Raw genomic sequence first — 132,856 nt, forward strand, 5'->3', positions numbered from 1 at the left:
GTCTACTGGCTGGAAAGGGCAGGGTCCCCCCCGCCACACGCAGGCTGACAGCGCACACCTGCTGTCTGGTCCTCCCTGCGGCCCCCACCTGCTCCTCCACTTCAGTCACCTGTCACCCTTGGCCATGAGCTGTTTCCTTGCTCCTCCGCAGGCTGCGTTCCTCATCCAGCCTCTGTGGACCTTCCCTCCGTAAACTTTGGCCTTAGGGCTTTGCAGCCACGTGGCCAAAACGTTTCACGGAAAGGAGCCGCTCCGTTTTCCTGAACAGCTTGGTCGCCCCCACCTTGATGTTATTTCGATTTAATTTAATGGGCGATTATCGAACCCTTGCTGGAGGCAAAGGCCAGAAGCAGCCGGGCTGATGGGAAGTCGGGCTGATGGGAAGTCAGGCTGATGAATGGGTTATCAGTGAATAGACATCTGCTAGAAGCCGACTGAGCGACTTCACTTTCACTTTTCACTTTCATGCATAGGAGAAGGAAATGGCAACCCACTCCAGTGTTCTTGCCTGGAGAATCCCAGGGACTGGGGAGCCTGGTAGGCTGCCGTCTATGGGGTCACACAGAGTCGGACACGACTGAAGTGACTTAGCAGCAGCAGCAGCTGAAGCCTGGGTGTGTGAGAATTTGCCAAGGGAGGGCAAACAGTGCCTGATGCTTCTTAAACAAAGGTCAGTGAAGATAGGGATAACGAGCACTTCCTGTGGTTTCCTGGTCGGGGGGGACGGCAGCTGCCGTGGATGATGGCAGAGAACGCCAGGCTGACCGGTTCTGAGCGGTGAGTGGACGGCAAGGACGCAGAGGTGGCGAGTGTAGACAAGACGCTTCAACAGCTCTGCAAGATTTGGTCTAAAGGAGGGAGCGAGGGGACCCGGGCCACTGGGCGCTAGACTCTTCTTTGAGGGCTGCAGCTAGAAGGGTGTTTATTGGTGAGGGGGAAAGAGCCAGTGGAAAATGCTTTGTGGTCACAGGTGCGTTGGAACCCCTGGGAGCTTGGGGAGGAGGGGATATAGCACGAAGAATCAGCGACAGACTGGAGTTGGGAGAAAGGCCTGGGCAGTACGGGATGAAGGTGAGGGCAGGGGCACAGAAGTGTGCAGACGGGGGAGGAGGGGAGAAAAGCTGCTCACCCGAGTCCTTCCTCTCTGGAGCACCCACTGAACTCGGATCTCCATGGCTTCCTTGGAACCAGCACTGTTAGATCCATGGCACCTGATAAGGAGGCGACACGGGCTGAACTGTGTCTCCTTCCCCAGATGCCTGTGTGGAAGTCCTGGCCCCCAGCACCTCAGAAGGTGACTGCATTTGGACATAAGTTCTTTAAGGAGGTATTGGGTTGGCCAGTAAGTTCGTTGGTGTTTTTCCATAATAGCGTACAGAAAAACCTGTACAAACTGTTTGGCCAACCCAATATTTAAGCTTAACGGAATCATAAGGATGGAACTCTAATCCAGTGGGACTGGTGTCACTATAAGAAGAGACACCTGCAATGCCCAGAGCAAAGGCTACGTGAGGACCCTGAGGAGCGGCCACCTACGAGCCAAGGAGAGCAGGCTCAGGAGAAACCCAGCCTCCCGAGACATTGATCTTGGACTTCCAGCCTCCAGGGCTGGGAGAGGATAAATGTCTCCCAGGAGACACAGGAGACACAGGCCTGATCCCTGGATGGGGAAAGTCCCCTGGAGAAGGAAATGACAACCCACTTCAGTATTCTTGCCTGGAGAATCCCGTGGACAGAGGAGCCTGGGGGCTATAGTCCATGGGATAGAAAAGAGCTGGGCACAAGCGAGCATGCACGCATGCATTCATTCAAGCCACTCAGCTTCAGGTATTTTGCTGTGGCAGCCTGAGCCGACAGGAGCAGAATGGGCTGCGGAAAGAGGCAGGGCTGTCTTTCTGTTGAAGTTGCCAGCATCAGTGGCCGCTGGAAGACTCGTAGACGTTTTGCAGAATCACATAAGCACAACAAAGAGGTGGTTTCCACTCAGAGGATGGGCTTGGGATTTAGACAGACTTGACTTTCCATCCAGCAAGTCACGTAACCTTCCTGAGTTTCAGATGTTTTATTTGTAAAAAGAAGATAACAAAACCCACCTCAGAGGGTCACTGGGAACGTAAAGTGATATATATAGAAACATGGAGCACGCTACCTAGTAACCATTATCAGATGTTATTAAGAAGGTGGTATGTGATTGGGCCATGCTATTTTCTAGTATTATTGAGAGGGAAATCCATTCCTGCTTGTTACACTTCGTCATTTAGTGAGGAATGGGGGCAAGGAGTGGGGTATGGCACACAAATTGGCTTCGTGCTGACTCAGGTGAAGAATCACCGTGAAATATAACCCTGGGAAACCAAACTCAGAGAGGCCAACATCTGCACGCAGCATTAAGCCTGGCACACGGGAGGCAGTCAGGCCGCACTGGCGAATGTGTTTGTGAATGAAAAGAATGCACTGAGGTTAAACCACTGAACATCTGTAACCATCTGTTGATTGGTTCACCCTCTTTGTGTTGCAAGTAACAGAAACCCATTCAAGCCAGCCTAAGCCAAAAAACTAAAAGAAATTTTTTTAAAATTTACAAACAGTGGGAGGGGGGCAATTTGTCAGCTTGGAAACTGGAAAGTCAGGATGTCTACTTCAGGCACAGTTGGATTCAAGGGCAAGATGGCCGGAGTGGTCTTCTCTCCTTTTCTTCTGTACTGGTTTACACCCAGGCACGTGCCTTCCACGTGGTGGTCCTGGCAGCTCCTTCCAGGATCCCACCCTCTATACACCCCATGATACCTCCAGAAGAAAGGGGCTTCCTTTCCAAACACTTCTAACTTGAGTCTTGAATTGACTCTCAGCCGCCTGGCCAGAGTCCCAAGAACCAGTCTTATCCACTCAGCAACATTCCAAGGCCTGGGGGCAGAGGAGGGATAATTTCCCAAAGGAGAAATAGGGAGCTTCCCCCAGCAGAAGGGACACTGGCTGCTAGGCAGGCACAGATCGCCGTTGCCCCCAGACTGACAGCATCTTGAGAGGGGTCCGGTGACTCAAGGGTGACTAGGTGAGACAGAAGGACAAGCATGGTGCTTGGAGGACACACGAGCAGGGTGAGCAGAGCTCTGCTGGGTCTGGGGAGGGCAAGGCCCTCTGAGGAGCGCAAGGAGGCCGGGAGGCCCCCAGGACGCCTGGCCGTGGATGTACACAGCAGACTGATGGCAACGGGCTCTGACTCTACCTGACCCTGAGCCCACACCCTCTGCCGTGTGGTTTTGCAGAGTCTCTCATCAAGAGGGGCTTCCCTTGTGGCTCAGTTGGTAAAGAATCCGCCAGCAATGCGGGAGACCTGGGTTCGATCCCTGGGTTGGGGAGATCCCCTGGAGAAGGAAAAGGCTACCCACTCCAGTATTCTGGCCTGGAGAAGTCCATGGATTACATAGTCCATGGGGTCGCAAAGAGTAGGACGCGACTGAGCAACTTTCACCCACCCATCCCCTCTCATGAAAAGGGGAGTCTATTTTCCCTCCCCTAGGATCTCTGGCTGGGCTCGTCACTTGCTTTGACAATAGAATGTGACAGAAGGGATGGTGTGACAGTTCTGAGGTTAGGCTTTCAGGGCTTTTCTCTGCCTTTGCTTGTTCTCCTGGGCCCTTGCCTTTATCATGTGAACTGTCCTGGCTATTTGGCTGGAGGATAAGGGACCACTCGAAGCCATCTCAATGGTCCCAGCCAAGGCCCCGGACGTGGAAAGAGCCCTGTGTGACTAGCAAAGCTGACCACTTACCCACAGACGACTGCAGACACATGAGTGAGTCCACTGGACCCAGGTCAGATTAGAACTGCCCAGGTGACCCATGGACTCAAGAGTGGTAGTGGCTGCTGTTTTAAGTCACTGAGTTTTGGGCCAGTTTGTTACACAGCATTGTGTGGGAAATAAGTAACAGCTACAAGGCATTACAGGCTCCCCTGGTGGCTCAGACGGTAAAGAATCCGCCTGCAATGCAGGAGACCTAGGTTCGATCCCTGGGTCAGGAAGATCCCCTGGAGAAGGGAATGGCAACCCACTCCTGTATTTTTGCCTGGAAAATTCCATGGACAGAAGAGCCTGGTGGGCTACAGCCCATGGGCAAAGAGTGAGACGCAACTGAGCATGCACACACAACACATTATGGGGAGAAAACCCAGCTAGCGATTGGCTTGTCCACCTGGGTCCCCTGGTATGGGGCTGGATATAGCTGGAGAGGTTTCTAGCTTGCAGGAAAAATGCCATACAGGGCCTGGAGGGTCATGCTCATTCATAGGCGGTGCAGTCTCTACTCTCTACAGACCTCACACAGGGATTTTAATGGACCTTCCGACACGTTTCTCATAGACAAAGGCTTACGAAACTTATGAAACTTATCCAGCTTGAGCTGCTGGGCAGAAATGCCCTCCACAAGCCACCTCTGGGTGCATATCTCCCACCTGAATCACACAGTTTGGTTTAGACATTTCTATATGGTGGCTGTGAGTGGGACACAAAGAAAGAACATATGTGGGGCTGGTGGGAGACTGGGAAGAATTGAATGGGTCCCCAATACTGTCCAGGGGCAACACCAGCTACTCAGTCACGTGGGAGAAAGAACAGCCCAAAGGGTGGGCTCTAAAGCCGGTTCCAGGCTTCTCTGGAAGAAAGTCAGGGCAAGAGGTAGCTGGAAGTTGCCGACCCAGGGCTTGTCAACCAGAGAATGGAAAGGATGGAACAAAGAAAGGAAACCGATGCCCCCAGCACCCGCCCTGCTCCTAGCATCCAGGTAACTCCCCCCTGCATCCTGAGATATACATGTAAAACAGACTCTGGGGCCCCAAATCTGTCCCAGACTGAATGCCTGAACGTGGCCTGTTCTAGGGATCACCACCACCCACCCAGGAGAGAAGCCCAGCAACCGGCCATCAGGTCCTGTTTATCCATCACCTAAACACCTTTCTGTTTTCTCAGCCCCTACTTAACGTCCCCCTCCTGCTCCCAGACTTCCCACTTCCAAGTGACCACTTCTAAACTGGATTTCAGTTTCTCAGTGGGATAAAACCTCAATTCTGCAATCTACCATAAGGATCTTCTGAATCCTTGCCTGTATCTCTGCCCAGCTGCTCTCCAGCACGCCTGCCTCGGTTCTGGGCTGCAGTGGACTCAAGCCTCTTTTGGCTTTCGAGGCGGATTCTAGGTGCGCACGCCCCTCCCCCACCCCCGCCCCAGGTCCCTGCACTTGGGTTTCCCCTTCCAGCCGGCCAGCCTTCTTCCAAGCAGCCCCAGGTGTGGCTTGTTCAAGGGCATCTGCCTCCGTCTCCACAGTCCGAGGTCTGCGGGCTCTGTGCTCCGTGAGAAAGTCTCCTGGGCGCGATCGGAGCCGGCTCAGGCTAGGTTCAGACGTCCTTGCTTGGGGCCGGGCACGGTCAAGCCAAGTGGCTGCCCTAGTGCGCGGACACCGCCCTCGCTATCCCCACCTCCTCGGACCCTGAAGTCCTGAGGGCCGAGAGCGGGGCGGGACCGGCGGGACGGGCGGGACGGGGATGAGGGGAACAAGGAAGCGCGGGAAGTCGGCGGGCGATCCACCCGTACCGGGGAGTCAGCGCGCAGGCTCCGGCCCCGCGCCCTCAACTCTTGGCGCCCCGGCTCTGCCCTGAGAAGGGGTCCCCGCACCTTCGCGGGCGGCTGGAGCTGGACGGCTGAGGTAGCTGGAGACGCGCGGGTGGCTGGGCCCCACTCCGCACCCGGACCGCTCTGGGCCACGCGGGGCGGCGTCCGCGCGACCCTCTCGGGCGCAGCCTCGGGCGTCCGTCTCCGCGCGCGGGCCGCCGCCGTCACCAGGCCAGGGGCGAAACCATCCCCGAGCTGCGCGGGCCCTCGGCTGCCTGCAGGTCGCCCAGCGCTCGCTGGGGACAGAGGAGCACGTGCGGAGGGGCTGGGTCAGCGGTCCCCGCGCCCCGCCCACGGCCCGGGCGGACACCTATGGCCCCGCCCAGGTGGGCGTGTCCTTCACCAGGGCCCCTTTCCCACCTCCGGCTTCACGCGGGATCCCCCTTCCTTTGACCTCGGGCCCTGCCCTCTCCCAGGGCCTCCCACCCGGGCTCACCTCGAACTTGCTCATGAACTCCGCGAAGATGCCGAAGAAAGCCTCGGAGGTGGTGGCTTTAGAATCTTCCCCGAAGAAGGCCAGCGCCTTGCCCAGCTCCTCCATGGCCTCTCGCTGCAGCCCGTCCAGCGCCCGCAGCAATGGCTGGGCCGTCTCCAGGAAAGACTGACGGCCTCTGTTAAGGAAAGGGCTCCGGGCCCCTGGGGCAGGTACTCCGGCAGTGACCCAAGCCAGCGGCCTTACTGCCCCAGGGCCCTTTGTTTTCCTGGGCACCATGCCTCCGTCAGAGGCTCCTGGCTTGTCCTGACACCCGCCACACCCAGCCCAGCCTCACGCCGTTCACTTGCTCCCCTCTCTGTGGGGCAGCTCTCTCTGCTCTCCTGGCTCTGCCCAGAGGCTACCCCATTCTTCCCCAACAATCCATGGAGGCGGCCCCTTATTACTCTCAGCCTGTTCTCCCTCTCTGTCCTTTAAAAAAAAACCTATAGCATTTGTTACTACCTTTCCTCTCCTGACTGCCTCTGGCTAGTCAGACAGGACAAACCTCTCCTTGTATCTTATGACCGCAGTCTGGGCTCTGCTGCCCCCCATCCTACCCTGCCAAGAACAGACAGGGCAAGGGAGTGGCTTTAGGCCAACCAGAAGAGCTCCTTCTCAGTTACAAACAGCCTCGGCATAAGTGCTTAGATTCTAAATGACCTAAGATGGACCCTCTTCTAGAACCCCTGCACCCACAGCAGCCTCTGCCCAGACTCGCTGCCAGGACATGGGGTCTGCACTGGTCGCTGGAGTGATGGCCAGCTCTCCCTGACCCCCACCCACCCCTGAGTCCACTGTGGCCCTGGGGCAGGATACCGCCATGACCACGGCAAACTTGTCCTCGCTGGAGGGGGACATGCTCTGGCACGCAGCCTGGATCTCACTGATGGTGCCATGGAGGTCAGCCAAGTCGCTGGTCAGGGCCCGCTGGTTCACTGTAGGCAAGGCGGTAGAGCCTCATGGGGACTGCCCAGGAGGCCAGCCCAGGACAGTGGGGGCTCTGCCTCCCCACCCGCCCACCTGGCTTACCTTTGGCAGCCAAGGGCACGGTGGGCAGGTCCTGAGCAAAGCCCAGGAGCTCGGGGAAGTGCTGGCTCAGCGACTTGGCGAGGATGTGCAGGAAGGTGGACTTCCCGTCCACCGTCTTGGTGGAGTTCAGCTGCAAGTGACCCCCACACACATTCTCCTCCAGGACCACATCTGACTCCTGATCACAGGGGCTCAGCCCTGCTTCCCCGGACTGTGGCATCGGTTCCCCACCCCCGACACTTGCCAACTCCAAAGCTTATAAACGGATGGCTAGTAGTCCTTACTCTGAAGCTCTTATCTGCTGGGATGTCGCAAGCTTGTCCCCTGGCCCAGATCTTTGAGACCCCCATCAGGAACCAGTCCTTCCCATCCCCAGCTAGGGGAGACACCTAGGTTCTTTTTGGTCCTTGTGAGTTTGTTCTTGTTAGCAGATGGAGCCCAAGATTTTCTAACCCCAGCGAAAGTGGGAGCATCATTCACGGTTTTTCCCTTTTGTGGTTTTCTGGAACCATCTGTGGCCCAGCTGAGCCTCAGACACCCTAAACCGTTCATATCTAGAAACAGACTTGTCCTTCCTCTCTTAAAAGAGCAACCAAAGGTGTTGTGGTGGAAAGTCCGAGACACACAGGGGGAAGGCTGGACATTTGAGGTCTCCTTTTTCTGGTTCTAGATCTTTCTGGGGTAGGACTGGCCTGACGGTGGTTCTGGTGTCGAGGGCACAGAATCCACCAGGTAGGACTCTCCCTTTCCTCCTGGAGCCTTCTCCCCTGTCTCCTCCTCCCCCACCACTCTGTCTCTCCAAGGCCTGCAGAAGCCACCTTGCCTCCCCACCCTTTCAAGCCCCAACCTTTGCTTCTGTTACATGCTGGCTTCACGTAGCGGCTCTTCCTGCCAGGGAGCCTCAGTGGTAGAACCAACAGATGGACGACTGCCTGACCGGCCCCCTCACCTCCGTCAGGAAGTTGATCTTGAAGCCCGTGGTTTTGTTGGTTTGAGGCTGTCCATCGTTGAGATAGTTGCCCATGGCCAACACAAACTGGGGAGGGAACGAGAAGGCAGGTCCTCCCCCACTCCCTGGCCCCTCTGGTGATGGGCCTCCAGGCTGGAAGCCCCATGGGCCAGAGGGGCAGGCAGACTGATCTGAGAAGGGGGTGGCCCTGACCTCCAGGATCTTGGCAAGCTTCCGGCTGTTCTTGAGTTCGAGGGAGGCCTGGCGCAAGCACTCCAGGCTGCCCCGGATCTCCTCTGTCTTCTCCTGGAGGGTGGCCTGGAAGTGGAGGCTGCGCAGGCGGGTCTTGTATTCGGGAACCGATAGCATCTACCAGAAAGGCACGGCCAGCATTCATCCACGCCGCCGGGAGGCCCTGCCCCGGGGCAGCCTGGCGGGAGGGTCAGCGCGCGGCCGGCATCCCCTTAGGAAAATAAGCACGACCTCTAGGGAGCATCCTCATCCCATCTCCCCTGGACCCCGAGTGAGACCTGGCCGTTAAAGGTGTAAGACTCAGAGAGGTGTGAGCGTGGGGCCAGGAGGGGAGCGGGACGCATGCATAAAAAGAGAGGGCCGCGATAGAGGAGGCCAAGGCCCCAAGGTGGCCGCCCCTGGCCCCGGGCGGGTGGCCCGGCCGCAGCACCTGCAGGACGAACTGGTCGGGCTCGCTGAGGCGGCCGGGCGCCTCGCGGTAGGCCTGGTAGCGCTGCTCCTCGTCGGCGTCGGGTGCGAAGAGCAGCAGCTGCGCGAGGTGCGCGGGCTCCAGGCGCCGGGGCTCCATGCTCATGAGCACTTGCCGCAGCTCCGCCGGGCTCAGCTTCAGGTGCGCCAGCAGGATGGCTGTGGGCGGGACCGCGGGGTGAACGGGGCGAGGCCCGGGCTGCTGGGCGTGGCCTCGGGGTGAACGGGGAGGGGCCGGGGCTGCTGGGCGTGGTCTGGGGCGGGACAGGAGCCGGCCCAGAGGAACAGAGGACCAGAGGACCAGAGGATCCATCCTGCGACCCTTAGAGGGAAGCGTTCTCCAGGGGACAGACCTAGATTGAGTAGGGCCTGTGGAGCTGCAAGGAGATCCAACCAGTCCATCCTAAAGGAAATCAATCCTAAATATTCATTGGAAGGACTGATGCTGACTCTGAAACTCCAATACTTTGGCCACCTGATGCAAAGAACTGACTCATTAGAAAAGACCCTGATGCTGAGCAGGACTGAAGGCGGGAGGAGAAGGGGACGACGGAGGATGAGATGGTTGGATGACATCACCGACTTGATGGACATGAGTTTGAGAAAGCTCTGGGAGTTGGTGATGGACAGGGAGGCCTGGCTTGCTGCAAGTCCATGGGGTCACAAAGAGTGGGACACGACTGAGCAACTGAACTGAACTGTGGAGCTGGGGCCAGAGAACTAGCGAGGGTCTTAAAGGGGCGAGCAGAGGATGCGGCTGGAGGCAGGGCCAGAACTGGGAGCAGATCACAGGATGGGGGCAGAGCCAAGGACGGCACCCGAACCTGGGAGGGAGCGTTCACACAGCCTGGTGGCAGGTGCTGGGGGCCCCCACAGCCCGATCTCTACTATCCACTGGGGTGAATCCGAGGCTCTGTGGCCCCAAGGGGTCGTGTCCTGCCCCCCACCCCCAACTCCTGGGCCTCCGCAGCCCCTCACAGGTATTGTAGGCCTTCTTGTGGGACAGGATCTCCACCACCTCCTTCTTCCTGAAGGGCTCAGGCCCCGGCACCGGCTCTGGAAGGGAAACTTATGGTTTAGGGAGGGGAGGCTAGGCTGAGGCTACTGGGAGAGAGCCCAGGAAGGGTGTGGCCACAACCCACAGTCCCGAGGTCCCTGACCATGGACTTGACTGAATCAGCTCCAGGTGTCCACACTCTCCTCACTCATGGACTCTGGAGTCCAGCCTTGCACACTCAGTGTGTGTGGTGTGTGTATGTCCCTCCCCCATCCTCTCGCCCCTGGGCCCCTGGGCCCTTGGGCCTGAGCCGGCACCATCAGGAGAACCGGCCACCTGGTGACTGTAGATGCTGCCTGGAAGGACAACAGTCTCTCTCTTCCATCCCAGGACCACTGTCCACACACACAGTATCCTAATGACAGGGAGACACGCAGAGGCCAGTTAGGGGAGAGAGAGAGGCTGGACGGGGCATCAGTCTACCTGATCCTGACTTTGAACAAATTACCTGGCCTCTCTGTGCTTCCTCATCAGGAAGCTGGGGTGATCACAGCCCCCACCTTACAGAACTGTCACAGGATTAATGTAGAAACAAGGGTGTGTGGCATTTGGTAAGCATGCAATACCTGCCAGTTATTACCATCTCCAGTATTGAAGTGGGGAAACTGAGGCTCTGAGATGTTAAATAACTCAGGGACTCAGGAAGTAAAGGGCAGTTTGTTCAGACCTTGGGGCTCTAAGCCCTGGGACCTCCACAGAAGGCAGTGGGTGGGCTGCCACAGAACCTGGCTCCCCTCGGCCCCTGGGGCCACTCACTGGCGGCTTTCTGGGTGCCAAAGTGGAGCTCCAGGTCGAGGTATTTCACCATGTCGCTCAGCTTATCGTAGTCGGAGTCCTCCCCGAGCTGCGAGGGAGGGGGAGGTTCAGAGTGAGCAATAGCACTGGCAGCTGGATTGCGGTCCCCCACTGCCCCCCACCCTCTGAGGGCAGCCCTGGGCACTCCCGGAGGGAAAGCCTCCACCAAGCCCTGGCATGAACCCGGGGACGGGACGGGAGGAGACTGCAGGCGAAGCCATTGATAAATCATCCAAGTTATCACTGGGCGGTGAGCTGGCTCCTCTTGCGATCAACAACACTCAGACCTGGAACACTCTCCGCGCAGAAGCCAGCAAGTTGCACTGGAACAGGGGGTACCGGGGTTGTGAAAGGGCTGGAGCCGCCCAGGGAGGCTTAGGAAGGTGGCCCAGGGGTCCGGGGCTGCTCTGAGGTGTCCTTTGCTGGCAGTGAGTTCACCAGAGCTGCCCTGGGTCCCCGAAGCTGGGGAAAAGGAAGCAGGGAAGTGCCAGAGGCTAGGAACCGGCTGAGTGGCTGTGATGACTGATCCAGATGAGAGGTGACAATCTAGAAGGCCCATGGCTGCAGAGGCTTGGCCAGATGCCTGACCCGTGTCCCTGTGTCCACTGCAGTAAACCAGTGGAAGCATCACTCTGCAGAGCAAGGCTGCAAGGCCCATCTGAGGCTGGTAGGAGTCTCCAGGGGACCCAGGAGGTCCCTGTTCATGACTTTGTCCGGCTGACCACCCTTATTAGTAACATGAGAAGGTTCCCTGGAGATGTGGGCTGATGCCAACTTGGCTGGGAAGGCAGGAGATGGAATTGGGACCCAGGAGGTGGCAATGGGAAAAAAAAATGACAAGCATGCTCCAAAGGAGAGTGGCTGCAGTAAGGACATGTTACTTGGCGTCCTAGGAAGAGGAGGGGACTGCATGGAGGAACGATGGCGGGAAAGAGTACTGAGATGGGGCAGCCCCCGAAACTGGAGGGTTCCTCGGCCAAGTGAGGAGTGTGATATCCAGATCAGAGGAGATGAGGGCCGTGTTTTCTCCTCTGAACTGGTGAAGCCCCTCTGGGAGTTCCATTTGGGGCCTGCCCTTTGACAGACTGTGGGGCTAGGAACCATGTTCTAGGGCAGTGACCCAAAGAACAGGGATGGGGTGGACCTGGCTCATCCGACGGGCTGGTTGACCTGTGGATAAGGAAATACACCTGCTCTGCCTGATTTCAAAGGGCGGGACAGAAAGCAGGGCATGGGAATCCTGGTGAGACAAAAATTCCAGAGCAAGGCAAGGATGGTTGGTGAAAACTGTCCAGTGAGGAAAGGGATGTCTCGGCAGATAGTGAGCTCCCCATCAGTGAAGGTGATCAAGTAAATATTGGCAGTGCTGTTTGGGAGGAAACACGCGCATCAGAGAGAAGGGGTGGGGGCTTCCCTGGTGGCTCAGGGGTAAAGAATCCTCCTGCCAATGCAGGAGACATGGTTCAACCCTGACTGGGGAAGACCGCACAAGCTGTAGAGCAACGAAGCCCATTCGCCACAACTACTGAGCCTGTGCTGGAACCCGGAAGCGCAACTGCTGAGCCAGGACACCCTAGAGCTTGAGCTCCGCCCCAAGAGAAGCCACTGAGATGAGAAGCCCGGGACCGCCAATGGAGAGTAGCCCCCGTTCTCTGAAACTAGAGAAAAGCTTGCGCAGCAGTGAAGACCCAGCACAGCCAAAAAGAAAGAAACTGCAAACAGTGAAAGGGGAGAGGCTGCTGCGCAGGGCTTTGGACCAGCCGCCCTTTTCAGAATCCTCTGGTCTCGGCTCCTGTGAACACTGCACATGGCAGGCTGTCAGACTGCTCAAACGTCTGAGACTCTCTAACCAGCGGCCCTTCTCTCAGCTCCAAGAGCCTAAGGGGACCATTCAAAATCTCGAGTGATAGCTTTCATGGGTGAGAGCGGTGCCTTTTCTGGGTGTCCCCAGCATGTCACCGGCTCAGGGACACTGACTGGGCTTCGGCGCCTGTGTTGACCACTGAGGGTGAGCGTGTCCCTGGACCGAGCTCTCATTTGTCATCTGCTGAGGATTGGGAGGGCCCAGGGTTGGTCAGCTGATGTTGGAAGCGCCCTGGAGGTGGACCTTGTCTTCACCGCTGCTGCCCGAACTGCCTCCCCTGGTGCAGAATGCTCAGGGTCCCCAGGTCACCTACCTGTCCCCAGATGGTGCCTTCTGAGTTCTCCACCTGCTCCCACCGCAGGCGCTTGACACTCATGTGGCTGGTCTCGCTGCGGCGGTGGCCCAGGCCCCGGGGAAGCATGGGGGGTGCACAGGGGACGGGTGGGGGCAGGGGCGGCGGGGGCGGTGGGGGGACCGGGTGGCCGAGCTGGGCGAGGGGCTTGGGCAGCGCTGGAGCAGGGCCCCGGGGCCCGTCCGGGGTGCGGGAGCTGCTGGGCTTGGGGTCATGGAAGGGCAAGGGCGGTGGGGGCGGGGGGCTGAGGGGGGGCGGGGGGATGTGGTCGGAGAGGGAGGAGTAGGTCAGGGAGCTGCCTTCCTCGCTGCTGCTGATGCACTCGCTGGCGCTGCTCCTCTCGTTGGTGATGAAGCTGCCCTGGTCGTCGTGGAAGCTCATCTGGGGAGACAGCCAGGCGAGGGGAGGGCCAGGCGGGGCCCCGGGGGAGACTGGGGCAGGGGCTGAGGTGTGGAGGACCCGAAGGCCTGGGGCAGCGGAGGCACGGCCCAGGGGCTGGATGGGGTCGTCGGGGGGCGTCAGCCTGAGGCTGTGGGTGGGACAGCCTGAGCTGGCTAGGGAACCTGAGAACCAGTACATGGGGTGGCCTTGGGTAGGGGGGTGTCGAAGCTTGAGCCAAGGGTGGGATAGCTCCAGCTGGGGAGCGGGGTGTCCTGGGAGAAAGGGACGGGGTGCCTGGGGCACAGCCCTCAGGGCAGCAGGCCTCTGGCAGGAGCCCTGGGATCCCAGTCCCCTTACAGGCCCCCCACACGCCTCGCCCCCCACACACGTGCCTGTGTGCTCACCTCCTCATAGTCATTCTCGGGGCTCAGGAAATCCTCCACGATGGTGACCCGGGGGCCCAGCTGCTCACTCAGCGCATCCAGGAAGCGGTCGGTGTCCCGGCTTCGCACAGGGCGGGAGAAGGCGAAGAGCTTCCGGCGGCTGGAGGGGCGGCGGCTGGGGTCCGGGCTGGGGGGGCTCTCGGCGCAGACGGGCCCGGGGCCCGGCTGAGGGGAAGGTGCCCGGCTGCTGTCCAGGCTGGCGTAGGGGTGGGACTCGGAGCTGCTGGGGGAGGCCAGGCCCTCTGAGCACAGCGGGTAGTAGCAGGGGGAGGGCAGGAGCTGCTCGCTGGGCCATGAGATGCTGGACCGGGTCCTGGGCCCTGCAGTGGGGGGCAGGCCGTGAGGACCCCTCTTGGGTCAGTGCCTGGGTTCCAGCGCAGGCTAGGGGGAGGGTGCCAGGGCAGGTGGGCTCTGTGCCCCTGGGCACCTTTCTTTCCCTCTCTGGACACAGTGCAGGAAGACTCTGGTAACTCTGCCCCTCCAGGTCTTCCCTGAGGGTGATCGGAGGCCATAGTGGATGAAGGGCATGCTGCTGGGCCCAGGACAGGCAGACCCTGCTCATCCTGGAGAGGATCCCAGGGTCCCACCCGGAACCCACTGAACACAAGACGAGGGCGAGGGGGTCTCCAGGCCAAAGTCTCGGGGTACCTCCCATACCCAGCAAGCCTTTGGCTCACAGAAGTATCACCCAGGGGTTCTGCCTTCGGAACTGCAGAGAAACCGTTGTGCGAGCGTCCATCTTTGCAGCTGAGCCATTCACAGAACAACGCACTCTATCTAGTCTATACAACAGCCACACGCTGACTGAGGACCCCACCCCTTGGGAGCAGCCCTCCACTTTTCCAGATCCACAGTGGGGGCGAGGATCAGAGAGGGGACACAGGAGGGGGGGCAGGACAAAGCGGATCTTGATGGCCTCTAGCCATGGAGGCTGACCGGGTTCCCCAGCATTCAGTCCCACGGCCACAGAGGAAAAAGGGGCTCCGGGGGGGTATGCCTGGGGGTATGCCTGGCCAGCTGGCCAGGAGGCAGGAGAGGCCCTCGGGAGCCGGGGCTGGAGAGCCTCTACCTGCTGGGCCTGCCGCGCTGGGCAGTGGCGGGGAGGCGCGGGCTCGGGAGCTGGTCCCCATCTTCCCTTTGAAGCTGCTGCTCAGGCGGGACTCGAGCTCCGCGTAGACGGCTGACATCTTCCGGGAGAGGCGAGGTGCAGGTGAGTCCAGTCAGCCCTCACCTCCCCCCACACACGGCCTCAGGGGCAGGCCTGGGTGGTCTGGGAGGGCAGGGTCTGCCCCACCTCCATGGGCCACCCATTCCCAGCTCCCTGCTGACACCAGGAGCAGGCGGAGAGAAGGTCTCACCATCTTGGGGTTGGGCGTCTCGGGGAGGGATGTGCCGTCTCCCGCCTGGCGCTCGCCTGGGATGGGAGGAAGGGGCATCTCTGGACAGTCGCTGGGACCTGCCAGGGGAATCAGGAGGGCCGAGTCCACCACGGGGCAGGGGTCTAGTGACTGCCTCTGAGCTCTAAGGGTTAGACCCCAACCCAGGCCCTGGAGAAAGAACCACCAAGCCCTGCAGACCCGGGGGGAGGAGGCACCGGCTCAACCCATTCGGGGATGTCTCATCTGGCCAAGCCCATTTTGCAGGTAGGAAAACTGAGCCCTGGCCCCGCCCTCCCCCCAGCCCCGCTTGCGGCCTGTTGGTCGTGGGCCTCACCACAGCCAAGGCTGGCCTCCAGGCCCTGGGAGCGGAGGCTGCGGCGGCACATGGAGGAGGCCCTCAGGGAGCTCCGCGTCTGGGGCTCAGGCGCCGGCTCAGGCTCCAGCTCTGGCTCCGGCTCGGACTCGGGCTCTGCTGTGGGACCAATGGGAAACGGGCTCCTTTTTCTCTCAGCCGGACAAGGAGCCTCCGAACACAGGGAGGGCGAGGGCGTCACCTGTGAGCCCGGCCCTGCTTTCAGGGGGAGCCCTGGGACGGGAAGTGGGGTGCCCGGCACAGGAGGTGCCCCAGGCAGTGCCGGCCTGAAGACGGAGGCCGTGCGGAGGGGGTCACAGCCCCTTACCCAGCAGGTCCTTTCTCACGACAAGAGCCTAGGACCCCTGACTCCAAGGTCTCCCCACCTGACGCCACGGCCCGCAGGGGTGACATGGAAGATTCCAGGTCAGGGCAGAAGTGTGGGAGGGACTCTGCTGCCCAGTCTGCATCTGAGTTCACACCCTCCCCCCCCAAGCCCCAGTCGTGGGTCCCCAGGGCGAGGGTCAATGGCCGCCGGGGGGGGGCACGTAAGGGATGTGCAGGCGGTCCAGAGCAGGTGCCCAAGGTTTGGCCCCCTTTGGATGCCCGCAGCCCACGTGCTGAGGTGTGTGTGGGCAGCAGTGGAACGGCATGGGGGTCACAGGCTGCACAGGGACCCACAGGCTCTCGTGTGGGTCTGCGGGCTTCAGAGCCCACCAGGCAGGGTGAGCTGGCCGTGTGCTCACAATCCAGGTCTGTAAACAGTGTCCACATGGGCTCCTTCATCTGTGCCACCCTCCCTGGGGTGCAAAGCACAGCCACTGTGGAAACCCTCACATGCGGGTGAGAAACCCGGAGACCCCTGGCGTTAGATGTGCGTTTGAAGTCTAAGATGGGATTTCCCTGGTGGTCAAGTGGCTAAGACTCTGTGCTCCCAAAGCAGGGGCCCCGGGTTCAATCCCTGGTCAGGGAACTAGATTCCACGTGCCCCAGCTGAGTTCACATGCCGTAACCAAAGATCCCACATGCGGCAGGGAAGATCCGGCACAGCCAAATAAACAAATATTTTAAAAAAGAGTCTAAGGTTATCCTGCTTTAGGGATCAAGCTGGGAAAGTGCATCTGTGGAGCCAAGCAAGGGACCAGCCTGGGGGTGTTGGGCATGTATCTACAGGCGAGTCTGGCTCTCTGCGACCCCATGGACTGTAGCCCGCCAGGCTCCTCTGTCCATGGGGTTCTCCAGGCAAGGATACTGGAGCGGGTTGCCATTTCCTACTCCAGGGCATCTTCCCGACCCAGAGATCGAACCTGTGTCTCTCTGTGTTTCCTGCTTTGGCGGGTAGAGTCTTCACCACTGGGCCACCTGGAAGATGCTAGCTACAGAGCACAGGGGTGCCTCTGCGAGTGGGAGGGGCCAGGCCGGCTGTAAAGCCTCCCTGCTGAGAACAGGCGTCTGGCTCCTCGCCAGGTGGGCGGGCCAGGGGGTGGGGCCGCTCACCGGTCATGGCCGTGTAGCCCAGGAAGCAGGCGATCTTCTCCTGGCAGAGTTCCTGCTCCTCGTAGGTTAGCAGCTGGTAGATGAACTGCCAGAGGACCTGCTTGGCCGGAGTGTCGAGCACCGGGTAGACATCGACGATGAGGGTGTCGATGTTCCTGGTGGGGGAGGGGGGTGCAGAGCGAGGAGTTCGTGACTCAGGGGCTCACCAGAGCGGCCAGGGTGGGGGACGGGAGCCCTTCCTCTCCTTCCCCAGACAGAGAAGTGGGCGGGAAGGCTGGCTCTGCGGACAGCCTGCAGGACTCAAATCCCAGCTCTGCCACCTGCCAGCCAAGTGATCTCCTCCAATTACTCATTTCTCTGTGCCTCAGTTTCCTCCTCTGTAAAATGGGAGACAAAGGAGTTCCCTGGCGGCTCAGGGGTCAGGACTCTGGACTTGCACTGCTGTGGCCCAGGTTTAATCCGTAGTCGGGGAACTAAGATCCTGTAAACTGGGTTGCTTGGCCGGGGCAGGGGAGCGGGGGCGGGGCGGGGAGTGAGGGGAAAGCATCTACCTCACAGAGCTGTTGTGAAGATTAAAATGGATAGAACGGGGGCGTCCCTGGCAGTCCAGTGGTTCAGACTCCACATTGCCAATGCAGGGGGCACAGGTTTCTCTGGTCAGGGAACTAAATTCCCTGCTGCAGGGCCAAAAATTTAAATTTAAAAAAAAAATGTATAGAACATATTTGGAAAACTGACTCAAGGGACTGGCAAAGGATGGCCCAAGGCCCCAAATTTGGCCCTCCACCTGTTTTTGTAAAGCAAGATTTACGGGAACATAGCCACCCGCACTGGTGTATATTGTCCTTGACCATTTTCAAGTGACAACAGAGCTGAAGGGCCGTAAAATGTTTGCTGTCAGGCCCTTTCCAGAAACAGTTTGCTGATCCCTGCATTGTATGGAAAAAAATAAAACTGATCCTCACAGAACACCACATATAAAGATGAACCCTGGGTGGATAAAAGACCAAACTGTGCAAGGTATGATTATGAAACTAACGAAGATAACGCAGGAGATTTCTTTTAACCAAGGAGCAGGGAAGGACTTCTTGAATAAAAATTCAAAAGCCAAAGCCATAAGGCCCCCTATGCGTTGGCTGTGATGATACAAAACCAAGAAAACCTGGAGCTGATAATACTAGATATAACAGAAGCAATGAGAGAATAACAAATGGAAGAAGATACGTACAATGTCTAAAATCAACAAGGAATCGGTATCTGAAACATACAGGGAATTCTGGCCAATTTCAAGTTTTGCTTTTTGGAATTTCCTGTAATTTTTCCCACATATATTTGTTCCATGGTTGGTGAAATCTGGAGATGCAGAACCCACAGATATTGAGGGTCAACTGTGGGTGTTATAACTTGGATGAATACTATTTAGTTGCTAAGTCATGGCTGACTCTTTCGACCCCATGGACTGTAGCCAGGCTCCTCTGTCCATGGGATTTCCCAGGTGAGAATACTGGAGTGGGTCGCCATTTCCTTCTCCAGGGGATCTTCCCGAGCCAGGGATCAGGGTCTCCTGCGTTGTAGGCAGATTCTTTCCCACTGGGCCACCAGGGAAGCCCGAGTGAATGTTGAAAACGTGCCAAATGAACGAAGCCAGACATAAAAGTCCACACACTGGGGCTCCTTGGTGGTCCAGTGGTTAAGAGTCCGCCTGCCAGTGGAGGGGACATGGATTCGACCCCTGGTCCAGGAAGAATCCCACATGCTTCGGAGCAACTAAGCCCGAGAGTCACAACCACTGAGTCCATGCTCCACAACAAGAGAAGCCGCTGCAACAAGAGGCCCACGCACCGCAGCTAGAGCGTAGGCCCTGCTCTCTGCAACTAGAGGAAGCCCGTGCGCAGCAACCAGGACCCAGCATGGTCACAAATAAATCAATTAGAATTTTAAAAAGTGGGAAAATAATTATAAAGAAGTCCACGTGTCATACGCTTCCAGCATTTGAAATCTCCAGAACAGGGAAACCTACAGAGAAGGAAAGTAGATTACTGGTGGTTTAAGGTGAAGGGGGCGTGCGGGAGGGTGAGGGGGTGGGAACAGCTGTGAAATGGTTGGGACTTCCTTTGGAGGCGATGAAAATGTCCTAAAACTGACATGGTGGTGGTGGTTACGGCACATTTGTGAACATTCTAAGAGCCAGCGCGTTGTACACTCAAATGCATGAATTGTATGGTATGTGAATTACATTTCAACAGACATATACATTTTTGTTTAAACCGAAAAAGGGGATGAAGAAGTAATTGGCTTTGCAAAGACCAAGACAATGACACTCTGGGCTGAGGCATGTGATAAACACTCCTGCTGCCACTGAGGTGGGAAAAGAAAGATGCTACTCCAACCCAAACAGGGTTGGGCTGGTCGTGAGTGCTCCTGGGTGGGTGTTTCGAGGGTCCTGCCAAACACCCTGCAGGGGCTCACTGTCTGCTTCAATTTACAAAGAGGGCTGGGACCTGGCCAGGTCACGTGGCTAGGAGGTGTCAGAGTTGGGGTTTGTTTAGGGCAGCCCAATGGCCCCCCCACTCTCAGGAGAAGCTCAGGCAGGTGAGTGGTGGTGAGTCCTGGCAGGATTTGGGTCCACCCACACCAGCCCCCGCCACCCTGGGGTGACCACCTGTGCTGGAAGAAGCTCTCGAGGGCCCGGCAGACCCCGTAGCGCTCGGGGGGCGTGAGCAGGTGCTCCAGCTGCTGGCTGAAGGTCCTCCCCTGCACTCGGATACTGGACGGGAGGATCTCTGCCACCCACTGCAAGGAGGTGAGCGCCGACGACGGGTTGGGGGAATCCATCGAGTCGGAATCTTCCGGGGGGCAGGCCACAGGAAGGAGACGCACGAGTGAGCCGGCGTCCCCAGGCCAGGCAAAGTCTGCCCTTCGGCTGGGGCCAGGGGACCTCCCGAGCTGGGCTGAGTGCTAAGGACGGGGCTGGAGGGGGAGCCCTGAGGCTGCCCAACCTGGGGAGGGAAGCTGCAGGGGAGAGCAGAGGCCTCGGTAGACTCGGGAATCCCACCCCTGGTGACCCAAGTAGGGGCTCCAGCGGCCAAGGTGGCCCAGGGCCACGGGTGTCTCACCGCTGGCGAATGGGACGAGCCCCTCCTCCACCACCAGCGTGGGCATGGCACCGCTGCCCTGGAGCATGGACACCACCTTGTCGTGGGAGCAGTTCCTGCCAAGCAGAGGTGGCCCCGGAGGGCTGACCCAGCATGACCAGAGCGCACAGCCAGCCGCCGGACCCCCGTGTCCTGCTGGTGGAGGCCGCACGGCGAGGCCACAGGTCGGCTCGAAGCCAGGGCCCTGCCTCGCCCGAGCGTTAACCTCCTCTGCAAGAGAAGCTCCAGGCCCAGGGCCAGCTGGACACTTGTGGGTACAGGAGGCATCATGACCCCAGCCCCCTGGGTAGGTCCCCCCCCACTGCCAAGGGAATGACACACACGACCTATTCAACTCTTCGCCCCAAGCATGGAGCCTGGGTGTCTCCCGGTTTGAAGGACGATTTGACATCCTGGAGGGTAGGAAGATGGATTCACGACTTCCCATAGGAGGGGGAACAAACAGGGGACCAACTGGTCCGAGGCCTGTGGCCAGGATGTCCCAGGAGTCAGGAGTCCTGGGGGCTGTTTGCCACTAAGCTCCATGTCCCCAACAGCCTCTGACCTCATGTCCAGTCCATTGAGGAAGAGGATCCGGTCGCCTGACTTGAGAGAGGCATTGTCAGCCGGGCTCCCTGGAAGCAAGGTGAGAGGGCGGGTCAGCTGAGCAGGGACCTGCCCCAGGGAGCCTCATGTTGTTGTCCTGTTTTACAGGCGAGAGAACGGGTGGGTGGCAGAGATCAGAGGAGCCTTTCTCACAGATCCATGCACCAGAGATGTGGGATGCAGAGGGGCAGACGGAGCTCAGCATCAGCAGGTGCGCCCATGGGGATGGGTCACTGGAAGTGTCGCGCTCAGGGAGGGGCCGAGGGGGCAGGACAGGCCCAGTGACCCCGCCCTGTGGGTGGTGACAGGGTGGGAGAGCTCAGTGCAGTGCCAGGAGGGAGCTGTGTTCCCCGCAGAGAGCATCCACAACGGAATGCGCTTCCTCCCCAAGAAATGAAAGTCTTCCCTCCCCTGCTGACCCCTCACTGGAGGGGCGGCAAGGAGGAATTCCTCCAGATGTCTCCATTCCACAGGGGCAGGCCAAGCGTGGAAGAGGGGGAGTCCCTGGAGTCTGGATACTGGGAAGAAGCCCTGGAGCCCTGCAGCCTGCCCAGCAAGTGCCCAGTTCTCAGTGGGCAGTGGGCACAGGGAGGGTGGCGTGGGGGCCCAGGAAAGGTCTGAATGGAGAACTTGGCTCTAAGGTGACCCTGCTCTTGGAGGGGGTTAGCCTGGACTGGGGAAGATGTGTCATCTGGGTCGGCTGCTCTGGGACACTTAGAGGACACAGGCTCCTCAAGGTTGGGACCTGAAGAGGGGAGCAGCTGCTGACCATCGACCTCACAGGCTCCTTTGCCCTGTTCTGAACAACCCACTCATCCCTCACCAGGCAAGACAGACTCGATCCAGACAGGTCCATGGCCACGCAGCGTGAAGCCGAAGCTCTTGTTGCCCTTGTAGACTCGGACTGTCCTGGGGAGAAAGAAGGGGTGGGGTGGGGGTCGCTCAGTGTGCCTTTCTCTGGGGAGAGGAGCCCGCGGGGAGCAGGGGATGGCAAGGTCCCGCGTCCCGCTCCCCTTAACCTCTCCTGGACCCCAACCCCTAGGTGCCCCCGCTTCGCCCCCGCGCCTTCGGCCCGGGTCTCCATTCCTGAGCCCACCGACCAAGAGGCGTCCGCAGCCCGTCCCGGGTACCTGCGCGCGCCCCCGGGGCCCGCGCGGCCGCCCAGCAGAGAGGCGGCCTTGCGCGGGGGCGGCTCGTCGGGGCGGCGAGGGGCGGCGCTGGCGCGCGTGGACACCAGGAGGCGCTCGGGCCGCTCCTCGCTGCGGCTCCGGCGCAGCCGCTGCGCTCCGTGCGTCCGCCGCGCGCGGCACAGCTTGCCCAGCAGACCCTGAGACACCACCTCGTCGAAGCGCGCCCGGTGCTTCTTGGGGATGAAGATCCTGCGGGCGAGGACCACAGAATCGGCAAACTTCGTGGGCGCCGTGGGCGCTCTCCTCCGCCCAGGAGTGGCCCGGGGCATCAGTGTCCCCCTCGGGGCCTGGACTCGTGCCCTAGTGGGCCCGGGTCACCCGAGGGCCGCGGCGCCCAGCTCGCTCCTCTTGGGGAAAGCCTCCTTCCCCAGGTCCCCGTTACTCTGGCCTCAGCGCCCTCCAAGACCTTCCATGGGCCTGTTCCTTCTCTCCCCCTTTGTTTTCCCATCTCTGGCTTCCCCGGACTCCCTGTCTCATGCCCTCACACCAGCCAGGCCAAGCCGCAGCCAGCGGTCCCCCCCAACCACCTTCTCCCTGCCTGATTCCAGGAGAAAACCGAAGCCACCACCCGCGCTGGCGTCAGACTTCACCTAGACCCTCAGGAGACTCCCAGCCCCAGCGCGGGTCTCTTGGCAGACCCCTCAGCGCGGGCGGGGACTACGGCATCCAGTCTTGCTCCTACCCCTTGACCCAGCCTGTGGCCCCCGCCGGCACACTCTGCTGTCCTGGCTGACCTGGCTTCACCCTTCAACACCCTTCCTCCAGTTTAGTCCAACATGTTTTAGGAAGTCCCTGCTATCAGTGCCAGCCAGGCACGGGGCTTCAAAGCTGAAGGCACTGCGGTTCCTGCTCTCTGAGCCATTGACCTGGAAGTGACGAGAGGCCCTGGGGAGGCTTGCACGGTCCCCTGTTGAAGTCCACACCCCGGGACGTTTCTGTGGTGCCCCTGGGTCTCCTCTATAATCTGGGAAGCTCTCGGAGGACTGGGTCTGTAGCTCGGGTGTGAGCCACGGTGACCGGCCAGGGCTGAGCAGAGTTAGGACTCAGTGAAGCAGTAAAGAGGGTGGTCCAGCAGTGGCCCCCCACACCTCTGAGGAATGGCAGCGGTCAACATCCTGGGGCTCCCTGGCCCCTGGCAGAGGATTCTCAGGCTCAGAGGGAGTCCGTCTTGTTCCAGGGCCATGTGGCTGCCCATGGCTGAGGTGGAACCCGGGCTCTGGGCCTCCACACTGTCACCAGGCTCCACTGAGGGCCCTTGAGGTTCTGGTTGCTAGTGAGGCCTCCCTGGCTGCGTCCCAAGGCTCCTTTCCCTGTTCTCTGGACCAGGAGCCGGCGCCAAGGGCATCTGGGGAGGGCAGGGAGCAGTGGCCTTGCAGCCAGCGGACATACAATCCCTCGGAGGTCGCCTGATGGCCCCCACTCAGCTCCCTTGATCTCTGTGGGCAGGTTTAATTAGGGCAGGTGGCTGCCTGGTGGGAGGGAAGGGATGTGCATCCTTGGGGAGGAGGGTGCACCCCCCGCCCTGCCCCATGAGCTCTGGTGCAGATCCAGACGTTCCAGGCAAGCGGAAGGCAAGAAATGGCCTGCTCGGCTCTGCCAGGAGAGCCATCACCCGATACACTCATCCTTGCCCACCCCAGCGATTCCCGAAAATCCAGCGCCTCAGCCGTGTTCCCTGGATGGTCTTTCAAGGTCTGCAGAGCCAGACGTCTCTGTCTGCTGGCCTGCATGGTCCCCGCCCGACTCCTGCCCAAGCAAAGCAGAGATGACAGGTGGGAAGTGTCTGCTTCACCCTTTGGGCTCCAGCCTCAGGCTCTAGAATGTATCAGCCCAACAGCCGCAGCCCCTAGGTCCAACCCTCTAGCAGCAGTTAGAAAGGGCCTCCCCCACCCCCACAGTGGGAACCAGGGTGAGTCACCAACTGCCCAGGTGGGAGAAGGCTGGGTACCCTCTGCCCTCCTCGGTGTCCGTGGGGCTGAGATGGGAGCCTAGCCTGCCTGGTGTGCCAGATACCCTTCCTGGCTGGTGTGGGCCCTCCGTGCGCCTCAGTCTGGCCCATGCACTCCAGCCCTGGGTCTGCTTGGAACTGACAGTCCCGGCAGATCCAGGTGCATTGGGGCCTCATAGACCACTGTGGCTGATGGATCGACGCCCCTTTGAACCACGGCCTGACTACAGCTGTCCCCAGACTCCCAGGTCCCTGCTGTGACGGCAGGTTTCTCTGTGGCCACGGGGCTCTTTGGGAGGCCACCCAGTGACCTTGCACTCAGAGTTAGTCTGTTCTCTTAGGGGGCCAGGTCCAAATCCAACTCCAGATTCTCATCGGGGGTTCCCGCAAGGCCCTCTCTCTACATCACCGTCTGTGCCTCGCTCTCTGTCTAGTTCCCTGGATCTGTCCAGTCACACGAAGGAAAGAGGACTTTTCAATTCCATCCTTGGTCCCCACCCAGCATCCCGACCCCTACGGCGGCGGGCCAGTGCCCACAGCGGGGAACCCCCTCTTTAATACCCTTCGGGTTTACGTCCACCCTCCCAAGCCCCTGCCCCCAGTCAGGCTGGCTCGCTGGGTACGCACCCAGAGCAGGGAAGCCCCTCGGTGCCCGAGCCCCACCCCTTTTCAAGTCAGCCGGAGGCGGGTCCGTCGCACCAGGGCGCGCGGTTCCCGGGGGCTCAGTACGCGCGGTTCGGGGAAACTACCGAAAGTGCCGAGAGAAGCCCTGGTCCTTCCCCATCTGGAGCTGGCGAAGGCGGCGCGCCAGGTGCCGATGGCCCGGGGGTGCGGAGCCCGGAGCGGAGCGAGGGCGCGGCGACTCCACGCGCCTCTGCCGGGCGAGCGCGCTCAGCCCCTCCCGAGCAGGCTGGGCCCGCGGCCCCGTGCCCGCCCCTCTCGGGTGGCCCCGCCCCGCCCCGCCCCTCCGGGAACTCCCGTCTGCTCCTCGCGAGCTGGGGCCGTTCGAGCCGCCCCTCGGCCTCCTCTGGCCCCCGTCCACGAGCCCTTCCCCAGGCGCCTCGCCTCTGATCCCTCGGGCTGCGGCGCCCCGGAGAGTTCCCCGCACTGGCAGCGAGACCGATCCCGACAGTTCAGAGGAAGCTCCGATTGCCTTATGTAGAGTCTAAGAAGGCTTTCTGGAGGCGGTGGCCTTTATGCTATGACTGAAGGACTCAGCCGCTGTTAGCCAGGGAGACGTTCCCCACTCACCAAGGGGGAAGCTCCGAAGAAGAGGCTAGAGAGGGAGGCCTTGAAAGCCCTTGTCAAAGCTCAGCCTGCACTCATGAGAACAGAGAGGAGCCATGGGAGGGTCTAAGGGTTGAGGAGGAGGTGGAGGGGCCCTGAAGGTTTTGGTACACCAGGGATGGTGCGATGCTGGGAGGGGCACAGTGAAGGGTGTTAGGATGGGACAAGCGGCCAGTCTCTAATGAGCAGTAGAGTTAATGAGACCTGGGGGCAAGTGAGGAGGGGGCAGGTGAGGGTGATGGTGGGGGAATAGGGGGTCTCCCTGAGATGAATGTGTTCTACTGGAGAGGAGAAGCCAGAGCCTGTCCTCACTTGGGGTCCCCCGGGGCCTGGCCTCAGCCCTGCTCACAGTGAGCACAGCTCCCTGCATCCACCGGCCAAGCACGCTCACCGTCCCGTCATGACAGAGCCCTTCCTGGTGGTTGTGCACCAGCTGTGACGGCCCAGCACCCGGAACCAGGCCCGCCTGAGGACTGTGACGACTCCACGTGTCTGTGGGCACTGGAGCTGTGACCACGGAGATGCTCCTACTTGAATCTGGACACAGCCAGCCATGCACACACTGCTGTGGGGCCACCTCAGAGCTGGCGCCTCTGATCCAAAGCAGCACAGGGTGGGCTGGACTGGCCTTTGCTCAAGCATCTGCCCCAGCAAGAGGGTACTACCAAAGGGCAGATCACACTCGGCAGGGCTTCTCAATTGGGGGTGACTTTACCCCTCAGATGACATTCGGCACTGTCTGGGGACAGTTTTGGTTGTCACAGAATGACAAGCGGGAGGAGGGAGGAGGCCAGGAATGCTGTAAGCTAAGTACAGGAGAGCTCCCAACAACAGAGAAGCATGTTGCTGGTGCCAGGGTTGAGAGATCTCTCTAGGGAGAAAGAGACCTTCCCGAGGGTCAACCAGTTTAATCGAGCATGTGCTAGACCGCCTGCCACTGCTTCTGACATGCTGGCACCAAATTTTCCAAGTAACCTTGTGTGATGTTGTCTCTGACACTTGTCATTAAAGCAGAAGAGGGTAAAGGAGGTGCTGGAACCCTAAAGCCCAGTTTCTCAATGAATCTCTTTGATGCTTGTAGTTGGCAGAGTCTATTTACATGCCTTCCCACCAAGAACCCTGCTGGGAACACATGGAAATGATCAACCCTGTTTTATGGATAAACTGTTGAGGTTAGTGAATCTGCTCAAGTTCACACTGTCCATGAGTGGACTGGGGGTTCAAGCGAGGTGTGCCAGGACTCAAAACCCAGCTTCCCCAACCACCTCAGCAGCTCCCCTCTCCTCTCCCCTCCCTCCCACCCGACCCTTCCCTTCTTTGCCTGCTCCCTGAAACAGCAGCAGGGCGTGAAGGCCACCCTGCTTGCCTGTTCCCTCTCAACCGCGTCACACTTTCCAAACCCCCTGGCCTGTCCTAATTAGAAAGTCATTTTTATCACTTCATCAAACTGGGATCCCTTTGGGGACAGACCCAAATCAGGCTCTGAGCCACAGGAGTAGCTGCCATCGTAAAGAAAGATAAGACCTTCTACTTACATCGCTGCCACTGACCCAAATCTCACCCTCGCGGCTACACTAAGATGAAGAGGCCACGTTGGCCAAGATTGATGCAAGTTGCGGATGGACATGCTCCCCGTGTGTGCCGTCCTGTAGGGCGGCCACCAGCCAGACGGGGCCACTCCATACTTGCCGTGTGGCTGGTGAGACTGTGAAGCTGAATTTTAAATTGCATTTTATATTCATTAAGTTTCATTTTAAAGAGTGACATGTCGCTAGTGGCTACTGCTCTGGCTGACCCAGCTTCACGTTCTCACGGCTCCTTCTTTCTCCACGAGTCCTCTGCTTTGGCCCCTGGACCACCCTCAGAAGCTGCGCGGTGATGTAAGTGGTTCCAGCCTTGGTCAAGCGTGCACACGCGCCTGCGCAGGTGTATCTCCATCTACCCTGTGCGTCCTCAGGTGGCCAGGCTGTCGCACTCCACTCCCCTCAGTCGCAGGGTCAGAGCCCTACCAAAGCGGGGTGCCTCACAGCTAGGCACAGTTGGTACCTGAGATTGGGTTCCGCAAGGCGGCACTCCCACCTTGGCATTCTGGGGTTCCCCTCTGTAGCTGGATGCCTGGCCCTGATGAGCTATCTTCCCTCCTCCACAGGACACATGGCTGCACCCCACTGGTCGCGGTGCAGCCCTGGAACTGCCACCTCCTCTGGGCAGCCTGCCCTGACAGCCCTGTGCTGCCCTTCGGCTGGTGCTCAGCTCTCAGAATCACGGAAAACCGACTCTATGCCATTCCTCCGTGCCTTCTCAGAGCTCTCTCGGGAAGGGGCTGCGTGGGGATCACCACTTGACCCCTAGAACCCAGTCCATCAGCCCCTGGAGCCCGGTGGTGGGGGTGGGGAGTGGGGGATAGGGGCGGAAGCCACGCCTGCCAGGGGACCCCTCTCTCTGCAGAGCCCAGCTGGGCGCCGCCCCCTCCTCCGGCAGCCTCCCCAATTTTCCTGTCTCATTGACACGCGCTGACAACAGAGGCTGCTGTTTCATCTTCGCCAGCGGCGCCTCGGGGACGCTGCGGGGACGGGGCATCCCCAGGGGTCCAGAGTTCCCGCTTCCCAGGCTCTCAATCAAGCACGCCCAAGGGGGCGCCTCCTCCGTCCCCGCCTCTTTTCCTGACCCGCTGCCAGCAGCTCCGGACGAGCGGTGGAGGGGAAAGGCAGGCACCGGGGTGTCCCAGGAGGCAGATCGGCTGGCCCGGCAGAGGCGGTGAGGACGGAAGCCTGGGCAGCGCCGAAGGGAGGACCGATGAGGCGGACCGCGAGGGCCTCCGGCTGCTAAGAGCCGTCAGACACGCGTGCCAACTTCCCCGGGGACAGCCTGGCCGCCGGGCCCCTGGCCCAGCCCTGGTGCGGAGGGGCGGGGCTGCTGGCCCCAGGGAGCCCTTCTGCCCCAGCGCAACATCTCTGCAAATTTGTTTCTAGATGTAACTTTTTTTTCCTCTCGGATTTTCCCGGCAAGGGGCAGACCCCTAACTCACCCAAGGCAGCTCATGGTGGCCTCTTTCGGTGGCCTTCTGTGCTCCGCTGCAGAGCGGAGGCGCGGCGACCGGCTTGGGGAGTGGGGGTGGCCAGCCAGGTCCCTGACATTGGCCAGGCCCAGAGGGAGGGGCAGGCTGCGGGGTGAATGGCAGCGAGGGGAGGGGATGGGCTGAGCCCAGGAGGGGGAGGGGCGGGCTGGGGGAGCCGGCGCCCGCCCTGGAAGCAGGGGGTGCAGAGCCAGCCCCGCAGGATCCTGGTGGGGAACACTCCACTCAGGCCCAGGGAGGTCTGATCAAAGCCGAGCAGTGCGGGGCAGAATGATGGTGGAGATCAGGGGGCTGGGGAGAGTCCCAGGCCATTTCAGATGTCACAGGACCTACCAGGAGATTTTTTTTCCCCCCTGAAGGATGAATTTAGAGTCCAAAGCTGAGCAGAAAGTGCTCAGCCAATTGGTTCATGTTCTTGTGAACGCTGCTCATGTGCTGTATGACTTTGGGGCAGTCCCTTAACCTCTCTGAGCCACGTCTGCCTCTGGAACGGGGATAATGAGAGTACTGGTGGGATTCAGTGAGAAAGTGTTCCTCTGGGGCCCTGGTGAGGTTCTTGGCACCCAGCTGGCATCATCAAAGGGCAGAGCGAACACGCTGTTACTAAGATGCAGGGGCGGGGGTGGGGTACCGGGGATCAGGCTGGGCCCAGCCCAGTCCCATTCCTGCGCCAAACTGTGACACAGCACAGCTCCTGGCCCTCGAACTGTGCCATTATTCCCTCTCATGAAGAGCTAGGGGCATCTTGGTGATAACGTTGGAGGCTTCTGTGGTCTGGGTTTGGGACAGAGCAGGGCAGCAGGAGGTGGATCTTCTCTGCAGCCCGTCCCAGCCCAGCAGTTGGCAGCCCTTCTTTCTCACTCAAAGTGACACCCTGGCAGTGGCAGCACCAATAGCTGCCCTTTCCAGGGTCAGCCTTTGGGGTCACTGACACAAGACCCTAGTTTTGGGGCAATGGGGTGTTTGGGGTCCAGCTCAGGGGCTGACCACGCAGCAGCAGCAGCACCTGGGGTGGGGGCGGGAGAACAGACACCCCTGCCCGCCCATCCCGACCCCGAATGAGTACCTGAGGTTCTCCAGGAGGGGCCCGCGGGCCTCGGGGGGCAGCACCAGGGTGAGCGCCCACACCAGCTCGTCCACCCGTTGCTCCGCCGCGAACCGCTTTAGAGCAGCGAACACCTGCTCCTTGGCGGTCGGCTGGTCCCCCAAGATCTCGTCCACCTGTGGGGAGGGGTCTGATGAGTGGCCCAAGGGCCCCAGGGCAGAATGCTGATTCCCAGGGGGGAGTCAGTCCCCCCTCTCCCTTCCTCCCTCAGGACAGCGGACGTGGCAATGCTGCCTGGGCCCCGCTGTGCACTCCTTACCCAGACCCCGTCAGACCCCACAGCGGCCCCCACGAGGTGGGCCGGGCCAGCGCCTCCACTTCTATCTAAGGGAACTGAGGCCACTAGAGGTAAGATGTCCTGGCCAAGGCCATAGGGTCAGGACCCAAACCCAGAGATGGCCCATCTATTGACTATTGTGAGGATCAAAGGAATCGATCCAGGAGCTTAAACACGTGCCAGGCGCTCGGTAATCGCTAGTTGCTGTTGTAGTAATACTCTACTCCCTTCCACCACACTGCGAGCTGAGAGATCACGCGAAGAACGGTCTGGCTCCACGAGAAAGCCCGGGAGCACGCCTCGCTCTGCGTTCTTACTTCGTTAATGCTCCCTCCGGATCTGTGTTTTCTTCACCTTTGCGTACACACCAGCTAACGCGGGACGCAGCACATCTGCTCAGAGGATTCTGTATGACCACTGGACGTGGGCAGCTCAGTGACAGTGTCCACAGCCTAAAACTGCGCCTGCCGTCTTACCCCACGATCCTGCACCTGGGAACGTACCCTCGACGTGTCCTGACAATCTCACGATGACGTGTGAGCGAAGAGGCTCACCCTTGCCTGGTTTATGATACTGAGATGTTGGAGGTAGTATAAATATCTGACCTTATGGGGTAAACAACTGTAGCACATCCACTTGGGGGATATTTGTCTTTCCTTGGCTATGCAGCCAAGATGGAAGGAAGTCCCAAATCAAGTGGGAGGCAAGACCTTGGTCCTAATGGTGCAGCCTCGGGCAATTGGAGGCTGTTGCCCAGGGGCTTCGGTTCTTGAAGGAATGATGCGGAGATGTGGAGACATGGAGCTCACACAGGGATGTGACAGAGCCCTGTAGTGCGCCCTGAGCAGACTCATCCTGAAGGCTGCTTAGGACAGTTGTGTTCTAGGTTGCACATTCTTTCTTGGTTCTAAGCCAAGGAGAAGGGGGTGACAGAGAATGAGATGGTTGGATGGCATCACCAACTTGATGGACAAGAGTCTGAGCAAACTCCAGGAGATAGTGAAGGACAGGGAGTTATGGTGTGCTGCAGCTCATGGGGTCACAAAGAGCTGGACATTACTTAGCAACTGGACAAGAGGAGGTCTCCAGTGCTAACTCTATGAACTGTTCCTCCCCCAAATTCCTTTTCTGCCCCAGTGAGTAGAGTCAACTTCCGTTGTTTCATAGCCAAGTTCACTCCATACTCTGCGATATTGGGTACCATTGATTCCAGGGTGAGCACTCTTTTTTTTTTTTTGCCAAATCATGGGGCATGTGGGATTTCAATTCCCTGACCAGGGATCGAACTCATACCCTCTGCATTGAAAGGTGGAGTCTTAGCCACTGGGCTGCTGGGGGAAGTCCCTGTATTTTAAATTTTAGCATCTCTGAGATCACTTTGTGTCCTGTGGCTCGCTGTCATTCCTGTGCACGTATGAGTTTTGTCATAGGTCTCATATTGTTACTTCCACAGAGTTATATACATTGCCAGTACTAAATATGTCCAAAGAAGTCTAAAAGCCCTCTATCAAATTAAGTGACTACAATTAACTACAAATTAAGTGACAAGAAGATAAGGAAGCACGTATCTTGGGTTAGGTGGCTTGCAATTGACAGTGTCTAAGGTTTGAGGTAGTGTGGTACCACTTGGTCAGACAGAATGATGCTGTATGTCTTTATTTAAAGACTGTGGTATGCGGAGTGATGGCTAACGAGTTCAGGCCTTCTTTCTGGGTAGTTATGATTATGCTCAGTTGTGTCCAGCTCTTTGCAGCCCCATGGACTGTAATCTGCCAGGCTCTTCTGCCTGTGGAATTTTCCAGACAAGAATATTGGAGTGGGTGCCATTTCCTACCCCAAGGGATCTTTCCAACGTAGGGATCAAACCCTCATCTGTGTCTCCTTCATTGGCAGGTGGATTCTTTACCACTAGCACCACCTGGGAAGCCCTTCTAGGAATGATGAAAATGTTCTAAAATCGTGGTAATGGTTGCACAGCTCTGTGAATATACTAAAAACCACTGAACACACTTTAAATGAATAAATTGTATGGTATGTGAATATATCTTGATAAAGCTGTTATAACATAATGGAAAGTGTTTGTGAGAGACAGGCAAGGTTTCAAATAGAACACACAGTGTTACATTTTTATCAGAGATAATTATACACACATCTGCATAGGGAATATGCACTGAAGTTTATAGTGATTTTGATTATTTTTACGTCAATGCTTTCCTTTTTTTTTTTTTTTAATTTGGCCATTTGGCATATGAGATCTTAGTTCCCTGACCAGTGATTGAACCTCTGCCCCCTGCATGGAAGCTTGGAGTCTTAACCACTGGACCACCAGGGAAGTCCCTAGGTTTCCATTTTATTTTTTAGGCAGTGAGCTTATATGACTTATACAGTCAGGAAAAGGCATGCATGTTATCGTTGTTCCCTTTCCCTCTTTATTTTTTAACTGTTGTAAAAATGCACATGACATAAAATTTATGTGTCAGCAAAGGTCCGTCTAGTCAAGGCTATGGTTTTTCCAGTGGTCATGTATGGATGTGAGAGTTGGACCATAAAGAAAGCTGAGCACCCAAGAATTGATGCTTTTGAACTGTGGTGTTGGAGAAGACTCTTGAGAGTCCCTTGGACTGCAAGGAGATCCAACCAGTCCATCCTAAAGGAAATCAGTCCTGAATATTCATTGGAAGGACTGATGTTGAAGCTGAAGTTCCAATATTTTGGCCACCTGATGCGAAGAACTGACTCATTGGAAAAGACCCTGATGCTGGGAAAGATTGAAGGCAGGAGGAGAAGGGGATGACAGAGGATGAGATGGTTGGATGACATCACTGACTCGATAGACATGAGTTTGAGTAAACTCCGGGAGTTGGTGATGGACAGGGAAGCCTGGCATGCTGCAGTCCACGGGGTCGCAAAGAGTCGGACATGACTGAGCGACTGAACTGAACTGAAGATAAAATTTATCACTGCAGCCATTTTAATACGTACAGGTCAGTGGTATTAAGTACACTCACCATGTGGGATAACCATCACCACTCTCCAGTTCCAGGACTTTCTCATCCTCCCAAACAGAAACCCTGCCCCCATTCAGCAGTCACTCCTCATCCCCCCTTCCCCAGCCCCGGGGAAACCACTGATCTATTTTTCAGCGTCTCTGGATTTGCTTGTACTGAATATGTCTCATGACTGGAATCTTATACCATGGGCGCTTTTCTGTCTGGCACTGTTACTTTTTAATGGAGCAGTTAACCACTGTCTGTCCATACTCCAGCAGATTCCCTGCCTTGTTAGTCGAGGGTCTGGGGGTGCCTCTGGGTGCTGACATCCTGAGCCGACCCTGAAGCAGGGGTGGGAGGCTGGGCAGCTGGGTGAGCCCGGGAGATGGCCATGCGTCTCTCTCAGGCCCATGTGGGTCCCAACTTCAGCCAGAGCCGGGGCCATTCATTACCCCTTCCACTCACCTCCAAACGTATCAACAAGCCCCGCATCTTTCCCCTCCACCCCCCACTCTCAGACGATGAAGAACCTGCCCCCTTCCTGGGCAAGGCCAACTCACAAGGCCGCCGAGTCACCAGAGTCCCCACTCTCTCTTCCTGCCACCTACTTGTCACTCAGCTCTCAGTTTGATAGTTCCCTCCTCAGGGAGCCTTTCCTGACCACTCTGATCAAGTGGCCCCCAAGACTCTCTCACCTCCCTGTTGATTTCTTCCTTTCAGTGATCATCATCTGAAATAGCTAGTTTATTGAATTGTCCATCGACTCAATGGATGTGAGTTTGAGCACACTCTGGGAGATAGTGAAGGACAGGGAAGCCTGGCATGCTGCAGTCCATGGGGTCACAAAGAGTTGAACACGACTGAGCGGCTGAACAGCAACAGCATCGCTTTGTCCACGCGCTTCGTTCGTTTCCCACAATGCGTGATGGCAGGCCCCCTCTTGGCCCTGTGCACAGCTGTGTCCCCGCTCCTCGCTGGTCAGAGGGCCGTGAGCAACAACTGCAGAGCGCATGGATTTCGGTGGCGCTACTGCCCCCTTCCCTTTGGCTCATACAAATTGTTCGCATCTCTCCCCGCCTATAAATGAATCAGTAAACTCCTCCCTTGACTCCCCAACCCTATCAGCCTCTTCTTTCTGTCCAGAGCCGTTGACCCTGGCTATTTTCATACAACTGTGCTGACCCGCTGCAGTCCCCCCCACCCTTTGCCACAAGCGCTCCCTGACGCCGCTGCTCTGGCCAGGGGATCCCAGACGGCCCTCCAGCCCATGGTTTGCCCCTGAACTTCAGAATTGTATATACAGCTGCTTCCTAAATGGCAGCACAGTGGATGAGGAAAGGCTTCCCGGAGAGGGTGACATCACAGAGTGTGAGCAGGTATTAGCAGGCGGCTTCGAGGGCACCCAGGCCAAGGCCACGTTCTGTGCACGGCTGAGTCCTAGCAACTGCACCCCAGATCTCCTTCACCAGACGATATGGCCCGAGATGCAGACCTGACATCGTACTCCTGTTTGGGCCGAGCACAGGGCCTGGTGCACTCAGGGAGCGTTTACAGAGCTCAACCAAAGAGCTGTAGGGGGCCGGCCATTCTCAAGGTGCGTGGAGTAGGCTGCAGTACCAGTCACCCCCTCCTCCAGAACCCACCAGGCCCAGGAAGGTCAGTGGCTTTGAAGCCAAAGCCAGCGGCAGCCTCGTTTCAAAGGAGAACATGGCTCTCTGGAAAGATGTTTTATGTAAGAAAAAGGAAAAAATAGCTCCTCCCTCCTGGGGCCCCACCACAGTGCGGTTTTGGTGTCAGCTATTACCCAGACGCTCTCAACCTACATCGAAGCATGAGGCACCATCACGGGACACTAATGGATTTTCTATTAAGTATCAGGCTCTGCAAGGAGGAAAAACTGGGGCAGGGAGAGTGCTGGCGAGAACCCGAGAGCTGATTGTCGGAAGCTGGTGGGGGGCTCCACAGCTGCCCTTGATCTTCTGGAGGTGGTCTTTTCTGGGGATTTATGGAGCTGCTTGGCGAGCTCTAACCAGAATCCACCACTCCCTGTTCCCCTTGTCAGAGAATGCGCCAAAGCTGGCCTGGGCAGCTTGTCAGACTCCTCCCTAGGCCGCAGCCTGACTTTGTTTCCCCACTGAGTCCGCTCTGCTCATCTGGGAGCTCTGACCACCTCCCCTCTGACTTCCCAGGGATTGGATGGCGTCTGGGGTGGACTTCTGGGTCTACACTGAGTCATCTGGGATGACTTTACCAGGTGAAATGAAGCAGACTTTACCAGCTGCTATGGTCTGAATGTTTGTGTCCCCCCCTCTCCAAAATTTGTGTGCTGAAAATCGAATGCCCCGGCCGATGATGGTATTAGGAGGCTGGGCCGTTGGGAGGTGACTAGGTCATGAGGGTGGCGGTCTCATGAATGGAATCAGTGCCCTTATAAAAGAGCCTCAGGGATTTGCTGGCAGTCTGGTGGTTAAGACCTCATCTCCCAGGGGGTGCAGACTTGATCGCTAGTTGGAGAGGTAAGGCATCCCACATGCCTCTTGGCCAAAGGAAACCAAAACATAAAACAGAAACGATGCTGTAAATTCAATAAAGACAAAAAAAAAAAAAAGGTCCACATAAAAAACCTTTTTTTGAAAAAAAAAAAAAAAATAAATAAATAAAAGAGCCCCATAGAGATCCCTTGCCCTTTTCATCATGGGAGGACAAAACCAGAAGTTTGCAATCCAAAGCAGGCCCACACTCAAGCATGCTGGAGCCCTGTTCTCAAATCTCATGCCTCCAGAGCTGTGAGAGGGAAATCCTGTTGCTTATAAACCACCCAGTCTGTGGTAGTTCGGTTACGGCAGCTGGAACAGATTAAGGCACTGCTGCTGCTGCTACTAAGTTGCTTCGGTCGTGTCCGACTGTGTGCGACCTTAGAGACGGCAGCCCACCAGGCTCCCCGTCCCCGGGATTCTCCAGGCAAGAACACTGGAGTGGGTTGCCATTTCCCTCTCCAGTGCATGAAAGTGAAAAGTGAAAGGGAAGTCGCTCAGTCGTGTTCAACACTTTGCGACCCCATGGACTGGAGCCCACCAGGCTCCTCCGTCCATGGGATTTTCCAGGCAAGAGCACCGGAGTGGGTTGCCATTGCCTTCTCTGATTAAGGCACTAGGGCTCACCAATGTTTCTAGAGGCTTCCCTCAGCTCAGCCGGTAAAGAATCTGCCTGCAATGCAGGAGACCTGGGTTCGATTCCTCGGTTGAGATGGACGATCCCCTGGAGAAGGAAATGGCAATCCACTCCACTATTCTTGCCTGAAAAAACCCCCATGGACAGAGAGCCTGGCGGGTCCATGGGGTCGCAAGAGTCAGACACGACTTAGTGACTAAACCATTTCTAGGTCTTCCCGTCTTGCTGGACACACAGAGGACTACATTTCCCAGCATCCTTTGGGATCAGTGGTGTGATTAGTTCTGGCCAATGAATATCCACTGAAAATGCAGGGATTCGCTTCCTGGCCCCCCACCCCCCACCCCACCCCGCCCCGCCCCGCTCACTCTCTGAGTCCTTAAGAGTTGATGGACAATCTTCTAGGCTTTCTTCTTCTACAGGGAATCTTGGAGCTTCATATTGAGATGGAGAGAACCTTCTGGGTTGAAGGAATCATTCTATGTTCTGCATTCTACTAATATTATTGTCTGTATTCTATTCATCTACATTTTGATCAGGCTGGTGGTTACAAGGGTGTATGCCCTATGTAAAGTTCATTAAACTGTACACTTAATGAATGTGCTTTACTGTATATCTGTATTACCTTAATTAAAAAAAGAAAAAGAAAAGCAACTCCCACAAATCAAGCAAACAAAAATCACGAAAATTTAGGACAGGACTGGAAGCTTGAGCATCACTATATTTCTGATAAATCTTTCTTTACATGTTTCCTTAGCTCCAGGCTCCCACTCCTGGCCTGAGGAAGGCCTGCCGGGCTCCTGACGCTCCGGGCCCACGGGGGCCCAGTCCCCCAGAACAGCGTCCCTAGAGCCCCACCCCAGACCTCTGTCCTTTAGGGCCCTTCCCCGCCCTGCGCGCCCTACCTTGCGGCTGAACTCCTGGGCTTTGCGCCTACGCTCTCGGTGCACGGCGTCGGGGCGCTTGCGGCCGGCCAGGCGTAGCAACTCGCGGCCCAGATAGAGGCCGCGGCTTGAGCGCGGGATCCGTAAGGCTGTGGTCAGCGGCTCGAAGCCGGAACCCGCGCCGGGGCAGCCGATGGGGCCGGGGAGCACGCCCAGGCTGGGCGGCACACGCGGGCAGCGCCGGGCCAGGCGCACTAGGCGCTCGCGGCTCAGGCCGCCCACAGCCAGCCCCTCCACCTCCAGGATCTGATCCCCGGGCCGCAGACCCCCGGCGTGTGCACTGCTCCCTTCCACCACATCCAGGACAAAGCAGGGACCCGAGCCCCCCAGCCGGAAGCCGAAGTCCTCTGGCCATCCCTGGTTGGTGGCCGGCATGGCAGTGGTGGCCGTGCAGCTGGAGAAGGAGAGAGAGGTCACAGGGGATTCCTTGCGGCCTTGCCCACAGGGCTGCGTGCCGCTCAGACTCAACGCATGTGCCAGTCTGAGCCACTATTCTTCCTCTGCCTCTGTGTGGACCAGCAGTTCTTAGGATATCGCCTGACCTCCTGGACCCGGCTGTGCCTGAAAGTCACCAGTTTCAATGTGACAAAAGGACTTCCTCTCGGTAGTTAGGAGTTCACAAACTCCTGCTGACTTTGGGGGTTATTTGCCTTTTGAATTGATCTTCTTGAGGAGCTATGATATGGCTGCTTTGTGGGGGGGGGAGGGGGTCGTCTTTTGGGCTCCTGGCTCTAGGACAGGCTCAGGGGAGGGGAGGTGGCTCTATTCTCTGAAAGCAGATGATGGCATGGGCTGGAGACACAAACACATTGGGGGTGGCAAGGGTGACTGTCCTGGATGGAACAGTCTATCTGTGTATTTTTCCATATGTCTAATGAGAGCAGGGATTCCTTACAGGCATCCATGGATGACTGCTGAAACTGTAGGTAAGATATGATGTAAAGGCTTAGTTTTCTGGGGGAAGAGTCCGTAGTTCTAAGGAATTCTAACCTCTGGCTTAGAAGAACCTCTGGGGGCTGGATTTTGAAGGCCCTCGTTTTGGTCCCCCCCTCAGCCTTCTGAAGATGTTTAGACAGCCCTCCCACCCACCCTACGGGTTTTGTGTTCCTGTTGGCTCCATCTCCCAGGAGCTGGCCTCTCCCAAGACACTCTTGGAGTTGGGGGCAGGGAGGAGGCCCCAAGAGTATCATGGACTGGGGAGGAAAGGCCTTGAGTGACATCCAGTGGGACCTGTCACCTGCCACCAGAGGGCTCGGTGTGAGAACTCCTCACACGGGGTCGGGTGGGGCTGCCACACCCCGAGGCTGGCAGGCTCACTGCCGAGCCCACGCGGGGGCCCTGGTCCTCCTCTGCCAGGCAGTGGTGCTGCCACGGAGCCTCAGGGACACTTACCTTGTCACATGGGGGCAGTGAGGGACTCCTGGGTCCACTGGGCCCAGGTGGGGTCGGGGCATCCCTGGGTCTTGGAGGGGCCTGAGATCAGTTCTTGCCCCGTGAGTCAAGCAGTCAGCTCGTGCACAGGCAAAGGCGGGCTGGCTGGAGACTGATGGGGCCAGGCCCCTGCCCCCGTTCCACGTGCATACTGGCTCTGACCAGTGACCTGCAGCGGGGCTGCTGCTCAGAGGCCAGAGCAGCTTGCTCCCAACCTGTCTACACCCAACCTGGGGAGCCACAGAGCTGAAGAGGCTGCCGGCATTCAAACCCCTCAGGGCTTTTGAGATGCCTCCAGCCCTCCAGTGCGTCCTCAGCCCTGCAGGTTGACCTAAGCCCTCTCCCATCCATGTAGAGCTCCCCTCTTTCCCCTTCACCTGGAAACAGGAATCCAGGCTCCCAACAGGGCTCACCAGGGGAGGCATCCCAGGCTACCCATCCCAGAATCTTGGGTACCGCGCCTCCCTCCGGGTTTGCTCACCTTCCTCCCTGGTGACGGCAATGGCTGCGGGGACAGAGCACGGTGCTGGCGGGACACCTGGGGACGCTTGCTTATTGCCAGTCCTCTGCTGCTCAGGGCCTTGGCACTGGTTACTAATGCATCAGAGGTGACAGCTGGAGTTTCTAAGGCAAAGTGATCCTCCGAGTAATCTGAGAAGGCCCCCGTTACCAGGAGGACCAGCAGCATGGCTGGACAGCTTGGCCAGCACCCAGAGTGACTGGCTCCTGCCGCACGTTCCTGGGGGGATGCACAGGGAGGCTCAGGCAGGAGCCAAGACTGACCAGAGCTGGGCCTGGGGCTGGGTCCACCCCTGAGGCTGCAGAGCTCGGCAGGTGCGTCAGGAGGATTCAGTTGGGCTGTTTTGGGGGTTCTATGGGGGTTCACTCAGTCCAGTGATGGCAGAGGAGACCACTGAGACTCACTGAGGCATGATCTGATCCCCACAGAGGACACCACTGCCTGAGCCCCACAGGCCAGGCTTAGTGGTGGGAGAAGGGGAGACCCAGGCCAGAAAAAGAGCTTGGGATGAGAGAAAAGATGCTGACCTAAGTAATTATGGAAAGGAGCGGGGTCTGTGAGAGAAAGGCAAAAGGAACCATGCATAACACTGTGCTCTAGTCGGTAAGGGTGGCCCCTGCAAGGGCGGAGGTTAACAGTTCTGAAATCACGCCATACATGCACATGGGCATTGAGCGATTATGTCCGCAGACCATGGGAGCCGGATTCCTCTGCGTTGTAGTGGGAGGTTGCAGACGAGCCTACAACAGACAGAAACGTTTACAGATATGTGCATGGACACAGCTTAGTGGCAGTGGCAGTGCTCGGTTGGATCTGACTCTTTGTGACTCCATGGACAGCAGCCCGCTAGGCTCCTCTGTCCACAGGATTCTCCAGGCAAGAATACTGGAGTGGGCTGCCATTTCCTCCTCCAGGGACTCTTCCGACCTAGGGATCAAACCTGGGTCTTCTCTATGGCCGATGGATTCTTTACCACTGAGCCACCTGGGGAGCCCACAGAGGTTAGTATCTGCACCTAAGTTTGCCGGCTCTGTCAGCTGAGAGGGCTTGGAAGCAAGGATGTTCCCCCCAGCAATGAGCACATCCAGTGTGAAAGCTTGATTTCTAAGATCCCTGCCCAGAACAAGGAGCCCAGGCTCCTTGGAGAAATGGCTGATTCCAGGGCTGGGGCGGGAAATACAGGAGGTGAGCCTGGACCATCTTCTAGTGCCAGAGAGTAAGCACATGTGAACACACACACACACACACACACCATGGGGTTTGTCAAAGGGAAGCCAAAGGAAAGGGCTTCCCGTAGTCGAAATTGGAACAATCTGAGCAAGAATGTAAATCATATAGACTTGGGTTGTAATATAAAGTATAAAATAAATATCAACAAGTTTACACTAATATAAATAACTGGTTAAATAAGTGGGGAAAAGAGACAATCACCTGGACAAGCTACTTCTCCTTAAAGGAGAACTCCCACCCTTAAGTGTGGTCTATACTTGGCGACTTCTTTCCAAAGAGGAGACAGTACTTTACGGTGGAGAAGACTGATGGACATGACCTCAGTCAGGTGGTCAAGGTGATCACCAGCAGGGGAAGATCAGGTTGATAGCAAGGACCCTTTATATGATTGACAAGAATGGCACTTTGCCTGTGCGGTCTTCCTCTGCAAAACCTGTAACCAGTCTGCCTATGAGAGAAACTTCAGGCAAACCTAGATTGAAGGACGTTCTGAAAATACCTGACTCTTCAAAATGGTTAAGGTCATCAAAAACAAGGAAAGCCTGAGAAGCTGTCACAGATTGGAGACCTGGTGACTAGATGCAGCATGGGATCTTGGGATGGAGAAGGCACTTTCGGTGAAAAGTAAGGAAATCTGAATTAGCTAATAATAATGGATCAACATTAGTTCTTCAGTGGTGATGGATGGACCATAGTAATGTAAGATGACAGCAATAGGGGACGTTGGGTGCAGGGTAAGAGGGAACTCCATACTGTATCCCAACTTTTCTGCAAACCTAAAACTGTTCTAGAATTAAAAGTTGATTTTTAAATCGTTTTCTCAGGATGTGGGGGATGGGGATCAGATAGATTAGAAGATATCCTTAACAGGTCGCCCTGATTGAGCTGGATGTTCTCCAGAGTTTGCTTTAACCAAAGGTGCTCCAAGTTACTGTGTGTGTGAGTGGGTGTGTATGTGTGAGATGGGTGTGCTCTAGTGTGTGTGCTCTAGTCTTGTGTACATTATAAACTCTGCTAGGATGATAACAGCATATCACTGGGAAAAAAACAACCCATGAGTGAACAAGAGTGTCCCCAGCCTGGTGGAAGGGTGACTGAGGCTGTAACTGAACTCATCTTCAAGCGCAGCTCTGAATGCGTTAGGCTGCAAAACTGTTGTACTGTGTGGCAATTGGACATAAACCAAGGTGGTCACATGGCTGATTTACTTGGGCTGCTCTTTCGTCCTCTTGATTAACAACCTGGTGTTTCTCTACGTGGTAAAAGAATGGGTTCCCTGACACCACTGATGGGAACGTAAAATGGTACAACCATTACGGAATACTGTCTGACAGTTTCATGAAAAGCTGAACATCCAAAACACTTTTCAAATGACACCGGTCCCACTCTTAGGTATATATTTACCCGAGAGATACGGATTCAGTGAACATGAATCCATTGACAGGTGAATACATAAAGTAGGTGTGGTACTACTCAGCCATAAAAAATCATGAAATAATGCCATATGCACCAACACGGATGGACATAGAGATTGTCATACCGAGCGAGGTAAGTCAGAAAGAGAAAGGCAAATATCATACGGCATCGCTCACGTGTGATCTAGGCGTATCCAAATATGAACCTAAAATCTGGTACAAATGAACCCACCTAAGAAACAGGAACAGACTCACAGACATAGAGGACAGACTGGCTGCCAACAGGGAGGTGGGGGTAGGGGTAGGGCTGGATTGGGGGCTTGGGATTAGCAGATGCAAGCTATTACATACAGAATGGATAAACAACCGGGTCCTACTGTGTAGCGCAGGCACTGTATGCAATATCCTGTCATAAAGCATAGTGCAAAAGAATATGAAGAAGAATCTGTGTAGGTATAACTGAACCCCTATGCTGTGTAGCAGAAATTAACACAACGTTCTCAACTATACGTCAATAAAATAAATTTAAAAAAAAGACTTGGACATGAATGTTTATAGCAGCACAATGCACAGAAAAGCCAAAAACTGGAAACAATCTAACTCATCCATCTCCTGGCGAACTCATCCATCTCCTGGCGAACGGAGGGACAGATTGTGGTCTGTCTACATGCTAGAATGGAATGCTGCCCACCCCGCATACCGCCCTCTTTGGAAGGATGTTACTTCAAGGTGGGGAGTCATGCTCTACATAACTTATCTGGGGTTCTTCTGTACGGGAGACATACTTCTTCTCCTCTGTTGGCTCATTCAGTCGCTTGTTTCGGTACGGACTCATGGATATTTTACCTTATACTTTGTTTTATAACCCAGAACTACATTATTTATTTTGTGGCTCAGATTGTGTGTGTATTTTACACTGTCTTATTCCTGGTACTACAACACGGGCCAGGCTCAGCCCACCCCTAGAATCACCCCTAGAATCAGCTGTTTCTCCCAGGAGCTCTGGTTTCTTTTCTCGGAGAATGATGTTAGAAACCCAGACCTGGATGTGCTCGTTGCTACTGGGGTATCCCTGCTTCTGGGCCCTTTCAGCTGACAGAGCATCGCACGCACCTTCTCACACAGTCTCCACTATTTCCCAGTTAGGTCACCATCTCTCCCCCTCATCCCTTTCACTGAGGTTATTTCATACATTTGTACTACAGTTTTATTTTGGTGGGTCACTTCTGTTATTTCATCTTGGGATGCCCTAACTTACTAAATGAAAAGAAATTTTTTTTGGCTACACTCTGCAGCATGCAGGATCTTAATTCCCTGACCCAGGATCTAACCTGTGCCCCCCGCATTGGGCGTGCTGAGTCTTAACCACTGGACCACTAGGGAAGTCCCCTAAATGCTTTTTAAAATTTGCATACATTAAGGTTCACTCTTCAGGCTATAACTTTCCATGGATTCTGACCCACGCTTAATGTCATGTGTCCACCATGCGGAATTTCATTGCCCTAAAATATCCCTTGTGTATCATCAATCTTTCTGCTCCCTCAGTCCTCGGGTAACCATTAATCTTTTTACCATCTCTTTTTCAGATTGTCATATAAATGGAATCAAACAGCCTCTTTTTTTCATTTGGTAATGTACATTTAAGATTCATCCATGTTTTTGTATCTTCATAGCTCATTCCTATATATTTTTGTACATTATTCCATTTTATGGATGGACCACCATCCATTCACCTGTGAAGGACATCTTGGTTGCTTCTAGGTGATTATTAATAAATCTACTATAAACATTCACATATAGGTTTTTGTGTAGACATAAATCAGTTGGGTAAATATCTAGAAATTGTACACAAATATATATTTTTTTCATGCGCTTTTTGCTACCTGTGAATCTTCTGTGGTGAGGTGCATGTTCATATATTTTGTTATATATTTTGTTTGTTTAAAAAGACTTTTTGTAATTGTTGAGTTTTAAGAGTTTTTTCACTGTGTATTTTGAACACAGGTCTTTTATCCGATATGTGGTTTAAAATATTTTCTCCAGTGGGTAATTTGTATTTTCACTCTCTCAGTGTTATTCCCAGAGCAAAGTTTTAAATTTGAATAAAATCCAGTTTACTAAAATTTGAGGGTGGGGGAAATTATGCTTTTGGTGTTGTATCTAGTAACCCATCCCCAAACCCAAGGTTGTGTAGATTTTCTCCTAATTTTTTCTTCTAGCAAATTTTGGAAACATACGGCCCAACCCCAGTTCCCTGTTAAGAGTACGCTGTGGGCCTTCCCTGGTAGTTCAATGGTTAAGACTCCGCCTTGCAATGCAAAGGACACGGGTTCGGCTCAGAGACGAAGCCGGTGGGTCACAACTAACGAACCCAAGCTCTGGAGCCCTTGAGCTGCAACTACTGAGCCGTCATGCGAAGAGTGCTGAAACCCCCGCATCCTAGAGCCTGCGCTTCACAGCAAGAGAAGCCGTGGCAATGAGAGGCCTGCACAAGACACCCAGAGAGTAGCCCCTGCTCGCCGCAGCTAAAGAAAGCCCGTGCACAGCAACGAAGACCCAGCACAGCCAATAAAGAAATAATTTCCATTTTTAAAAGGGTATGTTGTAGTTGATCAGACTTCCCCTATAAGAAGAGGCTTTTATCAAACATGACTGCAAACACCACAAAATGAATGCAGTTGGTTATGGGCTGAATTTCCTCCCCTCAAGTTCACATGTTGAATTCCTAACTCTTGTACCTCAACAATGTGTCTGTGTTTGCTGATAAGGTCTTAGAAGGGATGGTTAAATTAAAATGAGGCTGTTAGAGTGGCCCCTAACCCAACCTAACTGGTGTCTCTACAGGAAGAGGACATCTGGGCACAGAGGGATGACCAGGAGCTCACGTGCACGGACGAATGTCCATGGGAGGACACAGCGCCAAGGACAGAGGCTTTCAGGAGAAACCAGCTCTGCCGACACCTTGGCCTCAGACTTGCCAGCCTTCAAAACTGTGAGAAAACAAATGTCTATTGTTTAAGCCACCCAGTCGGTGGTATTTTTTATGGCAGCCCTAACAAAATTACTCATTGCCGTAGTAAAATTTCATCAGAATGCTTTAAGAGGCTCTTCATTCAGGATGTGTTAGGAGTTGGGGAAGTGGCCTCGGCCAAGGAGAGCAAATGTGGGGAGGCAGTGATTGATTGGGAAGACCCAGACATCAGTTTAAAATTGGCTGCTGTCTTCCTCTCTCCAGGCCAAGTCTATCCCGACACATCCGGCCACTCAGGACTGAGGAGGCTGAGCCCGACTGGGCAATTAATATGTTGCAATCACATCATGTACTCCTACCCGAAGCCCTCTGAGTGTACTGCACCGTGCTGTAGGACCCTGGGTAACAAAGGCAGGGGAGCAGGTGACAGCCTGCGAGGGGATGGAGGGGTTGGTCCAGATGCTTGTCCATCCCCGTGACATGAGAGCTGAAGATGACCAATGTCATAATGGAATTTTGAGGGTAGGCTTGATGACTAGCATAGGGTCATCAACTTGGCTAGTGCGTTAATGAGGGTGGTGTGTGCTGGCTGTGGTGCCAAACGACCGGCAGTTTCAGTAGCTTAACATAATAAAGTTTTATTTATTGCCTACATTACAGTTCAGCGTGGATTGAATGGATTTCCTGGGCCGGGGGTGGGGGCTACCTCCAGGAAAAGATGCCGGGCTCCAGATCCTTCTATCTTGTGATGCCAACATCTTAAACATGTGGTCACCTCTGTAAAAGCCATTATATCAATAGAAGGGGAAGAGACTGCCAGAGGATTGTGTGGGAATGTTTTAAGGGCATGGTCTAGAAGTGACCTCCATTTCTTCTGTGTGCTTTTCAAAGCCCAGGACAAACTTCAAAGGAGCCTGGGAGATGTCACTGTCCCTGTGCCCAGGCAGAGGAAGCCGTGGGGTGAGCAAAGGACATTGTCCCTACCACAGACAAGGTCACTCATTTTCCTACCCAGTTTGTAAATGTTGGGGTGCTGGGGAAGATGGTGGGGTGGGGAGTCAGCCTCCAGAGAGTCAGGAATGCTGGCTGCCACAGCTGTTTCAAAACAAGGTCAGAGGAGGAGAGTTGGCTTAGTGACAAACAGGCCAAAAGCTGGGGGCTTACTTGCCCACGAATCTGGGGTGAATTAAGGATGAGGCTTGTTGGGGTCGCTCTTTGGAGAGCAATGTGGTGTGATGAGCAGCATTTGGGACTATAAATCCCATGGCCATGTCATAGGAAGCATTAGTGGTGCAACAGTGGAGGACAAAGTATTAGCCGTCACATCCAGATCCAGGCAGGCTTGACTCTGCTCAGCCCTTGGCACGAGCCTTGGTCTGACATTGCGTGCAGAGCTGGTCTGTGAGCCAAGTGCTGGCGGAGTCTCTCCCAACGTCCCTGCTTCCACCGGAGAAGTGAGGTCAGCCCACTGGCACACCTCATCTTTCTCGACTTCCTTTCCCCTAGATCTTGCTTCCCCTCTACTCACTTGAAACCTTTTGTTTGTCGAGGTAAACCACCTCCAGCCCTGCCAGGAATAAGACCACACTCATCCTTAAAGAAACGTGGCAGCGATTTGGAGGAGTTGCCCTTCCCATCCCTTATACCTGCTGTTCTTCCTCCAATAGTAAAGGCAGCTTTAGGAACTTGGGGTGTGTGTGAGGGGCCGGCAGTGGGAGATTTAGCCTTAAAAGAGCTCTTTTTGGTCTTTCAGCCTGCTAAGTAGACTTTAGTGTAGCTGTTGAAAAAACTAAGGTCTGAAATACAAACTATTTGTGTGTGTGTGTGTGTGTGTGTATGTGTGTGTGCGCCAAGTTGGGGATTTGGGAATGGAATAAAAATTGCAAAAGTTTATGGTTTAAAGCATAAATCATAGAGTGGGACTGCCTGAACTGGGACTAAGAGCCTCTTTCACACCCCAAAGAAGTAAGAGTTTGAGCAGCAGGTGAGAAGGGAGGCTCAGGAGGAGCAGACTCATCCCCCCCGCCCCCAACTCAGAACCTGGGCCACAGGAGCCAAGCTCAGTCCAGTTATGGTGAAACAACAGAGGCTGCCTTTGGCGCCTTGGACTCTTGGCCAGCTTGAACGCCTCTCAGCTGCAAACACAGCTCTCTCGGCACCCTTTACCACTCCTGGGAGCACCATCAGAGTAGGACGGTCAGGGTGCTGCACAACCTCATTGTGTCGAGTGCGTGACAGACAACAAACTCTGTACCCCAGGGGCCTCGCCGTCTGGTCCCTGGGCTTCGGGCTAGTGTTTGGAACCACTTCAGAATGCCAGGCTCTGGGTGCCCCTCCTCCAGACTGCAGAGTTTACAAACTGCTAATCCTGCAGATTCTGGAGCTCCATCCATAGCAAGAATAGCTGCGTGGTGGCTCGGGGACCAGAGGAGCCCACGGAGCCTGGTGCCAGGACAGGGGGCACCTTGCTTCCCAGACGCTCATTCAAGGCCCCTCCCACCCATCTCCTGGAGATGTGAGGTAACATTTCCGCCTGCCTGTTGGCTCCCGTGGCCCTCTGGGTTGACCATCCTAACGTGGCTGTCTTTCCCGACCCCTTTCCTGCTGCCCCCGTGATGCTGGAGAGCCTCTGCCTCTTCTCTCTTTATGCCCTCTTGCTCTTCCTAAGAAATTACATCTGTCCTGGGCGACCTTGCAGGGCTGTGAGGCTGCAGCTTTGTGGCTAGAATTTCCTCCCTCTTCCTTTGAATACTCGTTTTCTTGAACTTACAGCAGGAGACGGCTTGCCAGGAAGGAATTTTATTAATAGATTTGCCTTTGAGTCTGGGAGATGAAGGGCGTCCACTGCGAGCTCCTGCTATGCCCCAGGCACCTCCTGTTCTCACAGTGCAACTTCATTCATCCTGGGCTCACTTTTTTTTTTTTTTTTAGCTTTTAATTTCATTTTGAAGTATAGTTGATTAACAATGTTGTGTTGGTTTCAGGTGTACAGCAAAGTCATTCGGTTATACATATATCTATTCTTTTTCAAATGCTTTATCCTGGGCTCATTCTTAATTGGTGGGACATTTTAAACACATTGCTCTTTTCATTCCAGATATGACACCTTATTAGGTACCCATGTATTGAGTGTCTCCCCAGCACCCATGTCCCTTTCTAGTACTTTCTAGTATTATCCAGGTCTCCATCTGGAGTCTTCCTCTCCCCTAAGCAGCCAGCCTCTATGATTTGGGAGAAACTGATCTTCCCTGCAGCCTCAGTGGTGGTGGTGGTGGTGGGGTGCTTGTTCAACTCACTAAAAGGCAAAGTCCCTTTTCCCAGCCTCCAAACTGGGTGCAGGAGTTAGCCTCTGCCTCAAGCCAAGCAGGATGAATCTTAGTACTCCTATTTGGAATACCCGGGTAAACCTCCCTACTCTCCCCCTCAATGGAAGTGAATGCGGAAGCGTGAATACCCAAATGTAGCTGGCAGCCATCCCAAGAGGAAAGCTGGTCTGAGGATGAAGCTGATACTCAGCTGACAGAGTGAGGGACAAAAAGGACCTTTGTCCTTGACGATGCCATTGAGCTGCTGGTTCAAACCATTCCTGAAGCCTGTCCTGTCTCTGGATATTCCAGTGGCAGAGGTCAAGTCTCCTTTGCTTGCTGAATTCCATTTCAGTTGGGCTTACTATTACTTGCTACATAAGGAACTCTAATACCCCAAAACTTCACAGAGGTCAGAAATACTTCCCACTTTGTTCTCCTGTACTGATCACATTCACTGACTCTGAGGGCTGCATCTATATGAGTGGCCAGTGTTGACTGAATGTCCTTCACGTGCAGTATCTCATTTAACCCTTACAACAACCTTCACAGTCTCTTATCCTTACTTGAACTGATGAGGAAACAGGCTCAGAGAGGTTAAATAAAAACCACACAGCTAGAAGAGACTGGAACCCGGGAAGCCAGATTCCTGAGCTCATCATCTTCTGTTTTAAACAAATATTTGTTTCTTTGGTTACCCCAGGTCTTAGTTGCGGTACGTGTGATCTTTAGCTGCAGCATGTGAACTCTTAGCTGCGGCATGGAGCGTCCCCAACCAGGGATCGAACCTAGGCCCCCTGCACTGGCAGGTGGATTCCTAACCGCTGGACCATCAGGGACACCTGATAACTTTTAGGTATAGGTATACATACTCGCATTTGAGAGATACCACAGCTGATGGTGAACTGCAGGATTGGTAACCATGGTAACAGCATTTGGGGTGAAGAGAGCTGAAGAGGGCACTGGCTCAAAACCATTCAGAAACAATCAGGAATGGAGGTTCTGCCCTGACCACCCTTTTGACCTTGGAGCTGAACTCGCTTACCTTAAGGGGCAGCAATCAAGGTAGCCAAGGCCAACCGGAAAGTGTGAGTTGGCCAAACCCACGTTATCTTCCAGCTGCTTAATGGTGGCATGTATGGCCCAACCTACTGGGCAGAAGAATTTTTGTTTTGGTTGCTATCCAGGATATAGATTTTCCTTCGGATAAAATTCATCCTTATTCTTTCATTGGTTCAACACATTTTTATTTGAAAATCTGTTATGAACAAGGCGGGGCTTCCCAGGTGGCACTAGTGGTAAAGAATCCACCTGTCAATGCAGGAAACACAAGAGATATGGGTTCAGTCCCTGGGTCAGGAAGATACCCCAGAGAAGGAAATGGCAGCCCACTCCGGTATTCTTGCCTGGGAAATCCCATGGGCAGAGAAGCCTGGCAGGCGGAGTTCAGACATGACTGAGCGACTGAGTGCGTAGACACACATGTGAACGAGGCACTAAAATAGTTGCTATGGGTACAATAGTAAGCAAATACAGAACCAATGCTTGCCCTCCAACAAAAATACTGTCATTATATCCTTTTAAGTCTTTTCCTGTATTCTTCCATGGTGAAATTCTCCCTGACCAATAAATCACTGTTTGCAAACAAGGACCATGTGCCATATTTGCCTTTGCAAGGCAAATGTGAAGTCCGGTGCCTCATTTCCAACTGCTGCTTCAGTCACTCCCTTGGGGATAAGAGATGGTGGTATACAAGGCAGTTGAGTCTGTCAACCGATCTCGTAGCAGGTAAAAAGTGACACCACAGGTCCAGTTTCAGGGGCTGACAGGAGGGCTTCGGAATGCTCCAAGAGGGATTCTCTGCTACAGGCTTTAAAGGGGTTACACTCCTTCCTATCCACTTGAATTAAAATTTTGGTTTCAGGCAGTGTTTTCACATGCTATTTATAAACTTGCGTCAAGGTTCATGCTTGGAGATTTTGAAGAAGAGAAGGAAAAAATAAAATGCCAGTAATACACGAGTTTCAGGAACAAACTGATCACCGAGATATAAGTCCTGAAGAAATAATTCAACTGAAAATAAAAAGCCTATGCATATGAATGCTTGTAAATCTCTATAATACTAAAAAGTAGGAAATGGTACAAATGTCCAATGATAAGGTTAGATTAAGTTCACTATGTCATATCCTTGAATTAGAATTAAAACTATCTAGGTAGAGGAGAAGCACAAGGAATCAACCTGCCAGTGGAGGAGATGCAAGAGGCTTGGGTTCAGTCCTTGGGTCGGGAAGATGCCCTGGAGGAGGGCATGGCAACCCGCTCCAGCATTCTTGCCTGGAGAATCCCATGGACAGAGGAGCCTGGTGGGTTATAGTCCACGGGGTTGCAAAGAGTCAGACACAACTGATAGTCCATGGGGTTGCAAAGAGTCAGACACAACTGAAGCGACTTAGCACGCACTCACGCAAGGGAAAAGAGGCACCACTGAACAGGAATCCTGCTGCTGCTAAGTCGCTTCAGTTGTGTCCGACTCTGTGCGACCCCAAAGACAGCAGCCCATCAGGCTCCCCATCCCTGGGATTCTCCAGGCAAGAACACTGGAGTGGGTTGCCATTTCCTTCTCCAATGCATGAAAGCGGAAAGTGAAAGTGAAGTTGTTCAGTTGTGCCTGACTCTTAGCGACCCCATGGACTGCAGCCTACCAGGCTCCTCCGTCCATGGGATTTTCCAGGCAAGAATACTGGAGTGGGGTGCCATCGCCTTCTCCAAAGCATAAGGAATCAACCTGCCAGTGGAGGAGATGCAAGAGACTTGGGTTCAATCCTTGGGTTGGGAAGATGCCCTGGAGGAGGGCATTCTAATTGGTTTTGAAAAATTACTGTGATAAGGAAGACAGGATTATCCTGATTGGCTGAGATCAATAAAGATCCACTCCTCTTCTCCAAAGAAGACACATAGATGGCAAAGAGGTGCATTAAAAGATGCTCAACATTACTAATTATTAGAGAAATGCAATTCAAAACTACAATGAGATATCACCTCACCCCAGTCAGAATGGCCACCATCAAAAAGTTTACAAACAATAAATGCTGGAGCGAGTGTGGAGAAAAAGGAACGCTTTTATGCTGTGGGTGAGAACGTAAATTGGTTCTGCCACTATGGGGAACAGTATGGAGGTTCCACAAAAAACCAAAACTAGAGCTACCATGTGATCCAGAAACTCCACTCCTGGGCATATATCCAGAGAAAACCACGGTTTGAAAGGATACATGCAACCCAATGTTCACTGTGGCACATTGTTTACAACAGAAAAGACACGGAAGCAACCTAAATGTCTAGTGATGCTCAGCATCGCTAGAAACCAGCCAGTTGTAATTAAGACAGCCCAGCACAGCAATCGAGCACATTGATTTTTTAGCCCAATGGCCTGGGTTTGAATCATGGCTCTCATACATTTTAACTCTATGGCTTGACAGGAAATTGTTTAACTTCTCTAGGCCTCATCTATAAAAGTGGTATAATAATAATAATAATAATAATACTTAATTCATAGTAAGTATGAGAGCTTGCACATTGGAAGAAAAGCTATGACCAACCTAGACAGCATATTAAAAAGCAGAGACATTACTTTGCCAACAAAGGTCCATCTAGTCAAAGCTATGGTTTTTCCAGTAGTCATGTATGGATGTGAGAATCGGACTATAAAGAAAGCTGAGTGCTGAAGAATTGATGCTTTTGAACTGTGGTGTTGGAGAAGACTCTTGAGAGTCCCTTGGACTGCAAGGAGATCCAACCAGTCCATCCTAAAGGAGATCAGTCCTGAATATTCATTGGAAGGACTGATGCTGAGGCTGAAACTCCAATACTTTGGCCACCTGATGCAAAGAACTGACTCATTGGAAAAGACCCTGATGCTGGGAAAGACTGAAGGTAAGAGGAGAAGGGGACGACAGAGGATGAGATGGTTGGATGGCATCACTGACTCAATGGACATGAGTTTCAGCAAGCTCCAGGAGTTGGTGAAGGACTCCTGGGGTGATGGACTCCTGAACTTCCACAGGAAAGCCAGACATGCTGCAGTCCATGGGGGTTGCAAAGAGTCAGGACACGGCTGAGCAACTGGACTATCTCATAGAGTTACTATAAAAAGTAAAGGATAAATATTTAAAAACTTTAAACTACTTAGAACAGCACCTGGAACATAGTATGTGCTGAATAAGTGTGTGGTGAAGAAATAAATAAAATGCCATTTAACTCATGTTAAAGGAGCTGATCTGGGAATTCCCTGGTGGTCCACTGCTATGGTCTGGGTTAAGGGTTCAATTCCTGGTCGGGGAACTAAGATTCCACAAGCATTGTGGCGTGGCCAAACCAACAAACAAAAAGGACCTGATCTCTTAAATGTTTGCAAGGGTTTGGAGAAACAGGCTCTTTCAGACATTTGAAGTGGAAGAGCAATTTAATACTATTTATTGAAACTAAAAAACTCATGGGGTTGCAAAGAGTCGGACACAACTTAGTAACTGAACAACAACAACAACAATGACAACAATGTCTATATATTCTGGGGCCTAAGAATTCTACTTCCTGTAGCTGTCCTAGAAAAATATACCTACTTGTGTGTAATGAACTTCATGAAGGTATTTTCACTGCAACACAGTTTCCAATAGCAAAACCTGAAATTGACCTAAATGTTTAATAATAGGGCCATTACATTTAAGGTTGCAAATTGATGGCCCTTAGGCTAAGTTTGTTCTGCACCTATGTTGTGCTTAGCCTGAATACTGTTTCATAATCTTGAATTAGTTGCCAATATTAAAAATTTAGATTTATGTCATAAAGATCCAGGTTTTCAAATATTCCTAAAACACTGGCATTCAAGTTAACAGTCCTTTGGTCTGTGTAGCTACTTCTGCTTAGAGCAAAACACACTGGCTCCACTTCGTCACCTTATTGAATTGTTGCTTGCATATCCCCTGTAGGCAACAGAGTTTGAGACTTTGGCAGCTATATTATGGCTCTGGCAAATAATGAATTGTACCTGTGAGGTAAATACAATATAGCAGATGATTATGTAGTGGTGTGAAGGAACACCAAGACATGCTTTGGGGTTAAAAAAAAAAAGAGCAAGCAAGAGGTAGAACCATTATGTATACAATAATGCTATTTTGGTAAACAAAAAATTATGTATTTGTATGTACACACTACAATGTAAACTATAAAGTTCAGGGATCTTTCCATTTTATTGTTACGTCCCCAGTGCCTAAAACAGTCCCTGGAGTATACTGGATTCTTAATACATAGTTTTAAAATTTTATTTTGGCTGCACTGGGTCTTCGTTGCAGCACGCAGGCTTTCTCCAGTTGTGGTGCCCTGGCCTTCTCTTATTGCAAATGGAGTACAGGCTCAGTTGACCTGCAGCATGTTGGATCTTAGTTCCCCTACCAGGGACGGAACCCACATCCTCTGCGTTGGAAGGTGGATTCTCAACCGTTGGACCACCTGGGATGTCCCTCAATTTGTTGTTGTTTAGTTGCTAAGCCACGTCCAACTCTTTTTGAGACCTGCCAGAACCGTAGCCTGCCAGGCTCCTCCCCCTCCATGGGAATTCCCAGGCAAGAATACTGGAGTGGGTTGCCATTTCCTTCTCCAGGGGATCTTCCCGATCCAGGAATAGAACTCAGGTCTCTTGTTTCCTGCTTGGCAGGCAGATTTTTACCACTGAGCCACCTGGGCTTCCCAGTGCCTCAATACATTATTTGTTTAATAAGTACATAGAAGAGGGAGTCAGAGGATGAAAGGGCTGGATGGCATCATTGATGTAATGGACATGAACTTGGGCAAACTTCAGGAGATGGTGAGGATCAGAGAGACCTGGCGGCTGCAGTCTATAGGGTTGTGAAAAGTCGGACATGACTGGGTGACTAAACAACAGTGTATAAATGTATAAAGAGTTGTGGAAGATACACACTAAATAAGTGATTAATTCTGTCAAAGTACTGAGATTTGGGAGGGGTGGTGGTGAAGGGAAGTTTTCGTTCTGTATAGTTTGACTCTTCTACAAGGAGAACACAATATAGTATTACTTGCATAAATTTAAAAAAATTAAAGAAAAGCAGTCCAGCACAATATACCCAAGTAATCAAACCAAGATTTAAAGTGAGGCCCAACTGAAACCATCTAAAGAAAAATGAATGGGGTTAAAAATAAAACTTGGTGCTTTTGAGTGATGAAAGCTAATCAAAATACTTAGCTACCAGCTCAGAATTAACCAGCAGGGTGATGAGTCCGCAGAAAACACTGATGAAATCCGTCCACTCCGCATACTTGGTAAGACTCCATCCATAACCACAGTCCTCCCTGGTGCTATCATATTTTCTGATTTTGGGGTTTTGTTTCTCGATTCTGTGTCCTCAAGTTCATGAATGCCTTTCACATAATGTATCAGAAAGTGACCAGCTTGGGAAGTTTTTTAAAAAGGAAAAAAAAAAAGAAGAAGAAGAATTAATAAGCTGGGGGTAGATAGCAAAGACAGGCAAAGAGAAGCGCTTTAATGTCAATGTTTGGAGATCACAGACATTTTCCCTCAAAGGGAGGATAGGCCTGGCTCATGTTTTCAGAGGCATCGAGAATAGACCGGTCTCAGCGGATTCTGAGGTGTCAGGGCAAAGGAACCACCCTACGGGGGCCTTCTCAATGCTATGTTTGGAAGCAGCTTTTCTCTCTCCAGGTTCAACTATCATTAAACAACCTTCCTTCTTATCGTCCATATTTGGAGTCAAACAATCCTCAACCACCCAGGGGCAGGATGTTCAGAGCTGTTCCGACACAGCAGGAGCAAAGCCAGTGGAAAGGTTCAGACGAGTCCAAACGATGCAACAGGCAGAAAGCAAAGCAAACTCTGTTCATCACGAAGACACAGTGTACGAGCGCGAAGGTGTGCCTGTCCTAGGCTGCCCCGGCCCCTGCACGGCTGGGAGCCCGGCCCTGACTGGGCTCTACTCAGGTCAGCGGGTGGCTGTTTGCTTCACAACACCGGCGTCCTCAGCCGCACCAGGCCTGGGACAGTCTTTTTTTGGCAACGGCTCTCCAAATCTGGACCTCCAGCCGTCGGCCTGGAAGTGCCCAATCAGGAAACTACAGACACCTCAGAGGGAGCAAAACGCCACAGACACCTCCGCCCCCGCGGCCTTCCACAAGCACTTCCGCCGGAAGTCGAGCGGACCAACAATAGCGTCGTACGTTGACGTCACGTGTCCGCCGGAAGTCTGAGGACGCGCCCTGGAGGCGCCAGCCAGGACGTAACTGGTTGGTGGCAGATCCTGGCGGTAAGTCAGCCTCCGCTGGGGTGTTAGGTACCCGGGCTGGCGCAGGGTCGTATGTCTCCCCATCTGACCAGTCCTTTCCCGTTGTGTGTGGGGCTGCCCGGCGCCCAGACACCCTCCGTGTTCCCTCCGATCTTTCTAACCCCGCCCCCCAGCCCTGCTTTGGCTCCCGGGGAAATGGCCGGAGCTGCTGGGATCTTCGGACGGAGTGTAGCCTCGGGAATGCCCTTCTGTTGGGTCCCCAAGGTGGGCTCCTTAAGTATAGGGATAAACACCGAGACCCAAGTCTCTTGGGTTATTTCTTCCCGATTAGCTTTTTTGCCCTCTCGAAATCTTAAAGGGGGCACAATATCCTCTGACTTTCACATTCTTTCCCACAGTAGAGTCCGCCCCCGACTCCTAGTCTGTCATATCGTGTGTGTTGAATTGGTGTCTCTGCAGCTAGATCCAGCCTCCTAGGGGAACCATGTCTCCTGTAGCTCTGGGTGCCACTCGTTGCGTCAGGCGCACGCTGCTGCGCAAGAGGAGATGCCGTTTGAGTTCTCCGTGAATGTTCGGGGGAGGAACGCCAGAGCTGTCGGCTGAAAGCTATCCAGACAAAAGAAATATGTAGGCTGGGGACCCCGAATCACCTCGTGAGAATTACTGCTCTTTATTTCTTCTGTCTTATCTCGTGGAGAGTTTCCAGTTTGGTTATCTCATTGGGAAGTTCTGCCCAGAATCATATCTGCCAAGGCCCAGAGTAACCGTTTCCAGTTTCTTAATACTGACTCTGGTCCCCAAGGGTGGTCCCTGATTGTTGGGGTCACTGGCCTGGAGGGTTGCTTCATAAGACGCCATTACTGATCCTGGCCCCTGACCTCCTCTGCTGGACCCTCTTTCCAATAGTATTGCCAGCAGATTCTCTTGGGTACCTTTCATATCCATGTGCTATTTGAGGGAAGACGGATGCTTTCTGCATATTCTTCCCCACTGATTTTGGGATTTGCAGGCAGGAAATGCCACAAGGCAGACCACAGTGGTTTGATTAGGAAACTCTTGAAGGGTGACCAGCTGAGTAGTCACACTGAGAGGCAGTTCGTGGTTGAAGGCTGAAGAATTCTGTTTGAGGAGCCACTTAGGGAATCAGTGTCGGTGAATATGCGTTGGAATATATCCCTCAGTAGCAGTCACACTATTCTGTTCTTTCGTAGCCCCGGGATGGACTTTCTGGTTCTCTTCTTGCTCTACCTGGCTTTGGTGCTGCTTGGTTTCGTGATGATCTGCGTAGGCTCGAAAACCCATTACTTGCAAGGCCTGATCAGCAGAGGGGCACAGGTAACAGTGATGCTTGAAGACCACTTGGATACCACCAGTGTGAAAGGCTTGGGCTTCTTGAGTGGCGCTAGTGGTAAAGAATCCGCCTGCCAATGCAGGAGATAAAAGAGATGCAGGTTCAAGCCCTGGGTCAGGAAGATCCCTTGGAGGAGGGCATGGCAACCCACTCCAGTGTTCTTGCCTGGAGAATCCCATGGACAGAGGAGCCTGATGGGCTACAGTTCACGTGGTCACAAAGAGTTGAACACGACTGAACACACACACACACACACACACACGGCTCACCAGTTTTCCATCAGAACGAAAAGGTGATGCCATTTTTATTTGTTCGTTCACTTGCTCTTTCACTTATGGCAGTTGTGGTATATTCCAAAGCTATCATTCTCAAGACTGGCTGTTTTTCTCTGGATTTGATGCCTGTAATTGGGCATGGATGTGAGAAGTGTATGCCTGGAGGGCCCTGATGGGTGAAACTGGGGCTTGTGTGAACAGAAAGCTGAACATCAGGCTGCCCACACTCCTCCAGGGATCAGAGTGAGCAGAATTGGGGTGAAATGCCTTGGGAGGGAGTTGGCTGGGAGGGACCCAGGCTAACTCCCAGTGGACTCTGGGACCTAGGATTGAATGCAGGGCAGGGAAAGGTTTTGTTAGCAGTTCACATTAGCGTCATCTGATCCAGCCCCTCTGCTCACTTCCCTTTGCCTGAAGACCCCCAGTTGGTGCCTTGTGTGAGGTCAGGGTAGAAACGGAGGAGTGGGCATCAAAGGAAGGCCTGCTGCAGGAAGCCCTCCTCTCTTCTCACTTAGATCAGTTCTCTGCTCATAAGCAGAAACACGCCTTAGTATTACCAGTATTGCTTAGGAGTTGGGGGCGGGTAACGAGAAATGAAACTGAACCTTTCTCTTTTGTTTTAGATATTTTCATATATAATTCCAGAATGTCTTCAGAGAGCCATGCTAAGAGTGCTTCATTACCTCTTCCATACAAGGTATTTCTCTTTCAGAGTTTTAAGTATTAGTAGTATCTTCTATCGGAGAAGGGCAATGGCACCCCGCTCCAGGGTTCTTGCCTGGAGAATCCCAGGGACGGGGGAGCCTGGTGGGCTGCCGTCTATGGGGTCGCACAGAGTCGGACACGACTGAAGTGACTTAGCAGCAGCAGCAGCAGTATCTACTATTCTGTTTAGCTTGTTAGCTGTTGCTGTCCTCTGGCTTCAGGAGGTTCCTTGCTCGTTTCCAGCGTGTTACAGGGCAGAATGCTGGAAGGATCAAGAGTCCTGGGTTCAGACCCTCTACTCATGGATAATCTGCCTTATATCTTTGGGGTTTCAACATACCTAATTTTAAATAGAAATATTTAAAGAATGAGAAAATATTGGATTTCTATAAAAAGAAATGTATCTAATACTGAGACCTCAATTCCCAACAAAGATGATGATGATAATTGATAACATTTATTGAATACTTACTGTGTGGTAGGCAGTAGGTGGAAGGTTTCACATGATTACTTTTATCTCAAGCCCAAAAGAAATGGTGTCCCTTGGTTCACTTTCCATAGCATCAGTTCAGTTCAGTCACTCAGTTGTGTCTGACTCTGCGACCCCATGGGCTGCAGCACGCCAGGCTTCCCTGTCTGTCACCAACTCCTGGAGCTTGCTCAAACTCATGTCCATCGAGTCGGTGATGCCATCCAGCTGTCTCATCCTCTGTCGTCTGCTTCTCCTCCTGCCCTCAATTTTTCCCAGCATCAGGGTCTTTTCCAATGAGTCAGTTCTTTGCATCAGGTGGCCAAAGTATTGGTTTCAGCTTCAGCAGCAGTCCTTCCAATGAATATTCAGGACTGATCTCCTTTAGGATGAACTGGTTGGATCTCCTTGCAGTCCAAGGGACTCTCAAGAGTCTTCTCCAACACCACAGTTCAAAAGCATCAATTCTTCAGCACTCAGCTTTTATGGTCCAACTCTCATATCCATACACGACTACTGGAAAAAACATAGCTTTAACTAGATGGACCTTTGTTGGCAAAGTAATGTCTCTGCTTTTTAATATGCTGTCTAGCTTGGTCATAGCTTTTCTTTGAAGGAGTAAGCGTCTTTTAAATCCATAGCATGCTACAAGTTTTTCACAGAGAAGCCCCTGTGAACAAGTCGTCTACCTATTTCTTCCAGAAACTACACCTTCGTTATCCTGCATCTCATCTTGCAAGGGGTGGTTTATACTGAATACACCTGGGAAATATTCGGCCTCTGTCAACAGCTGGAGTTCTCTTTGTATTACCTTTTTCTGCCTTATCTGCTGCTGATTGTAAACCTGGTTTTTTTCACCCTAAGTTGTGTAACCGACCCTGGTAAGTTGAGGCTCTTAATATAGAAACTGGTGACTGCTCAACTGTCCGACTCGTTGACAGTGTTACAAACAAGTAGTGATCCCTCTAAGGGCTTTGCAGAAGATTTGCTATGTAAGGTGTGCCTGAACGTTCAGGTTTGTTTGTTGTAAATTTTACTTATTTATTTATGGCAGCGCGGAGTCTTTGGCGCTACTTGGGCTTTGCTCTCGCTGTGACGAGTGAGGACGCCTCTTCGTTGTGGTGCGTGGGCTTCTCTTGTTGCTGAGCACAGGCTCTAGGGCCCGTGGGCGTCAGTGGTTGCGGTTCCCGGGCTCTAGAGCACGGGCTCAATAGTTGTGGTGCACGGGCTTCGTTGCCTTTGAGGCATGTGGGATCTTCCCGGGCCAGGGATCGGACCCGTGTCTCCTGCATTGGCAGCATATTCTTTACTGAGTTGCCGGGGAAGCCTGACCTTCCGTTTTGAGTGTTTTCTAATTTTATTTTTGTCCTTCTTCAGGCACACAGGGGTACTTTCTTTTAACTTTATTTTTTGCTTCTTTGCCTCACAGATTATTTAAAACTATTTAAAAATTGCCATACACTTTTATTTTTTGATACTTTCACTTAATTGTATTATCTACAGAGCTTTCAGTCTGTAGGATACATTTTCTTTTAAATGGTTAATGATATTTGCATTATGTCCAGGTATGTGGTCAGTTTCTGTAAATAATCCATGTGTTCTTAAAGAGTATATGTCATCTAGTTCTTAGATACAGGCAACTGTATAAGTCCATTAGATGAAGAGGTTAATTATGTTGAGATCTTTTAATATTCATACTGTTTTTTTGATTGATTACTCAGAGAGTATGTGATCTCATTCTAATCGTAGGTTTGACAGATTTTTTTCCTTTACATATTTTGAAGTTGTTAAATATTTATGTGTATAATAGTTATACATACTCAGGAGTATTGAAGTTTAGAATTAGTATTATCTCTGGATTCTTTTTTCTAAATATAATGAGCCTCTCTGTTACTAGTAATGCACTGTTCTCAAGGCTCCTCTGTCTGATATTATTACACTGTTTTTTGCTGGATACTTGCTGGGTGTTTTTTCCCCATTCTTTTATTTTAACTTCTATTTTTGAAAGACAAAATGTACACTACCTAATGAATAGATAAAAAGAGATATACCTCTTGAGTGGAATGTTACTCAGCCATAAGGAGGAATAGGTACTTATACATGCTGTAACATGGAAGAACCTTGAAAACATTATGCTCAGTGAAAGAAGCCAGGTAACAAAAGACCACATATTGTATGATTCCATTTATAGGAAGTGTTCAAAAAAGGCAAATCCATAGAGACAGAAAATAGATTAGTGGTTGCCATGGGCTGTGGGCCTAGAGAGAAGTGAAGATTGACTGTTTGGGGTGATGCAGATGTTCTAAAGCTGCTTGTGATGGTTGTACAACTCTGTGACTATAAAAACCATGGAATTGCACACTATAAACAAGTCAGTTGGTTTTATGAACTATATCTCAATAAAGCTGTTAATTTAAAAAATAAATTATTTGGAATACTAAACATAGCAATGTTAGTTGTATTTTGCCAGGACAGATTGCTTGAACATCCAGTTGACTGTATAGCTCAAAACTAACAACTTGCCCTTCCTTTTTTCAGGTACCATAACAAAAGCAAATGAATTACTGTTCCTTCAAGTTTATGAATTCGATGAAGTGATGTTCCCAAAGAACGTGAGGTGCCCTACTTGTGATTTAAGGAAACCAGCACGGTCCAAGCACTGCAGTAAGTCTTCCTTGGCGCCTCTAGCTCTGCCCTCGCCCAGCAGACAAGTGGGTTTGTCTGTCAGAGAATGTTACATACGTCTAGAAGCAGCCACTGCTGGTAGGGACCTGATCGTGGTTTCTTTAACATACCTGAGGGGTGAAGCCTTGTGTTCTCATGAGCAGCCTTCAGCTCTGGGTCCGGTTCAACAGCCTGTCCTTGGTGGCTGGGCTTGCTGCCCAAGAGATGCTTCTGTGGGATGTTTGCGTTTGCTGACTTCAGTCCTGGCAGAGCCTACCCTCTTAGGGCATGCCCGAGATACTGGATCACTGCTGTCCAACAGAAGTGTCCTGTGAGCTGCGTAGGGGACTTTAAAGTTTCCAGTAGCTGCACCGCAAAAGTAAACAAGAAATAGACAAAATTAATACTATATGTTTCATTTAACCTAACATACCTAAAATACCATCTTAACGTGTAATCAATATAAAACATAAAAATATCACTCATGGATTGTTTATGTTCTCTTTTCATATTAATTTCTTGGAACTCGGTGTGTTTTTTACATCACTGGTACATCTCAGTCAGTAAACATCAATTTTTTATTGGACATTCTTGATGTGTATTTAGAGTTCATAAAGTTTATAGTTGGAAGAACTGATTCATACACCCGAGCTCTTCTAGACATTGGTAATAGTTTTTCAGTGACTGAGTCAGTACCAAAGCATCCTTTTCCTTTAATATCCACATCTACATTGACATGATGGTTCATCTTTATCCAAAAAATTGATGTGACTTTTAAGTGGAAGCGTGAGCTTTAAAATTTTTACCCCGCGGTTCTGGTGGCAGCAGCTGCCGTTTCCCCCGGCCTTCAGTGCTTGTGTCCGTGTGTCGCGTCCTTGGGAGGTGTGCCCGGTGTCCTTACCAAGGACCTATGCAAGGTTGTGGCTCCCCTGTTGCTGTGCAGGTGTGTGCAACCGGTGTGTGCACCGGTTTGACCATCACTGTGTATGGGTGAACAACTGCGTCGGGGCCTGGAACACCCGGTACTTCCTCTCCTACCTCTTGACGCTGACGGCCTCAGCTGCCACCATGGCCGTGGTGAGCACCGTGTTCCTGGTCCGGCTGGTGGTGATGTCAGACGTGTACCTGCAGACCTACGTCGATGACCTCGGCCACCTGCAGGTTGTGGACACTGTCTTTCTTGTTCAGGTAACTGCTGTTCAGGTAACCGCATCGCAGGCTGTTTGCACAACAGCCACTGCAGTCAAGGTGGTCTTCTGCCCATCACTGCAGACCCTCGGTGGTTCCCCTGATCCCCACAGCCTCCTCCCCACATCCCTAATGCCCGGTTCCCACCCATCTGTCCTCTCCACCATTGTGTTATTTTGCGATTGTCACCTCCGTGGAACCCTACAGTGGCAGTTAGGGGTTGGTGTTTTCCACTCGGCACAGTTTCTTTGAGATCCATCCAGGTGGTTCTGCGTGTCAGTAGCTCATTCCTTCTTCCTGCCACACCATATTCTATGGTGCGGATGGGTCAGTTTGTCAGTTACCCTTTGAGGGATATTTGGGTAATTTCCAGTTTTGGACTGTTACTGCTGAGGCTGCTATGAACTTCCATTTATAAGTTGCTGTATGAAAATAGGTATTGAGTATGATTGTGGATTGTAGGATAAGTCCATTTTAGGGTGCTGTGTGTGTGTGTTATGCCCTCTAATTATTTGATACTAGGATAACACATTGTAACTATATCAGGTGACTGATGTGTTATCTAATGTTACTGTGATGATTTCACTGTGTAATATAGGTAATCATCATGGTGTATATTACATTGTTACACCTTAAACTTCCAGAATTTTATTTGTCAGTTATATCTCTAAAGCTGAGAGTGAAAAGAAAATTTGAACTGTCTTGGACAAAAATAACTGGAAATTATTCCTCTCCCAACAATTTCACTCTCCAGAGGCAAACACCTTTATAGTTTGTTGTTTATTTCAGGCTTTTTTCCCCCGTATCTGTTTTATATGGCCATACACCTTCACAGAATTAGCTTTATTTTTACACAAACAGGATTCCATGGTGATTTTTCCATTTTGTCTTTCTCAGTGGGCAATATATTACCAGCATCTTTTCCAAATTAATGCACAAACATTGACCTCACTTTAATGGCTCCTTATTGTTCCATAGCATAACTATCCCAGAGTTTTGTTCTACCTCCTGGATGGACATTTAACCTGTTTCTTTTGGGAAGAGGGGCTGATGCTACAGTGAATACCCTTGTACCTGTATTTCTGTGGTCATATTGTTTTCAGAGAGAAACTGATCTTTTCTGTCTGTGTGGACTTTATGTTGATGTATGAACTAAGAGCTGCATTTATTTTTGTTTATTTTCTGCATAGCCACCTGGCATAACACCATTTCCTGAGTGTCCTTCCCCTTTTCCCTCAATGTACGCACTCCGTTTATCCCATATGAAGTTCTAATACACACCAGGATTTCCTCCTGGGCTCTTTGTCTATGCCCTCTGTGTTTCTGATTGTCCTCAGTGGGTCAGAGATGGGGGAGCTGGGGAGGCAGCTCTGCTGTGTGTGTGGACAAGACCCTGGCTGGTGGGGGTGACCCTGACTTAGGTCACAGCCTGGCTGTCTAACATGCTGCTGCTTTGTCCCCAGTACCTGTTCCTGACCTTCCCAAGGATCGTCTTCCTGGTGGGCTTTGTCGTGGTGCTGAGCCTCCTCCTGGGGGGCTACCTGTGCTTCTGTCTGTACCTGGCTGCCATTAACCAGACCGCTAATGAGTGGCGCAGAGGCAGCCGAGCCTGGTGCCAGCACTGTCCTCACATGGCCAGGCCCCCAGCAGCGGAGCCCCAGGCCTACCGGAACATCCACTCGCATGGGCTTTGGAGCAACCTTCGGGAGATCTTTCTACCTGCTACTGCACGTTATGAGAGGAAGAAGAAATAGGGATGGCAAGAGTGCTGCTGCCTTTTAAATATAGTATACATTTATTTATACATATGGATACGATCTAAGCATTGGTTTATTTGTTTTTCTGGTTTCTGCTGTGTTTATGAGTTGGCTTTCAGTGGCTAAGGAGAGGAGGGGAAATTAGTATCTGCTGGGTGTCTAATCCTTGCCAGGTACCCTGCTAATAAACCCTTTTATCCTCTGTTCATTCAGCTGGCTGAACAGAGCATCTCTGAAGTCCTGGTGCCAAAGGACTCAAAGGTGACTTCTCAGAGGTTCCTCTTGACCTTGGTCTCCGGCTGGGGACCTAGATGGGAGGGGCCTCATGGCTGTGTCCACCGATGTGCAGGAGGGTCCCTGTGATTTGGAATTGTCCCTGGATGCACCCTCTTTGATGCCCTTTCCATCATCCCCAGGGAAAGACCATGGCTTTTTTTTTTTTTATGTCCTGACCCACATCCAGCATCCTCACCTTGACCCACCTGCAGGCCAGGATGGGCCTTTTAAAGGAAGCACATCTCTGTGGCCTCTTGCCTGCCCTCCACTGGCCTCTTGTGGCCACACTCAAGTCATTTCCGCCCTATTTTTAAAACCCCGAACTAAGCCCCAGTTAATTCATTGCAGAAAGATGAACGTAAGGAAAAAGGGATTCACAGAAGGTGCTGAGGGCTTTTAGATGTTCAGATCTTAGTCTTCAGGAGCAGGATACTGGTTTCCTGCGGCCCTCCCAGGCTGGCCGGGCCGCTCCAGAGGGCACTGGGGAATGGGAACTGCGGGGTAGGGGGTATCATTCCGCGTCATTGCAGCCCTGAGAGCTAAGACTAGATTCAATCTTGAAAGTGAATGAATGGCTGAGGCCTGAGCCAGGGCCCTGCACCACCACCCTGTCCTTGGAAAAGCTCAGTGAAATCAGACGCGCAAGCTTTGAACGCCGCGTGGAGAAAGCCAGGGGAGCTCGGCGAGGGTCTTTGGGGCGTGGGTGGGGGGCCCCAGGCCCTGGGAGCCTTGGCCGGGGGTGGGGGGTGTGGCTCCCCTCGGCAGGGGCGGGGTCAGGGTGGGCGGGGCCGCCGCTTCCGTTCCCGAGGGCCGGGCCGCCAGGGGGCGCGCCCCCTGAGGGCGGGCCCTGGCCGCCGCCCGCGCTTGGCCCTTGCGGGCCGCCGTCGCCGCGCTCAGACTCCGCTGCAGCGCGGCCCCGCGGCGTCTGGTTCACAGGACTGTCGGTGGCGCTGTCGACGCGCAGCTGTGGTGCCCGCCGGCTGCCGGCGGGGGCAGCGATGGCCCCCTGAGCGGGCCCGAGCGGGCGGCGGCGGCGGGCGGGGGGTGTCGCGGCGCAGGCCCGGGGTCGGCGGGCGGAGGCCCGGCTGCGGCCTCTTTGTCTCGGCGGCGGCGGCGGCGGCGGCGGCGGCGGCGGCTGTCGCGTCCGCGGGGGCCCCGGAGCGGAAGTCCGTCGGCGCTCCCGGCGACCCGGCCGCCGCGGCCGCACCATGAGCGACATCCGCCACTCGCTGCTGCGCCGCGACGCGCTGAGCGCCGCCAAGGAAGTGCTGTACCACCTGGACATCTATTTCAGCAGCCAGCTGCAGAGCGCGCCGCTGCCCATCGTGGACAAGGGCCCCGTGGAGCTGCTCGAGGAGTTCGTGTTCCAGGTGCCCAAGGAGCGCGGCGCGCAGCCCAAGGTGCGCCGGGCGGCCGGCAGGCTCCCCGCCCCGACCCGTGAACCCCGGCTCCCTTCTTCCCTTCCTGGTGACAAGCGTGGACCACACCGCGAGCCCCCTCGGAGCAGCGGCTCTGCCCTAGCCCTTGGCCTGGTTCTTTCGGCAGCTGCCAATGTGCCCGTTTTACGGGTGTGTGACCCCCACGTCTCCAAGGTTTTGTTAAAGGAAGAGACCGTAGGTCACCGCGAATCCCACGGGGTGATGCATAATGACGCAGAGGGCCATTTCCCTACATTGAACAATCTAGTTCTACTCCGTGGGACCCGGGCTTTAGGAAGGTGAAAAGTTCCCTGAGGGAAAATAGTGTGTTTTCTTACCGTGTGAATTAATTAATACACTTCATTTCTCCCCGCTTCTCCCGGATTTGTTTTACAGAGATTAAATTCACTGCAGGAGCTCCAACTTCTTGAAATCATGTGCAATTATTTCCAGGAGCAAACCAAGGACTCTGTCCGGCAGATTATTTTTTCATCCCTTTTCAGTCCCCAAGGGAACAAAGCGGATGACAGCCGGATGAGCTTGTTGGGAAAACTTGTCTCTATGGCAGTGGCTGTGTGTCGAATCCCAGTGTTGGAGTGTGCAGCGTCCTGGCTCCAGGTACTTCTGCAAGTCTCTGAAGATGTTTCTTTCATAGCTCAGTTGGTAAAGAATCTGCCTGCCTGCAATACAGGAAACCACAGTTCGATTCCTGGGTGGGGAAGATCTCCTGTAGAAGGGATAGGTTACCCACTCCAGTATTCTCCGGCTTCCCTTGTGGCTCAGCTGGTAAAGAATCCGCCCACGATGCAGGAGACCTCGGTTTGATCCCTGGGTTTGGAAGATCTCCTGGAGAAGGGAAGGGCTACCCACTCCAATATTCTGGCCTGGAGAATTCCAGGGACTATACAGTCCATGGGGTTGCAAAGAGTCAGATGTGACTGAGTGACTTTCACTTTGGTTTCTAGAGAATTTTTTCCCCTATGTTAAAGAATCCACAGAAAACAACAAAATTCTGTACGTTAATTATCCTTCAGTAAAAAAAAAAACAAAAAAACACCCACCTGCCTGTTCAGGAGATGCAGGAAACACATTTGATCCCTGGGTGGGGAATATCCCCTGGAAAACTAAGTGGCAACCTACTCCAGTATTCTTGTTTTTTATAGTTAGATCGGTAAGCCTATGAGTTGTTCCAGAGTGCCACTTCTGAGTTGATTGCTCTTCTAATGGATATGGACATAGAAGCCTTCTAGAATATTTTTAAATATCTAAGGGGAAATAAGGTAAACCCGCTTGCAGATGCAGGAGACATAAGAGACATGGGCTCGATCACTGGGTCGGGAAGATCCCCTGATGGAGGAAATGGCAGCCCACTGCAGAATTCTTGCCTGGAGAATCCAATGGACAGAGGAGCCTGGGGGCTACAGTCCATGGGGCCACACAGAGTCGGACACGGCTGAAGCCAACTTCACACACACGCACAGTAGATTGTGTTAGGTAGTTTTTTGGAAGATCTATTTTGTTTTGTTTTTTTGTTACTCAAAGGTTTTGAAAAATTCCTAATCCATTTAGAGTATTATTAACTCAAAATTTTTATTAACGTGGTCCTCAGCAATGGCAACCCACTCTAGTACTCTTGCCTGGAAAATCCCATGGATGGAGGAGCCTGGTAGGCTGCAGTCCATGGGGTCGAAAAGAGTTGGACACGACTTCACTTTCACTTTTCACTTTCATGCATTGGAGAAGGAAATGGCAACCCACTTCAGTGTTCTTGCCTGGAGAATCCCAGAGAGGGGGGAGCCTGGTGGGCTACCGTCTCAAGGGTCACACAGAGTCGGACACGACTGAAGCGACTTAGCAGCAGCAGCAGGAGCTACGTTAACAGAATTGACCACATTCAGTTTCTCAAAGTTGCTTCATTCCCAAGGACTTGATGACATTTGTGTTTTAAAAAAATTTATCTCAATGTTTTTTCCTGTGATCTTATTAGTCTTTAACATTTGGCCAGTAAAAATACATATTGTTCTCTGTAGCACACAGGTAAATCTTAGTGAAATGTACCTTAATTGTCACTATTCTGATTTCTGGGGCCCCTGAACTCATCTCTCGTGTTGTCTTTAACCTCGAGATAACCTCTATCCCTTGGCAACCTAGCTTAAGTTTAGTGCCTTGAAATTCATCGTGTGATTTGCGTTTATCTCTTGCGGTGCTGTTGTGCTGGCATTCTAGCAAAGTGAAAGCAGATGTTAACAACGGGAAAGGGTCTTGTGGCTTGGGTCAGGTTTGACACCCAGTGGCATGCGCTGCAGCTTCCTCCGAGGAAAGGTGTAAGAGATGGCTGGCTTAGTGCCTGAATGAACAGCCTGGCCTGACACCCTGCCAACACCCTGACACCCAGGCCCTGTTTCAGCCCTGGAACTGGCATCCTGAGCAACTGCTGAATGTGGCTACAGGTTGGCATCTGACCAGGAGGGCAAAAGGACCGGAGGGTGGTGATGTAGGAACCTGTACTAGGAGAAGATTGTAAGAAAAATTGATAGAGTGCTGCTGTAAGTCACATGACAGTTCACAGACTCTCCTAAAGCACATCAAAGTGATACCAGCTGTTAATTTTTACCTTTAGAGTCTTACCTGTAGGGTTACAAAAACGGTCGTTTCCCCACTTGAAGTCAAGAATGATTTTTCCCAAGTAGACTTCAAAGCAGGGGTCAGCAGGCCTTTCAGGTAAAGGGCAAGACAGTCAACCTAGGCTTTGTGGGTCCTGTGATCTCTGTCACCCCTACTCAGCTCTGCCCTTGTGGCGCAGGAGCAGGGCTGTGTTTGAATAAAACAAAAGCAGGTGGCAGGAAGGATTTGGTCTGCAGGCTTTCGCTTGCCAGTCCCTGCTTCTGAGTAAGCTGGTCACATCTTCCCTTCCTGGGAGGGGTCCTGCCGGTTCTGATCTTCACTGTATGTTTATGGTTGCTCGTCTGCTGGCGCTCCGCACCTCTAGTTACATGGACTGTGGCTTCTTTCCAGCGGACGCCTGTGGTCTATTGTGTGCGGTTAGCCCGGGCCCTCGTGGACGACTACTGCTGTCTGGTGCCAGGATCCGTTCAGACACTGAAGCAGATATTCAGCGCCAGCCCTCGCTTCTGCTGCCAGTTCATCACCTCCGTCACCGCACTGTACGACTTGTCGTCAGGTAAACTTTAAACAGGTTGTCGCACTCAGAACGGCTTCAGCTGATTGCCAGTGGTATGTACACTGACCACCCAGCCAGCAAATGCTTTGTTTTTTTATTTTTCCCTCTGCAGTGTGTATTTTATTTCAGGCTAAAAGCTAAAGGCATGGGTTACTTAGATCTCTGGGATTTCCTAATGGGGAATTCTCCTTAGTGAATCCCATCTGGCTGACTCTGAACAGTCCAAGTGGCAGAGAGCCCAGCAAGCTAGGGTCTGGTGTCTGGGATGGGTGGCTGGACTTGCGAGCACCCCACCATGGCAGGGCACCTTTCCTGGCCCTCTCCAGAGAGGCGTCCCAAGAGCGCTTAACAGCTGGCAACAGTGTTCAGGTCCTGTCTTCTCATAGGAAAGATTTAGTTAAAGCAAGTTCACAGCATCGCAGTTGCCCTTTCATCAGTTACTCCAGGGCAACAAGAACAGAAATTGGTTTTAACATTGGATTAATAAATGGATTAATTAACATGTGGAGAAGCAAAGAGTGTTCACAGAAGACCACTCGTGTGCTCGAACGGACATGAGACGGGGTATTTTTCTCTTAGGTCAGCTTGCCAGTCTGATATGTCAGTGATGTCTGTTTTCTTTTTTAAACCACTGTCAAGGTGTGATTGGCATACAAGAAGCTCTCTGTGTTTGTATGTGTGTAACACGATGAGTTTGGAGCCACGAAAATCACAAGCTGCAGGGCGGTGGCCCAGAGGGCGGGCATGGGGTCCACCAGCAGCATAGCAGTTGCCGCGGCCAGCGCTCTGGTAACGGAAAGGCCTACCTGGGGCGTTTCCACCTCCAAAACCCCAAAATGGAAGGAGCTCACCTAACCAAAGAGAACACCCTCCTGCCCGATGGGTGCAGAGAACTCGGGTCTCCCCAAAGCAAGATTGTGGAGATGGGCTCCTCAGGTACACATACGTGTGTACACACAGCACATGTGTACACAGCATGTGCACACACACTGCCTTCAGGCTCTGGAGATGCCTCAGCTGAGGTGTGTGCGGGGCTGGGGAGGGGCTGGGTTGCTGGAAAAGTGGGCCTGAGACTTGGCATTTCCCAGACGGACACGTCTTGGGAAGTCAAGGGGACAGACTCAGTCACCGGTGTTTACCTTGCCAAGTCCAACTCCGAGACAGCTGCTGCCTCCTGATACCGTCATTTCATAGCAGCAGGGAATGGGCGCTCATTCACAAAACAGCAGATAATCTTAGGGGAGAGGCCAGTGGCCCCTGTGAAAGAGCATCTAGGGAGCTGACACCGATGTGGGGCTCACTCCCCCAGCTCTCCGCTCTCAGACGTGGCCCTGGACCACAGCAGCCTGGCAGGGACTCCGTCAGCCTTAGCTTTGTCATGAGCTGAAGGCTGCATAGCCCCAGGGACGAGAGGCCGGGGGTCTGCTGCTGTGCGCACAGACAGCCCAGGGGCAGCGTGCGGCCATCCCAGGATAGGTGGTGTCGCCTCGCAGTTAAAGGCCCCTGGGGTCAGGCCTGGGCCCACCATGTACTTTTTGTTTTTTTCTGCCACGCCATGCGGCATGTGGGATCTTCCCTGACCAGGGATTCAATCTGGGCCCCCTGCACTGGGAGGGAGGAGTTTTAATCCCTGGCCTGCCAGAGAAGTCGCTCCACCGTGTACTTTTAGTGAGTCTGGAGGAAATGACTTCGCATCTCGGTGTCTCAGCTTCCTTATCCTTTGTATAATAGATGAGTTGTTTGAGGGTTGAGTTAATCCATGTGAAGGAGACTGGTGCCTGGCACGTGGTTAACTCAGAATGAGTGTCAGCATTTGTCATTATAATTTCTCTGTTTTGCTGCGGAATGGCCCAGATCTTGGGGATCACAGGAGGCCAGGCTTAGGTTAGACAGGGGCTGGCAGCTGACATTAGCAGCGGACAGATCACTGTCTGGACTCTGAGCTGCTCCCCGAAGGCCACCATAACGGTCACTGAACCTGTTCGGTGACAGAGGTGATGAACTGGTGGCAGAAGCGAGGGCTGGCGCTGAATGTCTGCTTCAGCATCTGAACGGATCCTGGTGCCAGACAGCAAGAGTCATCCACGAGGGCCCGGGCTAACCGCACATGGTAGACCATAGGGGACACCAAACACGGACGAAACCTACTCCCAGGGGAGGGAAGAAGTGTGGCAGCGGTTTTAGATATAGATTGTTATTGTTGTTCAGCCGCCCAGTCGTGTCTGACTTTGCGACCCCATGGACTGCAGCACACCAGGCTTCCCTGTCCATCACCATCTCCCAGAGTCTGCTCAAACTCATGTCCATTGGGTTGGTGACGCCATCCAACCATCTCATCCTCTTTTGGCCCCATCTCCTCCTGCCTTCAATCTTTCCCAGCGTCAGGGTCTTTTCCAATGGAATAAAAACCCCCTAGATACAGAGAGTGGATTCATTTAAATTGACACATGGAATCTTCAAGGCATAATGGAGTTCTTGGGAATTTTCGACTTAACATGTTTCTTGAGCCCTGCCGTGGCCAGGCTGAGGGTCCTGGGACGCTGAGTCAGGTGAGAACCAGCCCTCAGGAGGGGTTGTTCCAGGAGAGGAGTCAGAGGTACACCATCTTCGGGAGAGGACAGAGGCACAGGGAATCGGGTGGTGAGTCCTGTGAGCTGGGAGGTCCATCTTCCCGTCTCCTGTCCCTGATGACCCTTCTGAATGCATCTTTGTTTGCAGACGATCTCATCCCCCCGTTGGACCTGCTTGAGATGATCGTCAATTGGATCTTGGAGGACCCCAGGTTGATCCTCATCACCTTCCTGAATACTCCAATTGCCGCCAACCTCCCGATAGGATTTTTAGAGCTCACGCCGCTCACCGGATTGATCCGCTGGTGCGTGAAGGCCCCCCTGGCTCACAAAAGGAAGAAGAAGGCCCCCTTAGCCAATGGCCACGTTGCCGCCAAAGTCTCGAAGGACTCGGGCGGAGCAGAGCGGGACTCTCACCTCCTGTACTCCAAGCTGCACCTGAGCGTGCTGCAGGTGCTCCTGATGCTGCAGGCGCACCTGACCGAGAAGAACCTGTACGGCCGCCTGGGGCTCGTCCTCTTTGACCACATGGTCCCGCTGGTGGAGGAGGTGAACAGGCTGGCGGACGAACTGAACCCCCTCAATGCCTCCCAGGAGATCGAGCTCGCCCTGGACCGGCTTGCACAGGCTCTGCAGGTGGCCATGGCCTCTGGGGCCCTGCTGTGCACGAGAGGTGGGTGATGGCTGGCCGGGCCCCTGGGGTGGGGGCGCCACCCCCTCTGGGGAAGGAAATAGGGGCTTCCCCCCAAAAAAAAACCTAAAAAAAGAATTGAAAAAAGAAAACAAACAGAAAATAGGGGCTCGTGGACAAGGACTTCTTTCCTCTGGTTTTAAAACATCTTGCCTCTTGGGGACTGCAGGGAGGAGGGCAGAAGTCCCAGGACGCCTCCAGGTAGAACCCCGCGGCGAGACATCCCGGTGTCTCCTGGCTGTTTTGCTCAGACCTGGGGCTCCTCCAGAGCGTGGATAATAACAGCTTCATGTCCTTCCTCCAAGGCAATCTTCTTTTTGTGCAGTTCTTTTCTTTTGTGGCATAATTTATATACAGTGGAACGCAGGATCGAGTTCAGGAAACATTCCCATCACCTGTTTAGGGGGTTCCTCAGTTCTCCTATGTTCAGTCCTGGAACTTGCCCGGGAGCATGACCTGGTGTTGATGACATGCCCGCCTTTGGTCTTTGACTGCCGGCTCCCAGCCCTTGACGGCAGCCCCACGGGTGACGCGTGTGCCTCATATCTCCCTCTTAGCCTTGATCCGCTTTCTTTGGGCCCTTCCCCACCCATCTGATGGGTCCTCAGCAGAGCCGCCCCCTTTCCTAAGTGATGTCTTCTCTTGGGGGCCTGTTGTGTTAAAGCAAATATGGAAGAAAAATGAGAACCCAGTTTCTGAGCAGTGATAGATGAGAGCGAGGCACTGTGACTATCCTGCCGGCGGCCTTGAACATCCGGGAGCTTCTCCCCTTGTCGTCTGCTGGCTGTTCCTTAATTCTCTGTCCCTTTAATTTCAGATGACCTGAGAACCCTGTGCTCCAGGCTGCCTCATAATAAGTAAGTGCCCTCCCCAGACTTCTGGCTGGGCTGGCGTGGGGGTAGAGGCAGGGGTGGGGGGTGTGCAGGGCAGGGCGGACCCCTTGTCCTAGCTTCCTTGGGTAGAGCTGGTCAGCAGGGTCTAGGGCTTCTGTGTGTAAGGGATCCCCCCAGGCCCTGACGATCAGTGTAGGGAGGAGGTGGATGTGGTAGCGTAACCCGCAGGCGAGGAGGCCCCCGCAGAGCGTCCATCGGAAGGGTGAGAAAAGCGGCCGTCTTGCTGAGCGTCAGTGGAGAAGCTGGAATGAGCTGGGGTGTCCTTTGATGTTGTTATTTAGTCGCTCAGTCGTGTCTGACTCTCTGCAACCCCATGGACTGTGGCCCGCCAGGCTCCTCTGTCCATCGAACTCTCCAGCAAGAGCACTGGAGTGGGCAGCCATTCCCTGCTCCGGGGGATCTTCCCGGCCCAGGGCTGGAACCTGCATCTCCTGCTCGTCTCCTGCCACGCAGGCAGATGCTTTACCGTCTGAGCCACCGGGGAAGCCCCTGAGTGTCCTTAATCGCTGACAAAGTCAGTGTGGGTGTGTGTCGTCGTGCTCTTGTGTCACCGTTGGTGACATTACAGTGGCACAGCCCTTAGGGAGGCAGGACAGGGACACGGCCCTGGGCCACAGCGTGTGGCTCAGGCCAGCGCCCTGACATTGGGTGGCACAGACCAGGTTCCGAGTGAGGTTCTGCCTGTGGCCTGTAGTGACGCTGGGCCACCTTGTCACCTCCGTCTCCCCCTCCGCTGCTTTACGTGCCTCCAGGGTCATAGTCAGGTTTAAACGAGCTGGCGTTCGCAGAGTTCCTTGTCCACGGTGCACGGCCATCTCCCCCTCAGTGGTGGCGGTTCTTGTCCTAATTTTGGGGAAGGCCGTGGTAAAAGTGGTGAGGAGCAGGAACCGTGTGGTCACACAGCTGCTGGGGAGAATTCCAGCCTTGCCACTGCCTATCTATATGGCCTCAGGCACGTTCTCGCTCCCTCCGTTTTCTCTGTAAAATCAAGAAAACCATGGCACCTGCCTCGGGGCCTCCCTGCCTCCCGTGCCCTGCTCCCGATCATGGCATTTTTGTGACGATTAATTGAGTGGACACACAAGAAGCAGGTTGCACAGCACTTGATAGGCAGGAAGCACCTAAGGAGCGTTCGCTGCTGTCCCGTCTCCCATCACCTCGTAACCCAGGGGTGTCTCTGAATCAGGTTAATTTCATTGAATCCAAGAAGCAAAGAACTGTGTGCACAAAGCTGTTTCATGCAAAGGCAGTATCACTAGTAGCAAAGAAGCTGGAAGCAACCTCACCCTCCCAAACGTAGGGACACTTAGGAAATTGGTAACGTTACATCGGAAGCGTGGGCGCTGATCAGTTCGGTCGCTTAGTCGCGTCCAGCTCTGCGTCCCCATGGACGGCAGCACCCGCTCCCCTGTCCATCCCAACTCCTGGAGCTGGCTCGAACTAATGCCCATCAAGGCAGTGATGCCGTCCAACATCTCATCCTCTGTTGTCCCCTTCTCCTCCTGCCTTCAGTCTTTCCCAGCATCAGGATCTCTTCTAATAAGTCATTTCTTCGCATCAGGTGGCCAAAGTATTGTGCGTCTTTGCTAAAAACAGTAAATGGATATAGCTGAACGCAATGTGCGGGTGGGCGGGTTTACAGGAATGAGAACGGCCAAGTTAAGTTAGTTGGATGATTAATTTTCTTTCCGAGGGTTTTTCAGTACGGAGGAATGTTCCTTCCCCTTGGTTTTTAACACGGATGGTGGGGCTCCAGGGCTGTTGTTGGCAGGCAGTGAGGGCAGAGATGAGCGTGCCTGGCGGCCCCACTGCAGAGTGTGTGTGCCCAGCTGCCCAGGGCACGACCCACCAGCCCTGCTGGGGCCTGGGAGGGTAGGCAGATGTGACCAGCTGAGCGCAGGCTGAACTTGAGGTCAAAGGATGGGCCAGAGGCTATTCCCCAGGCTGCTGGCTAGAGGGGCCAGGGGGCTCCGGGCAGGCGTCTGGGGGGTGAAACAGAGAGGATGAAATGCATTGGTTCCTAGGGGAATGAAGTGGTCCCGCTGGAGATACTCCAGCAGCGGAGCAGGGCCATGTGAGGGGACGGCGCGGCCCTGGGCGACAGGGACACTGAGGGGCATAGAGGGGGCCTGGCAGACGGGATTCCCTAGCTGGGTGAGACAGTGGAGACCCTGGGGTGAGGCTGGGAGAGCAGAGGTCAGGGGAGCGGGGCTGGGGAGGAAGCCTGTGTCCCGAAGGAGGGGATTGGTTTTAGGCTGACTCCCTGCGGCCCAGCTAGAGGTGGTGAGGAAATTAAGACGCCCCGCTAATTGTGCTGGGAGGGGAGGGCGGGTCAGAGAGGACAAGAGGAAAGAGAGGATTCTCTCCTGGGGGGTCCAGAAGGGGCCAGCAGTGGAGGTGACATTGAATTCAGGAGGACTTCCTGGAGGCAGAGGCTGTGGACGTCCTGAACTGCAGAGAGGAGGGTGCAGACCCAGAAGGAAGGAAGTTGAGGAGGGGAGGACTAAGGCTCCTGGGGGTGGGAATGGGACGGGAGGGGGCCCTAAGAGTGGCTGAGGACTGGGTCCAGGCCTGGGCCGCCTCAGGACGCTGGATGCCAGGGTCACGTCCAGGGCCAGCTGCCTGTGGCTGTGCTTGGAGTTTAGCTGGGACTCAGCCATTCAGAATGCCTCAGAGAGGCGTGGCCCTCCGTCCTTTTTGCTGTGGCTCCTCCGTCACAACGACCCCCCGGGTATGGATGGCTGAGGCCAAAACAGACACTGATCCGCGCTTGTCCCCGAACCACAGACGCCGAGGCCATGTCCGGAGCGCCTGTGGACCGCAGGGCCCCTGCTCCCCGGCGCTGTGAGCAGGGTCCTGGCATTTGCCACTGTGGCCTCTCCCTCTCCGGGCCCCCCCAGTCCACATCCCACCGCCTCCAGGTCAGCCCCTCCGTCCTCCTGTGCACACAGCCTTCCTCACCCAGGGGCCTGGTGCTGTCGGCCGCCTGCCGCCTCCCTGCAGTGGCCCTCGGCAGGCAGGTGGCGTGGTTGGAGCCGGCGCACCCTAACCCCTCTCCTTGTCTCCGCAGCCTGCTCCAGCTGGTGATCTCGGGTCCCGTGCAGCAGTCACCCCACGCAGGGCTTCCCCCTGGGTTCTACCCCCACATCCACACGCCCCCACTGGGCTACGGGGCCGTGCCAGCCCACCCGGCTGCCCACCCCGCCCTGCCCACGCACCCCGGGCACACCTTCATCTCAGGCATGACCTTCCCGTTCAGGCCCATCCACTAGCCCGGCTCCGTGAACTGCCGAGTTGGCACCGTGCCTTCCGCGCCTGGTTTGGAGGAAGCCTTCCCGGGAGAGGGTGGTGAGCGGAGAGGAGGCCGTGGGGGCGGCCAGGCGACCCCTCCTCACCACAGGACCCGGTTGGTGCCAAAGTTCAGTGATATCAGCATCTAGGCACCTCCTCCCTGTCAACATCTGTAAAAGTCCAGATGCGACCAACAAAAGGAAAATCGTCCAGCCCTCTGCAGAGCTGCGTGGGCACCTTTAGAAGCTGCCAGGACCGTGAGCCTGTGGTCCAGCGTGTCGTTGCAGACGCACACCCTGAACCTGTGCCAAGGGGCGTGGATGGGGGACCAGCATCGCTGAGCCCACCTGCCTGGCTTTCCTCCCCGCGGGTGGGCTGCATCCCACCGAGACACAGGCCACGCCCACAGTTCAGGGAGCAAGGCTGAACCACTGGCATCGCAAGCTTGCACCCAGCACTTGGTACAGGTCAGAGAATCCTGTGAGTGTGACCCCAGCACCGAGGAGAGGAACTTCTCTGTTTTATTGGATTCCCTAAAGTTTCTTTTCACATGTTCAAATAAATTTTTTCTAAACCGTCTCGTAGACCATTATGGAATGTGTTTGAAAACTTACAGGCCGGGCCCCTGGAAGTGTCCTCCCCAGTCTGCCGAGGTCCTGGTCAGAAGACTGGATACGATTCTAGCCACTCCTGTTGCCAGAAGCACCGCAGACGCTCCCCACCCTGTGCAGAGCGCCGGGGTCTGTCTGCTTCAGTCACAAGTCGCTTCCTGATTAGAGGGCCTCTGAACCTGGCTGTGTCCCAGAAGGTGGGCGTCACCATTTATCTCCAGGGCTACATAGTCTCAGCTCCACTCAGACTTCAGGTGTTTTTGCAAAAAAAAGAAAAAATGAAGGAAACAAAGCCACTAGGGCCACAGATTTCTTCTGTGGTACTTTTAGCAGTATGTGGGCACTTGGAAATGATGGACCTCCTGTTAAGTAATTATGTGCCGGGCACCTGCACAGTTTTATTGTTTTTACAATGGTGTTTTACATCCATTAAATATTGATACATAAGAAAATATTAGGCAACAGGGGAAACAAACTATCTACACAGAATACATAAGAAATTACCCACTGATCCAGAGACATTCCAATTTTTAAAGTGAGTGAAGGAAATGAACAGAAAATTTATAGAAAAGAGGGGCTAACCTGGAGGTCCAGGGGTTAAGATGCCACACTTCCACTGGATTGATCCCTGCATCAGTTCAAAGATCTGCCATAGCCAAATAAGTAAATAAAGCCCAATAAATAAGTATATTTTTAAAATGATACGTACTGAGCCAAAAACAGTGGAAACCTCTGGGGAAGATGATAGACGTGGGATGACAGCCAAAGGAGGCCTTTCCTTGTCTACACAGTTTTAAAGTTTCAATTTTTATTTTTTAACTCAATTTTTAAAAATATTCTGAGTCGTAAGGAAGGACAAAACTGAATCAGTCCCTGACTCCTGTAAGTAAAAGAAGCCTGGGTCTGGCATACGTACCAGCCGATAACCGCACCCAGTTTGTTTTTATAAGGACAGTGTATTCATATGTTACTTGTCTAATTACAAGTAAATTTTTAAAGTGCATTTTAGAACTTCTGTTTCTGGTAGTGATGGGTTAGATTTTTCAGCCAGCCCTTCTGCTTTAATTAAAAACACTGGATAACGTACAATGACCTACTGATGAACCAGCAGGTTATAAAGAACATCCAGCTCAGGGCTTCCCTGGGGGGGTCAGTAGTAAAGAATCCGCCTGCCAATGCAGGAGACACAGGTTCGATCCCTGGTCCAGGGGGACCCCACCTGCCGAGGAGCAGCTAAGTGCCAAGTGCTCTAGAGTCAGGGAACCGCAACTGCTGAGGTCATGCGCTGCGACTACTGAAGCCCTGGCACCTAGGGCCTGTGCTCCACAAGAGAAGCCAGCGCAATGTGAAGCCCGCGCGCTGAAACGAGGGGGTAGGCCCCGCTCACCGCAATGAGGGAAAGCCCACATGCAGCAACAAAGACTCAGCACAGCCAAAGACAAGCTATTTGTTTAAAAAGGACATCCAGGGCAGGTGGTAAGTGAAAGCAGGTAAGGTGCACAAAGGCACTTGTGCCCTGAGGGCCTCAAGGATGAAGGGTTCAAAGTGGGGATCTACTAGGAGACCCATGCTCCGTTTTGCCTCTGGGATATACCTTGAAGAAGAACAGAAGATGGCAGGGAAGGTTGCCCTCACACTGAGCGGAGCCTGGGAAAAGCCAAAGGGAAATCTGGTTCCTAAGAAGTGAGGGGCGGGGGCAAGTCCTCACCCCAGGTTGACAGCACTGGTTACCCCAGGACACTGCCTGCCGTGACCTCAGTCCTTAGGGGTTCCTGGACTTGCAGTCCTCCCTGGTGCCCGCGAGGAGCAAACACATTCTCTGGAGGAAAGTCACTCATCCTGGGCTCACCCCACCAACTACTGTCCAAGGAGACCGACTGATGTCCAGTGAGAAATGAACAAGGCGCCAAGAGTGGGGACCAGCAGATGCAACGGCAGAAACAGTTTCAAAAAGTCTCCCAGTGTCACAGCTGCCAGGAGCTGGACTAGAACAGTCATGGTTAATGGCACGGAAGACAAGTGGGAGACTACAGGGGGAAATTACCACGTAACTGGATTGCCGGAGAAGGCAATGGCACCCCACTCCAGTACTCTTGCCTGGAAAATCCTATGGACAGAGGAGCCTGGTGGGCCGCAGTCCATGGGGTTGCTAAGAGTCGTTGACATGACTGAGCAACTTCACTTTCACTTTTCACTTTCATGCGTTGGAGAAGGAAATGGCAACCCACTCCAGTGTTCTTGCCTGGAGAATCCCAGGGACGGGGAAGCCTGGTGGGCTGCCGTCTATGCGGTCGCACAGAGTCAGACATGACTGAAGCGACTTAGCAGCAGCAGCAGTGTGAATTACCTAGAAGATGGGGGAAAAAAAAAAAGTTAGGTAGAACTTCTAGAAATGAAAAGTAGGGACTTCCCTGGTCATCCAGTGGCCAAGACTCCACACTCCCAGTGCAGGAGACCCAGGTTCAATCCCTGGTCAGGAACCTAAAATCCTCCATGCCTCACGGGATGGCCTAAAAGTTAAAAAAAACAGATAAAGTACAGTATTTTAATTATACCTATGCCTTCTTCAGGGCTTCCCAGGTAGTGCTAGTAGTAAAGAACCTGCCTCCCAATATAGGAGGCATAATAGACAATCGAACCCAGTGTTCAATCCCTGGGTTGGGAAGATCCCCTGGAGGAGGAAATGGCAACCCACTCCAGAATTCTTGCCTAGAAAACTTCATGGACAGAAGAACCTGATGGGCTACAGTCCACGGGGTCACAAAGAGTCGGACACAACTGAGTGAGCACATGCCTCCTTCAACTTAGGAAGTCCTGTTCAACGTCATTTAATTTTGTTAATGCAAATTAAAGCAGTGAGGTAATTTTTGCCCATCATATTGTCAGCTGTTAAAAAAAATGTGTGCAAGCAAGCATCTGGTCTGGTCTTTGTCACTCAGTCGTGTCTGACTCACTGTGACCCTGTGGACTGTAGCCTGCCAGGTTCTTCTGTCCATGGAGTTTTCTAGGCAAGAACTCTGGAGTGGGTTGCCATTCCCTTCTCCAGGGGATCTTCCTGACCCAGGGATCAAACCCACATTTCCTGCATTGGCAAGCGGATTCTCTACCACTAGCCACCAGGGAAGCTGGAGCAAGTGTATGTGGCAGAATTATCAGCCATTGCCTTCCAGTATTCTTTGCCAGGGAATCCCATGGGCTGAAGAGCCTGGGGGGTTACAGTCCATGGGCTCACAAAGAGTCGGACACAGCTGAATGACTAACACCAGTCATCGGGGCTTCTCAGGTGGCGCTAATGGTACAAGAATCCGCCTGTCAGTGCAGGAGACGAAAGAGACGAGGGTTCGATCCCTGGGTCAGGAAGATCCCCTGGAGGAGGAAACGGCAACCCACTCCAGTATTCTTGCCTGGAGAATCCCATGGGCAGAAGAGCCTGGGGGGCTACAGTCCATGGGATAGCAAAGAGTCAGACATGACTGAACGACTGAACACAACCAGTTGTCTGTCTGCTTCTTGATAAAGGACCTCTTTGGGGGCAAATGTTCGACAGGCAGCCCCTTCAGGGAAGCTGGGCTCCTCCTTCGGAGTGGATTGCGTGTGTGCGTGTGCTAAGTCCCTTGAATGGTTAGCACCCCCTGCTTTCACAGCTGTGGGCTCAGGTTCAGTTCCAGGTCAGGCAGAAAACAAAAGAGCAAGTTGTTGAAAGTCAATGTGTATATTAGGATCTTGACTGCATAAACACTTTGTGAATAAATACCAATACATTCTAGTTATGACAGACCTGTTGTTTCTGTCCATTCACAATTCAGCCCCCCTTCCTGCTGGTGATAGCGTCCTGACTTCACCCCTGAGGCCCTGGATCCATCCTTGACCCAGGCCTGGTTCAGCTGAGCCCTGTAGCCCCCCTGGTAGTTGCCTGAAGGTGAACCCATGAACCTATGAACCCTAATGAAACCCAACTCTAAAATCTGAGCCAGAACTGGCATAACCCTGGGGCCAGTAAACCAAAGGCAGGGAGAGTTCATCTTGAAAGCAAGGGGGATTTAATGACCACACACATGACCAAACAGTCCAGGGTCAGCCAGCATCCTAGGAAATCCTCCAACAGAAGAAATGAAATAGACACGTTAGGGAGGAAAAAAAAAATGGAGCAAAGATGACAGAGGGAGCAGGAACAAACGTCACTGTCCTCAGAGAGATGAGGGCAAGTACTGGAATCACGAAACAAGAACAGCATGCATGAGAAAAGAAGAGCTTGAGAATAGGAAAGCTCTGGGGAATGGCAGACAATATCAGAAATAAAAGCATTCAACAGAAAGCTTAGAAGAAAATGAAGAGAGAATCCTCCAGAAAATGTACTGAGAGGTTAAGTGATGAAAAATAGAAGTTAAAATTGAGAGGAGTGGGACAGAGGGTCCAATATCTGAAAAACTCAAAATTCCAGAAAAGGAGAAAAGAAAACCAAGGGGAACATGATCAAAGAAATTACTCAGATTCACTTCTCAGAACAGATAAAAACATGAGTCTCCCGATTGAAGTGGCTGCCTGAATGTCCATGAGGGAATTTCAGAATACAGGTTTTTGTTTTTTTTTTTAATATATTTACAAGCTTCTGGAGAGAAAAACTGGAGGAAGACATGGCAACCCACTCCAGTATTCTTGCCAGGAAAATCCCACAGAGGAGCCTGGCAGTCTATAGTCTATGCAGTCACAAAGGGTCAGACATGACCGAGCACGCAGCACAGAGAGAAAGCATCAGTCACATGCAAAGGACTGGGTATCAAAATGGCCCTGGAAGCCCGCAGCAGCAATGCCCGAAGCCAAAAAGCAATGAAGAGGAGAGTGACCTCCGCAGGGGTCCAGCAGTCGACTGCTCCCAGTGCAGGGGGCCCAGGTTCCATCCCCGATTAGGGAGCTAGATCCTGCATGCTGTAGCTGAGCCCAGCACACACTGCCCGGACCTCATACGCTGGCCTCACATCTGGACGTTCCCAGGCCACCTGCACCTCCGACCAGCTGGCTACAAAATCAGGCTTCCTGTGACCCACTCGGGTTCGTTAATGCATTAGAGCAACTCACAGAATTCAGGAAAGCACTTACACTGATGACTGTCTGAGTGTGTGTCTGTGTGTTCAGTGGTGTCCGACTCTTTGTGACCCCATGGACTGTAGCCCCCCAGACTCCTCTGTTCGTGGGATTTCCCAGACAAGAATACTGGAGTGGGCAGCCATTCCCTTGTTCAGGAGATCTTCTTGACCCAGGGATCGAACCTGGTTCTCCCGCATTGCAGGCGGATTCTTTACCGTCTGAGCCACCAGAGTTTGAAGCTCTCACCCAGAAAACAGGATAAAGACCAGACAAATGATTAGACAATGGGAGGATGGGAGGGAAAGTATACATGTCTCTGTGTGGTTTAAACAGTTTAACCTGCACCTTCCAGAGTGGGATGTCAATAGATACGATCTAAACTGGAAAAAGCAAGTAAAAGCATTAGAAGCACATTGTTTAGAAATAGGGCAAGAGAGATCTGAAGAAATGGGAGTGGTCACAAGTGAGGAGAAACTTTTCTTGTTGCTGCAGATTTTGTAGAACTATTTGACTTACACAACTTGGTATACGTGTTACTTTGATTTAAAAAAAAAAAGTAAGACAGGGACTTACCTGGCAGTCCAGTGGTTAGGACTCCATGCTTCTAACTGCAGGGGGCCTGGGTTCAATCCTTGATCAAGGAGCAAGGATCCTGCGTGTTGCTGCATGGTGCAGCAAAAACAAAAAAAAAGAAAAGAGGGAGAGAAATTTGGAAAAAAAAAAAAAAAGATTGAAGGGAAGGAGAGGAAGAAAGCAAAAGAAAGGGTGGCGGCTTTGGTCAAGCCAGTGCTCAGGTGTGGACCAGAGAAAGGCTCTTGGGGAGAGCTGCCCCAGGAAGACGCCTGACTGCAGGTTTGCATGATGTAAAGGTGAGCAATGAGCCTGGTGAAGGAAGAGAGCCTGCAGAGGCAGCAGGTGGGGAAGAAGGGGGAACCAAGAGTGCTCTCCCAGCAAAGCTACCTAGAGGTGGAACGAGCTGAGAGATTCAGTGGAGGTCCCTGGTGACATCAGGCAGAGCTGTCTGGGTGGAGTGACGAGGCAGAGGCCAGGCTGCAGAGAGGGAAAGAGGGACAGGCCGATAGGGGTATGGACAGAACTATCATGGGGCATCTTTCCAGCAAGTTTGGCAGGAAAGGCAGGAGAGCGAGGTGGAGGGGAGGAGCGGTGCGTTTTTAAGATGAGAGAGCTGTAGGAAAGAGAAAGCACTGTCGGAAAGAAGCCAGCAGAATGGAGAGGTTAAAAATTCAGTGGTGAGGGGAGTGGATCCTCTGGGCGTGAGGTCTCCTAGGAGGCAGGAAGAGGCAGAAACAGCTCTGCTCTCAACTCTTCCAGGCAGAGGAAGGGGCACGCCTGCCCCGGGCAGGAGGGAGCCAGTTCATTCATTCCCCAGACACCCGGCTAGTGGGGTGCAGTCCCGCTGCCCCGATGGAAGGCCATAATTGGCCTCCTATCATGGCTGGAAGAGGCCCCCTTGGGAACCCAGATTTTTCTGCCTCCAAAGATGGGCTCTTGCTGCGTTTGTTTCTCTATGGAGGCAGATGCAATCCCTGCCCCCCGGAGCACCTCATCTGGGGTGAAGCTGCCAGACAGAGTGCCAGACAGTGTTCAGGCAAGGGCGAGAGGGGAAGCCCCAATCTCCATTCCCAAAGGGCCCGGAAGAATCCAAAAATCGGATCAAGCGGGGGCACAGGTGTGGCAGCTATGTGAGGGTGGAGACAGTAAGGGGGGAGGGGGCTGTGACCACAGGAGGACCCCTGTCCCCCTCCAGTGGGGCACCGCCGTGCTCCCCCCAGGAGCAGCTCTCTGCCGCCAGTGCTTTGGGCTTTCGGAGGGAGAACTGGAGCATCCTGATTTCAGCGTCAGTCCATCTCCAGATGAGAGAGAACAGAGTAGCAAAGGGGCGGGATATGGAGACAGAGGGATCCTTCCTAACCCACGGGGAAGCGGCTGGGCACGACCAGGGAGGCCCGCTGTCCTGAGCCGCTGAGGAGGGGGCTGGGGAGGGCGGAGGGTGGGGGTGGCGATGGGGCCTGGCCACCCGGCGGCGCGCACAGCGCAGGGGCGCAGAGAGCCAAGCTTAGCTCTCCAGTTGGCCAGGGTGGCCCCTACGGCCCCATCTGGTCCTTCGGGGTCCACGCCCACCTGACTGCAGGCCACAACTCTCCGCGCCCCCAGGCCCGTCCCCGCACTTCAGGATCCAGGACATGGGTCCAGGGCGACGAAGGAGAGGCCTCTCTAGGGTGTGCGCAGCGGCCAGGGGTTGGGGCTTCGTGAACCGAGCGTCACCTAACTGAGTGCGACTTGAACCCCGTTTGTCCCGGGGCCGTGCCTGCCATTCAGCGGGCGGCCGAGCCCGGCTGGGAGCCTCCCCCGCACTCGCGCGGCGACAGTCGCCAACCCGGGCGCGCGGACGCGCACACCCGGAGATGCTGCGGAGCGCCCTGCGCCTGCCCCGGGGCCCCCGGCTCGCGCCCCCCGCGCGGGGTGAGTGGCCGGGCCGGGAAGGGTTAAGCCCACCGAGCTCGTGGCGGCCTAGAGCGGCGGCGGCGGCGGGGGCCGGGGCGCGGGGGACAGGATGCGGATGCCGGGGGGACTTCCTGTGCCGGCCCCCGCCGCCCCCGCCCCTGCCCCCGGCCCGGCCGCTGCCCGCTCGGACGCGCGGCCGGCCGGTCGCACGCTCAGGCGGGCGGGCGAGCGCACGGGGACCCCGGCCCGGCCGCGGCGCCCGCCCCGCGCCCGCCTTCCGCGCGGCCCGGCCCGGCCCAGGCCGCCCGCCCGCCGGCTCCTGGCACCTGTGGCGGCGGGCAGATCCCTGGCCGGCCCCGCGCTGCCCCGGGCTGAAACGACACCGGTCCACCGCCCACCAGGTCCGCCCCCGGTCCGCCCTCGGCGCCCGCGATGGTCCTGCCCTGAGCCCCGCGCTGGTTCGGGGCTCTGTCTCCCCACCACCCCGCCCCCCCGCCCCAGGGGGCCCACACCAACTTCTGCTCCTGAACTCCGCTCTGCCCCCCTTCTTTTGGCCCAGGGCGACCTCGGCAACCCTGACAGCGACAGACCGTCCCAAGTGACCAGAAAGGCCCCCCGGGTGACCCAGCGCCTTCCAGGCTCTTTCTGGATGCGGGCGCCTGGCGAAGGAGCTGGCTGAACGCTCTGGCCTTCACCTTCCATTCCCTGCTGACCACACCTCCCCGAGCGCCCAGGCTGCCCGCAGAGCAGGCGATGCTTGTGCCAGGTGAGGCCCAGGGGGGTCGGTCAGCAGAGCGAAACCGGGACGCTTTTCTTAAGAGGGCTGGCTGGATTCTTGGAAGCTAGAGGGACCTGGAGTCATCCTCTCAGGAGGCGAGGATACCACCACTGGGACCCTGGGGGGATGCTGGAGAGGGGCGGGAGGACGCTGGAGAGGGGCGGGGAGCCCTGCAGACCTCAGGAGGCTGGGGCACAGGGCCAGGCCGCAGCCCTCCAGTCGCAAGGCTTGTAGTGCTCCGGGAACCTGGCTTCCTGGGAACTGAGGTGGCACCTGGACGGACTCACATGGCCCAGAACTGGCGGTCTGCTGGTGACCTGGGAAGACTGGGCGAATCCCCAGAGCACCTTGGGAGGCAAGAGACCAGGGGATTGAACAGACTTGTCCATGCTTTGCGGGGGCCAGGGGAATGTGAGATGGAGATGGACAAACAAGTCTTTTTTTCTTGTAAACTTTCGCAAACGTCCCTTCTGGGAGTGTACCTAGCCGTCGTCTCTCACCATCGGTGTTGAGCAGCTGCAAGGGGTGCCCCAGGCAGGAGGCTGAACACGGGCCCTGCACAAAGTCAGGAGAGTCAGGACTCTCAAGCCGGCCCTGGGAGCAGGGCCTCCAGGCTGCCCTTGCTCATCCCTTTCCCGGCCGTGGACCACACCGTCCTCCTTTCTGGCAGGGGTGAGCTGCCGACTTGCGGGCAGCAAGGCATCAGGGCCCCTGGCGCGGGGCTCCCCGCTGGTCTGAACAGCTTCCTTCCTTCCCCTTAGCACAGCCAGCTCCCCAGGATCTTGGCCTGACCGCCAGGATGAAGGTGAGGCGGGCAACCAGGACCTTCGTGCGGAAGCCTCGCCGTCTTAAAGATGGGGGCCTGGGGCCTGACACCCCCTCAGGTAAGGGGCTAAGGGTGGGGGGCACCTCTGACCTCCTGAACCAGGAGATGGTCCTCAGGTGCCTGGCGAGGATCCTTTGACTAAGCCCCAGGCCTGCTGAGAGGGAGCCCTAAAGGTTGGCAAGCAGCCCGCTGTCTGGGGTGTGGTGGGCAGGCTGCACCCCCTCATTTCTGCAGGGTCACCTCGGGGTTTTCTGAGGCCACCGTCGGGCTGCAGTGTTGCTGGTGAGGGCTGCCTGGTGGCGCGCACATTCTCAGCCCCCGTCCCCCACCTGCACGCATGCTGACTGGGAACCGCTGCTGGTTCCCAGGGCTCACACAACCTCCGTTTCCTCCCGCTCTCCCTGATTCCGGACTCAAGGTCCCAGATTGAATTCAGGGGCTGAGGGGCACCCTTGTCACTGGTCGTGTGGCTTTTCTTTTCTCTGTGGCCTCTGGTCTTGCCCTTTTCCTTGACTTCTGCCTGCTTCCATCCATCTTTCTCTCCTTTTTCCCAGAGGCAAATGTGGCCTTGCATTACGTTCCAAGACCTGCCCCGCTCCCTACTCTTGGCAGATCTTCCAAGGCGGCCATGCTCACGGGAGCCACCTCCCTACTCTGTGCTTTGAGAGCACTGAGTTGAGGGGCTGGGCAGGGTTAAAAAGAACATGAAAAGGACCAGAGGGACGAGGCGTTGGATGGGCATGTGTGGACTCAATTAGCACCCTTGGCCTTCCACCACACACACCCCCACACCCCCCTCCCCCCACCGCCAGCTTCCCCATGTGGCTTGTGAGATCAGAGTTCCCCGACCAGGGATCGAACCCACACCCTCTGCAGTAAGAGCTCAGAGTCCTAATCACTGGACTACCAGGGAATTCCCAGGACTCTTGGCTTAAATACTCAACTGACAAAAATCTCGTGAGAGCAGGCACATCAGATGACGCTTCAGTATACATTTACCAAAATATCGTTGGTAACAGCGTGCAAATGCTGTGAGAAGCAGGGACTGGTCGTTTGGTCAAGCACTGTCCTAGAAATGAGAGGACCTACCCAGAGGGGTGATGAGTCCCGGCTGCCCCCAGAGGTGGGAGGAGAAGGGAGTGCCCGTGTGACCTTGGATTTGCTGAGACAACAGGTTGTCTGTAATGGTCTGTCTTCCCTCACTTCCCGCATACTCCCACCTGGTGTGAGTGTGTAAGAAAAATGCACTCACTGATCCATTAGCCTAAGTGAAGGGTCTTGGGAATAGATTTTCTAAGAGGGAATTATTTACATGTAGATATCCCTTGATTTTATGAAATCAGTATATTCCTGGAAAATCAGCCAGAAAGCAAAATTGGGTCAACCAAACCTCTACTTCCCATTCCAAAGCTGAAAATATGATGCTATGGGAAAAACAAATGTTGAATCAAACTTGGGAATGGAGAAGGCCTCCTTGGATTTTCTGATAGCACAGCAGTATGCTCAGAGTGAGAAATTGCATGTGGGGTTTGTGACATGTAGCAACGAGCTGAGTCCTGTATAGCCGAGTTTACTCTGCATTGTGTACCATGCTGGGGCTGTGTGTTTATCCCCTCTAATTTTTCGCAATTTCTCCAAAAGGGGTTTAGCTCCTTTAAGCAGATGGGGAAACTCAGGTTCCCAGGGGCTAAGTAACTGGCCAGTTGCCACTTAGACTTGGGGCTGTGAATTGTTCCTTCCCATCCGAGAATTAACAGCCTAAAACCACTTCCAGCCTCAGACTTCCCTGGCGGTCTAGCGGTTGAGACTCCGCATTTCTAATGCAGGGGACTCGGGTTCCACTCCTGGTTGGAGAACTAAGATCCTACGTGCTGAGTGGTACAGCCAAAAAACAAATGAACAAGCAGACCACTTTCAGTCTAAAGGCTATTTCAAATGGAGCTAGTTGTATCCCTGGTATTAATATTTCCAAACTGCTTGCTAATTTTCAAACTAATTCCTACCCCACAGGGAGAGGGATTTTTCAAGCACCTACTAGGTGTAATGCCGGGGCCCTTCCTGCTTTACTCATTAAGCTGGCAGTGTGGGGATGACAAAGGTATGTTCCAGCCCTGGAGGGCCCTGAACCTGCAGGAGGTTAGCCAGCTGCTACCTGGTAGAATTACTGGGCACCTCCTACCTGGAAACCTCGTTCTCTCTGACTTCGCTGATTTTTAGAAAGTGCCATGGAAACACTTCCAGGCAGCCTGACAGAAATTCTTTATTATGTACAGAGAGGGTGAGTTTCATTCGTTTCAAGTGTGACCTCTGACTGAGGTCAGAGTTCAGCATGGGCTTGTGGCTTAGCCATGGGAGTGGCAGGTTCACAGATTCCTCTCGGATGGCGGTTAGGCCCAAAGGACTTTTCAGGGAGTGGTGTTGGGGAGCCCCAGGCACCCAGGGTGGTGTCACTGCCAAGGTCTAAGCATCAGCCCTGTGTGGAAGAAGGCCCCGAGGAGAGGTCAGGGGCCTGGGGTCCAGAGTGATGTGACCAGCTAGCTGTCCCTTGGATACATTTCTAAGCCAGCTCCACACCACTGGGCATTTCCCTTTCTATCGTGCTGCTGTTGGCATTCAGAGAAGGCGATGGCACCCCACTCCAGTCCTCTTGCCTGGAAAATCCCATGGGCAGAGGAGCCTGGTGGGCTGCAGTCCATGGGGTCGCTAAGAGTCGGGTACAACTGAGCGACTTTACTTGCACTTTTCACTTTCATGTGCTGGAGAAGGAAATGGCAACCCACTCCAGTGTTCTTGCCTGGAGAATCCCAGGGACAGGGGAGCCTGGTGGGCTGCTGTCTATGGGGCCGCACAGAGTCGGGCATGACTGAAGCGACTTAGCAGCAGCAGCCGTTGTCATTTGGGGGTCCCTGCTGAGGGCTCAGGAGTGTATCATAAAGTGACTGTACATGGGGGAGAGTAAGGAAGGACATCATGGGAGTCTGAACCAGAGGGCTGACTCCAGATCTTTCTCTCCTGGCTTCCTGCCATTCCCACTCCAGGTGGCAGCGGTGGGAGCGAGAGTCAGGAGGGAGAAAATGCTCAGGAGAGGAGCAGCAGCCCACCGCGGCCAGCAGTCTCAGCTCCCAAGCGGGCCAGTGAAGTCGCTGAGGAGACTGCATCAGGACGGCAGAAGCTGCAAGCCCGACAGTTAAAACAGCAGCCGGAGCAGCAGCCACAACCGCAGCCACACAGCCAAGGGCCAGGGCCTCAGCCAGCGCCGCAGCAGCAGCAAGATGGGCAAGAGCCGCTGCCCCAACCGCAGCCAGAATTGCAGGAAGAACCCCAGTCTGCGCAACAGGGGCCGCTGAAACCACGGCTGCGGCTGATGCCGCGGCAGAAACAGTCACGGGAGCAGCACAGGCAGGTGCGACGGCGGTCACGGCTGCGGCAAGAACGGTTCCAGCGGCAAGAACGGTTCCAGCGGCAGGAACTGCAGGAAAAGCCCCTGTGTGTGCAGTATGAGCAGCAGAAGCAGCTGCAGCAGCAGGAACAATCAGAGGTGGGGCAAGTGCAAGAACAGCAGCTGCCACAGCTGCAGCAGGAGCTGCAACAGGACTTACAGCAGGGATGGCCACAGCTGCCACAGCAAGCGGTACAGCAGCTGCAGCAAGCGGTACAGCAGCCGCAGCAGCTACAACAGCAGGAGCCATTACAACCACAGCAGGAGTCACTGCAACCACAGCAAGAACAGTTGCAGCAGCAGCAGCAAGAACAGCTCCAGCACCAAGAACAGTTGCAGCAACAGCTGTTGCAGCAGCAAGAATTACAGCGGAGACAGCAGCAACAGCAGCAGGAACAGTTACCACAGCAGGAGCAGTTACAGCTGCAGCAGCAGTTGCAGAAGCAGCAGGAGCAGTTGCAGCTGTTGCAGCAGCAGCAAGAACAGCTGGAGCTGTTGCTGCAGCAGCAGCAGCAGTTGCAGCTGCAGCTGCAGCCCCGGCCTCTAGGGCCGGAAGACGAGGAGGAGGTGGAGCTGGAGCTCATGCCGGTGGACGTGGAGTCTGATCAGGAGCTGGAGCGCCAGCGTCAGGAGCTGGAGCGGCAGCAGGAGCAGCGTCAGCTGCAGCTCCAGCTGCAGGAGCAGTTGCAGCAGCTGGAGAAGCAGCTGGAGCAGCAGCTAGCGCAGCCGCCGGAGGTGCAGCTGGAGCTGACACCGGTGGAGCCTGGAGTCCACGCGCCTGAGCTGCAGCTGGAGCTGACCCCAGTGCCCCCCGAGCTGCAGCTGGAGCTGGTGCCGGCCGCCGCGGGGGCGCCCGCCGCGGTGGTGGTGGCGCCCCCAGGCTACGTGGTGCTGCAGGAGCTGATGGTGCTGCCAGCGGCCGTGTCGGCCCCCTCGATCGTGGCCGTCCCGGGCCCGCCGAGCGGCGCGGCCCTGACGCCGGCCCGGCCACCGCGGCGGCGGCGGCGCGCCCGGGACCGGCCGACCATCTGCGGGGAGTGTGGCAAAGGCTTCAGCCGCAGCACGGACCTGGTGCGCCACCAGGCCACGCACACGGGCGAGCGGCCGCACCGCTGCGGCGAGTGCGGCAAGAGCTTCTCGCAGCACTCGAACCTGGTGACGCACCAGCGCATCCACACGGGCGAGAAGCCCTACGCGTGCCCGTACTGCGCCAAGCGCTTCAGCGAGAGCTCGGCGCTCGTGCAGCACCAGCGCACGCACACGGGCGAGCGGCCCTACGCCTGCGGCGACTGCGGCAAGCGCTTCAGCGTCTCGTCCAACCTGCTGCGCCACCGCCGCACGCACTCTGGCGAGCGGCCCTACGCCTGCGAGGACTGCGGCGAGCGCTTCCGTCACAAGGTTCAGATCCGCCGCCACGAGCGCCAGCTGCACGGCGCCGGCCGCTCCCGGGGCCTCGGGCTGCTCCGCGGCGCGCGCGCGGCCGCCGGGGGCGCCCCACGCGCCGAGCCCGCGGCGGACAAGGCGCCCTGACTCGAGGTCGGGGCTGGGGACGAGGGCGCCGAGGTCGGGGAGGGCGCCGCTTTCCCTGCACCCGGGAAGCACCGTGCGCGCTTGGAGGTCTTGACCGCGTGCCGCAACATCCTGGAATATCGCTGGGACATCGCTGGCATCCTTCTTCCGGGCCAACTGAGTGACGGGCCAATTCACCCTCCGAAACACTCCACGGGAGGATATCGACGAGGCTAAAGCGGCACGGAGGTGGCACATTACTGCTTACAGCACGTGGTTCAGGGTCGTCTGCGGGTACCAATAGGTGAGAAGTTGGCCAGTTTCTCCCCCGGGGAAATTGGACTTGACTGGAGTTGAGAGCCATGGGGGGAAACTCCCAACGGCAGGTCGAGACGATGGGTGACATTCGACAGAGCTCCAACACTAACCAGGGAAGCCGACATACGTGGTAAAACACACGTAAAAGGGTCCTGGTGAAAATTACTTCATGGGGGAAGAGGAAATTTATCTGCACTACATAGAAAACTGATCAAGGCATTCAGTTATCCTCAGTGGCTTTTGCCTTCAAAATACTTCCGCTAATGAAAGTTCATCAGGGTGGATGAAAATCTGATGTAAATGTTTTATGTTCATTAACACAAGGTCCCAGCGTCCACTGGGTCAATGTGCAAAGGCCAGGAAGTGCACTCTGGGCGAAGGTGAAACCTGTCCAGGGCCACACCCAAACAAGCCTCCGAGGCAGGGCTGGGGCTCCCAGGCTCACAGACGGTCCCTAAATCCTCCTGAATAGAAGCCAGGGGCGGAAGCAGAGGGCATCCTGTGAGTGCTGTCCAAGGTCCTAAGGGGGTGGTCCCTCCATCGCTCCCAAAGACCTCCCCTTAGCGCCCACCTGCCTTGCCTTCTCAGAAGCCAGTGCACGCACTGCGGCTTGGGGGCTGGGACCTTGAGATGCAGAAGCAGGTTCTCCCAGGCCAGGCCGCGCAGAGGGCCGGCCCAAGTAGACCCTGCCTCGTCACGGGGGGCCAGAAGGAAAATGCTGGGGACAAGGACGGGAGGCAACAGAAATGCTCTTTATGGCGATTTTGTGAATGTCTGGGGGTCAGTCGGAGCAGCAGCAATCTCGATGTCTCGTGGGAGGGCAGGGTGATGTTGTGGGGGCACCTGATACCTCTGGTCCTTCCGGCCCTTCCTGCTCCTGACTCCCCCGCGTGGCTCCTTAGACGCTGCCTGACTCCCCTCCCTGCTTCTCCTTTACTAGCACAGCCTGCTCTGTTTTACCAACGTGTTGGTAAGTGAGAAACAAAATAAACAAAAATGAGGAAATACCTTGTCCTGTCTTTGTGTTTTCACCTCTGGATTTTATGGGGCTTCATTTCTCTGTCACATTTTGCCCACTGCTTTAGAAGCAGACAACTTCGTATTCAGAACCATTCCCAGCTCCACACCCCAGACCCTTCCTTCCAGCCTGACATTCTTGGCCAGGGATGGGCTTATTCAGTAAAACTCTCCTGGGAGGGACGGGGACCAGAAAGTGGATGCTGGAGGAAGCCGGTTTTGGGCGTCTTCTCCAGACAACTTTTGAAGCGTCCAGTCCAACGGCAGTGTAGACTGCTGTGACAGTGGCGAGTGTGCTGGGTCACTTGGAGGGGTGTCATGAGGACTGAGAGCCCTCCCAGCCCTGAGAGCCCCTGGCTCTAAGACTCAACAGTCAAATGCTCTCAGATGCCTCTTTACCATCTTTGTCTCCCCTTGTCATCCAGCTTTTGCTTTCAACCGTCCGCCCTCAGCTTTTCTTTGCTAGATGACCCTGGGGCTGCCGAAGCCTCTTGACCCACCTGTGCGGAGAGCTGGATGTACCCCGAGATTGCCTCCCCCATGGTGGAGGAGGCACCTGTCTCCTGGCCAATGAGAGGCAGGTGTGGGAGGGCGCTGCAAGCTAAGCTCCTCCCCTTCCAGCCAGCACCCCCGGAGGCATGGATCATGGCCAAGCTCGTCTGTGGGATCCCATGTGAGCATCTCTTCAGGGTTTGCCTTGAGACTCACCCTTCCTCTGCTTCTTCTCCTTTGTGGTCTTATTTCCTTTACTCAGATACTCACTGGGAGCAGGGCCTTAATAAATCACTCATGCCTATAATCCTTGTTTCAGGGTCTGCTTGTCAGGAGCCCACCTTAAGACTGATGGTATTGATAGTGGTCTTAGGAAGTGGAGTCTAAGGTGGGGACTGTGGGCTTGGCCCACTCTCCCATCGCAGCAACAGGCTCTCCCTGTTGTGACTCCTGGCTGCTATCATGATGGACAGGACAGGATACCAGGTGAGAGGGGCTGCCCAGCTCATGTGGCATCTTGAGGACTTGGGAGATGAGAGAGAATGGTTATTCTAGGGACTGTGGGATGGGTTGGTTTTGCTGAGCACCACTGAAGCCATGATGCGGGTGAAAGAGAGGCTCGGGATCACAGTTACCAGCTGAAGGCCCAGAGGGTCAGTCAGGAGGCCTCCGTGCCATAAACAAACTCAGTTCCTCCTGCCGAGGACCAGCTACCAAAGACCGGGGACAGGGCCTGAGGCAAGAGGAATGAAACCTGGATAGGCTTGGGGATGTCCTTGAGCACACATTCCCCCCAACTCTATGGGCCTGTGAAAGTGGCCTGATTTCCCTGGCTAAAAACACCAGCTGTGGGGATTTGCCTAGTGGTCCAGTGGTTAAGAATCCACCTGGCAATGCAGGAGACCCAGGTTTGATCCCTGGTCGGGTAATTTAAGATCCCCTATGCCATGGAGCAACTAAGCCTGTGCGCTGCAACTCCTGAAGCCCATGTGCCACAACTAGAGAGTCTGGAAGCTGCCACGGAAGATGCTGCACGGCGCTGCGACAAAGACCTGATGCAGCAAAGAAAGAAAGAAAAATGTAGTTTAAAAGCATCAGCTGCACCCCTTACCTTGTCCAGAGACGGTTGAGGCAGGTGTTTTTCAAGACACTACTTGCCCTCCATATAATGAGGTCCTAGGCCCAGCATGGCTTGGCTGGGGTAGTGCTGGCTCTGCCAAGAGTGGGGAGGGGTTATTTGCCAAAGGACCTGCAAGTCCTGGCCAATACCTCCCGGCAGGAACCAGGGACGTACACTTGGGAGTGGGTCTAGAAGGTGGGGGGCTGAGAGTGGGTGGCATTTTAGGCTGGAGATTAAGACATGCTTCTGGGGCTTCTCTGGTGGCTCAGTGGTAAAGAATCTCCCTGCCAATGGAGGGGATATGGGTTCGATCCCTGGGTAGGGAAGATCCGACATGCTGCACGTGCCACAGTTATTGAACCTGTGCTCCAGAGCCTGGGAGCCATAACTACTGAGGCTAGAGGAGCCTAGAGCCCTTGCTCCCCAACAAGAGGAGCCACCGCAATGAGAAGCCCAAGCACTGCAGCTGGAGAAGCCCCCACTGAGCACAACTAGAGGAAAGCCTGTGCAGCAACAAAGACCCAGCACAGCCAGAAGTAAATGAGGTAAAAAGACATGCTTCTGTGTCCTCTCGGGCCTGAGAAGGAGCTCCAGGAAATTTGCCTCGTGGGCCTTACCTCCTCCTTCTGACTCGGTGACAAACTTCCAGAGGTGAGGCAGGTGTATGCAGGACCAATACCACGTGTATGGTACCTTGGAACAAATTTTTAAATGTGTCCCTCTTCCCCGTGGAGATAGCCCATTCCGGGTCCACGGCTTTGTAGCGGGGAGGCAGGCTCCTTCAGAGCCTTGGCCCTAGCGAGGGCTCCATTTCACCTCTTCCCGGCATTTTCAGCCACCGAATCGAGTGGTTCTTTGTCCTGAGTCAGCCTTTCCCAGGTTCTGTCCTGAGCCCTAACCCTAACCCTAACCCTAAGTCACGGGGGAGCTCTGCTTTCCTGGTTTTATATCACACTTTGTCTGTTCTGTGCTGGCAGCCAGTTAGACGTGACTCATTCATGTGTGTTGAGAGATATCAAGGGGAAATTAAAGACAAGAACATTAAGGAGTTTGACTTGGGGAATTTTGTAACGGAGTTCAGACCTTACAAGGCTGGCTCATCAAGTGAAAAAAATAACACAGTGGGAAAAAATTAACCACCACCCCCAAATTACTGAGAGTATAATTAGTCTCAACTTTTCATATGATGATCACGTCTGCAAAGGTTTGCCAAAGGTAGGGAGAGGGTTGTTTCTACGAGGGGGCTGGGAAAGGGCTCAAGGTTTTACCTATTTGGGGCAATGGTGTGAGACAGAGGAACCAAGTATGAAGTCCTTCCTGTCTCTTTGGGATGCGTTAGTCACATTAATGGCAGTAGGGAAGGCTGTCATTTTTCCTTCTCTGGACTGACCCTGGGCTATACTTATGCCATATCAGGGACTGGCTGGCTAAGCCCAGAAGTCTCTGGTAAAATGAAGACTCTCCAGGGAATAAGATAAAGTCAAATCTATAAAACAGAAAAGAGTTCAACCCTTGGTACTGTCTTTGCTTCTTTTGAGTCAGCTTGACATCTTTTAGAAACTAGCGATGGTCCTCTAGTGAGGACTTGGGAATTGGAATTCTGGCTGCCAGTTACTGCGTGACAACTTCCCTCACCTGTAACAAGGAAGCAGGAGTATCCATTGTTCCTGGTTGTTGTATGTCAAGCAGGTACAATAATACATGCAAATGAACCTAACATACAGTAAGCACTTGGAATATATTTGTTGCATCTAAAGCAAGAAACCAACACATACTCTTTCCTCTGGTTGTATTTTCTATGAGATAAGGCTTTCTACTATCCCAAGGTTTAAAAGTTTAGACATTGTAGAAATGAGGACTTTGTGAGGCCCCCAGATGGTAGAAGGGCATAGTGATGCCCTTAGGATTCTCCCTTGCAGGTCGAGTCTGGTAGGGTTCCAGGTGACTCTATCCAAGGCGGTGACATCAGCCACCACGCAGGTATCTCCCCAAAGCTCTGAGCCTGAGGACTCATTAGTCTCCTAGACTTGGACGTTCCAAAGATCTAAGGCTCAGTAAGTCCACGTGGAGCACTCCACCCCTGATTTCTCCCTTCGGTGCTGGCAGCACCATTCAAATTCGCCTGAAAAAGAAGTAACTTTATTTAGTTTCTATGTTTGACCGCACCGTGTGGTATGCAGAGATCTTAGTTTCCCAACCAGGGATTGAACCCATGCCCTCCACCTTGGAAGCCTAGGGTCCTAACCACTGGTGTGTGTGTGTGTGCTTAGTTGCTCAGTCATGTTCAACTCTTTGTGACCCCATGGACTATAGCCCAACCAGGCGCCTCTGTCTATGGGATTCTCCAGGCAAGAATACTGGAGTGGGTTGCCATTCCTTTCTCCAGGGGATCTTCCCGACCCAAGGATCGAACCCAGGTCTCCTGCAATGCAGGCAGATTTCTTTACCACTGGACCACCAGGGAATTCCCAAGGAGTAACTTTTAAGCTCATCAAAATTAGATGTAAGAAATCAAATGGTTTCCAATAAACAAATCTTATACTTTTGCTTTAATAAAATTTCCACTCTTGTATGTCTGTAAACAGCTTGGGGGATGTATATGAAAATGCACGCATGAAATAGAGTTCACGGCGGGAGTGGGGGTATCATCTGCCTAGTTCTTGCCTTGCCCTCCACGGGGCATGCTGGTGTTGAGGAGGCTGTCAGCCATCCAGTGCCTGTCAGGAAGTTCATTCTGGGTGTCAGCCTTTCTGTGGTTCACCAGCAGGGACACGGGCATGTGGGAGTTACAAGACATTTGGGTGCATTAGGAATTCATGAGATCCAGGATGGCTGTCTGAGCATATGGGCTTTGAGTAAGCCCCACCTCTGCACAGACTCATCCCCAGGTGCACACTGCCTTCAGGGGCTGATTCCCCAGTTGGGCAGAGCTCAGTCTCACTAGGCTCCTAGGCCTTGCTTAGCTGACACCTTCTGCAGGAAGCCCCCCTCGATTCCTCCTGGGTTCTCATGCTGTGGGCTGGCAAAGAGTCTGACACTGAGGAGTGCTGACCAATGTCTCCGCCCAGCCTTCACACGCCCTGCCCAAGGGAGAGGACAGTAGTGCCACCGTCAGAGAGAACCAGAGCCGGACAGTGATCAAAGCAGTAAAAACAAAACTGTACTCAAGACCTAAGGCAACAGGAGAAAAGAAGGCTCAGAATAGAAGCGGACGCAATCCTGAACAGCACAAGGACAAGGAGAGATTCGCAGCCAAGGTGCAAGGTAGGAGGAAGCTGCTGGATGGAAAATTACCAAGAGGAAAGGAGCATTAGGGGCGGGGTGGGGGGAGTTCTGGTTAGGCAGATCCGACAGGATTCCTGCTGAAGGCAGGCCAGGGTGTTCAGACATCACCTAGGGAATGGTGGGGGTGAGGACTCTGATCAGATATGATGGTGATCTGATATCCAGGGCAAGGATTCTGGTGAAACTGACTTGACAGGGTTTCTGCTAAAACTGGGCAATGAAGAGACAGACATGGGAGCCCCAAGGTGGATGAGGCTCAGACTCAAAGTTTGGCGGAGGAGGGAGTCTTTTGTACACTTGGCTTGTGCCTCCTCTGTCTGCAATCCACACTCCACCCTTGCCTGTTCCTCTCTGCCTGGACTTGAACCTCTGCCCCTGATTGGCAGACATTTTTGTCATTTCTGTTGGTACCCAGGCTGCGGGTGTGTGTGGGGGAGCTGTTTGCTCTTCCTTTCTGCCCTCTGCCCTGTCCCCAGCCCAGCATAGCCATGCTTGCCCTGCGCTTCTGGGTGAGGGGCTAGAATGGACTTGACGCCCAGGCAGGTGCCGGCATCTGACAGGGGGCTGGGGCAGGAAGGGGCTCCCTCTGCAAGAACGAGGGGCAGAGTCCATCACAGCAGTGTCACATTTGCAGAACCAAGAGATGTTCCCAAAGTGATCAGGATCCCCCCCATCGGCCATCCCCATTTCCATAGCTTAACTCTCATCTCGTGCCGGAGACTGAATGTTTGGGTCTGCCCCTTACCCCTCACTCAAATTCACACGTTGAAGCCTAACCCCCGATGTAATATATGCCATCATTTTGGAGGAGGGGGACTGTGGGGTGTGATTAGGTCACGAGGGTGGAGTCTTCATGAAGGCTATTAGTGCCTTTATAAAGGGATCTCCAGAGAGATCACTCACCCTTCTCCCAACGTGAGGACTCAGCGATGGAGCCCTGGCTCTGAACCAGGACGAAGGTTCTCACTGAATGCTGAATCTGCCAACACCTTGATCTTGGACTTCCCAGCCTCCAGAACTGTGAGAAATAAACGTTTCAGCCCCTCCATCTATGGTGACTTTGTTATAGTAGCCCAAATGGATTAAGATATTTTGTTACCTTGAAGCCCTGCCACTTTCCACCCGGGTCACCTCAACAGCCTTTGGACAGCACCCAGTCACCCAGCTGGACCCCTGCCATTCCCACCCCCACCATCCATCTTAACAAGTATGACCCACCTCTGCCCGATGCTTTGGTGGGCTGCCAGCTGCCATGGGGCCCTGCCCCCTCCCAAGACCTGCCTCAAGTCCCCCCGCCTGTCCCCCCAGCCAATAGGTCTTGCTCAGGCCTGGCCTCCCCTGTCCTCACTGCATCCCAGTCTCCAGCCATCTTTCAGGCTGGGCTGAAATGCCACCTGTCCCCTGAAGGCATGGGGACCTCCTCACCTGGCTCTCACAGTTAGGACTCCAGGACTTGCCGTCTTCTGGGCCGGGAGGCCCTGCGCCCCTCCTTGCTGTGTTCCCCCTCCCCAGACCTGCAGGCGCAGGAGGCCAGCCCTTGCTCTTGCTGCTTCCCCGCTGCCCAGCCCACCTCCACCAGCCTCCCAGCCTTTTGAGAATGTTTATTTGGCTGCACTGGGTCTTAGATGTGGCACTGGGAATATCTGACCCTTGTTGCAGGTTGTGGGATCTAGTTCCCTGATCAGGGATGGAACCCGGGGCCTTTGCACGGGGAGCGTGGAGTCTTAGCCGCTGGATCACCGAGGAAGTCTCTCCATCAGCCCCCTTTCAGCACCCCCAAGAGAAAGACCTCCAGCTCAAGGTTAGTGCTGGCTGGGCGAAGGGGCCACGTCCAGTTTGGGTCTCTCTTTTTCTCATTCTTGCTGCTTCCTGCTCTCTCGGGCCACACGGGCCCTGGCAGGCCCCGTCCGCCTCTCTCTCCTCCCTCTTTCCGGCTCACAAGCAGCAGGCTGGAGGGCAGACCAGCCCCAGTGCAGGGCCACTCATCCTCCTTTTCTCCCCAGATGGCCTCGTGTTGGCAGAGGTCTCGAGTGCGACTGGGCCCCCTTCCTCGGATGGTCCTTGTGCTTCTGGCCCATCAGCCGCCTCTCTCAGAGCCAGGCGACTGGCAGCACTGGGTACATCTAGATTTTCTCATGGCCCCAAATGGCATCAAACTCCTTGTCCATCTCCAGTCATCGATAGCGTGGAATACTGACGCCTCGTTTCCATGTATAATTGTGACCCCGGGGCTCTCTGTCGCTGCCAGGGAGGAGTGTAACACTGAGTTCCGAGAGCCCCCAGTGTCAATCCAGAGCTTCCCCAGTGGCTCAGATGGTAAAGAAAGTGAAAGTCGCTCAGTCGTGTCTGACTCTTTGCAAGCCCATGGACTATACAGTCCATGGAATTCTCTAGGCCAGAATACTGGAGTGGGTCGCTTTTCCCTTTTCCAGGAGATCTTCCCAACTCAGGGATTGAACCCAGGTCTCCTGCATTGCAGGCAGATTCTTTACCAGCTGAGCCACCTAGGGAAGACGAAGAATACTGGAGTGGGTAGCCTATCCCTTCTCCAGCAGATCTTCACGACCCAGGAATCGAACCGGGGTCTCCTGCATTGCAGGCGGATTCTTTGCCAACTAAGCTATCCAGGAAGTCCCAGATAGTAAAGAATTTGTCTACAATGCAGGAGACATGGCTTTGATCCCTGAGTCGGGAAGATCCCCAGGAGAAGAAAATGGCTATCCACTCCAGTATTCTTGCCTGGAGAATTCCAAGGACAGAGGAGCCTGGCGGGCTACAGTCCATGGGATCAAAAAGAGTTGGACACAACTGAGCAATGAACGCTTTCAATGTAAATTCAGATGGTCCCAAAGCCGAGCCTGCCTGTGGCTGGGGCTGGCGCCTTAGCTGAGTCTAGACTTGGCAGTTTGGTCACCAGGTTCTCCTGGGAACACAGTGACTCCCACAGGCCTGGATTTTTCCGTTGCTGGTCTCAGCCCTGTGAGCCTCCCTCCCCCATCAGTTTTCACACCTCGTCCTGCAGCCTTTCTGCCCCCAGAAGGTTCTCACATGCTTCGACAAGATCCTTAGGGCTTGGTGAGCCACGGGGCCCCCATCTCCCCCACTCCCCACCAACTGGAGTGAGCACAGGGTCCCACGTTCATCCATGCACGATGCGTATGGGCCGAGTGTAAATGAGTGGACATACACCCAGATCAAAAACTCCCGTTGAGAAAGAGGGACAAGCAGGGGTCGGGTGGCTGGCCTCAGAGGGCGTGAAGGACGCTGTTGAGAACCCACAGGAAGAGGTGGCCAGAGAGGCCAGTGGCCAGGACTGGTGAGTCCATGGAGCCCAAGCACAGGGCCGCATGGCATTTCAAGGAATATCACTGCATGATGCAGAAAACGGGGAGGGGAGGAGGCGCGTCAAGGCTGGAAGCTGGGTCTCTGGCTCCCCAGCACCCTGTGAAGACAGGCCCGCCTGGCAAGGGGTCCTGCTCCAGGGTCTGTGCCCACAGGCACCTCGGGCAGCCAGCTGTGACCCCTGGCAGCTCGGGACTTAGGTCCTTGGCAGAGTCAAGGCCAAGTGACTTCAGATCATGCGAGGCCCAAGTGTGGTCCATTTGGGACAGTCCTGAGTAGGCACAAAGGTGACGCCAGGCCTGTGGGGCAGGGATGGGGTCACCTGCAGAGGCTCAGCCAGTCTGAGGCTGTTGGCGAGGCCTATACATCCAATCCAGGTCCAGTGGAGCGTAGGAACGGAGTCTGGTGCGATCACAAGAGTGGGGAATTGTATGTGATTCCAAAACAAACACAGACACTAAGGAGCCTGGCAAGTGGCTCAGGTTTTCTTCTTACAGAAGAGTGGGTGGATGCCCTGAGCACATGCGGCTCCTGCAGTCTTCACAGGCGTGAGGCAGAGGAGTACCGGAAGCCACATTGCGACCTGTGACACGTTGAATACGGTGGGCTCCAGGACCTCCATGTGGACCCTCACTCTGTCCTGCACAGGGCGAGCTTTGGGGACTCTGCCTGTCACAGGGCAGGAGGAAGGAGAGGCTCCGGGGGTGGGTGTGTGGGGAGGAGACCCTCCGGGAGGGGAGGAAACCGCAGGGCCTAGGGCAGCAGCCTCTGCTTGGCCTCAAGAGGCTGGTGGTCAGCTGAGGGAGGAGACTCGGGTAGGGACTGGGCGGGGTGGGGTGGGGGCGCCGCCCAGTGGGCAGAGTTGGTGGACTCCACAGCTGGGAACATCTGCTGAGATCAGGGGAAGAAATCGGCTCTTAGGGGAGTGGTCAGGTGGGAATAGGCCAAGAGGACATGTGAGCAGACACCGCGGTGCCAAGGGGTCCCTGCCCGACAAGGTGAAGTGTTCGAAGACAGGGTCTGAAGTCAGTTCTCTGTTTCACCTGCCCCCTCCCCAATTTGGGCTTCCCAGTCCACTAAGAATCCCGGTCAGTTAAAAATCTGCCTGCAATGCAGTAGACCCAGGTTGGATCCCTGGGTTGGGAAGATCCCCTGGTGGAGGAAACAGCAACCCACTCCAGAATGCTTGCCTGGAAAACCCCATGGACAGAGGACCATGGCGGCCTATAGTCCATGGGGTCACAAGTGTCAGACATGACTTAGAAACTAAATCACCACCACCTCCTCCCCCATTTGTTTCCTATCTGGTTCTGGGGCCTCACTCTGACTACATCCCCTGCCCCCCATTAGGAGTGGGCTTGACCAGTGGGCAGCACTGGTAGGCTGGGAAGGGGAGGACATGCCGGGGCGGGGTGGGGGGCAGTCGCACCCCTCCTGCACAACCCCAGCTCCCACCCAGTGACGCCGCCTCCCGCCTCCAGCTCCCTGCAGGCCCCACAGCCTCCTTCCCCGCCCGCCCCTTCAGGTCCAGGTGCTGGTCTCCGGTGCCTCCATTCCTATCACTCCCCTTTTCCTGGCTCTGCCGCTCTCCTGAGTTATCTCCTCTTCAGAGCTTCTCAATGGGACCAGCTGGGGTGAAGGGGGGTGGGGAGAGGGTCCCGGAGTCCAAAGCACAGAGGCCCACAGGACCGGACGGGGAGTGCCATGGACAAGTGGGCCTGCAGAAAGGTGGGGGGGATGGTGGGCATGGAGCACCTCAAAGCCCAGTCTCATCCACAGGGCCTGGTCACTTCTCAGGGCCCGGAGTAGGACCCTGCAAACCACAGGGGTGACACTGGCAGAACTTCTGATTTTTTCTGCCATCTTTTAATGAGACCTTCAGTTTTTAAAGATTTTTTCTTTTGATGTGGACCATGTTTAAAGTCTCTACTGAATTTGTTACAGTATTGCTTCCATGTTATGTTCTGGCTTTTTGGGATCGAGGTGTATGGGATCTTACTTTCCTGACCAGGGATCAAACCTCTCACCCTCTCCATCGGAAGGCAAAGTCCTAATCACTGGACTGCCAGGGAAACTATATATATACATATCTGCTTTATTGAGATATAACTGACATATAACATTGTATTCGTTTTAGGTGTTCAATGTAATGATTTGATGTGTACTGTGAAATGACTGCCACAGTAAGTTAGTTAACCCTCATCACCACACACAGTTACATTTTCCGCCCCCTTGTGATGGAAATCCCTATGCAGGCAGGTCTGAGTCCTCCGTGGTCTGAGCAGACCCACAGCCAGACTGCCAAGGGTCTGGAGGGGAGAAGCTGTCACTTCAAGCAGGTATGAACCCTCTGAGAGCCCAGTCAGACTGGGATGTTGATGTCCTGTCTTAAGGGGTGGGGGTATGGGGCATTAGTGAAAATAGAAGAAAAATGGTACCAGTGTGATGATAGCTGGGCAAGGCCCAGGGCCCAACCTCCGTGGGTGCAAGATGTCACCATAAGACGGCAGCTGCGGCCCTGGGGCGGGGTGGGGGGCAGATACAGGTAAGTTTTGGGGAGGGCTGTGGGCATCCCCTGAGTCTCCCACTTCACCTTCTCACACCTCCTGGGCGGCCATCTCCCCCTCCCGCCTCCCTCTGCTGGGGGAACACGTCCCTTCCTAGAAGCGGGCCCTCTTCCTGGTCACTTGGAAAGTTTCCAGATCTGAGGGCTTATTGCATTCATCCAGCGACCCCTGCCCAATGGCTGGCCCCCTCGGTCCGCGTCCTCCTCCATTCTGGGAACACCCCCACCCCCACCTTCCATCCAGCGTTGGCCCCACGCGAGCCGTGGGCGTCCGGCCCACCTGCTCTTGTCCTGCTGGCCCCTGCCCGGCAGGGATCGGCCCTGCCCCGTCCGGATCTGAGGGCACGCGGGCCTGCACGACGCCTCCCCGAGGCCACTCATAGGGGTCACCGCCCCCTCCACCATCGCGGGGCCTGGGATGGAGCCAGCAGGCTCTGGCGCTCAGCAGAGATCCTGGAATCGCGGTTCAATGAGGAGGCTGCGCGGGTTCTGGGGAGCGGCGGTCCGGCCCGGCACCCCGCGGGCGTCTCCAGGGCCAGGGCGGGGCGGGGGGTCCCCGGAGGTGGGGTTGGGTCCTGGGAAAGCGCGGGGGAGGGTCGCCGCGGTCCCCAAGGCGGGGGTCCTGGTGCACACGAGCGCGCGGACCCAGGGCCGAGGGCGCCCTCGCGCGAGGGGCGCGTCCTCTCCCCCCACGCACGACCCTTTGAGGCCGCGCTGGACCCCGCGTGACCGGAAGTGCCCCCCCGTGGGCACTGGCGAGGCGGAGCCCGGCGGCGGCACTTCCGGTGCCCACGCGCCGCCGCCGCCGCGCAGCTCCGGGGCCGTCACTTTGTGTAGCGCGGGGCGCGCAGGCCCCGGCCCGGCCCGGGTGTCCGGCGGCGGCTCGGCGGCTGGCGCGCGCGGTGAGCGGGCGGCGCGGTGAGTGCGCGGCTGGGCCGGCGGGCGGCGCGCGCGGGCGGCAGGTGCGGGCGGGTCGAGCGCGGGCGTGGGGTCGCGGTCGCACCGCCCCTCGACGCCGGCGCGCGAGGCCGCGGTGAGATCGCGGCGCGCGGCGGGGTGGACCCGGTCTGGACCTGGGGTTGGGGGGCCCGGAGCGGCGCGCTGGCCTGGCCTTGGGCGGCCGCGCCCACGCTCAGTGCAGCCGGTGGACCCCCGCCCCGGCCTGCGCGATGAGGGCGGGCTCCGACCCCCGGGGTCGGTCCGGGTTGGCAGCGCGGAGTAGGCGGGCAGCGGAGGACACACGCGCGCGACTCCTGGGAGGTGCCCTCCCGGGTCTAGGCCGGAGGGGCGGGGGTTGGGCCGCGGCCGCCCCCGGGACACACCCATCCAGGAGGGGCTGTCACGGCCTGGCCCCTACTTCCGCAGGAGGCGGGGGCCTGATCAGCCCCCTGAAGGGGTAGAGATGGCTGGGCTGGCGCCCCTGGCAAGTCTGCTTAGTGACCTTGGGGGCCTTGTCTGGGTCTTCCCTCTGCAAATGGAGGCTCCGGTGGGCAGTCTTGTACCGCCAGGAGGCAGGTTTCGGAGCTCATGCCTGGGATCGGATAAGGTCCTTCCTGGGGTCTGATGGGGTCTGGGCTGCCTCGTGTGGTCGCAGAGATGGGAGAGGGGCTGGCCTTTGGAGGAGGACCCAGTGGGCAGAGGAGAGGGGAGGTATGCAGGCTCAGGCCCTGCTGTGCCTGGGTGGGGAGAGGTTAGTGCTGGGTTTGGTTCAACAAGTGTTGGCAGGTCTGGGGCGCTGGCTGCCAGGTGAGGGGCTGCCTTTGGGCAGCGGGCACGGCCCCGCGGATACACCTACACCAGGGGCACACCAGGAGAGTAGAGGGGCCCAAATCGTGGACAAGCAATGAGGATCCTGGTAGTCAAGGAAGAAGATGGAAGCCTGGAAGGCCTTGAATAACGGGTGTGGCCAGTGAGGCCATCAGAGGGTAGGAAGGGGCCCAGCTGCCCCTGTGCCCACCCATTCCTCCTGCTGCTCCCTGTAGGTTCCCTGGATATGGGATTTCAGTGGAGAGTTGCTGAAAGTTTCCCAAGTTTGCCACTTGCTGTCCGTGGGGCAGGCATCTTGTCACCACCCCCCCAACCCTGTTCTAAATTCTGCAGCATGGTACCCTAGGGTGCAGCCCCGCCCCACCTCCCAGGCAATAATGGCTTGGGATGACCTGCGGGGTTATGTTGATCAGGTTGCTTACCTGGCTTACCTGAGTGGGATGCCAGGAGGTGAGTGTCTGGTGGTCTGCCAGGCTGCAAAGAGAAGAGAGGAGAGTGTGCAGCACATACCTGGCCTGGGGAGGCAGAAGGAACCTGGCACCCAAGTTACTTAGTTACTTTTTCACAACCGTTCTGTTCCAGATGCTGGGCCAGGATGGAGGGATGTCTGGCTGGGCTGTCGGCAGGGTGACTGCCCATCTCCATGGCAGCCGGGTCTTTCCTTCCCTGGTCACCAGCAGGTGCACCTCTTAGGAGAAGAGCCCTTGGGGCCTGACCTCCTTAGACGCACCACCAGTGGGTTCCAGGGTGAAGGACCCTCAACAGCAGTTAGTCTGTTCCGGAACGTGATAGTGGGGCCAGAATACTGAGTCTTAAAAAGCTTATGTTTATTGCATTGACCGCAGACTTTAGAATCACTCCTTTGGTAAATATCTGAGTGCTCACTCTGTGTCTGGCACAGAAGAGATTTGAGAGAGGAGCAGAGGGAGCTTCTGCCTGCCTGGAGTTGACTGTGTGCTTGGGGAGACAAGCAATAGCAGACAATTCAATAAGTGTATTAAAATGTAGGTGCTGAGAGTGCGGAGTCCTGGGAACTGTGCATGTCATAGGAGCCCAGGGGGGCTGCCTCCAAAGGCCCAGTGAAGAGGGAAGGAGAGTGCCAGGGAGCGGGAGCGACATGTGCAAAGGTCTTGAGGTGGAACGAGCACGGGGTCACTTTATTGCAAAGCCACGAGTCCTCAGGTGCAGGCTGGGCCTGGGGGCGCCTGCTGTGGGAGAGAGCTAGGCAGGAGGGGCTCTGCTGGGCTTGGCATGGCATCTGGGCTCAGCCTGAATTTGCAGCCTGAGGCCTGGATGAGAAGAGCCTCCCTCTGGGCCTGAGGTGGGTGGCGATTGGGAAACCTCTGCCGAGTGTTTCTGACACACCAAGTGCTGAGTAGGGCTCCGTCCTTCTGCAGGCAGCCGAGGTGACGCACGCACGTGTTTCTACAGCTCAGGCCCCTTCACGTGGCCAGAGAGCCGCAGAGCCCAAGGACACGGGCTCTGCGAGCGACTGGGGCGGAGGTAGCCTTCCTGGGTGTAGCGCCCACGACCGGCACGTTTGGTCCAGGGATACGGGACCGAGAATGGGGTCAGCGTGAGAGTCAGAACAGAGGTGGCTTCTGGGTGCCGGTGTGCCCCTGGACTTGGGTCCCGGTCTCTAGGAGGAGCTGTGCGAATGCTCAGAGTTCCCTCCCAATTACAGTGTGGATTTTAAAGTGGCAGCTCAGAGCACTTAAGAAAAGTGAGCTCACGCTGCCTTATTAACAGAGATATGATGAGTTGTGGTAAGAGCTAATCAGTGAGCACTTCTCCTAGGAGGTGCCCAGTGGTCTGGACTGTTCTTATGACTGGGGGGCACCTTTCTGTGTGGGCCCTGTCCCGGTTTAGGGGTTCTGTGGCGGACACCATGTGCTGATAGAGCTGGCTGAGCTGGGGTGGGCCCTGGTATCCTCTCATCCTCCAGGGTTCCCACTCTCTGCCCAGGATCCTAGGGTCGCTGTGTTTGTAGTAGGCTTGGCTCACTTTGGAAGTGACCCCATTCAGGTCTGAGAGACTGATGAGCCACACTGGCTGATGGCCCTTAGCCTCTGCGCTTTGCACTCAAAGCCCCTGCCTCTGTCTTGTCCCCAGTGCTCCACTGGGGTTGGTGAAGGATGCGCAGGTGGAAGGGAGGAGTGGTCCCAGGGCTCCTGGTATCCCGTCCGTCTTGGGTCCACAGCCCCAGGCTCTGTGCCTCAGGCAGTGTGGCTGTGTCCCCCCCACCCCCCGCCGAGTGCCTGGCTGAGCTGTCAGCAACATCCACAGGAGTTTCAGGTGCTGTGAGTCACTGGAGCTTTGATGACTCGATGCTTAGGGTTCTCGGATCCCTAAACGTGAACAGGGTTACCAGGCGTTTTATTTCACCTTTGCTGGTCCAGCAATGAACCAGATCTCCATGACCTGCTGAGCTTTTTCTAGGTGCCCTGGACGTCACGAGGGGCGAGGGCTGTGCCATATGCCTGCTCCCGAAGGGGCCTGACCTGCTGGCTTGGCAGAGCAGGTGTTCCCGGCAGGGTGGTCTCATCTTCCCCGCCCAGGGCCGTGGCCTGCACGCTCAGACTTTGGCTCCCATACTCCCTGCTGCCAGGTTTGAGTGTCCAGAGCTGGGTGAGCATCTCCTCCACTCATATATCGGGTGGGCTGTTCCTCACAGGCTGTGTGCACCCCTTTCACTTAATCTTAGCCAAAAGGCCGAGAAGTGATTGTGCGCAACCCTTTCAGCTAAACACAGGCTGGACCACCCTCTGGCACGTTGCCTGGACTTTATGCTTCCACATCCTTGTGGATAAAAAATGCAGGATTAATCCCCAATTTACTCCAAGAAAGCACAGTGGTTCACAGCAAGCCTGTCCTGCTCCCAGGAAAGAGCCGCGGCCAAGTATCAGGGGTCACAGTGAGGGGCTCTTTGGCAGCATTTCTGGGGACAGAATCTAGGTTGTGCCCCCTGAGATCATGGAAAGAGCTCCTGTCCTGGTGCCCAGTGCCCTGCCCCTCAGGGCAGAGCAACCCCGCCTCCCCAGGAGGGCTGAAGGGCCCCGGAGCAGACGCGCAGGGGCGGCGCCTCACCGTTACCGTCTGTGTTTCAGGCCGAGTTGAGGCTCCTGGCAGAGGCGATGGCAGCCCCTCGCACGACTCAAGACTCGCCCGCTGCCCAGCTGGAGAGGCTGGACGGATCGGAGTGTGGTCCTGACCAAGAGGAAGACGAGGAGGAAGGAAAGGGGGAGGAGGTGGAGGCGCTGGAGGAGCGGCTAGTGGAGGTGGTGGTGGACGCGGATGTGGAGGTGGATGGCACAGTGGAGGCGGCGCTGGCAGAAGAGCAGAGTCCAGCATCGGGGGCCCAGGAGTGCCCCCGCGGTGGCAGGGACACCGAGTCGCCGGGCCTTCAGGAAAAGGGTAAGAGAAAGGAGCTGACCCCTGGGGAGGAAGTTTCGGGGGTGCTCTAGGGGGCAGCCGGGAAGAGCTCTTGGACAGGGTGGAGCTGGGGCTGCGGGATCAGCGCCCCGCACTTGAAAAGGGGGCGTGGCCAGGAGCTGCCCATCCTGGCTGGATGGACACGTGTCCGTCCGAGGCTAAAGCTCGGCCCTCAAGAGTCTCTCCGCTCAGCCCTGCAGGCCTCCTGGGCTCCAGCCACGCCGGGGGATGAGGACCTGGAGCGGGATGGGGAGGGGGACGAAGAGGAGGAGGACGAGGACGAGGTCGACTCCCTGACGTCTGGGTCTCAGGTGAGCTGCCCCCTGGTTTGGAGCTCAGTTAACCAGGCAGGGGTTCCGGGGCGGGGGGAGGGGACGGGATCCGCACCTCCTGTTGCGGAAACCCCCTGCTGGCAGGGCAGCCCCAGCTGTGAGCCGGGTCAGGGCCGCGGGAAGCAGTTGGCCGTCTCTAGTCCGAAGCCCAGGGGTTATGGTTCTGCTGTCCTGGGCCTGACCCTTCCCAGGCCACTGTCCTGATTGGGCGCCAGTGCCCACACTCTGCTGGTGCCAGCTGTCCACCCCGGCGTGAGCTCTCACACTGCTGATGTGACCCCTGGCTCGAGGCAGACAGTGACTCGGGAGGGGTGAGGTGGCCATGCAGCACAGCCGAGGGGTCCTGGGCGTCGTGGTCCTGGGACTTCGGCGTGAGACCCCATGCCACCCCACCTGAGCTGAGCGATCTCCCTCTCTGAGCCTGAGGTCCTGATTGCTGAATGACACTGGCCTGGGCGAGGCCTGGGAGCCCCTAGTTCCATTGGGCGTTTGTAGGCTCGCCAGTGATGGGGTGCTGGGCTGTGTCCCCGTGAGCCCCACATTGCAGGGTGAGCCCACTTCCCACTGAAGTGATCTCCTGTCCTGTCTTCATGGGGGTGTGCCCCTGCCTCTCACCCAGGTCAGGGAAGGACAGTGGCCAGGGTGCTTTGTTTCCCAGGGGCTGGTGACCTTTGAAGACGTGGCTGTGTACTTCTCCCTGGAGGAGTGGGAAAGGCTGGACGCAGACCAGCGGGAGCTCTACAAGGAGGTCATGCGGGAAAACTATGGGATCCTGGTGTCCTTGGGTGAGCAGAGCCCTCTGTCCGCAGGAGGCATGCTAGCCTGACGGCTGCCTGGGGCTTAGCTGTCTGAGGGTGGTTTGTGGAGCCCGAGGATCCTGGAGAAGGGGGTGCTGGTGCCACCTCACCTCCCAGGGAAGCCCCGGGGACCAGCCTGGCTTCCGGCCAGGGTGTGTCGTGGGGGGCTCACTGTGGCCTGGCAGCACCATGGCCCAGGTTCCACGTCCTGGGGAGCGGCTGGTCCTGTGTTGGTCTCTGTGCTCCCCTTAGAGGCCTTGAGCAGCGGAGTCCGGAGGCAGAGGAGAGGGGTGGGGCCCGCTGTGGATGGGGCTTGGCAGGGGAGCTGGGGTTGTGGGAGTTCCAGCGGGGAGGTGGGGAGGCAGGTTCTGGAAGGGATGGGACAGGAGTGGTGGAGGCAGGGCTGTGCGGGTCGGGGTGCGAGTACAGCCCTGCAGCTGCCGCCTGTTCTCTTTGGGCCAGGATACCCAGTCCCCAAGCCGGATCTGATCTTCCGGCTGGAGCAGGGAGAGGAGCCGTGGGTCCCGGACAGCCCCCGTCCCGAGGAGGGAGACATCGTCACTGGCGTCTACACAGGTGAGCGTTACACAGTCTCGTAGGTTTTCTGGCAGCCTTCAGCCTGCACCTTTGCTGCAGCCCCAGAGAGGGGCCTGGTGCTGCTGGTCTGTGCTGTTGGGGGGCTCTGTGGGGACTGCACAGCGCTAGGGGCTTATCCCTGCCTTTGAGGGTTGGCTCCTCTTGGTTCCAGTCTGCAGAGGCCTAAGGGCTGGGAAGTCTGTAGCAAACCTCGAGGCTCCTGTTACAAGTCTTTAAAAATAATGCTGTCTCCTTGCCCTGCCCTCTGGTAGGTTTTGTGTGCCTGAGGGTCAGCTCTCGTGGCTTCCCCACCCATTCGGCCATCTCTCGCTGGGAGGCCTGGGACCGGGGGCCAGCGTCCCAGAGGCCAGTGTTCAGGGTAGTGGATTTCTCCTGAGACCCCGGACCCGGCTCTGTTGCTCCAGCTTTCTGGGCCTCATTTTGTAGTCCTGTGGAGAATAAAGAGTTTGAAGGAAACCCGTAGGTTCCTGCCCTGAGGCTGTCGGACTGTTGGTTCTATGGAGGTGCCCCGCGGGGTCTGTGAGCTGTTCTGGGAGGTCGGGAGGTTCAGTGGAGGCCCGGGCACAGTGCGTGTGTTTGGCTTTAGTCTTGGGTGATGCTTGCCTTGTGCGGGCTCCGGACGTCTCATGCCACTCATGTACCTGGAGCAGCGTGTAGATGTTTTAAATAAAATACAGGAAGACACAAACAGCACTGTGCCTACATGTATACTCTTCAGAGTATTTCCTCGTATACTGTTTATTCTCATAACAGCTCTGTGAAATAGCAGGGGAGGAACGATTGGTCTCACTTGACAGTGGAGGAACTCAGCTTTTGAAGTAGTGATTCAGTCACTCGCCCACGGTGGGCTCAGGCCGCGGGCCTTACGTTCCACTGTGCTGTGGGCTGGCCTTCCTGCCCTGGATCCCCGAGTTCTCTGGGTCCCTGTGGGAATGTCTCCTGGCCTTCAGAATTGGGGGGCGGGCCTCTGGCTGGTGAGAAATGCTGCTGCTGCCTCCCGGCTGAGACTGGGATGTAGGTGATGTTTCTCAGAGGGTCTTAGCAGGAGGTGTGCCCTGTTTCAGGGGTCCAGCTCTGAAATGCCACCTGGGGACAGAGATACTGCAGGTCTTCATTGGCTGGTCTCTGAACACGTGGTTGGGTGTGTCCGCCTTCTCCACATGTCTCGGGGAGAAGTATGGGCAGGTTGTCAGGCTTGGAACATGGCCCCGGCTGAGGCAGTCCTCACCTGGTGTCAGAGTCCTCAGGAGTGGAAGTGTCAGGGAGACGAGGTGCCAGGCTCCCTTCCCCAGGGTGCACTTGTCCACTCCCCATGTGGGTTCTGGAAGAGGCAGTGGAGAAAGCCCCAAGCCCTTTGTCAGAGCACCTCCTCCACCCCGGCTCCAGCCTCACCAGTAGACCTGATGGGTCCTCACTCGGATCCCAAACAGGCTTGCATCTGGGAACGGGGGGAGCCCTGTCCCCACCACAACCTGGAGTGATCCTTCCAGGTGCTGGAATTCTGAGGTGGACTGCATGGTGCGTGGCCGTGGCGGACAGACGCAGGCAGAGGGCACCCGAGGAAGGTGGCACACAGGTGCTCTGAGCACCGGGGGTGCTGCGGGCCAGGTTCCTTATGTGACATAGCGCCTGCTCTGTAAATACCAGTTCTCTCCTGGGTGTATCATGACTGCAGGCATATCACCCCATTTATAAACCAATTCTCTGTCTGCACTGTTCACTGAAGGGTGAGATCAGGAAACTGCTGGTGGAGGAGGGACGGGATTGCAGGGTCCTGAAGTGGGTCCTTGGCCTTCTATGATGGGAAGATGTTTGTAGCTCACCCAGTCTTAGTCAGTTTGGGACCATTTCTCAAGTGCACAATGGCTCAGAAGAAAAACAAACAGGCTTCAGGGAGGCTCGTCTCTGCCCGCAGAATAACCAGAGCATAGTTAGGGTGAGTGCAGAGAGCTGAGGCCTCCAGGCCCTTTAGGTCCTTGCTCAGGGCAGCCTTTCTTGGTTCTGCCCTGGGGGTGGGAGCCTGAGGCTGGGGGAGAGGGACCCAGAGCTGGAGAGATGCTGAGCAAAGCTTAGGTGCTCAAAACGTCAAGTCGTCCGTGACCTGGCCGTGCTGGGGCTGGGGTCTTGGCTGCCTTGGACCAAGCAGGCCAGGAGGTGGGGTTCTCCAGGAGAGAGGGGGCTTTGGGAAAAACAGAGCAGGCATCTCAATCTGGTTTTCTGGCCTGTGGCCTCACAGGAGCCCCCAGGCGACGCCACCCACTTTGTAGGTGTCCCTGTCCTTCAGCGAGGTGGCAAGCCCTGGAGGGAGCTGGAGCTGTGGAAAAGGGATTAATTAGTTGAGGCCATGTGAGGCAAGTTCCAGAAGAGAAGGAACACCTGGGAGGGATGGAGAAATCTCCTGTCTGCAGAGTTCCTCCTACCTGGGGTAGGGACGGAGGCACCCTGAATTCCGCCCGGTGCTCCGGGAGCCTGGTGTCCCGCAGAAACAGCTCCTTGCAGGAGCCGGTAAGGGGCTGCTGGCACGGTGTCTTCTCACCTTTCCTGTGGTCTTCTCGTCGCCTTCAGGGGCCTGGTTCTGGACTGATGACATAGAGGACCATGAGGAGGACGACGATGAAGACTTCCTGGCAGAGGTGGCAGAGGAGGAGAACGAGCCCCCGGGGCTGTGGTCGGCGGCCTACGGAGTGGGCGATGTGCCTGGGACCTGGGGCCCTGATGACTCGGATTCTGCGCAGACTCCGGAGGGCTGGGGTCTGGACCCCGGCGGGCTCGGGGTCCTGGCCCCGGGGTCTGAGTCGAAGCCCTTTCTGCCGGACCGGGAGCCGGGTACGAGCCTCCTGGCGCCCTGGGCGTTCCCAGCCGCGGTGGCCGCGCCAGCCGGGCGCCCGGAGACGACCTGCGACGTGTGCGGCAAGGTGTTCCCACACCGGTCCCGGCTGGCAAAGCACCAGCGCTACCACGCGGCAGTCAAGCCCTTCGGCTGTGACGAGTGCGGCAAGGGCTTCGTGTACCGCTCGCACCTGGCCATCCACCAGCGCACGCACACCGGCGAGAAGCCCTTCCCGTGCCCAGACTGCGGCAAGCGCTTCGTGTACAAGTCGCACCTGGTCACGCACCGTCGCATCCACACGGGCGAACGGCCTTACCGCTGCGCCTTCTGCGGCGCGGGCTTTGGGCGCCGCTCCTACCTGGTCACGCACCAGCGCACGCACACAGGGGAGCGGCCCTACCCCTGCCCACACTGCGGCCGCAGCTTCAGCCAGAGCTCGGCGCTTGCGCGGCACCAGGCGGTGCACACGGCCGACCGGCCCCACTGCTGCCCCGACTGCGGCCAGGCCTTCCGCCTCCGCGCCGACTTCCAGCGCCATCGACGGGGTGGCGGCTGTGCGGAGCCGGGCAGCGAGGGCCCTCGGCGGGAGCCCTGCAGTGAGACGGGGCCCGCAGCGGGGCCCGAGGAGGCCGAGGCAGGGCCAGAGGGGCTGGAGGGGCCCGAGATCGATGAGGCGGACGGAGAGACTGAGGGAGAAGCCGAGGTGAGAGAGGCGGCGGTGGAGGCACCCACCCCGCGGAGCAAGGACGACCCTGAACCGGACAGGCGGTTTCTGGGGCTGGGCAACGGCCTGGGGGAGGGCGAAGGCCCTTCTTCGCACCCGCTCGGCTTCCACTTTCCCATGCACCCCAAATCTTGGCTCCACCCGGATGGCTTTCCGATCCTGGGCCTCCCGGACTTCGGGGAGCGGCTGCCGGCCGACGGGCGCCCCCTGCCCGGACCCCTGGGGGGCCGGCTCTCCCTGGTGGAGGGCACCGGGCTGGCCTGCGACCCTTTTGGCGGCGGGGCTGGGCCTGGAGGCGCCAGCGGCCTGCGCGCGTTCGGGCCTGCTGTCGGGGGGCTGCTGGCGGAGCCGGCACCCGCCGCGCTAGCCGAGGAGGAGAGCCCGTGGATCTGCTCCGACTGCGGCAAGACGTTCGGGCGTCGCGCGGCTCTGGCCAAGCACCAGCGCTACCACGCAGGCGAGCGGCCGCACCGCTGCGCCGACTGCGGCAAGAGCTTCGTGTACGGTTCGCACCTGGCGCGCCACCGCCGCACGCACACCGGCGAGCGGCCCTTCCCGTGCCCGGAGTGCGGCGCGCGCTTCGCCCGTGGCTCGCACCTGGCGGCGCACGTGCGCGGCCACACGGGGGAGAAGCCCTTCGTCTGCGGCGTGTGCGGCGCGGGCTTCAGCCGGCGCGCGCACCTGACGGCGCACGGGCGCGCGCACACGGGCGAGCGGCCCTACGCGTGCGGCGAGTGCGGCCGCCGCTTCGGGCAGAGCGCGGCGCTGACGCGGCACCAGTGGGCGCACGCCGAGGAGAAGCCGCACCGCTGCCCCGACTGCGGCAAGGGCTTCGGCCACAGCTCGGACTTCAAGCGGCACCGGCGCACGCACACGGGCGAGAAGCCCTTCCGCTGCACCGACTGCGGCCGCGGCTTCGCGCAGCGCTCCAACCTGGCCAAGCACCGGCGCGGCCACACGGGCGAGCGGCCCTTCCCGTGCCCTGAGTGCGGCAAGCGCTTCTCGCAGCGCTCGGTGCTCGTGACGCACCAGCGCACGCACACGGGCGAGCGGCCCTACGCCTGCGCCAACTGCGGCCGCCGCTTCTCGCAGAGCTCGCACCTGCTCACCCACATGAAGACGCACCGCGGCGCGGCGGGCGCGCCGGTCCAGGCGCCCGCGGCGCCCGTGCCCAAGGCCGAGGCGCCCGCCAAGGGGCTGCCGAGCGCGGGCGCAGGGACCGGGCCCGAGGAGCACGGCAGTACCCTGCTGGAGTTCGCGGGCGGAACGAGCTTTGGCTCCGAGCCGACGGCCGCCTTCGCGGGGCCTTCGGGCGTCTACGAGGAGACCATCCTGTGAGGGCCTGTGACGGAGGCGCAGGCCGCTAGGCCGCCGGCCCTTTGCTCCTCTGGCCTCGGGGGATGCTGAGGGCCCCAGCCTGGTGCGGTGCCTTACCCTCAGCCCCGGTGCACCGGCCTCAGGCTTCCCTCCTGCTCGGCCCTAGAGAACCGGCCGCCGAGCTCGCATGGCCGTGCGGGGGGCGCGGGGGGCGAGGCGAGCCGCGCGCGGAGCCGATGGGGCAGGGGCGGCCACCCCGATGGGAGACTGCGACATCCCTGGATCGATGCGGTGAGGCCACGCGGTGGGGACGGCCGGCGATGTTATTTATTTTACCCGGGTTCGATTTGGGTGGTCCAGGGGAGAGGTGGCATGTGAGTGAGTAACGGGGGTTTAACGTATCGGCGAGGGAGGGGAAGGCCTTGCGTCAAGGGAGGGTGGGGTGGTCGAGGGATTTGGCTGACGACTTCTTCCCATTCCTCAGCGGGAGACTTCAGGGATCTCCTGGCCCTTCAGAGTATGTCCAGGAAACGTTAAGGACTGTGCGTGGCGAGGGGAGACCTCGTGGGTTTTCAGAGGACGGTGTTCCTCCCTAATCCGGGGTGGGGGAAGCAGAGATGCACCTGGGAAAGCTTTTATTCTGTGACCGCGGATATTTGTTTCCAGTGCTTGTATGGCCTGAAGAATCTGGAAGGAGGAGAAAAAAGCCAGAAACCAAACCGTGGCCCCATGCAAGGTGGGGTAGGATCGGGTAGCAGGTGTCCACAGGGTCCCCAGGGACCTTGAAGCCTTACTCTCCAGGGTCCTCACTCTGCTCACCCCACTGGAGCGCCGAGATCCAGCCTGGTGGCGTGGGGTTTAGTCTTAACTCCCCCTTGGAATCCTTTGGTGCCCTTACCCTGGGCAGCTGGAGGCACGCACTCAGAGATTCCCCCACAGCGCTGCCTTCGGCTCCCCGGCTCCTCTGCCTGCACGGGGGCGGGACATACAGGGCCCTGCTCTTCTGAGCCCGTGGCTCGCTTAGATCCAATAACCCAGCGTAAAGTGACAGAGGTCGGTAGCAAGGTCGTTTCTTAACATCCCATGATTAGGGCTGTGACCGCCCAGCCCTCTCACCCCAGGCTCCTTTCACTCTGCCTCTGTTTTCCTTCTACGCTAGAAGCCAGCAGTGTTTCTGTTTAGATTCCCATTTCACAGAGTGGGCGGTAAGCCATCCACCTTGGGGGTTCCGACCTGAGCCCGTGGCTCAGTGACTGACCAAGAATCCAACTATGCAAGGCCCGTGGCCAGCACCCACCTTCCAGGCCGGCCGTTTGGAGCCACTAGGTCACCTGCAAGACACCTGCCCCGCCCCACCTTGATGTTTTTTTTTGGCCAATATGAGTGGGGCCAGAAAACCGGAATTTTGAAGCACCCTTATTCTCTTCTAGACCTAGTCCCTTCTGTGTTAGTGTAGATGTGGCCGTGGGGCCTGAGAGCCGGCAGCCAGACTGCTAGAGGCTGGGCAGTAGGAGGCAGCGTAGTCACCGTAGTCGGTGGGTGGGAGGAGGGCCTGGACTGCCGGATGGTGGTGGTGAGAATTAGCCTGGCCGATGGGGGTGGAGTGGGTGGGGTGGGGGGTGAGGAGGACAGGGATTCCCAGGGAGGCACCAGCGGTGTTGGCTGGTGCCCTCTGTCCCTGGCCTCTCTCCCGCTGTGGGAAGGCGCCTCAGGAAGGGCCCAGGGCAAGGTGGGCCAGCCCTGCTTGGCCAGGGTCCGGTCCATGCCCATCCTGCATGGCCCAGCCTTTGAGCACAGACCTGCAGCCCTGCCCCACAGCTGTTGGCAGGAGGAAGGACCTAGCTTTAATAAAGAGTGGACAAACGAGCCTTGTGCCTGGACTCCGTGTTGTTGCCCCTTCTCTGGCCCCTCAGGGAGGCCCTGCAGGGCTTCAGGCCCGTCTTATTTCTGCAGATGATGTTAGGAGTGTCTCTTTTCAGAACCTAGAATTGGCCTGTGCGGAGTCAGCCCAAGAGAGCTTCGACCCGTGCCGCCCGTGTCCACCAGGTCTTTGCGGGAGTCCCCAGCGGGCCTCCACACTGCCACCTACTCCTTGTAACACGCACACCTGTGTTGGGATATAGCCTCTAGGGTTATTTTGGCCAGGCCCCGTTCCTGGCGGTCCAGACCTCTCTCCTGAGGCCCCAGCACCACACAGGTTTATCCAGGCTCACCTGCTCTGTGCAGGCCAGAGCTCACCTCCCTGCACCTCAGACGCCTTCCTTTGAACTGACTCGTTTATTTCTCACCACACGGTGTCCCAGCGCCCAGACCTGACCCTCCCATCCTTTCCCCAGGGAATTGAAAAATACGAACTATGAAGTCAATTCTCTTTTCAAATGTGGTTTGGAAGCATCAGAACAGAACCCAGTATATCAGTAGCAGATGGACATTAAGACCTAGTGTAAACTGGATGGCCCTGAGGAGCTTAACGGCTCTTCAGAAAAGTTATTCCCTGATAGAGCATACAGTTGTCCAGCCAGATACTTGATTTTAGGGGGGAAATAAGGCAATCCTGATGGTTATATAAGAAAAGGTAGACTACCTCCTGGTTTTGAGAGGATTTCCAAATTTCTGGAGTCCTGATTCATTCCACAAATGTCAGTCTAGCATCTCGCATCATGGCCAAGGAGGATCGGAAGCCCCCAGGGCCCCATGAGACATGGGCCGTAAAGGCGGCACTTTGAGAACTGTGAGGTCCTGAGCCCCCTCTGGTCTCCACTTAACCTTTATTGCTTGAATCTTCCCATCCTCCTCCTTTTCTCCTGACACCCTTCCACGTAATCCCTTCAAACATTTCCTTATAACTTTTTCTTCTTTTCCTAATTGGCTACATATGGAATTAAAATATTTTGAAGTTTTGGATTATATTTATTAAATAAAGCTTTATGATCCTTGTTCATTATTTAATTTTTCCCCCTGATTTCAAAACGCATGCTAGTTGTAAAATTTCCAACAGTACAAAAATGAGTTAAGTACCCGCTCTTCCTCTAGCCCCACCGCATCCAGCCATCAGACACCGCGGGTGCTGCAGGCATGGGAGCACGTTTCTTCACATGGAAATGTTTTAAAACTCAGGACATGCTTTACATGTTCTATATCACTTGTTTTTTTCATCTAGCCACGATACACGCTTTCTTACCTGACAGAGCTTCCTCACTCTGAACTGTCCCATCGCAGCATCTTCATTTAGTGGATGTACCATCATCACCTGTGGAGCTCCTCCATCAATGGCTGTTAGTTTCCAACTTCTCACTGTTGCAAACAGTGCTGCAACATAGGTTCCTGTACGTGCATCTGTGCAGTTATGTAGATTTTTAAGGTACCAGTTGATATGAGATAAAACCCTGGAAGTGCTGATGCTGGGTCAAAGGGCATTCATACTTAACTTTTGAGATGCAGCTAAATGGCCATGGAGGACAGCTTCCCTGGTGGCTCAGATGGTAAAGAATCTGCCTGCAATGTAGAGACTTGGGTTCGTAGGTTGGAAAGATCCCCTGGAGAAGGGAATAGCAACCCACTGCAGTATCCTTGCCTGGAGAATTCCATGGACGGAGGAGCCTGGACGGCTGCAGTCCGTGGGGTCACAAAGAGTCAGACACGACTGAGAAATTAACACGGCTAACTGCAGCCTGGTGCCATGTTCTCCCAGGACAGCAAGAAAGTGCTGCCAGTCTGTGGCCGCTTCAACACATGCCATCAGCATTCCATTTAACTTGGTTCTGCATTTTACAGAGTGCTGAATGGCTTGCATCTATTTCTTTTAAACATATAAACATGGTTTTGTAAAAGCAAAAACAAAACCTTGTGGCCTCTGCTAAGTATTTTCTGTGGCTGTGGATAGAAACTATCTCTACCCAGACCGAGTTGGCTTCTCTTGGATTACGGCTCCTTCACTATTTGTGTTTGTGTCCTGTGTTTCCTGCTACAGCCTTTCCTGTGTTTCCCAGAGGGCCCTGAAGCAGGGGGCCAATAGGAAGTCTCCTTTCTTTCTGTTCATTCATTCATTCATTCATTCAGCAGAATCCTTGAGCAGAACCCCCTACTGGAGTTTCCCTCTGGCTATGCTAGGGGCATGTTCAGTCTTCAAGCTCCTTAAAACATTCTACTTCGCTAACTCAGCACTTTGAAAACTGGATTCTAACCCACAGTGAGAAACCCCTCTGACATAGTGCATATGTGCATGCAAACACACATTTTAATGAGCCACTCCTAAATCCTTGCATTTTTTTATCCCACCATATTTATTTCACTAAACACACACACACATACCTACCTCACCCCATAATGAGTCATAACCTGCCTTGTGGAAACCATGGTTGGAATTCCCCTACACTCCAGCCCTCTTCTGAACTATGAGAGGGGGTGCTTTCCCAATGTCCAGGCAAGCAAAGACAAAAGACTGGGCTGGGACTCTGCAAGACTTCTGTTCACATGCACCTCCGTCTGAGCCCCTGTGTCTAAGGTCATGAGGGAACTTGGGTGGACCTTGGTAACCTAGGCAGTGGGTGGGGTGTGGGAAGCCAGGGCAGTGTACCCTTTTGGAAGCCCAGAGCCCTTCCTTCCTCCCTTCTGTCCTCTTCCTCCTGTTCCCTCTCAGAGAGGGAGATGCCAGAGCTGGCTGGCGTAATAGCTGCTCACACCTCTACAGCATCTGTGTCCTAGATGCTGTTCTGAGTGCTTTACGTGAATAAACTGGATACAACACATTATTTTTAGTCCCATTTTGCACATGAGGAAATTGAGACACAGAAAAGTCTCCTGCCCAAGATTTGCCACGATACAAGCCCAAGCAGTGCTTCTCCAGTGTGTGCCTGACACTTTTGGAAACTGGAGCTGATAGAAAAGCCACCTCCTTTTATGGAAAACATCTTTCTAGGGGCAACCCAACCCTCCCGCCCCCCCCAGGTGGGCTGACCCCATGACAATGGCTCAGGGGAGAGCAGAGGACCTAAGTAAGCAATTAGCTTGGTTCCTTCATTGTTGTTGTTGTTCAGTTGCCAAGTTGTGTCCAACTCTTCACGAGCTCATGCTCTGCAGCGTGCCAGGCTTTCCTGTCCTCCACTATCTTCCAGAGTTTACTCAAACTCATGTGCATTGAGTCAGTGATGCCATCCAACCATCTCATCCTCTCTCGGCCCCTTCTCTTGCCCTCAAATCTTTCCCAGCATCAGGCACTTTTCCAATGAGTCGGCTCTTCATCGTAAAGGGGGAAGAAGTCCTCTTTCAAGTTAGAGGGGGTGTTGTTTTCTAGGTTGGTGGGATGTCCTTTGTGTTGCAAGCAGATGCTGTGTTTGTCTTGTGGGGAGAGCCTGGCTTGGATTTGCAGAGAGAGAAGGCTGATGATACTCCTGGAGAGAGCTGTTACCCAAGTCCTAAAGGGATAATGTTTTGCTCTAAGGACAGTTGGAGGTGGGTTTCCATAACCTGCAGCAGGTAGAGACCTGACCAGTATGGGGGAGCCTGGGAACTTTCAAAATTTTAGTAGAGGTTACAGAGATTAGATGCCCACCTTCCTGACTTCCCGCATTTGGAGGGCTCAAGCTCTCAGGGAGGCACGGGGCCCTGACTAGGACATCTATCCTGGACTGCATGGCTTGGGATCCCAGGGGGCCTACATGCCCCTCTGAAGGTGCCCTCGGAGGTGGCTGTGCAGAGACCAGGTTGCCACACGTGTGATGGTCACAGGGCACCGGGCAACCAGAATGCATTCTTATTTGCTGCAGATACGTGGGTGGTCATGGAGGAGAAGAGTAGAAGCTGTCTCCTGCCCAATGTTTTGATGACTTCTTCCGTGTCAAAAACAACCCCAGACTTAGTGACTTAGCACAACCACCATTTGACCGTGTGCACGGGCTCTGTGGGTCAGGACTGCAGACAGGCGTAGTGGGGCTGGCTTTTCTCTGCTTCATGAGGTCTGGGACCTCTGCTGGGGCAGACTGGGCAGCTGGAATCGTACAGCTGGACCTGGGCTAGCATGCTCCCCAGCGCCCTCCATCCCCGGGTGGCCTGGTTGTCTTCAAATAACTGGATACCACAGGGCTGAGCACATTCTACACACAAGGCAGGACCTGTGTGGCCTTTTATGACCTCAGCTGAGAAGTCACATTGTGTTACTTCTACCATACTCCATTGGCCAAAGGTGTTTTGAGGGGAGGGGCATAGAACCCCAATTCTCAGTAGCAGGGATGTCAGAGAATTTTACGGTCATTTTTAACAGCCACACGGATCCTTCCTCATATTGGGTGTTAGCCCCCCAGAATAAAGCCATCTTTAGCTGTTTAGGAGACCCTCAGCAGGGTGGCCGCCCACCCCCTACTCTTCCTAAAGGGAAACTTCTCATGTATGAAACATTTGTGTATCTCCAGAAGTCCTTAGATGTGCAGAGATATTTCTGCATTTCTATCAACATTATTCAACCAAGAAGGGACAACCAAGGGCCACCAGACATTTGAAAGTATCCTGCCAGATGAAGCAAACCCAAGAGTCTCCACACCAAACTAGTAGAACTTCCATAAGGAAAGAAAAAAAAAAAAAAGGTGATTGAACAAATTAGCAGAAATAACAGACAATAATTTCCTAGTGGTCATGGACCTGGGTCTTCAGAATGAAAGGGTACACCAAGTGCTGAGAAGAGTGAAGGGACTCTATTGCTGGATGCGTTCTTGTGAAAATCCAGGACAACAAATATAGACTTCTAAGAAATATAGATTTTAAAATTTTCTAGAGAGGAAAAAATTCAGTCCCCTGTAGAAAAATAGAAATACACTGACATACAGATTTCTCATGAACATAACTGAAGTAAATCCTGCAACCTTCTTCTGGGAATGACTCCTTTTATTTTGAGATTTATTATGGAAGATTTCAAATATGTACAAAACTTGAAAGAACAGTATACTGAATGCATTGTGCCCATCATCTACCTTAAGTCATTGTTAACTTCTGGCCAGACTTGTTTCGCCTACACTCCTACTGACCACTCTCTCTTCCAGGGCCTTGACTGTCTTAAGACAAATGCTTGGCACCCTACCATGTTGTGCTGCTGCTGCTGCTGCTGCTGCTTGTGAGTGCGTGCTACGTCGCTTCAGTCGTGTGTGACTCTTTGTGACCCAGTAGATTGTAGCCCACCAGGCTCCTCTGTCCGTGGGATTCTCCAGGCAAGAATACTGGAATGGGATGCCATCCCCTCAACTAGAGGATCTTCCCCACCCAGGGATCGAACCCATGTCTCTTACATCTCCTGCATTAGCAAGTGGGCTCTTTACCACTCGTGCCACCCGGGATGCCACCTTATCATGTCATCTGTTAGCTGTTTGAGCATAGGTAAGGAAGGTAAGGTACGGATTACCTTAAATCAAAAAGGTAAGGATTCTTGAAGAAACACAAACCACAATACCATTTTAATGCCTAAAGTTGCTGACAATAATCGTTCCATATCATGCAGTGTTCAGATGTTGCTATTGTCTTGTCAGTGTGTCTGTGTGTTTTAATCATTCGTCTGAGTCTGGATCCAGATAAGGTTCATACATTGCAACTTGGTGATATGTTTCTTACGTCTCTCTTAATCTTTAGGGTCCCCCAGATGTATTTTTTTCCTCCTGGAGTTTATTTGTTGGGAAGATGAGCTCTTTTGTCCCGTGGTGGTTCCCACAGTCTGGACTTCACTGCATGTGGGTGTGTCATGCCATTAATATGTTTACCCTACATTTTTGAAAATTAATCAGATTCATGTTCCTTACCATGCCCCATCCGAAGACTGCTTCATTGGTGGTGTGTACTTCCACCAGGAAGCACACACAGGTCTGGATGTCTCTCCTAGTGTGACATTAGCACCATTGATGATTAGTGCTCAGATCTGATAACTCATTAGGGGTTACAATGGCAATAACTGACCACTTCTTTTTCATGTATCAGCTGCTTACTTCCTCAAATAGAAGCCTTCCTTCATCAACTATTTTGTAACTCGAGGAACTATTTGTGTAGGAAAGGCAGAAAAAAGAAAAAGCTTGACTCTTTCTTTTTAAAATAAATTAATGCATTTTCATTTCCCCCAGTTGACATATAACATTGTGTAAGTTTACGGTGTACAATGTGATCATATGATACACATATATATTTCAAAATTGTTACCACAATAATGTTAACAATATTAACACATCAGTCACCTCACATAGTTACCATCATTATTTTTTGTGATGAAAACATGTAAGATCTACTCTTTTAGCAACTTTCCAGTCCACACTACGGTGCCGTTAACTACGATCACCATGTACATGTTAGATCCCCAGAACTTATAACTGGAAGTTTTTACCCTTTGGCCAATATCTCCCCATTTTCCCCATCCCCATTTCTGGCAACCACTATTCTACTCTGTTTCTGAGAGGATTTTTTTCATGAGTTTTCAAAAAAACTTGATTCTCTAGCATCCTCCACAGGTTTCAAAGAGATGATTTTCTGCGAATCTTTTTAATCCATTGCAGTTACTATTCTTTTCCTTTTGAGTTATCTAAACTTTAGTAATTTTTTCATTTTTTACTGTTCTTATTAATGCTCAAATTGTTCCATCTATAGCTAACTGGAGCCTGTTGAAGTTGGCTCCAATGTCCTTTTACTCAACAGTAACAATCACTAATAGCTTCCTTACTTCCTTATATGACAGGATGTACCAGGCTTACCTTGAAAATTTGCTACCCAAAACCTCTAGTTAGCCTTTTCTCCAAAAGCCCTGATTCCTTTAGAGGGAAGTGATATTTAGGGACCACAGTTTGGGTGCTGGGGTGTTCAATGCTACTAGGTTGATTTTTTCCCCTAAGGAAAAAATAATTTTCTACCTGGAATTCAATATCCAGACAAGCTCTTTTACTTATGAGGACAAATAATATTTTTTGACATGCAAGAATTCAGAAAATTTACCATCCATTCACTGTGGTTGGGAACTGAAAGGTTGTTGCTGAGCTGTGAAAGATGCCAGGATTCTTGGCCTCCGGAGCAGAAGAATTCTATTTGGAGCCAGTGACAAGGCTTGATCACTCAGAGTTTCTGTGTAACAAAGTTTTATGAAAGTATAAGAGAGATAGAGAAAGCTTCTGACATAGACATCAGAAGGTGGCAGAAAGAGTGCCTCCCTGCTAGTCTTTAGCTGGATGTTATATAGCTGCTAGCAGTCTGCTAATTAAAGAAAGGAAATGTCTCAAAACTCAGACTGGCATCAGGTCCCTCACCCACCACATACATTTTGAGATAACATTGGCACAAGGTGAGTTGTCCGGGGCCATAAAGTGATTGACATGAATCTTGAAGAAAGGTAGGTTTCAAGCAAATACAGTCTCACTAACATAGCTTAAGAGAAAATTTGCATGAGTAAAACATACTGATTTGTCAAGTCGGTTCTGAGTCTTAGGTGAACAGACTTGAAGACAGTCTAGGGTAAATACATAGTTCATTAACATAGCTTAAGACAAACATTTCCATAAGAAAAATGCATTGGTTATCTCAAGGTTTGAGAAGAGTTAAGTTCAGGTAGAACCAGGTGTTGTCATCAGTTCAGTTCATCACTCAGTCACGTCTGACTCTTTGTGACCCGTGGACTGTGGTATGCCAGGCTTCCCTGTCCATCACCAACTCCTGGAGCTTACTCAAACTCATGTCCATTGAGTCGGTGATGCCATATCAAGGTCTGAGAAAGTTAAGTTCAGGTGGAACCAAGTGTTGTCATGGCAACACAGAAATTTAAAAAGAAACCTCTTTTTAAGTTTGTATAGAGAAGGCGGGGCGGGGGGGTGCGGGGAATCTAACGCTAGCAGTTTGTTTCCTCCTGCCGCTTAAGAGAGAAAAAATGTCTGATACTTGCAGCCTATTTCCTCTGTTTGGAGACCCCTGGCCTTCCTGCCTATTACCCTCTCAGAGCCACATCAGAAATGAAAAGAATCACTGAAGAACAAAAAAGATTTAGAATGTAGGAAATAGCGGAGCCAGTCCATGAGCAAGAGCTCCCCAGACCAACAGCTACACACCAGTCTGATTTGAGCTAGATAGAGGATGGACAGCTTCAGGAAGGAGGTTTCTGTGGAACAGGGGGAAACTGACAGAGTGGAAGTCATGACCAAGTAGTCAGGCATGGAAGAGCAGAGCCGGGGGGGAAAGGCAGGTCAGAATGTAAAAATGAACACTGACTGGGAACAGACAACTTTAGGCATGAAGTGAATGATCTTAAGGCACAAATTGGATCAGGGAGGAACCAGGATCTTGCTCCCACTTTGAGTGTGTTTCCCAGCACAGTGCTTGAAGCAATAGGAAGACCACTCTACTTTTTCCATCACCAAATTGCACACAAGCACATCTAACTGGTAGAGCCTAGCTTGAATTGAGAACCCTAGCAGCAAGGAAGTCTGGGAAATGAAGTTGTTAGCTTTCCAGCCTCAGTGGTATGGAAAAACACACTAGACAGAGTGAGGAGGGGTATATATGCCCACTCACCATATCCTTAACCTTGGTTGTCAATGGGGAATCCCCTAGAAAGTTGCTTGTGGATCCCAGAACTTGTGGGGTGTGACTGGTCCACAATGTTGAAATATGTCAGCCCTGCTGAGACCATGTGTGAAGTTCTATGCCAAAGACCAGCAAATACTGCAGTTTCCATAAATAGAAGGTTCTGGATCTGTTTGTGTATCTGAGAGACTTGGAATATCTCTTCTGGGAGTGTCATTGGAAAACTAAGGAACCCTAGAGAGGTCAGAACACATCTATTCTTCTCCCACTGGACCATATTTACTTCATCCAGACATTCTTCCTAACGTTCTGGACCCTTGCAGTAGAAATCATATGTAGATTCTTTTTTCTTCCTTTTTTGTTTTAATTGAGATAAAATTTACATCACATTAACCATTTTGAAGTGAAGAGCTCAGCAGCACTCAGCACGTTCACCATGTTGGGCACGATCACCTCTATCCAGCTTTAAGCATCTTTATCACTCGGAAAGAAAACCCCATACCTGTTAAGTTGTCACTCCTGGTTCCCCCTCCCAAACCACGGCAATCACCAATCTACTCTCTCTCCATAGATTTGCCTATTCTGGATATTTAATAACTGTAAAAATATTTAAATTAATTCCATATAAACAGAATTATACACCATGTGACCACAGTCACTTGGTCATGTCACAATGTTCTTAAAGCTCATCCACATTGTAGTGTGTATCAGCACCTTCTTCCTTTCTGAGGCAGGGTAATATTCCATTGTGTATATAGACCATACTTTAGTTATCCATTCATCCGTTGATGTGGACTGTTTCCACCTTTTGACTATTGTCAATAGTGCTGCTGTGGACACTCAGGTACAAGTATTTATGTGAGTCCCTGTTTCAGATCTTTTGGTTAAAGTCTAGGAGTGCAATTGCTGGGTCACATAGTAATTCTGTTTAACTTGTTGCAGAACCACCAAACTGTATTCCAACACAGCTGCACCACTTTACATTCCCACCAGCAACAGGTGCAGGTTCTGATTTCTCCATATCCTCACCAACACTTGTTCTTTCCCTTTAAAAACTATAGCTATCTTAGTAGGTGCGGGCAGATTCTTCATAAGCATTGATAAACAATGTAGGCATAAGAGTCTCCTGTCCACAAAGCAAAACAGATGAGGAAAATTTGACCTTGGTCATGAATCAGTCCACATTTTTTGGATACATTTCTCCATGGGACTAAATTGTATCCCACTGATCTGAAGATTATTACCTAAGACCTACCTCTGCCTTGATGCCAGTGTGACAAGGGGGAAAACGGTGCACATTTTGGATGAAATGCCCAGTGAACTAATAGGCCTGTGACTAGGGGAAATAAGGATTTGATTTTTTTCCTTCCCTAATTCTGACTAAGCAGAACCTTGCCCTTGCCAAAGGCTAGAACCCATCATTTAGATTAGAAGGCTTCAGAATTTTCTGAAACAGAAAGTCTTCCCTAGTGCTTGTCAACCTGCTTGACTTAAACTATTTCTCCAAGATAGGAAACCCTTTGCTTTGGGCACATGAACTGGAAACAAGTGTGTTCACCATCCTGCTATAATTTAACACAGTGCTGGAGTTCCCACGCAAGGGAAAAGGTGATATAAGATTTGCAATGGAAGAGATAAAAATGTCATTATTCTTAGATAACATGATCTGGAAAAATATGAGAACCCATTGATAAAATACTAGAACTTATAGAAGAGGTGATACAACCTACAAATATCAGCAGTGTTTCTCTGCAGTTGCATTTCTTATTGTAACCCAGCAATCCTAGTAAGTGGTATTTCAATGCACTTGGAAGGAATGATGTCAATTCTCCCCAAATCCATCTGCAAATTCAATCAATTTTAATAAAATTTTCAGCTGAGGTTTTTGAGAGCCTTGATAAATTTCTGTGGGAGAGGAAGAGCAAAGAGGGAGCAACTTACCTCACCAACAGAAGGAAAGCACAAACCATTCCACAGATGATGTTAGGGCAATTGGCTGATGATACTGGATCCCTGCCTAACCTCATATCAAGAAGTGCATGCCAAATAATTAAAGACCTGAATATAAAAGTAAAGCCATAATATTAGCAGAACAAAATGTAGGTGACATCTTTGTGACCTCAGGGTAGGAAATAACAAAATTCCAATATCATAGCCAGGACAAAAAAAAAAAGATGAATTTGATTGCTTCAAAATTTATAAATTTGTATTATGAAGCATTCTAGAGATAAACAGATATCAGAGGGGAAAAATATTTGCAATATCTAAAATACTTGAGGAACTCCTGCAAATAATAATAATAAAAAATACAGTAGTCTAATGGGGAAGTGTGGATTTTGAAAATTTACGGAACCGATTTTGTTTTTTGGCTTGATGACACATTTCATAAAATCTGGAAAATTCTTAGACAATACTGGATAACTTTGCCTTTCCATCATTTTGTTTTCTTCTTCTGAATTCCTGCTAGTATCTTGGATTAAATTGTATTTTGATCTATACCTCCCTCAAGGTACAAAAATTCACCCAAATAGATCATATATTTAATGTAAAACCTAAAACCATGAAGATTCTGATAAAACATAGGATAAATTTTTCTTTTTTTTTTTCCTTTTTGGCCACAGCACAATGCACGCAGGATCTTAGTTCCCCAACCAGGAATAAAACCCATGCCCCCTGCAGTGGAAGCACAGAGCTTTTCAACCACTGGACTGTCAGGGAAGTCCCCAGAGGAGAAAATTTTCTGAACAATTGGTTAGGCAAAGGTCTTTTTAGATAGAAGATCCATAAAAGATAAAATGATAAATTAAACTTTAGTAAAATCAAGAAATTCAAAAGACATTGTTAAGAGGATGATAAAACCGGGAGAAAATATTTTCAAGTCACATATCTGATACAGGAGTTATATCCAGAAACATAGTTCAATTAAATAAAAAGTCCCAATAATAAAAATTATCTTGACAGCAGAATTATAATAAATATTTCAGTTCATAAATATATGAACTAATTAAATGTATTATACACCAAATACAGTCCTTTTCAATTTAAATGATTGCAATTAATAAAAATGGAAATATTCAATTAACTCAGCAGCTGTTCTTTACTGTTTTGCATTCTAGTCACAGCCTGTAAGCACTGAATTCTGCTGACTGTGTATATTCCAGTAGTGGATGTAAAGATTTACTGATTATCTCTAATAATTCAATTATGCATTTCAACTTTTAAAAAAAGAACTCAGAAAGTTCAATAATAAGAAAACAAAGAACCTTGATTTTAAAAAATGGGCAAAAGATTTGGACACTTCACTCAAGCAGTTATACGAATGGTAATTAGACACATGAATGTTATTAAGAAACTCAGCATTACCAATCATTAGGAAAATACAATTATTTTTGTTGGCTGTGCCCTGTTCCCCAACCAAGGACTGAATCTGTGACCCCCTCCTGCAATGCTATGATCTCCCCCTGCAATGGAAGCATGGCATCTTAACCACTGGACCACCTGGGAGTTCCCAGGAAAATACAAATTTACCCCATGATAGGCTACTACTACACACATACAAAAATGGCTATAACTAAACAAACTGACTATAGCCAATGCTGGCAAGCATGTGGAGCTACTTAAACTCTCACACATCAATGGCAGGAATGTAAAGCAGTCTGTTTTGCAGTTTCTTAAAATGTTAAATATATATCTACCATAAAACTCAGTTCTTCAACTCCTACGTATTTACATAAGATGAATGAACTGAAACCCACTCAAATGTTCAGTAACAGGTAGATGAGGAAACAAGGAATGGTTTGTTCATGTGGTGGAATACATCTTGGGAATAAAATGGAATATAGTATTGATACATTCAACAACACTGATGGACCTTAAAATAATTCTGTTGCTTTCAAGATGCCATTAAAAAAGGTATATGATTCCATTTATGTAAAATTCAAAAGTTCTAGAAAATGCAGACTCATCTATAGCAACTGAAAGATTAATGATTGCTTGGGAATTTGTGGGAGGGGGGCTAGGGATAAGTAAGAAGTATGGATTATAAAGGAGCATGAGGAAACTTTGGGGGCGCTGATCTGTTCATTATCTTGATGTGATAATAGTGATAAATGAAAGCCGCTCAGATGTGTCCTACTGTTTGTGACCCTATGGGCTATACAGTCCATGGAATTCTCCAGGACAGAATACTGGAGTGGGTAGCCTTTCCTTTTTCCAAGGGATCTTCCCAACCCAGAGATCGAACCCGGTCTCCTGCATTGCAGGTGCATTCTTTACCAACTGAGCCACAAGGGAAGCCCAAGAATACTGGAGTGGGTAGCCTATCCCTTCTCCAGCAGATCTTTCCGACCCAGGAATCGAACCAGGGTCTATTGCATTGCAAGTGGATTTCCCAACTGAGATATCTTGATGTGGTCATGGTTTTATAGGTATATCATGTGTCCAAACTTATGAAATTGTATAGTTTGTACACATTCAATACACTGTATATCACTTCTACCTCAATAAAACTATACCTCTGTTGCCTGAACAGAATGGCTACCTCCCAGCTTTGTTGTTGGAATCAAATAAGTAGAAACTCTTATAACAGCTCTTGGCCTGTTAGTGGTAAAGGCTCAAAACGTGTTATTTCTTACTGTTGTTATCAATACAAACATGGAGGCTCAGAGGAAAGTTTTAAGGAAGGAATTTCTTACTAAGCAGGCAGTATTACCACCTACATAGAAAGGGAAAAAAGTATAGGAATCAAATGACTTGCAAGTAAAAGTAAAATTTCTTAGTTTTTCTGAAATCAGTTTTTTCTATTCTTTAAAAGTGAATTTTTATCTTAAAAAATATTCAAAGAATCCTATTGACAGCCAAGCCAACTCTAATTTCAGTGTTAAATAGGATGCTTGCATGATAATTTCTCCAAATTCCCTATAATTCCCATTTTGCATTGGTTTAAACTGCCTGGAGAATTCCATGGACAGAGGATCCTAGTGGGGTCACAAAGAGTCGGACATGACTGAGTTACTAACACGCTTTCACCTTCAAATCCTTTGGAATCGCCTGAGAAATTTTCCCAGGAAAACAAGTTTGTGAGAGAGAGAGAACCAAGTAAGTAGCTTTTCTTGGTACAGAGGATATTACTGTTGAACGTTGTTAATTGAGTACTTATATTTTCTTAGATAAGCTCATGTCTGAGCGATAACCCAATTCCTGCAACCCCAGAAAACACAGTACTTCCCACAAATCTTCAAGCCCCTTTCCCATGTGGTAAAGTGTTAAATACCCTCGGTCTTAGGTTGGTTCTCTGACTCCTCATGATCCTTTAGAATTTTTTCTTTATAGTAAAAATGTCAGAAATACACGTGCCTAAAGGTTTATTGACTATGCCAAGGCCTTTGACTGTGTGGATCACAATAAATTGTGGAAAATTCTGAAAGAGATGGGAATATCAGACCACCTGACCTGCCTCTTGAGAAATCTGTATGCAGGTCAGGAAGCAACAGTTAGAACTGGACATGGAACAACAGACTGATTCCAAATAGGAAAAGGAGTACGTCAAGGCTGTATATTGTCACCCTACTTATTTAACTTATATGCAGAGTACATCATGAGAAACGCTAGGCTGGATGAAGCACAAGCTGGAATCAAGATTGCCGGGAGAAATATCAGTAACCTCAGATATGCAGATGACACCACCCTTATGGCAGAAAGTAACGAAGAACTAAAGAACCTCTTGATGAAAGTGAAAGTGGAGAGTGAAAAAGTTGGCTTAAAGCTCAATATTCAGAAAACGAAGATCATGGCATCCGGTCCCATCACTTCATGGCAAACAGATGGGGAAACAGTGAAAACAGTGGCTGACTTTATTTTTCGGGGCTCCAAAATCACTGCAGATGGTGATTGCAGCCATGAAATTAGAAGACGCTACACCTTGGAAGGAAAGTTATGACCAACCTAGACAGCATATTAAAAAGCAGGGACATTACCAAAAAAGGTCCAGCTAGTCAAAGCTATGTTTTTTCCAGTAGTCATGTATGGATATGAGTTGGACTATAAAGAAAGCTTCAGTTCAGTTTAGTTGCTCAGTCGTGTCTAACTCTTTGCGACCCCATGAATTGCAGCACACTAGGCCTCCCTGTCCATCACCAACTCCCGGAGTTCACTCAGACTCATGTCCATCAAGTTGGTGATGCCATCCAGCCATCTCATCCTCTGTGGTCCCCTTCTCCTCCTGCCTCCAATCCCTCCCAGCATCAGAGTCTTTTCCAATGAGCCAACTCTTTGCATGAGGTGGCCAAAGTACTGGAGTTTCAGCTTTAGCATCATTCCTTCCAAAGAAATCCCAGGGCTGATCTCCTTCAGAATGGACTGGTTGGATCTCCTTGCAGTCCAAGGGACTCTCAAGAGTCTTCTCCAACACCACCGTTCCAAAGCATCAATTCTTCGGCACTCAGCCTTCTTCACAGTCCAACTCTCACATCCATACACGACTACTGGAAAAATCATAGTGCAGAAGAATTGATGCTTTTGAACTGTGCTGTTGGAGAAGGCTCTTGAGAGTCCCTTGGACTGCCAGGAGATCCAACCAGTCCATCCTAAAGGAGATCAGTCCTGGGTGCTCACTGGAAGGACTGATGTTGAAGCTGAAACTCCAATACTTTGGCCACCTGATGCAAAGAGCTGATTCATTGGAAAAGACCCTGATGCTGGGAAAGACTGAGGGCAGGAGAAGGGGACGACAGAGGATGAGATGGTTGGATGGCATCACCGACACAATGGACACGGGTTTGGGTGGACTCCGGGAGTGGGTGATGGACAGGGAGCCTGGTGTGCTGGGGTCGCAGAGTCAGACACGACTGAGGGACTGAACTGAACTGAATGGTTCAGGACAGTCATCTCTGGAAGAATGTGTGAGATACTCTTTCCCCTACCTTCATTTGTGTGCATTTGTATTTACCTTCGATTTTCGTGTATTGCGTCTTCAAATTTGCCCCCTCCCTTCTTTTTCATTCCTGTTTTTAAAAATTGCGTGGCTGGGCTAATTTAACTTTTTCATCTGTGGTGTTAATCTCTCCCTCGCTGGCGGCTGCGAGGAGGCCCCTCACCTCCAGACGGGGCAGAAGGGTGACGCAGAGGAATTGGGGCGGGGGCGATGCAGGGGGCGGTTAAAGGGGGAGGGGCCGGTGACGCGGGTGAGGAGAGGCGGGGGTGAGGTGAGCAGGGAAGGGCGACCTGCGAGTGAGGGGGATGTTGCGGGGGCGCGGGGCGGGCCGGGCCCCACAGGCCCCGCCCACAACGGGCCGCGCCTCCCCAGGGCCTCCTGCTCGCGGCGTCGGGCTCTGCGCGCAAGCGCGCGTCGGTTCCGGGCGGGGTGTCGCTGTGGCCTCCTGCCTGTCCCCGTGCGGTCGCGCGTTGAGCTCCGCTGCCTGGTGAGCGCGGGCGGCTGGAGGCCGCGAGAAGCGGCGCGGGGCGGGGGCAGAGGCACTGCCGCCTGGGATGCGCCCCTGAGTCGGGAGGCCCCCTGAGGGCCGCGTTCCGGGAAGAGGCCGCGCCGGCTGCGGCGTCTCCATCCTCGTAACCGCCGAGGCTGCCCGAGCGCGGCCCAGAGGACAGAGCGACTGACTCCCGGCCGGCCCCCGCATCCCGGAGGTGAGACGAGCTCCGACGCTGCCCGGCGTGGCCCCTGCGCGGCGCGCGTCCTTCAGGCCCAAATACGGATCCGTGTGCCCTAGACTGGAGGCGGCGGTGGTTTGAATCCTGGGTTTCCCTTGTTGTTCAGTCGCTAAGTCGACTCTTTAGGACCCCACGAACTGCAGCACGCCAGGCGGTTTCCCTCGTTTTCTAAGATTTGTGGCCTACTGCCTCTCGCTGCGCTGTCCGGCGCAGCTGGCCGGGCCGGGGGCACTCCAACCGCTGGTGGCCCGCCGTTGTAGAGGCGCGGCCGGAGCCTCCGGTAGCTGCGTGTTCTCAGAGAGGCAGGCCCCGAGATAGCTTCGCGCTGAAGTGAATCAGTTTCCTAGGCTCTGCTTGAATAAGGCATCTCTACCGAGGTCAGAAGGAGGGAGCTCCGGGAACCTCACTGGGGAAACCCCCCTG

At 54.0% G+C, this 132,856-nt stretch overlaps 5 protein-coding genes across 8 annotated transcripts; 4 read left to right on the forward strand and 1 right to left on the reverse strand.

Annotated features, from left to right (window-relative positions):
• On the reverse strand, positions 2,050 to 28,165 carry GRID2IP (Grid2 interacting protein). Its single transcript, XM_018041060.1, has 21 exons — positions 28,152 to 28,165; positions 21,829 to 22,077; positions 21,522 to 21,607; positions 20,658 to 20,727; positions 20,075 to 20,169; positions 19,621 to 19,804; positions 16,959 to 17,113; positions 15,444 to 15,578; positions 15,089 to 15,186; positions 14,800 to 14,917; positions 13,692 to 14,050; positions 12,868 to 13,287; positions 10,652 to 10,739; positions 9,817 to 9,894; positions 8,801 to 8,997; positions 8,332 to 8,487; positions 8,119 to 8,205; positions 7,170 to 7,299; positions 6,957 to 7,075; positions 6,102 to 6,266; positions 2,050 to 5,901 (listed from the first exon to the last, which is right to left on the reverse strand). Exons 1-21 carry the CDS (start codon positions 28,163 to 28,165, stop codon positions 5,830 to 5,832), a joined length of 3,075 nt encoding a protein of 1,024 aa, XP_017896549.1. The 3' UTR covers positions 2,050 to 5,829.
• ZDHHC4 (zinc finger DHHC-type containing 4) lies at positions 54,423 to 63,327 on the forward strand. 3 transcript variants are annotated; one of them, XM_005697895.3, is made up of 8 exons: positions 54,423 to 54,886; positions 55,325 to 55,518; positions 56,077 to 56,200; positions 57,115 to 57,188; positions 58,368 to 58,546; positions 60,204 to 60,329; positions 61,273 to 61,517; positions 62,981 to 63,327. In XM_005697895.3, exons 3-8 carry the CDS (start codon positions 56,084 to 56,086, stop codon positions 63,269 to 63,271), a joined length of 1,032 nt encoding a protein of 343 aa, XP_005697952.2. In that variant the 5' UTR covers positions 54,423 to 54,886; positions 55,325 to 55,518; positions 56,077 to 56,083; the 3' UTR covers positions 63,272 to 63,327. The 3 variants fall into 3 exon arrangements, with proteins under 3 accessions (XP_005697952.2, XP_005697951.2, XP_017896398.1); XM_005697894.3 differs by having other exon boundaries at positions 54,793 to 54,886; positions 55,325 to 55,492; XM_018040909.1 differs by lacking the exon at positions 55,325 to 55,518 and having other exon boundaries at positions 54,812 to 54,886.
• On the forward strand, positions 64,387 to 76,178 carry C25H7orf26 (chromosome 25 C7orf26 homolog). The gene is made up of 6 exons (XM_018040906.1): positions 64,387 to 64,950; positions 65,365 to 65,586; positions 67,984 to 68,149; positions 70,868 to 71,392; positions 72,228 to 72,267; positions 75,374 to 76,178. Exons 1-6 carry the CDS (start codon positions 64,759 to 64,761, stop codon positions 75,573 to 75,575), a joined length of 1,347 nt encoding a protein of 448 aa, XP_017896395.1. The 5' UTR covers positions 64,387 to 64,758; the 3' UTR covers positions 75,576 to 76,178.
• Positions 84,050 to 91,631, forward strand: ZNF853 (zinc finger protein 853). 2 transcript variants are annotated; one of them, XM_018040817.1, is made up of 4 exons: positions 84,050 to 84,157; positions 84,316 to 84,522; positions 85,296 to 85,418; positions 88,399 to 91,631. In XM_018040817.1, exons 2-4 carry the CDS (start codon positions 84,510 to 84,512, stop codon positions 90,327 to 90,329), a joined length of 2,067 nt encoding a protein of 688 aa, XP_017896306.1. In that variant the 5' UTR covers positions 84,050 to 84,157; positions 84,316 to 84,509; the 3' UTR covers positions 90,330 to 91,631. The 2 variants fall into 2 exon arrangements, with proteins under 2 accessions (XP_017896306.1, XP_017896307.1); XM_018040818.1 differs by having other exon boundaries at positions 85,301 to 85,418.
• ZNF316 (zinc finger protein 316) lies at positions 103,257 to 116,110 on the forward strand. The gene is made up of 6 exons (XM_018040816.1): positions 103,257 to 103,366; positions 107,323 to 107,629; positions 107,840 to 107,958; positions 108,638 to 108,764; positions 109,239 to 109,352; positions 111,939 to 116,110. Exons 2-6 carry the CDS (start codon positions 107,350 to 107,352, stop codon positions 114,263 to 114,265), a joined length of 2,967 nt encoding a protein of 988 aa, XP_017896305.1. The 5' UTR covers positions 103,257 to 103,366; positions 107,323 to 107,349; the 3' UTR covers positions 114,266 to 116,110.

Source organism: Capra hircus, chromosome 25, assembly GCF_001704415.2.
Source record: "Capra hircus breed San Clemente chromosome 25, ASM170441v1, whole genome shotgun sequence".
Taxonomy (NCBI): domain Eukaryota; kingdom Metazoa; phylum Chordata; class Mammalia; order Artiodactyla; family Bovidae; genus Capra; species Capra hircus.

Coding starts and splice junctions, on each gene's coding strand:
- C25H7orf26 (XM_018040906.1), top strand. CDS start 64,759: ATGAGCGACATCCGCCACTCGCTGCTGCGCCGCGACGCGCTGAGCGCC. Junction 68,150..70,867: donor ACTGTACGACTTGTCGTCAG/GTAAACTTTAAA, acceptor CTTTGTTTGCAG/ACGATCTCATCCCCCCGTTG. Junction 71,393..72,227: donor GGCCCTGCTGTGCACGAGAG/GTGGGTGATGGC, acceptor CTTTAATTTCAG/ATGACCTGAGAACCCTGTGC.
- ZDHHC4 (XM_005697894.3), top strand. CDS start 55,434: ATGTTCGGGGGAGGAACGCCAGAGCTGTCGGCTGAAAGCTATCCAGAC. Junction 60,330..61,272: donor AGCACGGTCCAAGCACTGCA/GTAAGTCTTCCT, acceptor GTTGCTGTGCAG/GTGTGTGCAACCGGTGTGTG. Junction 61,518..62,980: donor ACACTGTCTTTCTTGTTCAG/GTAACTGCTGTT, acceptor CTTTGTCCCCAG/TACCTGTTCCTGACCTTCCC.
- ZNF853 (XM_018040817.1), top strand. Junction 85,419..88,398: donor GGGGCCTGACACCCCCTCAG/GTAAGGGGCTAA, acceptor TTCCCACTCCAG/GTGGCAGCGGTGGGAGCGAG.
- ZNF316 (XM_018040816.1), top strand. CDS start 107,350: ATGGCAGCCCCTCGCACGACTCAAGACTCGCCCGCTGCCCAGCTGGAG. Junction 107,630..107,839: donor GCCGGGCCTTCAGGAAAAGG/GTAAGAGAAAGG, acceptor CTCTCCGCTCAG/CCCTGCAGGCCTCCTGGGCT. Junction 108,765..109,238: donor TGGGATCCTGGTGTCCTTGG/GTGAGCAGAGCC, acceptor TCTTTGGGCCAG/GATACCCAGTCCCCAAGCCG.
- GRID2IP (XM_018041060.1), bottom strand. Junction 9,895..10,651: donor TGGCACCCAGAAAGCCGCCA/GTGAGTGGCCCC, acceptor TTTCCCTTCCAG/AGCCGGTGCCGGGGCCTGAG. Junction 8,206..8,331: donor AGCTTGCCAAGATCCTGGAG/GTCAGGGCCACC, acceptor TTCCCTCCCCAG/TTTGTGTTGGCCATGGGCAA.